Raw genomic sequence first — 144,179 nt, 5'->3', positions numbered from 1 at the left:
AACCAGCCATAATGTTGTGAGAGTGAAATTATGTCTAATTCCAGCTTCGGTACATTAGAAGCAACTCTGAAACTTAACCTAAGCGTTTTTCGAAGCTACTTTTTGGCTAACTTCTTATACTGTAGGAAGGTCTAGGAGCTCTGAAAATGAACGTGCGCGTCTTTCACTCTTCCCGAGGGACTTAGAAGAATTTTGTGATATTTTTTATTAAAATGGTGTATAAGGGTATATATATATATAAATTTATTTTATGCACTTTATATGAGCTGGCGATTTCTAAGTCTGTGGTTCCGAGAGGGGGTAACCAGGCTCACTAATAAAGGTCAAGCCACTTGGCTGCCAGAATGCCCTGCTTCAGCACAGACCAGTAAGGCATTGTGATAAGCGTATCCCCGGTATAGTCAGGGGTTAATGGGAGTCGTCCCCGTCCCCCCAGTATACGCCCAGAACCATGGACCCAGTACTTGTGGTTCGGACTGTCTCCAACCAGCCATAATGTTGTGAGAGTGAAATTATGTCTAATTCCAGCTTCGGTACATTAGAAGCAACTTTGAAACTTAACCTAAGCGTTTTTCGAAGCTACTTTTTGGCTAACTTCTTATAGGAAGGTCTAGGAGCTCTGAAAATGAACGTGCGCGTCTTTCACTCTTCCCGAGGGACTTAGAAGAATTTTGTGATATTTTTTATTAAAATGGTGAATAAGGGTATATATATATAAATTTATTTTATGCACTGTATATGAGCTGGCGATTTCTAAGTCTGTGGTTCCGAGAGGGGGTAACCAGGCTCACTAATAAAGGTCAAGCCACTTGGCTGCCAGAATGCCCTGCTTCAGCACAGACCAGTAAGGCATTGTGATAAGCGTATCCCCGGTATAGTCAGGGGTTAATGGGAGTCGTCCCCGTCCCCCCAGTATATGGCCAGAACCATGGACCCGGTATTTGTGGTTCGGACTGTCTCCAACCAGCCATAATGTTGTGAGAGTGAAATTATGTCTAAGTCCAGCTTCGGTACATTAGAAGCAACTCTGAAACTTAACCTAAGCGTTTTTCGAAGCTACTTTTTGGCTAACTTCTTATAGGAAGTTCTAGGAGCTCTGAAAATGAACGTGCGCGTCTTTCACTCTTCCCGAGGGACTTAGAAGAATTTTGTGATATTTTTTATTAAAATGGTGTATAAGGGTATATATATATAAATTTATTTTATGCACTTTATATGAGCTGGCGATTTCTAAGTCTGTGGTTCCGAGAGGGGGTAACCAGGCTCACTAATAAAGGTCAAGCCACTTGGCTGCCAGAATGCCCTGCTTCAGCACAGACCAGTAAGGCATTGTGATAAGCGTATCCCCGGTATAGTCAGGGGTTAATGGGAGTCGTCCCCGTCCCCCCAGTATACGCCCAGAACCATGGACCCGGTACTTGTGGTTCGGACTGTCTCCAACCAGCCATAATGTTGTGAGAGTGAAATTATGTCTAAGTCCAGCTTCGGTACATTAGAAGCAACTCTGAAACTTAACCTAAGCGTTTTTCGAAGCTACTTTTTGGCTAACTTCTTATAGGAAGGTCTAGGAGCTCTGAAAATGAACGTGCGCGTCTTTCACTCTTCCCGAGGGACTTAGAAGAATTTTGTGATATTTTTTATTAAAATGGTGTATAAGGGTATATATATATAAATTTATTTTATGCACTTTATATGAGCTGGCGATTTCTAAGTCTGTGGTTCCGAGAGGGGGTAACCAGGCTCACTAATAAAGGTCAAGCCACTTGGCTGCCAGAATGCCCTGCTTCAGCACAGACCAGTAAGGCATTGTGATAAGCGTATCCCCGGTATAGTCAGGGGTTAATGGGAGTCGTCCCCGTCCCCCCAGTATACGCCCAGAACCATGGACCCAGTACTTGTGGTTCGGACTGTCTCCAACCAGCCATAATGTTGTGAGAGTGAAATTATGTCTAATTCCAGCTTTGGTACATTAGATGCAACTCTGAGACTTAACCTAAGCGTTTTTCGAAGCTACTTTTTGGCTAACTTCTTATAGGAAGGTCTAGGAGCTCTAAAAATGAACGTGCGCGTCTTTCACTCTTCCCGAGGGACTTAGAAGAATTTTGTGATATTTTTTATTAAAATGGTGTATAAGGGTATATATATATAAATTTATTTTATGCACTTTATATGAGCTGGCGATTTCTAAGTCTGTGGTTCCGAGAGGGGGTAACCAGGCTCACTAATAAAGGTCAAGCCACTTGGCTGCCAGAATTCCCTGCTTCAGCACAGACCAGTAAGGCATTGTGATAAGCGTATCCCCGGTATAGTCAGGGGTTAATGGGAGTCGTCCCCGTCCCCCCAGTATACGCCCAGAACCATGGACCCAGTACTTGTGGTTCGGACTGTCTCCAACCAGCCATAATGTTGTGAGAGTGAAATTATGTCTAATTCCAGCTTCGGTACATTAGAAGCAACTCTGAAACTTAACCTAAGCGTTTTTCGAAGCTACTTTTTGGCTAACTTCTTATACTGTAGGAAGGTCTAGGAGCTCTGAAAATGAACGTGCGCGTCTTTCACTCTTCCCGAGGGACTTAGAAGAATTTTGTGATATTTTTTATTAAAATGGTGTATAAGGGTATATATATATATAAATTTATTTTATGCACTTTATATGAGCTGGCGATTTCTAAGTCTGTGGTTCCGAGAGGGGGTAACCAGGCTCACTAATAAAGGTCAAGCCACTTGGCTGCCAGAATGCCCTGCTTCAGCACAGACCAGTAAGGCATTGTGATAAGCGTATCCCCGGTATAGTCAGGGGTTAATGGGAGTCGTCCCCGTCCCCCCAGTATACGCCCAGAACCATGGACCCAGTACTTGTGGTTCGGACTGTCTCCAACCAGCCATAATGTTGTGAGAGTGAAATTATGTCTAATTCCAGCTTCGGTACATTAGAAGCAACTCTGAAACTTAACCTAAGCGTTTTTCGAAGCTACTTTTTGGCTAACTTCTTATAGGAAGGTCTAGGAGCTCTGAAAATGAACGTGCGCGTCTTTCACTCTTCCCGAGGGACTTAGAAGAATTTTGTGATATTTTTTATTAAAATGGTGAATAAGGGTATATATATATAAATTTATTTTATGCACTGTATATGAGCTGGCGATTTCTAAGTCTGTGGTTCCGAGAGGGGGTAACCAGGCTCACTAATAAAGGTCAAGCCACTTGGCTGCCAGAATGCCCTGCTTCAGCACAGACCAGTAAGGCATTGTGATAAGCGTATCCCCGGTATAGTCAGGGGTTAATGGGAGTCGTCCCCGTCCCCCCAGTATATGGCCAGAACCATGGACCCGGTATTTGTGGTTCGGACTGTCTCCAACCAGCCATAATGTTGTGAGAGTGAAATTATGTCTAAGTCCAGCTTCGGTACATTAGAAGCAACTCTGAAACTTAACCTAAGCGTTTTTCGAAGCTACTTTTTGGCTAACTTCTTATAGGAAGTTCTAGGAGCTCTGAAAATGAACGTGCGCGTCTTTCACTCTTCCCGAGGGACTTAGAAGAATTTTGTGATATTTTTTATTAAAATGGTGTATAAGGGTATATATATATAAATTTATTTTATGCACTTTATATGAGCTGGCGATTTCTAAGTCTGTGGTTCCGAGAGGGGGTAACCAGGCTCACTAATAAAGGTCAAGCCACTTGGCTGCCAGAATGCCCTGCTTCAGCACAGACCAGTAAGGCATTGTGATAAGCGTATCCCCGGTATAGTCAGGGGTTAATGGGAGTCGTCCCCGTCCACCCAGTATACGCCCAGAACCATGGACCCGGTACTTGTGGTTCGGACTGTCTCCAACCAGCCATAATGTTGTGAGAGTGAAATTATGTCTAAGTCCAGCTTCGGTACATTAGAAGCAACTCTGAAACTTAACCTAAGCGTTTTTCGAAGCTACTTTTTGGCTAACTTCTTATAGGAAGGTCTAGGAGCTCTGAAAATGAACGTGCGCGTCTTTCACTCTTCCCGAGGGACTTAGAAGAATTTTGTGATATTTTTTATTAAAATGGTGTATAAGGGTATATATATATAAATTTATTTTATGCACTTTATATGAGCTGGCGATTTCTAAGTCTGTGGTTCCGAGAGGGGGTAACCAGGCTCACTAATAAAGGTCAAGCCACTTGGCTGCCAGAATGCCCTGCTTCAGCACAGACCAGTAAGGCATTGTGATAAGCGTATCCCCGGTATAGTCAGGGGTTAATGGGAGTCGTCCCCGTCCCCCCAGTATATGGCCAGAACCATGGACCCGGTATTTGTGGTTCGGACTGTCTCCAACCAGCCATAATGTTGTGAGAGTGAAATTATGTCTAAGTCCAGCTTTGGTACATTAGATGCAACTCTGAGACTTAACCTAAGCGTTTTCCGAAGCTACTTTTTGGCTAACTTCTTATAGGAAGGTCTAGGAGCTCTGAAAATGAACGTGCGCGTCTTTCACTCTTCCCGAGGGACTTAGAAGAATTTTGTGATATTTTTTATTAAAATGGTGTATAAGGGTATATATATATAAATTTATTTTATGCACTTTATATGAGCTGGCGATTTCTAAGTCTGTGGTTCCGAGAGGGGGTAACCAGGCTCACTAATAAAGGTCAAGCCACTTGGCTGCCAGAATGCCCTGCTTCAGCACAGACCAGTAAGGCATTGTGATAAGCGTATCCCCGGTATAGTCAGGGGTTAATGGGAGTCGTCCCCGTCCCCCCAGTATACGCCCAGAACCATGGACCCAGTACTTGTGGTTCGGACTGTCTCCAACCAGCCATAATGTTGTGAGAGTGAAATTATGTCTAATTCCAGCTTCGGTACATTAGAAGCAACTCTGAAACTTAACCTAAGCGTTTTTCGAAGCTACTTTTTGGCTAACTTCTTATAGGAAGGTCTAGGAGCTCTGAAAATGAACGTGCGCGTCTTTCACTCTTCCCGAGGGACTTAGAAGAATTTTGTGATATTTTTTATTAAAATGGTGAATAAGGGTATATATATATAAATTTATTTTATGCACTGTATATGAGCTGGCGATTTCTAAGTCTGTGGTTCCGAGAGGGGGTAACCAGGCTCACTAATAAAGGTCAAGCCACTTGGTTGCCAGAATGCCCTGCTTCAGCACAGACCAGTAAAGCATTGTGATAAGCGTATCCCCGGTATAGTCAGGGGTTAATGGGAGTCGTCCCCGTCCCCCCAGTATACGCCCAGAACCATGGACCCGGTATTTGTGGTTCGGACTGTCTCCAACCAGCCATAATGTTGTGAGAGTGAAATTATGTCTAAGTCCAGCTTTGGTACATGAGAAGCAACTCTGAAACTTAACCTAAGCGTTTTTCGAAGCTACTTTTTGGCTAACTTCTTATAGGAAGGTCTAGGAGCTCTGAAAATGAACGTGCGCGTCTTTAACTCTTCCCGAGGGACTTAGAAGAATTTTGTGATATTTTTTATTAAAATGGTGTATAAGGGTATATATATATAAATTTATTTTATGCACTGTATATGAGCTGGCGATTTCTAAGTTTGTGGTTCCGAGAGGGGGTAACCAGGCTCACTAATAAAGGTCAAGCCACTTGGCTGCCAGAATGCCCTGCTTCAGCACAGACCAGTAAGGCATTGTGATAAGCGTATCCCCGGTATAGTCAGGGGTTAATGGGAGTCGTCCCCATCCCCCCAGTATACGCCCAGAACCATGGACCCAGTACTTGTGGTTCGGACTGTCTCCAACCAGCCATAATGTTGTGAGAGTGAAATTATGTCTAATTCCAGCTTTGGTACATTAGATGCAACTCTGAGACTTAACCTAAGCGTTTTTCGAAGCTACTTTTTGGCTAACTTCTTATAGGAAGGTCTAGGAGCTCTAAAAATGAACGTGCGCGTCTTTCACTCTTCCCGAGGGACTTAGAAGAATTTTGTGATATTTTTTATGAAAATGGTGTATAAGGGTATATATATATAAATTTATTTTATGCACTTTATATGAGCTGGCGATTTCTAAGTCTGTGGTTCCGAGAGGGGGTAACCAGGCTCACTAATAAAGGTCAAGCCACTTGGCTGCCAGAATTCCCTGCTTCAGCACAGACCAGTAAGGCATTGTGATAAGCGTATCCCCGGTATAGTCAGGGGTTAATGGGAGTCGTCCCCGTCCCCCCAGTATACGCCCAGAACCATGGACCCAGTACTTGTGGTTCGGACTGTCTCCAACCAGCCATAATGTTGTGAGAGTGAAATTATGTCTAATTCCAGCTTCGGTACATTAGAAGCAACTCTGAAACTTAACCTAAGCGTTTTTCGAAGCTACTTTTTGGCTAACTTCTTATAGGAAGGTCTAGGAGCTCTGAAAATGAACGTGCGCGTCTTTCACTCTTCCCGAGGGACTTAGAAGAATTTTGTGATATTTTTTATTAAAATGGTGTATAAGGGTATATATATATATAAATTTATTTTATGCACTTTATATGAGCTGGCGATTTCTAAGTCTGTGGTTCCGAGAGGGGGTAACCAGGCTCACTAATAAAGGTCAAGCCACTTGGCTGCCAGAATGCCCTGCTTCAGCACAGACCAGTAAGGCATTGTGATAAGCGTATCCCCGGTATAGTCAGGGGTTAATGGGAGTCGTCCCCGTCCCCCCAGTATATGGCCAGAACCATGGACCCGGTATTTGTGGTTCGGACTGTCTCCAACCAGCCATAATGTTGTGAGAGTGAAATTATGTCTAAGTCCAGCTTCGGTACATTAGAAGCAACTCTGAAACTTAACCTAAGCGTTTTTCGAAGCTACTTTTTGGCTAACTTCTTATAGGAAGGTCTAGGAGCTCTGAAAATGAACGTGCGCGTCTTTCACTCTTCTCGAGGGACTTAGAAGAATTTTGTGATATTTTTTATTAAAATGGTGTATAAGGGTATATATATATAAATTTATTTTATGCACTTTATATGAGCTGGCGATTTCTAAGTCTGTGGTTCCGAGAGGGGGTAACCAGGCTCACTAATAAAGGTCAAGCCACTTGGCTGCCAGAATGCCCTGCTTCAGCACAGACCAGTAAGGCATTGTGATAAGCGTATCCCCGGTATAGTCAGGGGTTAATGGGAGTCGTCCCCGTCCCCCCAGTATATGGCCAGAACCATGGACCCGGTATTTGTGGTTCGGACTGTCTCCAACCAGCCATAATGTTGTGAGAGTGAAATTATGTCTAAGTCCAGCTTTGGTACATTAGATGCAACTCTGAGACTTAACCTAAGCGTTTTTCGAAGCTACTTTTTGGCTAACTTCTTATAGGAAGGTCTAGGAGCTCTGAAAATGAACGTGCGCGTCTTTCACTCTTCCCGAGGGACTTAGAAGAATTTTGTGATATTTTTTATTAAAATGGTGTATAAGGGTATATATATAAATCTATTTTATGCATGTATATGAGCTGGCGATTTCTAAGTCTGTGGTTCCGAGAGGGGGTAACCAGACTCACTAATAAAGGTCAAGCCACTTGGATGCCAGAATGCCCTGCTTCAGCACAGACCAGTAAGGCATTGTGATAAGCGTATCCCCGGTATAGTCAGGGGTTAATGGGAGTCGTCCCCGTCCCCCCATTATACGCCCAGAACCATGGACCCGGTACTTGTGGTTCGGACTGTCTCCAACCAGCCATAATGTTGTGAGAGTGAAATTATGTCTAAGTCCAGCTTTGGTACATTAGAAGTACCTCTGAAACTTAACCTAAGCGTTTTTCGAAGCTACTTTTTGGCTAACTTCTTATAGGAAGGTCTAGGAGCTCTGAAAATGAACGTGCGCGTCTTTCACTCTTCCCGAGGGACTTAGAAGAATTTTGTGATATTTTTTATTTAAATGGTGTATAAGGGTATATATATAAATATATTTTATGCACTGTATATGAGCTGGCGATTTCTAAGTCTGTGGTTCCGAGAGGGGGTAACCAGGCTCACTAATAAAGGTCAAGCTACTTTGATGCCAGAATGCCCTGCTTCAGCACAGACCAGTAAGGCATTGTGATAAGCGTATCCCCGGTATAGTCAGGGGTTAATGGGAGTCGTCCCCGTCCCCCCAGTATACGCCCAGAACCATGGACCCGGTACTTGTGGTTCGGACTGTCTCCAACCAGCCATAATGTTGTGAGAGTGAAATTATGTCTAAGTCCAGCTTTGGTACATTAGAAGCAACTCTGAAACTTAACCTAAGCGTTTTTCGAAGCTACTTTTTGGCTAACTTCTTATAGGAATGTCTAGGAGCACTGAAAATGAACGTGCGCGTCTTTCACTCTTCCTGAGGGACTTAGAAGAATTTTGTGATATTTTTTATTAAAATGATGTATAAGGGTATATATATAAATATATTTTATGCACTGTATATGAGCTGGCGATTTCTAAGTCTGTGGTTACGAGAGGGGGTAACCAGGCTCACTAATAAAAGTCAAGCCAATTGGCTGCCAGAATGCCCTGCTTCAGCACAGACCAGAAAGGCATTGTGATAAGCGTATCCCCGGTATAGTCAGGGGTTAATGGGAGTCGTTCCCGTCCCCCCAGTATATGGCCAGAACCATGGACCCGGTATTTGTGGTTCGGACTGTCTCCAACCAGCCATAATGTTGTGAGAGTGAAATTATGTCTAAGTCCAGCTTCGGTACATTAGATGCAACTCTGAAACTTAACCTAAGCGTTTTTCGAAGCTACTTTTTGGCTAACTTATTATAGGAAGGTCTAGGAGCTCTGAAAATGAACGTGCGCGTCTTTCACTCTTCCCGAGGGACGTAGAAGAATTTTGTGATATTTTTTATTAAAATGGTGTATAAGGGTATATATATAAATCTATTTTATGCATGTATATGAGCTGGCGATTTCTAAGTCTGTGGTTCCGAGAGGGGGTAACCAGACTCACTAATAAAGGTCAAGCCACTTGGATGCCAGAATGCCCTGCTTCAGCACAGACCAGTAAGGCATTGTGATAAGCGTATCCCCGGTATAGTCAGGGGTTAATGGGAGTCGTCCCCGTCCCCCCATTATACGCCCAGAACCATGGACCCGGTACTTGTGGTTCGGACTGTCTCCAACCAGCCATAATGTTGTGAGAGTGAAATTATGTCTAAGTCCAGCTTTGGTACATTAGAAGTACCTCTGAAACTTAACCTAAGCGTTTTTCGAAGCTACTTTTTGGCTAACTTCTTATAGGAAGGTCTAGGAGCTCTGAAAATGAACGTGCGCGTCTTTCACTCTTCCCGAGGGACTTAGAAGAATTTTGTGATATTTTTTATTTAAATGGTGTATAAGGGTATATATATAAATATATTTTATGCACTGTATATGAGCTGGCGATTTCTAAGTCTATGGTTCCGAGAGGGGGTAACCAGGCTCACTAATAAAGGTCAAGCTACTTTGATGCCAGAATGCCCTGCTTCAGCACAGACCAGTAAGGCATTGTGATAAGCGTATCCCCGGTATAGTCAGGGGTTAATGGGAGTCGTCCCCGTCCCCCCAGTATACGCCCAGAACCATGGACCCGGTACTTGTGGTTCGGACTGTCTCCAACCAGCCATAATGTTGTGAGAGTGAAATTATGTCTAAGTCCAGCTTTGGTACATTAGAAGCAACTCTGAAACTTAACCTAAGCGTTTTTCGAAGCTACTTTTTGGCTAACTTCTTATAGGAAGGTCTAGGAGCTCTGAAAATGAACGTGCGCGTCTTTCACTCTTCCCGAGGGACTTAGAAGAATTTTGTGATATTTTTTATTAAAATGGTGTATAAGGGTATATATATAAATATATTTTATGCACTGTATATGAGCTGGCGATTTCTAAGTCTGTGGTTCCGAGAGGGGGTAACCAGGCTCACTAATAAAGGTCAAGCCACTTGGCTGCCAGAATGCCCTGCTTCAGCACAGACCAGTAAGGCATTGTGATAAGCGTATCCCCGGTATAGTCAGGGGTTAATGGGAGTCGTCCCCGTCCCCCCAGTATATGGCCAGAACCATGGACCCGGTATTTGTGGTTTGGACTGTCTCCAACCAGCCATAATGTTGTGAGAGTGAAATTATGTCTAAGTCCAGCTTCGGTACATTAGATGCAACTCTGAAAATTTACCTAAGCGTTTTTCGAAGCTACTTTTTGGCTAACTTCTTATAGGAAGGTCTAGGAGCTCTGAAAATGAACGTGCGCGTCTTTCACTCTTCCCGAGGGACTTAGAAGAATTTTGTGATATTTTTTATTAAAATGGTGTATAAGGGTATATATATAAATATATTTTATGCACTGTATATGAGCTGGCGATTTCTAAGTCTGTGGTTCCGAGAGGGGGTAACCAGGCTCACTAATAAAAGTCAAGCCAATTGGCTGCCAGAATGCCCTGCTTCAGCACAGACCAGAAAGGCATTGTGATAAGCGTATCCCCGGTATAGTCAGGGGTTAATGGGAGTCGTCCCCGTCCCCCCAGTATACGCCCAGAACCATGGACCCGGTATTTGTGGTTTGGACTGTCTCCAACCAGCCATAATGTTGTGAGAGTGAAATTATGTCTAAGTCCAGCTTCGGTACATTAGATGCAACTCTGAAACTTAACCTAAGCGTTTTTCGAAGCTACTTTTTGGCTAACTTCTTATAGGAAGGTCTAGGAGCTCTGAAAATGAACGTGCGCGTCTTTCACTCTTTCCGAGGGACTTAGAAGAATTTTGTGATATTTTTTATTAAAATGGTGTATAAGGGTATATATATAAATATATTTTATGCATGTATATGAGCTGGCGATTTCTAAGTCTGTGGTTCCGAGAGGGGGTAACCAGGCTCACTAATAAAAGTCAAGCCAATTGGCTGCCAGAATGCCCTGCTTCAGCACAGACCAGAAAGGCATTGTGATAAGCGTATCCCCGGTATAGTCAGGGGTTAATGGGAGTCGTCCCCGTCCCCCCAGTATATGGCCAGAACCATGGACCCGGTATTTGTGGTTCGGACTGTCTCCAACCAGCCATAATGTTGTGAGAGTGAAATTATGTCTAAGTCCAGCTTCGGTACATTAGATGCAACTCTGAAAATTTACCTAAGCGTTTTTCGAAGCTACTTTTTGGCTAACTTCTTATAGGAAGGTCTAGGAGCTCTGAAAATGAACGTGCGCGTCTTTCACTCTTCCCGAGGGACTTAGAAGAATTTTGTGATATTTTTTATTAAAATGGTGTATAAGGGTATATATATAAATATATTTTATGCACTGTATATGAGCTGGCGATTTCTAAGTCTGTGGTTCCGAGAGGGGGTAACCAGGCTCACTAATAAAAGTCAAGCCAATTGGCTGCCAGAATGCCCTGCTTCAGCACAGACCAGAAAGGCATTGTGATAAGCGTATCCCCGGTATAGTCAGGGGTTAATGGGAGTCGTCCCCGTCCCCCCAGTATACGCCCAGAACCATGGACCCGGTATTTGTGGTTTGGACTGTCTCCAACCAGCCATAATGTTGTGAGAGTGAAATTATGTCTAAGTCCAGCTTCGGTACATTAGATGCAACTCTGAAACTTAACCTAAGCGTTTTTCGAAGCTACTTTTTGGCTAACTTCTTATAGGAAGGTCTAGGAGCTCTGAAAATGAACGTGCGCGTCTTTCACTCTTTCCGAGGGACTTAGAAGAATTTTGTGATATTTTTTATTAAAATGGTGTATAAGGGTATATATATAAATATATTTTATGCATGTATATGAGCTGGCGATTTCTAAGTCTGTGGTTCCGAGAGGGGGTAACCAGGCTCACTAATAAAAGTCAAGCCAATTGGCTGCCAGAATGCCCTGCTTCAGCACAGACCAGAAAGGCATTGTGATAAGCGTATCCCCGGTATAGTCAGAGGTTAATGGGAGTCGTCCCCGTCCCCCCAGTATATGGCCAGAACCATGGACCCGGTATTTGTGGTTCGGACTGTCTCCAACCAGCCATAATGTTGTGAGAGTGAAATTATGTCTAAGTCCAGCTTCGGTACATTAGATGCAACTCTGAAACTTAACCTAAGCGTTTTTCGAAGCTACTTTTTGGCTTACTTCTTATAGGAAGGTCTAGGAGCTCTGAAAATGAACGTGCGCGTCTTTCACTCTTCCCGAGGGACTTAGAAGAATTTTGTGATATTTTTTATTAAAATGGTGTATAAGGGTATATATATAAATATATTTTATGCACTGTATATGAGCTGGCGATTTCTAAGTCTGTGGTTCCGAGAGGGGGTAACCAGGCTCACTAATAAAGGTCAAGCCACTTGGCTGCCAGAATGCCCTGCTTCAGCACAGACCAGTAAGGCATTGTGATAAGCATATCCCCGGTATAGTCAGGGGTTAATGGGAGTCGTCCCCGTCCCCCCAGTATATGGCCAGAACCATGGACCCGGTATTTGTGGTTCGGACTGTCTCCAACCAGCCATAATGTTGTGAGAGTGAAATTATGTCTAAGTCCAGCTTCGGTACATTAGATGCAACTCTGAAAATTTACCTAAGCGTTTTTCGAAGCTACTTTTTGGCTAACTTCTTATAGGAAGGTCTAGGAGCTCTGAAAATGAACGTGCGCGTCTTTCACTCTTCCCGAGGGACTTAGAAGAATTTTGTGATATTTTTTATTAAAATGGTGTATAAGGTGATATATATAAATATATTTTATGCACTGTATATGAGCTGGCGATTTCTAAGTCTGTGGTTCCGAGAGGGGGTAACCAGGCTCACTAATAAAAGTCAAGCCAATTGGCTGCCAGAATGCCCTGCTTCAGCACAGACCAGAAAGGCATTGTGATAAGCGTATCCCCGGTATAGTCAGGGGTTAATGGGAGTCGTCCACCGTCCCCCCAGTATACGCCCAGAACCATGGACCCGGTATTTGTGGTTTGGACTGTCTCCAACCAGCCATAATGTTGTGAGAGTGAAATTATGTCTAAGTCCAGCTTCGGTACATTAGATGCAACTCTGAAAATTTACCTAAGCGTTTTTCGAAGCTACTTTTTGGCTAACTTCTTATAGGAAGGTCTAGGAGCTCTGAAAATGAACGTGCGCGTCTTTCACTCTTCCCGAGGGACTTAGAAGAATTTTGTGATATTTTTTATTAAAATGGTGTATAAGGTGATATATATAAATATATTTTATGCACTGTATATGAGCTGGCGATTTCTAAGTCTGTGGTTCCGAGAGGGGGTAACCAGGCTCACTAATAAAAGTCAAGCCAATTGGCTGCCAGAATGCCCTGCTTCAGCACAGACCAGAAAGGCATTGTGATAAGCGTATCCCCGGTATAGTCAGGGGTTAATGGGAGTCGTCCACCGTCCCCCCAGTATACGCCCAGAACCATGGACCCGGTATTTGTGGTTTGGACTGTCTCCAACCAGCCATAATGTTGTGAGAGTGAAATTATGTCTAAGTCCAGCTTCGGTACATTAGATGCAACTCTGAAACTTAACCTAAGCGTTTTTCGAAGCTACTTTTTGGCTAACTTCTTATAGGAAGGTCTAGGAGCTCTGAAAATGAACGTGCGCGTCTTTCACTCTTCCCGAGGGACTTAGAAGAATTTTGTGATATTTTTTATTTAAATGGTGTATAAGGGTATATATATAAATATATTTTATGCACTGTATATGAGCTGGCGATTTCTAAGTCTGTGGTTCCGAGAGGGGGTAACCAGGCTCACTAATAAAGGTCAAGCTACTTTGATGCCAGAATGCCCTGCTTCAGCACAGACCAGTAAGGCATTGTGATAAGCGTATCCCCGGTATAGTCAGGGGTTAATGGGAGTCGTCCCCGTCCCCCCAGTATACGCCCAGAACCATGGACCCGGTACTTGTGGTTCGGACTGTCTCCAACCAGCCATAATGTTGTGAGAGTGAAATTATGTCTAAGTCCAGCTTTGGTACATTAGAAGCAACTCTGAAACTTAACCTAAGCGTTTTTCGAAGCTACTTTTTGGCTAACTTCTTATAGGAATGTCTAGGAGCACTGAAAATGAACGTGCGCGTCTTTCACTCTTCCTGAGGGACTTAGAAGAATTTTGTGATATTTTTTATTAAAATGATGTATAAGGGTATATATATAAATATATTTTATGCACTGTATATGAGCTGGCGATTTCTAAGTCTGTGGTTACGAGAGGGGGTAACCAGGCTCACTAATAAAAGTCAAGCCAATTGGCTGCCAGAATGCCCTGCTTCAGCACAGACCAGAAAGGCATTGTGATAAGCGTATCCCCGGTATAGTCAGGGGTTAATGGGAGTCGTCCCCGTCCCCCCAGTATACGCCCAGAACCATGGACCCGGTATTTGTGGTTTGGACTGTCTCCAACCAGCCATAATGTTGTGAGAGTGAAATTATGTCTAAGTCCAGCTTCGGTACATTAGATGCAACTCTGAAACTTAACCTAAGCGTTTTTCGAAGCTACTTTTTGGCTAACTTCTTATAGGAAGGTCTAGGAGCTCTGAAAATGAACGTGCGCGTCTTTTACTCTTTCCGAGGGACTTAGAAGAATTTTGTGATATTTTTTATTAAAATGGTGTATAAGGGTATATATATAAATATATTTTATGCATGTATATGAGCTGGCGATTTCTAAGTCTGTGGTTCCGAGAGGGGGTAACCAGGCTCACTAATAAAAGTCATGCCAATTGGCTGCCAGAATGCCCTGCTTCAACACAGACCAGAAAGGCATTGTGATAAGCGTATCCCCGGTATAGTCAGAGGTTAATGGGAGTCGTCCCCGTCCCCCCAGTATATGGCCAGAACCATGGACCCGGTATTTGTGGTTCGGACTGTCTCCAACCAGCCATAATGTTGTGAGAGTGAAATTATGTCTAAGTCCAGCTTCGGTACATTAGAAGCAACTCTGAAACTTAACCTAAGCGTTTTTCGAAGCTACTTTTTGGCTAACTTCTTATAGGAAGGTCTAGGAGCTCTGAAAATGAACGTGCGCGTCTTTCACTCTTCCCGAGGGACTTAGAAGAATTTTGTGATATTTTTTATTAAAATGGTGTATAAGGGTATATATATATAAATTTATTTTATGCACTTTATATGAGCTGGCGATTTCTAAGTCTGTGGTTCCGAGAGGGGGTAACCAGGCTCACTAATAAAGGTCAAGCCACTTGGCTGCCAGAATGCCCTGCTTCAGCACAGACCAGTAAGGCATTGTGATAAGCGTATCCCCGGTATAGTCAGGGGTTAATGGGAGTCGTCCCCTTCCCCCCAGTATACGCCCAGAACCATGGACCCGGTACTTGTGGTTCGGACTGTCTCCAACCAGCCATAATGTTGTGAGAGTGAAATTATGTCTAAGTCCAGCTTCGGTACATTAGAAGCAACTCTGAAACTTAACCTAAGCGTTTTTCGAAGCTACTTTTTGGCTAACTTCTTATAGGAAGGTCTAGGAGCTCTGAAAATGAACGTGCGCGTCTTTCACTCTTCCCGAGGGACTTAGAAGAATTTTGTGATATTTTTTATTAAAATGGTGTATAAGGGTATATATATATAAATTTATTTTATGCACTTTATATGAGCTGGCGATTTCTAAGTCTGTGGTTCCGAGAGGGGGTAACCAGGCTCACTAATAAAGGTCAAGCCACTTGGCTGCCAGAATGCCCTGCTTCAGCACAGACCAGTAAGGCATTGTGATAAGCGTATCCCCGGTATAGTCAGGGGTTAATGGGAGTCGTCCCCGTCCCCCCAGTATATGGCCAGAACCATGGACCCGGTATTTGTGGTTCGGACTGTCTCCAACCAGCCATAATGTTGTGAGAGTGAAATTATGTCTAAGTCCAGCTTTGGTACATTAGATGCAACTCTGAGACTTAACCTAAGCGTTTTTCGAAGCTACTTTTTGGCTAACTTCTTATAGGAAGGTCTAGGAGCTCTGAAAATGAACGTGCGCGTCTTTCACTCTTCCCGAGGGACTTAGAAGAATTTTGTGATATTTTTTATTAAAATGGTGTATAAGGGTATATATATATAAATTTATTTTATGCACTTTATATGAGCTGGCGATTTCTAAGTCTGTGGTTCCGAGAGGGGGTAACCAGGCTCACTAATAAAGGTCAAGCCACTTGGCTGCCAGAATGCCCTGCTTCAGCACAGACCAGTAAGGCATTGTGATAAGCGTATCCCCGGTATAGTCAGGGGTTAATGGGAGTCGTCCCCGTCCCCCCAGTATACGCCCAGAACCATGGACCCAGTACTTGTGGTTCGGACTGTCTCCAACCAGCCATAATGTTGTGAGAGTGAAATTATGTCTAATTCCAGCTTCGGTACATTAGAAGCAACTCTGAAACTGAACCTAAGCGTTTTTCGAAGCTACTTTTTGGCTAACTTCTTATAGGAAGGTCTAGGAGCTCTGAAAATGAACGTGCGCGTCTTTCACTCTTCCCGAGGGACTTAGAAGAATTTTGTGATATTTTTTATTAAAATGGTGAATAAGGGTATATATATATAAATTTATTTTATGCACTGTATATGAGCTGGCGATTTCTAAGTCTGTGGTTCCGAGAGGGGGTAACCAGGCTCACTAATAAAGGTCAAGCCACTTGGCTGCCAGAATGCCCTGCTTCAGCACAGACCAGTAAGGCATTGTGATAAGCGTATCCCCGGTATAGTCAGGGGTTAATGGGAGTCGTCCCCGTCCCCCCAGTATACGCCCAGAACCATGGACCCGGTATTTGTGGTTCGGACTGTCTCCAACCAGCCATAATGTTGTGAGAGTGAAATTATGTCTAAGTCCAGCTTTGGTACATGAGAAGCAACTCTGAAACTTAACCTAAGCGTTTTTCGAAGCTACTTTTTGGCTAACTTCTTATAGGAAGGTCTAGGAGCTCTGAAAATGAACGTGCGCGTCTTTCACTCTTCCCGAGGGACTTAGAAGAATTTTGTGATATTTTTTATTAAAATGGTGTATAAGGGTATATATATATAAATTTATTTTATGCACTGTATATGAGCTGGCGATTTCTAAGTTTGTGGTTCCGAGAGGGGGTAACCAGGCTCACTAATAAAGGTCAAGCCACTTGGCTGCCAGAATGCCCTGCTTCAGCACAGACCAGTAAGGCATTGTGATAAGCGTATCCCCGGTATAGTCAGGGGTTAATGGGAGTCGTCCCCGTCCCCCCAGTATACGCCCAGAACCATGGACCCGGTACTTGTGGTTCGGACTGTCTCCAACCAGCCATAATGTTGTGAGAGTGAAATTATGTCTAAGTCCAGCTTTGGTACATTAGATGCAACTCTGAGACTTAACCTAAGCGTTTTTCGAAGCTACTTTTTGGCTAACTTCTTATAGGAAGGTCTAGGAGCTCTGAAAATGAACGTGCGCGTCTTTCACTCTTTCCGAGGGACTTAGAAGAATTTTGTGATATTTTTTATTAAAATGGTGTATAAGGGTATATATATAAATATATTTTATGCATGTATATGAGCTGGCGATTTCTAAGTCTGTGGTTCCGAGAGGGGGTAACCAGACTCACTAATAAAAGTCATGCCAATTGGCTGCCAGAATGCCCTGCTTCAGCACAGACCAGAAAGGCATTGTGATAAGCGTATCCCCGGTATAGTCAGAGGTTAATGGGAGTCGTCCCCGTCCCCCCAGTATATGGCCAGAACCATGGACCCGGTATTTGTGGTTCGGACTGTCTCCAACCAGCCATAATGTTGTGAGAGTGAAATTATGTCTAAGTCCAGCTTCGGTACATTAGAAGCAACTCTGAAACTTAACCTAAGCGTTTTTCGAAGCTACTTTTTGGCTAACTTCTTATAGGAAGGTCTAGGAGCTCTGAAAATGAACGTGCGCGTCTTTCACTCTTCCCGAGGGACTTAGAAGAATTTTGTGATATTTTTTATTAAAATGGTGTATAAGGGTATATATATATAAATTTATTTTATGCACTTTATATGAGCTGGCGATTTCTAAGTCTGTGGTTCCGAGAGGGGGTAACCAGGCTCACTAATAAAGGTCAAGCCACTTGGCTGCCAGAATGCCCTGCTTCAGCACAGACCAGTAAGGCATTGTGATAAGCGTATCCCCGGTATAGTCAGGGGTTAATGGGAGTCGTCCCCTTCCCCCCAGTATACGCCCAGAACCATGGACCCGGTACTTGTGGTTCGGACTGTCTCCAACCAGCCATAATGTTGTGAGAGTGAAATTATGTCTAAGTCCAGCTTCGGTACATTAGAAGCAACTCTGAAACTTAACCTAAGCGTTTTTCGAAGCTACTTTTTGGCTAACTTCTTATAGGAAGGTCTAGGAGCTCTGAAAATGAACGTGCGCGTCTTTCACTCTTCCCGAGGGACTTAGAAGAATTTTGTGATATTTTTTATTAAAATGGTGTATAAGGGTATATATATATAAATTTATTTTATGCACTTTATATGAGCTGGCGATTTCTAAGTCTGTGGTTCCGAGAGGGGGTAACCAGGCTCACTAATAAAGGTCAAGCCACTTGGCTGCCAGAATGCCCTGCTTCAGCACAGACCAGTAAGGCATTGTGATAAGCGTATCCCCGGTATAGTCAGGGGTTAATGGGAGTCGTCCCCGTCCCCCCAGTATATGGCCAGAACCATGGACCCGGTATTTGTGGTTCGGACTGTCTCCAACCAGCCATAATGTTGTGAGAGTGAAATTATGTCTAAGTCCAGCTTTGGTACATTAGATGCAACTCTGAGACTTAACCTAAGCGTTTTTCGAAGCTACTTTTTGGCTAACTTCTTATAGGAAGGTCTAGGAGCTCTGAAAATGAACGTGCGCGTCTTTCACTCTTCCCGAGGGACTTAGAAGAATTTTGTGATATTTTTTATTAAAATGGTGTATAAGGGTATATATATATAAATTTATTTTATGCACTTTATATGAGCTGGCGATTTCTAAGTCTGTGGTTCCGAGAGGGGGTAACCAGGCTCACTAATAAAGGTCAAGCCACTTGGCTGCCAGAATGCCCTGCTTCAGCACAGACCAGTAAGGCATTGTGATAAGCGTATCCCCGGTATAGTCAGGGGTTAATGGGAGTCGTCCCCGTCCCCCCAGTATACGCCCAGAACCATGGACCCAGTACTTGTGGTTCGGACTGTCTCCAACCAGCCATAATGTTGTGAGAGTGAAATTATGTCTAATTCCAGCTTCGGTACATTAGAAGCAACTCTGAAACTTAACCTAAGCGTTTTTCGAAGCTACTTTTTGGCTAACTTCTTATAGGAAGGTCTAGGAGCTCTGAAAATGAACGTGCGCGTCTTTCACTCTTCCCGAGGGACTTAGAAGAATTTTGTGATATTTTTTATTAAAATGGTGAATAAGGGTATATATATATAAATTTATTTTATGCACTGTATATGAGCTGGCGATTTCTAAGTCTGTGGTTCCGAGAGGGGGTAACCAGGCTCACTAATAAAGGTCAAGCCACTTGGCTGCCAGAATGCCCTGCTTCAGCACAGACCAGTAAGGCATTGTGATAAGCGTATCCCCGGTATAGTCAGGGGTTAATGGGAGTCGTCCCCGTCCCCCCAGTATACGCCCAGAACCATGGACCCGGTATTTGTGGTTCGGACTGTCTCCAACCAGCCATAATGTTGTGAGAGTGAAATTATGTCTAAGTCCAGCTTTGGTACATGAGAAGCAACTCTGAAACTTAACCTAAGCGTTTTTCGAAGCTACTTTTTGGCTAACTTCTTATAGGAAGGTCTAGGAGCTCTGAAAATGAACGTGCGCGTCTTTCACTCTTCCCGAGGGACTTAGAAGAATTTTGTGATATTTTTTATTAAAATGGTGTATAAGGGTATATATATATAAATTTATTTTATGCACTGTATATGAGCTGGCGATTTCTAAGTTTGTGGTTCCGAGAGGGGGTAACCAGGCTCACTAATAAAGGTCAAGCCACTTGGCTGCCAGAATGCCCTGCTTCAGCACAGACCAGTAAGGCATTGTGATAAGCGTATCCCCGGTATAGTCAGGGGTTAATGGGAGTCGTCCCCGTCCCCCCAGTATACGCCCAGAACCATGGACCCGGTACTTGTGGTTCGGACTGTCTCCAACCAGCCATAATGTTGTGAGAGTGAAATTATGTCTAAGTCCAGCTTTGGTACATTAGATGCAACTCTGAGACTTAACCTAAGCGTTTTTCGAAGCTACTTTTTGGCTAACTTCTTATAGGAAGGTCTAGGAGCTCTGAAAATGAACGTGCGCGTCTTTCACTCTTCCCGAGGGACTTAGAAGAATTTTGTGATATTTTTTATGAAAATGGTGTATAAGGGTATATATATATAAATTTATTTTATGCACTTTATATGAGCTGGCGATTTCTAAGTCTGTGGTTCCGAGAGGGGGTAACCAGGCTCACTAATAAAGGTCAAGCCACTTGGCTGCCAGAATTCCCTGCTTCAGCACAGACCAGTAAGGCATTGTGATAAGCGTATCCCCGGTATAGTCAGGGGTTAATGGGAGTCGTCCCCGTCCCCCCAGTATACGCCCAGAACCATGGACCCAGTACTTGTGGTTCGGACTGTCTCCAACCAGCCATAATGTTGTGAGAGTGAAATTATGTCTAATTCCAGCTTCGGTACATTAGAAGCAACTCTGAAACTTAACCTAAGCGTTTTTCGAAGCTACTTTTTGGCTAACTTCTTATAGGAAGGTCTAGGAGCTCTGAAAATGAACGTGCGCGTCTTTCACTCTTCCCGAGGGACTTAGAAGAATTTTGTGATATTTTTTATTAAAATGGTGTATAAGGGTATATATATATAAATTTATTTTATGCACTTTATATGAGCTGGCGATTTCTAAGTCTGTGGTTCCGAGAGGGGGTAACCAGGCTCACTAATAAAGGTCAAGCCACTTGGCTGCCAGAATGCCCTGCTTCAGCACAGACCAGTAAGGCATTGTGATAAGCGTATCCCCGGTATAGTCAGGGGTTAATGGGAGTCGTCCCCGTCCCCCCAGTATATGGCCAGAACCATGGACCCGGTATTTGTGGTTCGGACTGTCTCCAACCAGCCATAATGTTGTGAGAGTGAAATTATGTCTAAGTCCAGCTTCGGTACATTATAAGCAACTCTGAAACTTAACCTAAGCGTTTTTCGAAGCTACTTTTTGGCTAACTTCTTATAGGAAGGTCTAGGAGCTCTGAAAATGAACGTGCGCGTCTTTCACTCTTCCCGAGGGACTTAGAAGAATTTTGTGATATTTTTTATTAAAATGGTGTATAAGGGTATATATATATAAATTTATTTTATGCACTTTATATGAGCTGGCGATTTCTAAGTCTGTGGTTCCGAGAGGGGGTAACCAGGCTCACTAATAAAAGTCAAGCCAATTGGCTGCCAGAATGCCCTGCTTCAGCACAGACCAGAAAGGCATTGTGATAAGCGTATCCCCGGTATAGTCAGGGGTTAATGGGAGTCGTCCCCGTCCCCCCAGTATACGCCCAGAACCATGGACCCGGTATTTGTGGTTTGGACTGTCTCCAACCAGCCATAATGTTGTGAGAGTGAAATTATGTCTAAGTCCAGCTTCGGTACATTAGATGCAACTCTGAAACTTAACCTAAGCGTTTTTCGAAGCTACTTTTTGGCTAACTTCTTATAGGAAGGTCTAGGAGCTCTGAAAATGAACGTGCGCGTCTTTCACTCTTCCCGAGGGACTTAGAAGAATTTTGTGATATTTTTTATTAAAATGGTGTATAAGGGTATATATATAAATATATTTTATGCATGTATATGAGCTGGCGATTTCTAAGTCTGTGGTTCCGAGAGGGGGTAACCAGGCTCACTAATAAAAGTCAAGCCAATTGGCTGCCAGAATGCCCTGCTTCAGCACAGACCAGAAAGGCATTGTGATAAGCGTATCCCCGGTATAGTCAGAGGTTAATGGGAGTCGTCCCCGTCCCCCCAGTATATGGCCAGAACCATGGACCCGGTATTTGTGGTTCGGACTGTCTCCAACCAGCCATAATGTTGTGAGAGTGAAATTATGTCTAAGTCCAGCTTCGGTACATTAGATGCAACTCTGAAACTTAACCTAAGCGTTTTTCGAAGCTACTTTTTGGCTTACTTCTTATAGGAAGGTCTAGGAGCTCTGAAAATGAACGTGCGCGTCTTTCACTCTTCCCGAGGGACTTAGAAGAATTTTGTGATATTTTTTATTAAAATGGTGTATAAGGGTATATATATAAATATATTTTATGCACTGTATATGAGCTGGCGATTTCTAAGTCTGTGGTTCCGAGAGGGGGTAACCAGGCTCACTAATAAAGGTCAAGCCACTTGGCTGCCAGAATGCCCTGCTTCAGCACAGACCAGTAAGGCATTGTGATAAGCATATCCCCGGTATAGTCAGGGGTTAATGGGAGTCGTCCCCGTCCCCCCAGTATATGGCCAGAACCATGGACCCGGTATTTGTGGTTCGGACTGTCTCCAACCAGCCATAATGTTGTGAGAGTGAAATTATGTCTAAGTCCAGCTTCGGTACATTAGATGCAACTCTGAAAATTTACCTAAGCGTTTTTCGAAGCTACTTTTTGGCTATCTTCTTATAGGAAGGTCTAGGAGCTCTGAAAATGAACGTGCGCGTCTTTCACTCTTCCCGAGGGACTTAGAAGAATTTTGTGATATTTTTTATTAAAATGGTGTATAAGGTGATATATATAAATATATTTTATGCACTGTATATGAGCTGGCGATTTCTAAGTCTGTGGCTCCGAGAGGGGGTAACCAGGCTCACTAATAAAAGTCAAGCCAATTGGCTGCCAGAATGCCCTGCTTCAGCACAGACCAGAAAGGCATTGTGATAAGCGTATCCCCGGTATAGTCAGGGGTTAATGGGAGTCGTCCCCGTCCCCCCAGTATACGCCCAGAACCATGGACCCGGTATTTGTGGTTTGGACTGTCTCCAACCAGCCATAATGTTGTGAGAGTGAAATTATGTCTAAGTCCAGCTTCGGTACATTAGATGCAACTCTGAAACTTAACCTAAGCGTTTTTCGAAGCTACTTTTTGGCTAACTTCTTATAGGAAGGTCTAGGAGCTCTGAAAATGAACGTGCGCGTCTTTCACTCTTCCCGAGGGACTTAGAAGAATTTTGTGATATTTTTTATTAAAATGGTGAATAAGGGTATATATATATAAATTTATTTTATGCACTGTATATGAGCTGGCGATTTCTAAGTCTGTGGTTCCGAGAGGGGGTAACCAGGCTCACTAATAAAGGTCAAGCCACTTGGCTGCCAGAATGCCCTGCTTCAGCACAGACCAGTAAGGCATTGTGATAAGCGTATCCCCGGTATAGTCAGGGGTTAATGGGAGTCGTCCCCGTCCCCCCAGTATACGCCCAGAACCATGGACCCGGTATTTGTGGTTCGGACTGTCTCCAACCAGCCATAATGTTGTGAGAGTGAAATTATGTCTAAGTCCAGCTTTGGTACATGAGAAGCAACTCTGAAACTTAACCTAAGCGTTTTTCGAAGCTACTTTTTGGCTAACTTCTTATAGGAAGGTCTAGGAGCTCTGAAAATGAACGTGCGCGTCTTTCACTCTTCCCGAGGGACTTAGAAGAATTTTGTGATATTTTTTATTAAAATGGTGTATAAGGGTATATATATATAAATTTATTTTATGCACTGTATATGAGCTGGCGATTTCTAAGTTTGTGGTTCCGAGAGGGGGTAACCAGGCTCACTAATAAAGGTCAAGCCACTTGGCTGCCAGAATGCCCTGCTTCAGCACAGACCAGTAAGGCATTGTGATAAGCGTATCCCCGGTATAGTCAGGGGTTAATGGGAGTCGTCCCCGTCCCCCCAGTATACGCCCAGAACCATGGACCCAGTACTTGTGGTTCGGACTGTCTCCAACCAGCCATAATGTTGTGAGAGTGAAATTATGTCTAATTCCAGCTTTGGTACATTAGATGCAACTCTGAGACTTAACCTAAGCGTTTTTCGAAGCTACTTTTTGGCTAACTTCTTATAGGAAGGTCTAGGAGCTCTAAAAATGAACGTGCGCGTCTTTCACTCTTCCCGAGGGACTTAGAAGAATTTTGTGATATTTTTTATGAAAATGGTGTATAAGGGTATATATATATAAATTTATTTTATGCACTTTATATGAGCTGGCGATTTCTAAGTCTGTGGTTCCGAGAGGGGGTAACCAGGCTCACTAATAAAGGTCAAGCCACTTGGCTGCCAGAATTCCCTGCTTCAGCACAGACCAGTAAGGCATTGTGATAAGCGTATCCCCGGTATAGTCAGGGGTTAATGGGAGTCGTCCCCGTCCCCCCAGTATACGCCCAGAACCATGGACCCAGTACTTGTGGTTCGGACTGTCTCCAACCAGCCATAATGTTGTGAGAGTGAAATTATGTCTAATTCCAGCTTCGGTACATTAGAAGCAACTCTGAAACTTAACCTAAGCGTTTTTCGAAGCTACTTTTTGGCTAACTTCTTATAGGAAGGTCTAGGAGCTCTGAAAATGAACGTGCGCGTCTTTCACTCTTCCCGAGGGACTTAGAAGAATTTTGTGATATTTTTTATTAAAATGGTGTATAAGGGTATATATATAAATATATTTTATGCATGTATATGAGCTGGCGATTTCTAAGTCTGTGGTTCCGAGAGGGGGTAACCAGGCTCACTAATAAAAGTCAAGCCAATTGGCTGCCAGAATGCCCTGCTTCAGCACAGACCAGAAAGGCATTGTGATAAGCGTATCCCCGGTATAGTCAGAGGTTAATGGGAGTCGTCCCCGTCCCCCCAGTATATGGCCAGAACCATGGACCCGGTATTTGTGGTTCGGACTGTCTCCAACCAGCCATAATGTTGTGAGAGTGAAATTATGTCTAAGTCCAGCTTCGGTACATTAGATGCAACTCTGAAACTTAACCTAAGCGTTTTTCGAAGCTACTTTTTGGCTTACTTCTTATAGGAAGGTCTAGGAGCTCTGAAAATGAACGTGCGCGTCTTTCACTCTTCCCGAGGGACTTAGAAGAATTTTGTGATATTTTTTATTAAAATGGTGTATAAGGGTATATATATAAATATATTTTATGCACTGTATATGAGCTGGCGATTTCTAAGTCTGTGGTTCCGAGAGGGGGTAACCAGGCTCACTAATAAAGGTCAAGCCACTTGGCTGCCAGAATGCCCTGCTTCAGCACAGACCAGTAAGGCATTGTGATAAGCATATCCCCGGTATAGTCAGGGGTTAATGGGAGTCGTCCCCGTCCCCCCAGTATATGGCCAGAACCATGGACCCGGTATTTGTGGTTCGGACTGTCTCCAACCAGCCATAATGTTGTGAGAGTGAAATTATGTCTAAGTCCAGCTTCGGTACATTAGATGCAACTCTGAAAATTTACCTAAGCGTTTTTCGAAGCTACTTTTTGGCTATCTTCTTATAGGAAGGTCTAGGAGCTCTGAAAATGAACGTGCGCGTCTTTCACTCTTCCCGAGGGACTTAGAAGAATTTTGTGATATTTTTTATTAAAATGGTGTATAAGGTGATATATATAAATATATTTTATGCACTGTATATGAGCTGGCGATTTCTAAGTCTGTGGCTCCGAGAGGGGGTAACCAGGCTCACTAATAAAAGTCAAGCCAATTGGCTGCCAGAATGCCCTGCTTCAGCACAGACCAGAAAGGCATTGTGATAAGCGTATCCCCGGTATAGTCAGGGGTTAATGGGAGTCGTCCCCGTCCCCCCAGTATACGCCCAGAACCATGGACCCGGTATTTGTGGTTTGGACTGTCTCCAACCAGCCATAATGTTGTGAGAGTGAAATTATGTCTAAGTCCAGCTTCGGTACATTAGATGCAACTCTGAAACTTAACCTAAGCGTTTTTCGAAGCTACTTTTTGGCTAACTTCTTATAGGAAGGTCTAGGAGCTCTGAAAATGAACGTGCGCGTCTTTCACTCTTCCCGAGGGACTTAGAAGAATTTTGTGATATTTTTTATTAAAATGGTGAATAAGGGTATATATATATAAATTTATTTTATGCACTGTATATGAGCTGGCGATTTCTAAGTCTGTGGTTCCGAGAGGGGGTAACCAGGCTCACTAATAAAGGTCAAGCCACTTGGCTGCCAGAATGCCCTGCTTCAGCACAGACCAGTAAGGCATTGTGATAAGCGTATCCCCGGTATAGTCAGGGGTTAATGGGAGTCGTCCCCGTCCCCCCAGTATACGCCCAGAACCATGGACCCGGTATTTGTGGTTCGGACTGTCTCCAACCAGCCATAATGTTGTGAGAGTGAAATTATGTCTAAGTCCAGCTTTGGTACATGAGAAGCAACTCTGAAACTTAACCTAAGCGTTTTTCGAAGCTACTTTTTGGCTAACTTCTTATAGGAAGGTCTAGGAGCTCTGAAAATGAACGTGCGCGTCTTTCACTCTTCCCGAGGGACTTAGAAGAATTTTGTGATATTTTTTATTAAAATGGTGTATAAGGGTATATATATATAAATTTATTTTATGCACTGTATATGAGCTGGCGATTTCTAAGTTTGTGGTTCCGAGAGGGGGTAACCAGGCTCACTAATAAAGGTCAAGCCACTTGGCTGCCAGAATGCCCTGCTTCAGCACAGACCAGTAAGGCATTGTGATAAGCGTATCCCCGGTATAGTCAGGGGTTAATGGGAGTCGTCCCCGTCCCCCCAGTATACGCCCAGAACCATGGACCCAGTACTTGTGGTTCGGACTGTCTCCAACCAGCCATAATGTTGTGAGAGTGAAATTATGTCTAATTCCAGCTTTGGTACATTAGATGCAACTCTGAGACTTAACCTAAGCGTTTTTCGAAGCTACTTTTTGGCTAACTTCTTATAGGAAGGTCTAGGAGCTCTAAAAATGAACGTGCGCGTCTTTCACTCTTCCCGAGGGACTTAGAAGAATTTTGTGATATTTTTTATGAAAATGGTGTATAAGGGTATATATATATAAATTTATTTTATGCACTTTATATGAGCTGGCGATTTCTAAGTCTGTGGTTCCGAGAGGGGGTAACCAGGCTCACTAATAAAGGTCAAGCCACTTGGCTGCCAGAATTCCCTGCTTCAGCACAGACCAGTAAGGCATTGTGATAAGCGTATCCCCGGTATAGTCAGGGGTTAATGGGAGTCGTCCCCGTCCCCCCAGTATACGCCCAGAACCATGGACCCAGTACTTGTGGTTCGGACTGTCTCCAACCAGCCATAATGTTGTGAGAGTGAAATTATGTCTAATTCCAGCTTCGGTACATTAGAAGCAACTCTGAAACTTAACCTAAGCGTTTTTCGAAGCTACTTTTTGGCTAACTTCTTATAGGAAGGTCTAGGAGCTCTGAAAATGAACGTGCGCGTCTTTCACTCTTCCCGAGGGACTTAGAAGAATTTTGTGATATTTTTTATTAAAATGGTGTATAAGGGTATATATATATAAATTTATTTTATGCACTTTATATGAGCTGGCGATTTCTAAGTCTGTGGTTCCGAGAGGGGGTAACCAGGCTCACTAATAAAGGTCAAGCCACTTGGCTGCCAGAATGCCCTGCTTCAGCACAGACCAGTAAGGCATTGTGATAAGCGTATCCCCGGTATAGTCAGGGGTTAATGGGAGTCGTCCCCGTCCCCCCAGTATACGCCCAGAACCATGGACCCGGTATTTGTGGTTCGGACTGTCTCCAACCAGCCATAATGTTGTGAGAGTGAAATTATGTCTAAGTCCAGCTTTGGTACATGAGAAGCAACTCTGAAACTTAACCTAAGCGTTTTTCGAAGCTACTTTTTGGCTAACTTCTTATAGGAAGGTCTAGGAGCTCTGAAAATGAACGTGCGCGTCTTTCACTCTTCCCGAGGGACTTAGAAGAATTTTGTGATATTTTTTATTAAAATGGTGTATAAGGGTATATATATATAAATTTATTTTATGCACTGTATATGAGCTGGCGATTTCTAAGTTTGTGGTTCCGAGAGGGGGTAACCAGGCTCACTAATAAAGGTCAAGCCACTTGGCTGCCAGAATGCCCTGCTTCAGCACAGACCAGTAAGGCATTGTGATAAGCGTATCCCCGGTATAGTCAGGGGTTAATGGGAGTCGTCCCCGTCCCCCCAGTATACGCCCAGAACCATGGACCCAGTACTTGTGGTTCGGACTGTCTCCAACCAGCCATAATGTTGTGAGAGTGAAATTATGTCTAATTCCAGCTTTGGTACATTAGATGCAACTCTGAGACTTAACCTAAGCGTTTTTCGAAGCTACTTTTTGGCTAACTTCTTATAGGAAGGTCTAGGAGCTCTAAAAATGAACGTGCGCGTCTTTCACTCTTCCCGAGGGACTTAGAAGAATTTTGTGATATTTTTTATGAAAATGGTGTATAAGGGTATATATATATAAATTTATTTTATGCACTTTATATGAGCTGGCGATTTCTAAGTCTGTGGTTCCGAGAGGGGGTAACCAGGCTCACTAATAAAGGTCAAGCCACTTGGCTGCCAGAATTCCCTGCTTCAGCACAGACCAGTAAGGCATTGTGATAAGCGTATCCCCGGTATAGTCAGGGGTTAATGGGAGTCGTCCCCGTCCCCCCAGTATACGCCCAGAACCATGGACCCAGTACTTGTGGTTCGGACTGTCTCCAACCAGCCATAATGTTGTGAGAGTGAAATTATGTCTAATTCCAGCTTCGGTACATTAGAAGCAACTCTGAAACTTAACCTAAGCGTTTTTCGAAGCTACTTTTTGGCTAACTTCTTATAGGAAGGTCTAAGAGCTCTGAAAATGAACGTGCGCGTCTTTCACTCTTCCCGAGGGACTTAGAAGAATTTTGTGATATTTTTTATTAAAATGGTGTATAAGGGTATATATATATAAATTTATTTTATGCACTTTATATGAGCTGGCGATTTCTAAGTCTGTGGTTCCGAGAGGGGGTAACCAGGCTCACTAATAAAGGTCAAGCCACTTGGCTGCCAGAATGCCCTGCTTCAGCACAGACCAGTAAGGCATTGTGATAAGCGTATCCCCGGTATAGTCAGGGGTTAATGGGAGTCGTCCCCGTCCCCCCATTATACGCCCAGAACCATGGACCCGGTACTTGTGGTTCGGACTGTCTCCAACCAGCCATAATGTTGTGAGAGTGAAATTATGTCTAAGTCCAGCTTTGGTACATTAGAAGTACCTCTGAAACTTAACCTAAGCGTTTTTCGAAGCAACTTTTTGGCTAACTTCTTATAGGAAGGTCTAGGAGCTCTGAAAATGAACGTGCGCGTCTTTCACTCTTCCCGAGGGACTTAGAAGAATTTTGTGATATTTTTTATTTAAATGGTGTATAAGGGTATATATATAAATATATTTTATGCACTGTATATGAGCTGGCGATTTCTAAGTCTGTGGTTCCGAGAGGGGGTAACCAGGCTCACTAATAAAGGTCAAGCTACTTTGATGCCAGAATGCCCTGCTTCAGCACAGACCAGTAAGGCATTGTGATAAGCGTATCCCCGGTATAGTCAGGGGTTAATGGGAGTCGTCCCCGTCCCCCCAGTATACGCCCAGAACCATGGACCCGGTACTTGTGGTTCGGACTGTCTCCAACCAGCCATAATGTTGTGAGAGTGAAATTATGTCTAAGTCCAGCTTTGGTACATTAGAAGCAACTCTGAAACTTAACCTAAGCGTTTTTCGAAGCTACTTTTTGGCTAACTTCTTATAGGAATGTCTAGGATCACTGAAAATGAACGTGCGCGTCTTTCACTCTTCCTGAGGAACTTAGAAGAATTTTGTGATATTTTTTATTAAAATGATGTATAAGGGTATATATATAAATATATTTTATGCACTGTATATGAGCTGGCGATTTCTAAGTCTGTGGTTACGAGAGGGGGTAACCAGGCTCACTAATAAAAGTCAAGCCAATTGGCTGCCAGAATGCCCTGCTTCAGCACAGACCAGAAAGGCATTGTGATAAGCGTATCCCCGGTATAGTCAGGGGTTAATGGGAGTCGTTCCCGTCCCCCCAGTATATGGCCAGAACCATGGACCCGGTATTTGTGGTTCGGACTGTCTCCAACCAGCCATAATGTTGTGAGAGTGAAATTATGTCTAAGTCCAGCTTCGGTACATTAGATGCAACTCTGAAACTTAACCTAAGCGTTTTTCGAAGCTACTTTTTGGCTAACTTCTTATAGGAAGGTCTAGGAGCTCTGAACGTGCGCGTCTTTCACTCTTCCCGAGGGACGTAGAAGAATTTTGTGATATTTTTTATTAAAATGGTGTATAAGGGTATATATATAAATCTATTTTATGCATGTATATGAGCTGGCGATTTCTAAGTCTGTGGTTCCGAGAGGGGGTAACCAGACTCACTAATAAAGGTCAAGCCACTTGGATGCCAGAATGCCCTGCTTCAGCACAGACCAGTAAGGCATTGTGATAAGCGTATCCCCGGTATAGTCAGGGGTTAATGGGAGTCGTCCCCGTCCCCCCATTATACGCCCAGAACCATGGACCCGGTACTTGTGGTTCGGACTGTCTCCAACCAGCCATAATGTTGTGAGAGTGAAATTATGTCTAAGTCCAGCTTTGGTACATTAGAAGTACCTCTGAAACTTAACCTAAGCGTTTTTCGAAGCTACTTTTTGGCTAACTTCTTATAGGAAGGTCTAGGAGCTCTGAAAATGAACGTGCGCGTCTTTCACTCTTCCCGAGGGACTTAGAAGAATTTTGTGATATTTTTTATTTAAATGGTGTATAAGGGTATATATATAAATATATTTTATGCACTGTATATGAGCTGGCGATTTCTAAGTCTGTGGTTCCGAGAGGGGGTAACCAGGCTCACTAATAAAGGTCAAGCTACTTTGATGCCAGAATGCCCTTCTTCAGCACAGACCAGTAAGGCATTGTGATAAGCGTATCCCCGGTATAGTCAGGGGTTAATGGGAGTCGTCCCCGTCCCCCCAGTATACGCCCAGAACCATGGACCCGGTACTTGTGGTTCGGACTGTCTCCAACCAGCCATAATGTTGTGAGAGTGAAATTATGTCTAAGTCCAGCTTTGGTACATTAGAAGCAACTCTGAAACTTAACCTAAGCGTTTTTCGAAGCTACTTTTTGGCTAACTTCTTATAGGAATGTCTAGGAGCACTGAAAATGAACGTGCGCGTCTTTCACTCTTCCTGAGGGACTTAGAAGAATTTTGTGATATTTTTTATTAAAATGATGTATAAGGGTATATATATAAATATATTTTATGCACTGTATATGAGCTGGCGATTTCTAAGTCTGTGGTTACGAGAGGGGGTAACCAGACTCACTAATAAAAGTCAAGCCAATTGGCTGCCAGAATGCCCTGCTTCAGCACAGACCAGAAAGGCATTGTGATAAGCGTATCCCCGGTATAGTCAGAGGTTAATGGGAGTCGTCCCCGTCCCCCCAGTATATGGCCAGAACCATGGACCCGGTATTTGTGGTTCGGACTGTCTCCAACCAGCCATAATGTTGTGAGAGTGAAATTATGTCTAAGTCCAGCTTCGGTACATTAGAAGCAACTCTGAAACTTAACCTAAGCGTTTTTCGAAGGTACTTTTTTGCTAACTTCTTATAGGAATGTCTAGGAGCACTGAAAATGAACGTGCGCGTCTTTCACTCTTCCCGAGGGACTTAGAAGAATTTTGTGATATTTTTTATTAAAATGGTGTATAAGGGTATATATATAAATCTATTTTATGCATGTATATGAGCTGGCGATTTCTAAGTCTGTGGTTCCGAGAGGGGGTAACCAGACTCACTAATAAAGGTCAAGCCACTTGGATGCCAGAATGCCCTGCTTCAGCACAGACCAGTAAGGCATTGTGATAAGCGTATCCCCGGTATAGTCAGGGGTTAATGGGAGTCGTCCCCGTCCCCCCATTATACGCCCAGAACCATGGACCCGGTACTTGTGGTTCGGACTGTCTCCAACCAGCCATAATGTTGTGAGAGTGAAATTATGTCTAAGTCCAGCTTTGGTACATTAGAAGCAACTCTGAAACTTAACCTAAGCGTTTTTCGAAGCTACTTTTTGGCTAACTTCTTATAGGAATGTCTAGGAGCACTGAAAATGAACGTGCGCGTCTTTCACTCTTCCTGAGGGACTTAGAAGAATTTTGTGATATTTTTTATTAAAATGATGTATAAGGGTATATATATAAATATATTTTATGCACTGTATATGAGCTGGCGATTTCTAAGTCTGTGGTTACGAGAGGGGGTAACCAGGCTCACTAATAAAAGTCAAGCCAATTGGCTGCCAGAATGCCCTGCTTCAGCACAGACCAGAAAGGCATTGTGATAAGCGTATCCCCGGTATAGTCAGAGGTTAATGGGAGTCGTCCCCGTCCAACCAGTATATGGCCAGAACCATGGACCCGGTATTTGTGGTTCGGACTGTCTCCAACCAGCCATAATGTTGTGAGAGTGAAATTATGTCTAAGTCCAGCTTCGGTACATTAGAAGCAACTCTGAAACTTAACCTAAGCGTTTTTCGAAGGTACTTTTTTGCTAACTTCTTATAGGAATGTCTAGGAGCTCTGAAAATGAACGTGCGCGTCTTTCACTCTTCCCGAGAGACTTAGAAGAATTTTGTGATATTTTTTATTAAAATGGTGTATAAGGGTATATATATAAATCTATTTTATGCATGTATATGAGCTGGCGATTTCTAAGTCTGTGGTTCCGAGAGGGGGTAACCAGACTCACTAATAAAGGTCAAGCCACTTGGATGCCAGAATGCCCTGCTTCAGCACAGACCAGTAAGGCATTGTGATAAGCGTATCCCCGGTATAGTCAGGGGTTAATGGGAGTCGTCCCCGTCCCCCCAGTATACGCCCACAACCATGGACCCGGTACTTGTGGTTCGGACTGTCTCCAACCAGCCATAATGTTGTGAGAGTGAAATTATGTCTAAGTCCAGCTTTGGTACATTAGAAGCAACTCTGAAACTTAACCTAAGCGTTTTTCGAAGCTACTTTTTGGCTAACTTCTTATAGGAATGTCTAGGAGCACTGAAAATGAACGTGCGCGTCTTTCACTCTTCCTGAGGGACTTAGAAGAATTTTGTGATATTTTTTATTAAAATGATGTATAAGGGTATATATATAAATATATTTTATGCACTGTATATGAGCTGGCGATTTCTAAGTCTGTGGTTACGAGAGGGGGTAACCAGGCTCACTAATAAAAGTCAAGCCAATTGGCTGCCAGAATGCCCTGCTTCAGCACAGACCAGAAAGGCATTGTGATAAGCGTATCCCCGGTATAGTCAGGGGTTAATGGGAGTCGTTCCCGTCCCCCCAGTATATGGCCAGAACCATGGACCCGGTATTTGTGGTTCGGACTGTCTCCAACCAGCCATAATGTTGTGAGAGTGAAATTATGTCTAAGTCCAGCTTCGGTACATTAGATGCAACTCTGAAACTTAACCTAAGCGTTTTTCGAAGCTACTTTTTGGCTAACTTCTTAGAGGAAGGTCTAGGAGCTCTGAAAATGAACGTGCGCGTCTTTCACTCTTCCCGAGGGACGTAGAAGAATTTTGTGATATTTTTTATTAAAATGGTGTATAAGGGTATATATATAAATCTATTTTATGCATGTATATGAGCTGGCGATTTCTAAGTCTGTGGTTCCGAGAGGGGGTAACCAGACTCACTAATAAAGGTCAAGCCACTTGGCTGCCAGAATGCCCTGCTTCAGCACAGACCAGTAAGGCATTGTGATAAGCATATCCCCGGTATAGTCAGGGGTTAATGGGAGTCGTCCCCGTCCCCCCAGTATATGGCCAGAACCATGGACCCGGTATTTGTGGTTCGGACTGTCTCCAACCAGCCATAATGTTGTGAGAGTGAAATTATGTCTAAGTCCAGCTTCGGTACATTAGATGCAACTCTGAAAATTTACCTAAGCGTTTTTCGAAGCTACTTTTTGGCTAACTTCTTATAGGAAGGTCTAGGAGCTCTGAAAATGAACGTGCGCGTCTTTCACTCTTCCCGAGGGACTTAGAAGAATTTTGTGATATTTTTTATTAAAATGGTGTATAAGGGTATATATATAAATATATTTTATGCATGTATATGAGCTGGCGATTTCTAAGTCTGTGGTTCCGAGAGGGGGTAACCAGGCTCACTAATAAAAGTCAAGCCAATTGGCTGCCAGAATGCCCTGCTTCAGCACAGACCAGAAAGGCATTGTGATAAGCGTATCCCCGGTATAGTCAGAGGTTAATGGGAGTCGTCCCCGTCCCCCCAGTATATGGCCAGAACCATGGACCCGGTATTTGTGGTTCGGACTGTCTCCAACCAGCCATAATGTTGTGAGAGTGAAATTATGTCTAAGTCCAGCTTCGGTACATTAGATGCAACTCTGAAACTTAACCTAAGCGTTTTTCGAAGCTACTTTTTGGCTAACTTCTTATAGGAAGGTCTAGGAGCTCTGAAAATGAACGTGCGCGTCTTTCACTCTTCCCGAGGGACTTAGAAGAATTTTGTGATATTTTTTATTAAAATGGTGTATAAGGGTATATATATAAATATATTTTATGCATGTATATGAGCTGGCGATTTCTAAGTCTGTGGTTCCGAGAGGGGGTAACCAGGCTCACTAATAAAAGTCAAGCCAATTGGCTGCCAGAATGCCCTGCTTCAGCACAGACCAGAAAGGCATTGTGATAAGCGTATCCCCGGTATAGTCAGAGGTTAATGGGAGTCGTTACCGTCCCCCCAGTATATGGCCAGAACCATGGACCCGGTATTTGTGGTTCGGACTGTCTCCAACCAGCCATAATGTTGTGAGAGTGAAATTATGTCTAAGTCCAGCTTCGGTACATTAGATGCAACTCTGAAACTTAACCTAAGCGTTTTTCGAAGCTACTTTTTGGCTTACTTCTTATAGGAAGGTCTAGGAGCTCTGAAAATGAACGTGCGCGTCTTTCACTCTTCCCGAGGGACTTAGAAGAATTTTGTGATATTTTTTATTAAAATGGTGTATAAGGGTATATATATAAATATATTTTATGCACTGTATATGAGCTGGCGATTTCTAAGTCTGTGGTTCCGAGAGGGGGTAACCAGGCTCACTAATAAAGGTCAAGCCACTTGGCTGCCAGAATGCCCTGCTTCAGCACAGACCAGTAAGGCATTGTGATAAGCATATCCCCGGTATAGTCAGGGGTTAATGGGAGTCGTCCCCGTCCCCCCAGTATATGGCCAGAACCATGGACCCGGTATTTGTGGTTCGGACTGTCTCCAACCAGCCATAATGTTGTGAGAGTGAAATTATGTCTAAGTCCAGCTTCGGTACATTAGATGCAACTCTGAAAATTTACCTAAGCGTTTTTCGAAGCTACTTTTTGGCTAACTTCTTATAGGAAGGTCTAGGAGCTCTGAAAATGAACGTGCGCGTCTTTCACTCTTCCCGAGGGACTTAGAAGAATTTTGTGATATTTTTTATTAAAATGGTGTATAAGGGTATATATATATATAAATTTATTTTATGCACTTTATATGAGCTGGCGATTTCTAAGTCTGTGGTTCCGAGAGGGGGTAACCAGGCTCACTAATAAAGGTCAAGCCACTTGGCTGCCAGAATGCCCTGCTTCAGCACAGACCAGTAAGGCATTGTGATAAGCGTATCCCCGGTATAGTCAGGGGTTAATGGGAGTCGTCCCCGTCCCCCCAGTATACGCCCAGAACCATGGACCCAGTACTTGTGGTTCGGACTGTCTCCAACCAGCCATAATGTTGTGAGAGTGAAATTATGTCTAATTCCAGCTTCGGTACATTAGAAGCAACTCTGAAACTTAACCTAAGCGTTTTTCGAAGCTACTTTTTGGCTAACTTCTTATACTGTAGGAAGGTCTAGGAGCTCTGAAAATGAACGTGCGCGTCTTTCACTCTTCCCGAGGGACTTAGAAGAATTTTGTGATATTTTTTATTAAAATGGTGTATAAGGGTATATATATATATAAATTTATTTTATGCACTTTATATGAGCTGGCGATTTCTAAGTCTGTGGTTCCGAGAGGGGGTAACCAGGCTCACTAATAAAGGTCAAGCCACTTGGCTGCCAGAATGCCCTGCTTCAGCACAGACCAGTAAGGCATTGTGATAAGCGTATCCCCGGTATAGTCAGGGGTTAATGGGAGTCGTCCCCGTCCCCCCAGTATACGCCCAGAACCATGGACCCAGTACTTGTGGTTCGGACTGTCTCCAACCAGCCATAATGTTGTGAGAGTGAAATTATGTCTAATTCCAGCTTCGGTACATTAGAAGCAACTCTGAAACTTAACCTAAGCGTTTTTCGAAGCTACTTTTTGGCTAACTTCTTATAGGAAGGTCTAGGAGCTCTGAAAATGAACGTGCGCGTCTTTCACTCTTCCCGAGGGACTTAGAAGAATTTTGTGATATTTTTTATTAAAATGGTGAATAAGGGTATATATATATAAATTTATTTTATGCACTGTATATGAGCTGGCGATTTCTAAGTTTGTGGTTCCGAGAGGGGGTAACCAGGCTCACTAATAAAGGTCAAGTCACTTGGCTGCCAGAATGCCCTGCTTCAGCACAGACCAGTAAGGCATTGTGATAAGCGTATCCCCGGTATAGTCAGGGGTTAATGGGAGTCGTCCCCGTCCCCCCAGTATATGGCCAGAACCATGGACCCGGTATTTGTGGTTCGGACTGTCTCCAACCAGCCATAATGTTGTGAGAGTGAAATTATGTCTAAGTCCAGCTTCGGTACATTAGAAGCAACTCTGAAACTTAACCTAAGCGTTTTTCGAAGCTACTTTTTGGCTAACTTCTTATAGGAAGGTCTAGGAGCTCTGAAAATGAACGTGCGCGTCTTTCACTCTTCCCGAGGGACTTAGAAGAATTTTGTGATATTTTTTATTAAAATGGTGAATAAGGGTATATATATAAATTTATTTTATGCACTGTATATGAGCTGGCGATTTCTAAGTCTGTGGTTCCGAGAGGGGGTAACCAGGCTCACTAATAAAGGTCAAGCCACTTGGCTGCCAGAATGCCCTGCTTCAGCACAGACCAGTAAGGCATTGTGATAAGCGTATCCCCGGTATAGTCAGGGGTTAATGGGAGTCGTCCCCGTCCCCCCAGTATATGGCCAGAACCATGGACCCGGTATTTGTGGTTCGGACTGTCTCCAACCAGCCATAATGTTGTGAGAGTGAAATTATGTCTAAGTCCAGCTTCGGTACATTAGAAGCAACTCTGAAACTTAACCTAAGCGTTTTTCGAAGCTACTTTTTGGCTAACTTCTTATAGGAAGGTCTAGGAGCTCTGAAAATGAACGTGCGCGTCTTTCACTCTTCCCGAGGGACTTAGAAGAATTTTGTGATATTTTTTATTAAAATGGTGTATAAGGGTATATATATATAAATTTATTTTATGCACTTTATATGAGCTGGCGATTTCTAAGTCTGTGGTTCCGAGAGGGGGTAACCAGGCTCACTAATAAAGGTCAAGCCACTTGGCTGCCAGAATGCCCTGCTTCAGCACAGACCAGTAAGGCATTGTGATAAGCGTATCCCCGGTATAGTCAGGGGTTAATGGGAGTCGTCCCCGTCCCCCCAGTATACGCCCAGAACCATGGACCCGGTACTTGTGGTTCGGACTGTCTCCAACCAGCCATAATGTTGTGAGAGTGAAATTATGTCTAAGTCCAGCTTCGGTACATTAGAAGCAACTCTGAAACTTAACCTAAGCGTTTTTCGAAGCTACTTTTTGGCTAACTTCTTATAGGAAGGTCTAGGAGCTCTGAAAATGAACGTGCGCGTCTTTCACTCTTCCCGAGGGACTTAGAAGAATTTTGTGATATTTTTTATTAAAATGGTGAATAAGGGTATATATATATAAATTTATTTTATGCACTGTATATGAGCTGGCGATTTCTAAGTCTGTGGTTCCGAGAGGGGGTAACCAGGCTCACTAATAAAGGTCAAGCCACTTGGCTGCCAGAATGCCCTGCTTCAGCACAGACCAGTAAGGCATTGTGATAAGCGTATCCCCGGTATAGTCAGGGGTTAATGGGAGTCGTCCCCGTCCCCCCAGTATACGCCCAGAACCATGGACCCGGTATTTGTGGTTCGGACTGTCTCCAACCAGCCATAATGTTGTGAGAGTGAAATTATGTCTAAGTCCAGCTTTGGTACATGAGAAGCAACTCTGAAACTTAACCTAAGCGTTTTTCGAAGCTACTTTTTGGCTAACTTCTTATAGGAAGGTCTAGGAGCTCTGAAAATGAACGTGCGCGTCTTTCACTCTTCCCGAGGGACTTAGAAGAATTTTGTGATATTTTTTATTAAAATGGTGTATAAGGGTATATATATATAAATTTATTTTATGCACTGTATATGAGCTGGCGATTTCTAAGTTTGTGGTTCCGAGAGGGGGTAACCAGGCTCACTAATAAAGGTCAAGCCACTTGGCTGCCAGAATGCCCTGCTTCAGCACAGACCAGTAAGGCATTGTGATAAGCGTATCCCCGGTATAGTCAGGGGTTAATGGGAGTCGTCCCCGTCCCCCCAGTATACGCCCAGAACCATGGACCCAGTACTTGTGGTTCGGACTGTCTCCAACCAGCCATAATGTTGTGAGAGTGAAATTATGTCTAATTCCAGCTTTGGTACATTAGATGCAACTCTGAGACTTAACCTAAGCGTTTTTCGAAGCTACTTTTTGGCTAACTTCTTATAGGAAGGTCTAGGAGCTCTAAAAATGAACGTGCGCGTCTTTCACTCTTCCCGAGGGACTTAGAAGAATTTTGTGATATTTTTTATGAAAATGGTGTATAAGGGTATATATATATAAATTTATTTTATGCACTTTATATGAGCTGGCGATTTCTAAGTCTGTGGTTCCGAGAGGGGGTAACCAGGCTCACTAATAAAGGTCAAGCCACTTGGCTGCCAGAATGCCCTGCTTCAGCACAGACCAGTAAGGCATTGTGATAAGCGTATCCCCGGTATAGTCAGGGGTTAATGGGAGTCGTCCCCGTCCCCCCAGTATACGCCCAGAACCATGGACCCAGTACTTGTGGTTCGGACTGTCTCCAACCAGCCATAATGTTGTGAGAGTGAAATTATGTCTAATTCCAGCTTCGGTACATTAGAAGCAACTCTGAAACTTAACCTAAGCGTTTTTCGAAGCTACTTTTTGGCTAACTTCTTATAGGAAGGTCTAGGAGCTCTGAAAATGAACGTGCGCGTCTTTCACTCTTCCCGAGGGACTTAGAAGAATTTTGTGATATTTTTTATTAAAATGGTGAATAAGGGTATATATATATAAATTTATTTTATGCACTGTATATGAGCCGGCGATTTCTAAGTCTGTGGTTCCGAGAGGGGGTAACCAGGCTCACTAATAAAGGTCAAGCCACTTGGCTGCCAGAATGCCCTGCTTCAGCACAGACCAGTAAGGCATTGTGATAAGCGTATCCCCGGTATAGTCAGGGGTTAATGGGAGTCGTCCCCGTCCCCCCAGTATATGGCCAGAACCATGGACCCGGTATTTGTGGTTCGGACTGTCTCCAACCAGCCATAATGTTGTGAGAGTGAAATTATGTCTAAGTCCAGCTTCGGTACATTAGAAGCAACTCTGAAACTTAACCTAAGCGTTTTTCGAAGCTACTTTTTGGCTAACTTCTTATAGGAAGGTCTAGGAGCTCTGAAAATGAACGTGCGCGTCTTTCACTCTTCCCGAGGGACTTAGAAGAATTTTGTGATATTTTTTATTAAAATGGTGTATAAGGGTATATATATATAAATTTATTTTATGCACTTTATATGAGCTGGCGATTTCTAAGTCTGTGGTTCCGAGAGGGGGTAACCAGGCTCACTAATAAAGGTCAAGCCACTTGGCTGCCAGAATGCCCTGCTTCAGCACAGACCAGTAAGGCATTGTGATAAGCGTATCCCCGGTATAGCCAGGGGTTAATGGGAGTCGTCCCCGTCCCCCCAGTATACGCCCAGAACCATGGACCCGGTACTTGTGGTTCGGACTGTCTCCAACCAGCCATAATGTTGTGAGAGTGAAATTATGTCTAAGTCCAGCTTCGGTACATTAGAAGCAACTCTGAAACTTAACCTAAGCGTTTTTCGAAGCTACTTTTTGGCTAACTTCTTATAGGAAGGTCTAGGAGCTCTGAAAATGAACGTGCGCGTCTTTCACTCTTCCCGAGGGACTTAGAAGAATTTTGTGATATTTTTTATTAAAATGGTGTATAAGGGTATATATATATAAATTTATTTTATGCACTTTATATGAGCTGGCGATTTCTAAGTCTGTGGTTCCGAGAGGGGGTAACCAGGCTCACTAATAAAGGTCAAGCCACTTGGCTGCCAGAATGCCCTGCTTCAGCACAGACCAGTAAGGCATTGTGATAAGCGTATCCCCGGTATAGTCAGGGGTTAATGGGAGTCGTCCCCGTCCCCCCAGTATATGGCCAGAACCATGGACCCGGTATTTGTGGTTCGGACTGTCTCCAACCAGCCATAATGTTGTGAGAGTGAAATTATGTCTAAGTCCAGCTTTGGTACATTAGATGCAACTCTGAGACTTAACCTAAGCGTTTTTCGATGCTACTTTTTGGCTAACTTCTTATAGGAAGGTCTAGGAGCTCTGAAAATGAACGTGCGCGTCTTTCACTCTTCCCGAGGGACTTAGAAGAATTTTGTGATATTTTTTATTAAAATGGTGTATAAGGGTATATATATATAAATTTATTTTATGCACTTTATATGAGCTGGCGATTTCTAAGTCTGTGGTTCCGAGAGGGGGTAACCAGGCTCACTAATAAAGGTCAAGCCACTTGGCTGCCAGAATGCCCTGCTTCAGCACAGACCAGTAAGGCATTGTGATAAGCGTATCCCCGGTATAGTCAGGGGTTAATGGGAGTCGTCCCCGTCCCCCCAGTATACGCCCAGAACCATGGACCCAGTACTTGTGGTTCGGACTGTCTCCAACCAGCCATAATGTTGTGAGAGTGAAATTATGTCTAATTCCAGCTTCGGTACATTAGAAGCAACTCTGAAACTTAACCTAAGCGTTTTTCGAAGCTACTTTTTGGCTAACTTCTTATAGGAAGGTCTAGGAGCTCTGAAAATGAACGTGCGCGTCTTTCACTCTTCCCGAGGGACTTAGAAGAATTTTGTGATATTTTTTATTAAAATGGTGAATAAGGGTATATATATATAAATTTATTTTATGCACTGTATATGAGCTGGCGATTTCTAAGTCTGTGGTTCCGAGAGGGGGTAACCAGGCTCACTAATAAAGGTCAAGCCACTTGGCTGCCAGAATGCCCTGCTTCAGCACAGACCAGTAAGGCATTGTGATAAGCGTATCCCCGGTATAGTCAGGGGTTAATGGGAGTCGTCCCCGTCCCCCCAGTATACGCCCAGAACCATGGACCCGGTATTTGTGGTTCGGACTGTCTCCAACCAGCCATAATGTTGTGAGAGTGAAATTATGTCTAAGTCCAGCTTTGGTACATGAGAAGCAACTCTGAAACTTAACCTAAGCGTTTTTCGAAGCTACTTTTTGGCTAACTTCTTATAGGAAGGTCTAGGAGCTCTGAAAATGAACGTGCGCGTCTTTCACTCTTCCCGAGGGACTTAGAAGAATTTTGTGATATTTTTTATTAAAATGGTGTATAAGGGTATATATATATAAATTTATTTTATGCACTGTATATGAGCTGGCGATTTCTAAGTTTGTGGTTCCGAGAGGGGGTAACCAGGCTCACTAATAAAGGTCAAGCCACTTGGCTGCCAGAATGCCCTGCTTCAGCACAGACCAGTAAGGCATTGTGATAAGCGTATCCCCGGTATAGTCAGGGGTTAATGGGAGTCGTCCCCGTCCCCCCAGTATACGCCCAGAACCATGGACCCAGTACTTGTGGTTCGGACTGTCTCCAACCAGCCATAATGTTGTGAGAGTGAAATTATGTCTAATTCCAGCTTTGGTACATTAGATGCAACTCTGAGACTTAACCTAAGCGTTTTTCGAAGCTACTTTTTGGCTAACTTCTTATAGGAAGGTCTAGGAGCTCTAAAAATGAACGTGCGCGTCTTTCACTCTTCCCGAGGGACTTAGAAGAATTTTGTGATATTTTTTATGAAAATGGTGTATAAGGGTATATATATATAAATTTATTTTATGCACTTTATATGAGCTGGCGATTTCTAAGTCTGTGGTTCCGAGAGGGGGTAACCAGGCTCACTAATAAAGGTCAAGCCACTTGGCTGCCAGAATTCCCTGCTTCAGCACAGACCAGTTAGGCATTGTGATAAGCGTATCCCCGGTATAGTCAGGGGTTAATGGGAGTCGTCCCCGTCCCCCCAGTATACGCCCAGAACCATGGACCCAGTACTTGTGGTTCGGACTGTCTCCAACCAGCCATAATGTTGTGAGAGTGAAATTATGTCTAATTCCAGCTTCGGTACATTAGAAGCAACTCTGAAACTTAACCTAAGCGTTTTTCGAAGCTACTTTTTGGCTAACTTCTTATAGGAAGGTCTAGGAGCTCTGAAAATGAACGTGCGCGTCTTTCACTCTTCCCGAGGGACTTAGAAGAATTTTGTGATATTTTTTATTAAAATGGTGTATAAGGGTATATATATATAAATTTATTTTATGCACTTTATATGAGCTGGCGATTTCTAAGTCTGTGGTTCCGAGAGGGGGTAACCAGGCTCACTAATAAAGGTCAAGCCACTTGGCTGCCAGAATGCCCTGCTTCAGCACAGACCAGTAAGGCATTGTGATAAGCGTATCCCCGGTATAGTCAGGGGTTAATGGGAGTCGTCCCCGTCCCCCCAGTATATGGCCAGAACCATGGACCCGGTATTTGTGGTTCGGACTGTCTCCAACCAGCCATAATGTTGTGAGAGTGAAATTATGTCTAAGTCCAGCTTCGGTACATTAGAAGCAACTCTGAAACTTAACCTAAGCGTTTTTCGAAGCTACTTTTTGGCTAACTTCTTATAGGAAGGTCTAGGAGCTCTGAAAATGAACGTGCGCGTCTTTCACTCTTCCCGAGGGACTTAGAAGAATTTTGTGATATTTTTTATTAAAATGGTGTATAAGGGTATATATATATAAATTTATTTTATGCACTTTATATGAGCTGGCGATTTCTAAGTCTGTGGTTCCGAGAGGGGGTAACCAGGCTCACTAATAAAGGTCAAGCCACTTGGCTGCCAGAATGCCCTGCTTCAGCACAGACCAGTAAGGCATTGTGATAAGCGTATCCCCGGTATAGTCAGGGGTTAATGGGAGTCGTCCCCGTCCCCCCAGTATATGGCCAGAACCATGGACCCGGTATTTGTGGTTCGGACTGTCTCCAACCAGCCATAATGTTGTGAGAGTGAAATTATGTCTAAGTCCAGCTTTGGTACATTAGATGCAACTCTGAGACTTAACCTAAGCGTTTTTCGAAGCTACTTTTTGGCTAACTTCTTATAGGAAGGTCTAGGAGCTCTGAAAATGAACGTGCGCGTCTTTCACTCTTCCCGAGGGACTTAGAAGAATTTTGTGATATTTTTTATTAAAATGGTGAATAAGGGTATATATATATAAATTTATTTTATGCACTGTATATGAGCTGGCGATTTCTAAGTCTGTGGTTCCGAGAGGGGGTAACCAGGCTCACTAATAAAGGTCAAGCCACTTGGCTGCCAGAATGCCCTGCTTCAGCACAGACCAGTAAGGCATTGTGATAAGCGTATCCCCGGTATAATCAGGGGTTAATGGGAGTCGTCCCCGTCCCCCCAGTATATGGCCAGAACCATGGACCCGGTATTTGTGGTTCGGACTGTCTCCAACCAGCCATAATGTTGTGAGAGTGAAATTATGTCTAAGTCCAGCTTTGGTACATTAGAAGCAACTCTGAAACTTAACCTAAGCGTTTTTCGAAGCTACTTTTTGGCTAACTTCTTATAGGAAGGTCTAGGAGCTCTGAAAATGAACGTGCGCGTCTTTCACTCTTCCCGAGGGACTTAGAAGAATTTTGTGATATTTTTTATTAAAATGGTGTATAAGGGTATATATATATAAATTTATTTTATGCACTTTATATGAGCTGGCGATTTCTAAGTCTGTGGTTCCGAGAGGGGGTAACCAGGCTCACTAATAAAGGTCAAGCCACTTGGCTGCCAGAATGCCCTGCTTCAGCACAGACCAGTAAGGCATTGTGATAAGCGTATCCCCGGTATAGTCAGGGGTTAATGGGAGTCGTCCCCGTCCCCCCAGTATACGCCCAGAACCATGGACCCAGTACTTGTGGTTCGGACTGTCTCCAACCAGCCATAATGTTGTGAGAGTGAAATTATGTCTAAGTCCAGCTTCGGTACATTAGAAGCAACTCTGAAACTTAACCTAAGCGTTTTTCGAAGCTACTTTTTGGCTAACTTCTTATAGGAAGGTCTAGGAGCTCTGAAAATGAACGTGCGCGTCTTTCACTCTTCCCGAGGGACTTAGAAGAATTTTGTGATATTTTTTATTAAAATGGTGTATAAGGGTATATATATATAAATTTATTTTATGCACTTTATATGAGCTGGCGATTTCTAAGTCTGTGGTTCCGAGAGGGGGTAACCAGGCTCACTAATAAAGGTCAAGCCACTTGGCTGCCAGAATGCCCTGCTTCAGCACAGACCAGTAAGGCATTGTGATAAGCGTATCCCCGGTATAGTCAGGGGTTAATGGGAGTCGTCCCCGTCCCCCCAGTATACGCCCAGAACCATGGACCCAGTACTTGTGGTTCGGACTGTCTCCAACCAGCCATAATGTTGTGAGAGTGAAATTATGTCTAATTCCAGCTTCGGTACATTAGAAGCAACTCTGAAACTTAACCTAAGCGTTTTTCGAAGCTACTTTTTGGCTAACTTCTTATAGGAAGGTCTAGGAGCTCTGAAAATGAACGTGCGCGTCTTTCACTCTTCCCGAGGGACTTAGAAGAATTTTGTGATATTTTTTATTAAAATGGTGAATAAGGGTATATATATATAAATTTATTTTATGCACTGTATATGAGCTGGCGATTTCTAAGTCTGTGGTTCCGAGAGGGGGTAACCAGGCTCACTAATAAAGGTCAAGCCACTTGGCTGCCAGAATGCCCTGCTTCAGCACAGACCAGTAAGGCATTGTGATAAGCGTATCCCCGGTATAGTCAGGGGTTAATGGGAGTCGTCCCCGTCCCCCCAGTATACGCCCAGAACCATGGACCCGGTATTTGTGGTTCGGACTGTCTCCAACCAGCCATAATGTTGTGAGAGTGAAATTATGTCTAAGTCCAGCTTTGGTACATGAGAAGCAACTCTGAAACTTAACCTAAGCGTTTTTCGAAGCTACTTTTTGGCTAACTTCTTATAGGAAGGTCTAGGAGCTCTGAAAATGAACGTGCGCGTCTTTCACTCTTCCCGAGGGACTTAGAAGAATTTTGTGATATTTTTTATTAAAATGGTGTATAAGGGTATATATATATAAATTTATTTTATGCACTGTATATGAGCTGGCGATTTCTAAGTTTGTGGTTCCGAGAGGGGGTAACCAGGCTCACTAATAAAGGTCAAGCCACTTGGCTGCCAGAATGCCCTGCTTCAGCACAGACCAGTAAGGCATTGTGATAAGCGTATCCCCGGTATAGTCAGGGGTTAATGGGAGTCGTCCCCGTCCCCCCAGTATACGCCCAGAACCATGGACCCAGTACTTGTGGTTCGGACTGTCTCCAACCAGCCATAATGTTGTGAGAGTGAAATTATGTCTAATTCCAGCTTTGGTACATTAGATGCAACTCTGAGACTTAACCTAAGCGTTTTTCGAAGCTACTTTTTGGCTAACTTCTTATAGGAAGGTCTAGGAGCTCTAAAAATGAACGTGCGCGTCTTTCACTCTTCCCGAGGGACTTAGAAGAATTTTGTGATATTTTTTATGAAAATGGTGTATAAGGGTATATATATATAAATTTATTTTATGCACTTTATATGAGCTGGCGATTTCTAAGTCTGTGGTTCCGAGAGGGGGTAACCAGGCTCACTAATAAAGGTCAAGCCACTTGGCTGCCAGAATTCCCTGCTTCAGCACAGACCAGTTAGGCATTGTGATAAGCGTATCCCCGGTATAGTCAGGGGTTAATGGGAGTCGTCCCCGTCCCCCCAGTATACGCCCAGAACCATGGACCCAGTACTTGTGGTTCGGACTGTCTCCAACCAGCCATAATGTTGTGAGAGTGAAATTATGTCTAATTCCAGCTTCGGTACATTAGAAGCAACTCTGAAACTTAACCTAAGCGTTTTTCGAAGCTACTTTTTGGCTAACTTCTTATAGGAAGGTCTAGGAGCTCTGAAAATGAACGTGCGCGTCTTTCACTCTTCCCGAGGGACTTAGAAGAATTTTGTGATATTTTTTATTAAAATGGTGTATAAGGGTATATATATATAAATTTATTTTATGCACTTTATATGAGCTGGCGATTTCTAAGTCTGTGGTTCCGAGAGGGGGTAACCAGGCTCACTAATAAAGGTCAAGCCACTTGGCTGCCAGAATGCCCTGCTTCAGCACAGACCAGTAAGGCATTGTGATAAGCGTATCCCCGGTATAGTCAGGGGTTAATGGGAGTCGTCCCCGTCCCCCCAGTATATGGCCAGAACCATGGACCCGGTATTTGTGGTTCGGACTGTCTCCAACCAGCCATAATGTTGTGAGAGTGAAATTATGTCTAAGTCCAGCTTCGGTACATTAGAAGCAACTCTGAAACTTAACCTAAGCGTTTTTCGAAGCTACTTTTTGGCTAACTTCTTATAGGAAGGTCTAGGAGCTCTGAAAATGAACGTGCGCGTCTTTCACTCTTCCCGAGGGACTTAGAAGAATTTTGTGATATTTTTTATTAAAATGGTGTATAAGGGTATATATATATAAATTTATTTTATGCACTTTATATGAGCTGGCGATTTCTAAGTCTGTGGTTCCGAGAGGGGGTAACCAGGCTCACTAATAAAGGTCAAGCCACTTGGCTGCCAGAATGCCCTGCTTCAGCACAGACCAGTAAGGCATTGTGATAAGCGTATCCCCGGTATAGTCAGGGGTTAATGGGAGTCGTCCCCGTCCCCCCAGTATATGGCCAGAACCATGGACCCGGTATTTGTGGTTCGGACTGTCTCCAACCAGCCATAATGTTGTGAGAGTGAAATTATGTCTAAGTCCAGCTTTGGTACATTAGATGCAACTCTGAGACTTAACCTAAGCGTTTTTCGAAGCTACTTTTTGGCTAACTTCTTATAGGAAGGTCTAGGAGCTCTGAAAATGAACGTGCGCGTCTTTCACTCTTCCCGAGGGACTTAGAAGAATTTTGTGATATTTTTTATTAAAATGGTGAATAAGGGTATATATATATAAATTTATTTTATGCACTGTATATGAGCTGGCGATTTCTAAGTCTGTGGTTCCGAGAGGGGGTAACCAGGCTCACTAATAAAGGTCAAGCCACTTGGCTGCCAGAATGCCCTGCTTCAGCACAGACCAGTAAGGCATTGTGATAAGCGTATCCCCGGTATAATCAGGGGTTAATGGGAGTCGTCCCCGTCCCCCCAGTATATGGCCAGAACCATGGACCCGGTATTTGTGGTTCGGACTGTCTCCAACCAGCCATAATGTTGTGAGAGTGAAATTATGTCTAAGTCCAGCTTTGGTACATTAGAAGCAACTCTGAAACTTAACCTAAGCGTTTTTCGAAGCTACTTTTTGGCTAACTTCTTATAGGAAGGTCTAGGAGCTCTGAAAATGAACGTGCGCGTCTTTCACTCTTCCCGAGGGACTTAGAAGAATTTTGTGATATTTTTTATTAAAATGGTGTATAAGGGTATATATATATAAATTTATTTTATGCACTTTATATGAGCTGGCGATTTCTAAGTCTGTGGTTCCGAGAGGGGGTAACCAGGCTCACTAATAAAGGTCAAGCCACTTGGCTGCCAGAATGCCCTGCTTCAGCACAGACCAGTAAGGCATTGTGATAAGCGTATCCCCGGTATAGTCAGGGGTTAATGGGAGTCGTCCCCGTCCCCCCAGTATACGCCCAGAACCATGGACCCAGTACTTGTGGTTCGGACTGTCTCCAACCAGCCATAATGTTGTGAGAGTGAAATTATGTCTAAGTCCAGCTTCGGTACATTAGAAGCAACTCTGAAACTTAACCTAAGCGTTTTTCGAAGCTACTTTTTGGCTAACTTCTTATAGGAAGGTCTAGGAGCTCTGAAAATGAACGTGCGCGTCTTTCACTCTTCCCGAGGGACTTAGAAGAATTTTGTGATATTTTTTATTAAAATGGTGTATAAGGGTATATATATATAAATTTATTTTATGCACTTTATATGAGCTGGCGATTTCTAAGTCTGTGGTTCCGAGAGGGGGTAACCAGGCTCACTAATAAAGGTCAAGCCACTTGGCTGCCAGAATGCCCTGCTTCAGCACAGACCAGTAAGGCATTGTGATAAGCGTATCCCCGGTATAGTCAGGGGTTAATGGGAGTCGTCCCCGTCCCCCCAGTATATGGCCAGAACCATGGACCCGGTATTTGTGGTTCGGACTGTCTCCAACCAGCCATAATGTTGTGAGAGTGAAATTATGTCTAAGTCCAGCTTTGGTACATTAGATGCAACTCTGAGACTTAACCTAAGCGTTTTTCGAAGCTACTTTTTGGCTAACTTCTTATAGGAAGGTCTAGGAGCTCTGAAAATGAACGTGCGCGTCTTTCACTCTTCCCGAGGGACTTAGAAGAATTTTGTGATATTTTTTATTAAAATGGTGAATAAGGGTATATATATATAAATTTATTTTATGCACTGTATATGAGCTGGCGATTTCTAAGTCTGTGGTTCCGAGAGGGGGTAACCAGGCTCACTAATAAAGGTCAAGCCACTTGGCTGCCAGAATGCCCTGCTTCAGCACAGACCAGTAAGGCATTGTGATAAGCGTATCCCCGGTATAGTCAGGGGTTAATGGGAGTCGTCCCCGTCCCCCCAGTATATGGCCAGAACCATGGACCCGGTATTTGTGGTTCGGACTGTCTCCAACCAGCCATAATGTTGTGAGAGTGAAATTATGTCTAAGTCCAGCTTTGGTACATTAGAAGCAACTCTGAAACTTAACCTAAGCGTTTTTCGAAGCTACTTTTTGGCTAACTTCTTATAGGAAGGTCTAGGAGCTCTGAAAATGAACGTGCGCGTCTTTCACTCTTCCCGAGGGACTTAGAAGAATTTTGTGATATTTTTTATTAAAATGGTGTATAAGGGTATATATATATAAATTTATTTTATGCACTTTATATGAGCTGGCGATTTCTAAGTCTGTGGTTCCGAGAGGGGGTAACCAGGCTCACTAATAAAGGTCAAGCCACTTGGCTGCCAGAATGCCCTGCTTCAGCACAGACCAGTAAGGCATTGTGATAAGCGTATCCCCGGTATAGTCAGGGGTTAATGGGAGTCGTCCCCGTCCCCCCAGTATACGCCCAGAACCATGGACCCAGTACTTGTGGTTCGGACTGTCTCCAACCAGCCATAATGTTGTGAGAGTGAAATTATGTCTAATTCCAGCTTTGGTACATTAGATGCAACTCTGAGACTTAACCTAAGCGTTTTTCGAAGCTACTTTTTGGCTAACTTCTTATAGGAAGGTCTAGGAGCTCTAAAAATGAACGTGCGCGTCTTTCACTCTTCCCGAGGGACTTAGAAGAATTTTGTGATATTTTTTATGAAAATGGTGTATAAGGGTATATATATATAAATTTATTTTATGCACTTTATATGAGCTGGCGATTTCTAAGTCTGTGGTTCCGAGAGGGGGTAACCAGGCTCACTAATAAAGGTCAAGCCACTTGGCTGCCAGAATTCCCTGCTTCAGCACAGACCAGTTAGGCATTGTGATAAGCGTATCCCCGGTATAGTCAGGGGTTAATGGGAGTCGTCCCCGTCCCCCCAGTATACGCCCAGAACCATGGACCCAGTACTTGTGGTTCGGACTGTCTCCAACCAGCCATAATGTTGTGAGAGTGAAATTATGTCTAATTCCAGCTTCGGTACATTAGAAGCAACTCTGAAACTTAACCTAAGCGTTTTTCGAAGCTACTTTTTGGCTAACTTCTTATAGGAAGGTCTAGGAGCTCTGAAAATGAACGTGCGCGTCTTTCACTCTTCCCGAGGGACTTAGAAGAATTTTGTGATATTTTTTATTAAAATGGTGTATAAGGGTATATATATATAAATTTATTTTATGCACTTTATATGAGCTGGCGATTTCTAAGTCTGTGGTTCCGAGAGGGGGTAACCAGGCTCACTAATAAAGGTCAAGCCACTTGGCTGCCAGAATGCCCTGCTTCAGCACAGACCAGTAAGGCATTGTGATAAGCGTATCCCCGGTATAGTCAGGGGTTAATGGGAGTCGTCCCCGTCCCCCCAGTATATGGCCAGAACCATGGACCCGGTATTTGTGGTTCGGACTGTCTCCAACCAGCCATAATGTTGTGAGAGTGAAATTATGTCTAAGTCCAGCTTCGGTACATTAGAAGCAACTCTGAAACTTAACCTAAGCGTTTTTCGAAGCTACTTTTTGGCTAACTTCTTATAGGAAGGTCTAGGAGCTCTGAAAATGAACGTGCGCGTCTTTCACTCATCCCGAGGGACTTAGAAGAATTTTGTGATATTTTTTATTAAAATGGTGTATAAGGGTATATATATATAAATTTATTTTATGCACTTTATATGAGCTGGCGATTTCTAAGTCTGTGGTTCCGAGAGGGGGTAACCAGGCTCACTAATAAAGGTCAAGCCACTTGGCTGCCAGAATGCCCTGCTTCAGCACAGACCAGTAAGGCATTGTGATAAGCGTATCCCCGGTATAGTCAGGGGTTAATGGGAGTCGTCCCCGTCCCCCCAGTATATGGCCAGAACCATGGACCCGGTATTTGTGGTTCGGACTGTCTCCAACCAGCCATAATGTTGTGAGAGTGAAATTATGTCTAAGTCCAGCTTTGGTACATTAGATGCAACTCTGAGACTTAACCTAAGCGTTTTTCGAAGCTACTTTTTGGCTAACTTCTTATAGGAAGGTCTAGGAGCTCTGAAAATGAACGTGCGCGTCTTTCACTCTTCCCGAGGGACTTTGAAGAATTTTGTGATATTTTTTATTAAAATGGTGAATAAGGGTATATATATATAAATTTATTTTATGCACTGTATATGAGCTGGCGATTTCTAAGTCTGTGGTTCCGAGAGGGGGTAACCAGGCTCACTAATAAAGGTCAAGCCACTTGGCTGCCAGAATGCCCTGCTTCAGCACAGACCAGTAAGGCATTGTGATAAGCGTATCCCCGGTATAGTCAGGGGTTAATGGGAGTCGTCCCCGTCCCCCCAGTATATGGCCAGAACCATGGACCCGGTATTTGTGGTTCGGACTGTCTCCAACCAGCCATAATGTTGTGAGAGTGAAATTATGTCTAAGTCCAGCTTTGGTACATTAGAAGCAACTCTGAAACTTAACCTAAGCGTTTTTCGAAGCTACTTTTTGGCTAACTTCTTATAGGAAGGTCTAGGAGCTCTGAAAATGAACGTGCGCGTCTTTCACTCTTCCCGAGGGACTTAGAAGAATTTTGTGATATTTTTTATTAAAATGGTGTATAAGGGTATATATATATAAATTTATTTTATGCACTTTATATGAGCTGGCGATTTCTAAGTCTGTGGTTCCGAGAGGGGGTAACCAGGCTCACTAATAAAGGTCAAGCCACTTGGCTGCCAGAATGCCCTGCTTCAGCACAGACCAGTAAGGCATTGTGATAAGCGTATCCCCGGTATAGTCAGGGGTTAATGGGAGTCGTCCCCGTCCCCCCAGTATACGCCCATAACCATGGACCCAGTACTTGTGGTTCGGACTGTCTCCAACCAGCCATAATGTTGTGAGAGTGAAATTATGTCTAATTCCAGCTTCGGTACATTAGAAGCAACTCTGAAACTTAACCTAAGCGTTTTTCGAAGCTACTTTTTGGCTAACTTCTTATAGGAAGGTCTAGGAGCTCTGAAAATGAACGTGCGCGTCTTTCACTCTTCCCGAGGGACTTAGAAGAATTTTGTGATATTTTTTATTAAAATGGTGTATAAGGGTATATATATATATAAATTTATTTTATGCACTTTATATGAGCTGGCGATTTCTAAGTCTGTGGTTCCGAGAGGGGGTAACCAGGCTCACTAATAAAGGTCAAGCCACTTGGCTGCCAGAATGCCCTGCTTCAGCACAGACCAGTAAGGCATTGTGATAAGCGTATCCCCGGTATAGTCAGGGGTTAATGGGAGTCGTCCCCGTCCCCCCAGTATACGCCCAGAACCATGGACCCAGTACTTGTGGTTCGGACTGTCTCCAACCAGCCATAATGTTGTGAGAGTGAAATTATGTCTAATTCCAACTTCGGTACATTAGAAGCAACTCTGAAACTTAACCTAAGCGTTTTTCGAAGCTACTTTTTGGCTAACTTCTTATAGGAAGGTCTAGGAGCTCTGAAAATGAACGTGCGCGTCTTTCACTCTTCCCGAGGGACTTAGAAGAATTTTGTGATATTTTTTATTAAAATGGTGAATAAGGGTATATATATATAAATTTATTTTATGCACTGTATATGAGCTGGCGATTTCTAAGTCTGTGGTTCCGAGAGGGGGTAACCAGGCTCACTAATAAAGGTCAAGCCACTTGGCTGCCAGAATGCCCTGCTTCAGCACAGACCAGTAAGGCATTGTGATAAGCGTATCCCCGGTATAGTCAGGGGTTAATGGGAGTCGTCCCCGTCCCCCCAGTATATGGCCAGAACCATGGACCCGGTATTTGTGGTTCGGACTGTCTCCAACCAGCCATAATGTTGTGAGAGTGAAATTATGTCTAAGTCCAGCTTCGGTACATTAGAAGCAACTCTGAAACTTAACCTAAGCGTTTTTCGAAGCTAATTTTTGGCTAACTTCTTATAGGAAGGTCTAGGAGCTCTGAAAATGAACGTGCTCGTCTTTCACTCTTCCCGAGGGACTTAGAAGAATTTTGTGATATTTTTTATTAAAATGGTGTATAAGGGTATATATATATAAATTTATTTTATGCACTTTATATGAGCTGGCGATTTCTAAGTCTGTGGTTCCGAGAGGGGGTAACCAGGCTCACTAATAAAGGTCAAGCCACTTGGCTGCCAGAATGCCCTGCTTCAGCACAGAACAGTAAGGCATTGTGATAAGCGTATCCCCGGTATAGTCAGGGGTTAATGGGAGTCGTCCCCGTCCCCCCAGTATACGCCCAGAACCATGGACCCGGTACTTGTGGTTCGGACTGTCTCCAACCAGCCATAATGTTGTGAGAGTGAAATTATGTCTAAGTCCAGCTTTTGTACATTAGATGCAACTCTGAGACTTAACCTAAGCGTTTTTCGAAGCTACTTTTTGGCTAACTTCTTATAGGAAGGTCTAGGAGCTCTGAAAATGAACGTGCGCGTCTTTCACTCTTCCCGAGGGACATAGAAGAATTTTGTGATATTTTTTATTAAAATGGTGTATAAGGGTATATATATATAAATTTATTTTATGCACTTTATATGAGCTGGCGATTTCTAAGTCTGTGGTTCCGAGAGGGGGTAACCAGGCTCACTAATAAAGGTCAAGCCACTTGGCTGCCAGAATGCCCTGCTTCAGCACAGACCAGTAAGGCATTGTGATAAGCGTATCCCCGGTATAGTCAGGGGTTAATGGGAGTCGTCCCCGTCCCCCCAGTATATGGCCAGAACCATGGACCCGGTATTTGTGGTTCGGACTGTCTCCAACCAGCCATAATGTTGTGAGAGTGAAATTATGTCTAAGTCCAGCTTCGGTACATTAGAAGCAACTCTGAAACTTAACCTATGCGTTTTTCGAAGCTAATTTTTGGCTAACTTCTTATAGGAAGGTCTAGGAGCTCTGAAAATGAACGTGCGCGTCTTTCACTCTTCCCGAGGGACTTAGAAGAATTTTGTGATATTTTTTATTAAAATGGTGTATAAGGGTATATATATATAAATTTATTTTATGCACTTTATATGAGCTGGCGATTTCTAAGTCTGTGGTTCCGAGAGGGGGTAACCAGGCTCACTAATAAAGGTCAAGCCACTTGGCTGCCAGAATGCCCTGCTTCAGCACAGAACAGTAAGGCATTGTGATAAGCGTATCCCCGGTATAGTCAGGGGTTAATGGGAGTCGTCCCCGTCCCCCCAGTATACGCCCAGAACCATGGACCCGGTACTTGTGGTTCGGACTGTCTCCAACCAGCCATAATGTTGTGAGAGTGAAATTATGTCTAAGTCCAGCTTTGGTACATTAGATGCAACTCTGAGACTTAACCTAAGCGTTTTTCGAAGCTACTTTTTGGCTAACTTCTTATAGGAAGGTCTAGGAGCTCTGAAAATGAACGTGCGCGTCTTTCACTCTTCCCGAGGGACTTAGAAGAATTTTGTGATATTTTTTATTAAAATGGTGTATAAGGGTATATATATATAAATTTATTTTATGCACTTTATATGAGCTGGCGATTTCTAAGTCTGTGGTTCCGAGAGGGGGTAACCAGGCTCACTAATAAAGGTCAAGCCACTTGGCTGCCAGAATGCCCTGCTTCAGCACAGACCAGTAAGGCATTGTGATAAGCGTATCCCCGGTATAGTCAGGGGTTAATGGGAGTCGTCCCCGTCCCCCCAGTATACGCCCAGAACCATGGACCCAGTACTTGTGGTTCGGACTGTCTCAAACCAGCCATAATGTTGTGAGAGTGAAATTATGTCTAATTCCAGCTTCGGTACATTAGAAGCAACTCTGAAACTTAACCTAAGCGTTTTTCGAAGCTACTTTTTGGCTAACTTCTTATAGGAAGGTCTAGGAGCTCTGAAAATGAACGTGCGCGTCTTTCACTCTTCCCGAGGGACTTAGAAGAATTTTGTGATATTTTTTATTAAAATGGTGTATAAGGGTATATATATATAAATTTATTTTATGCACTTTATATGAGCTGGCGATTTCTAAGTCTGTGGTTCCGAGAGGGGGTAACCAGGCTCACTAATAAAGGTCAAGCCACTTGGCTGCCAGAATGCCCTGCTTCAGCACAGACCAGTAAGGCATTGTGATAAGCGTATCCCCGGTATAGTCAGGGGTTAATGGGAGTCGTCCCCGTCCCCCCAGTATACGCCCAGAACCATGGACCCAGTACTTGTGGTTCGGACTGTCTCAAACCAGCCATAATGTTGTGAGAGTGAAATTATGTCTAATTCCAGCTTCGGTACATTAGAAGCAACTCTGAAACTTAACCTAAGCGTTTTTCGAAGCTACTTTTTGGCTAACTTCTTATAGGAAGGTCTAGGAGCTCTGAAAATGAACGTGCGCGTCTTTCACTCTTCCCGAGGGACTTAGAAGAATTTTGTGATATTTTTTATTAAAATGGTGAATAAGGGTATATATATATAAATTTATTTTATGCACTGTATATGAGCTGGCGATTTCTAAGTCTGTGGTTCCGAGAGGGGGTAACCAGGCTCACTAATAAAGGTCAAGCCACTTGGCTGCCAGAATGCCCTGCTTCAGCACAGACCAGTAAGGCATTGTGATAAGCGTATCCCCGGTATAGTCAGGGGTTAATGGGAGTCGTCCCCGTCCCCCCATTATACGCCCAGAACCATGGACCCAGTACTTGTGGTTCGGACTGTCTCCAACCAGCCATAATGTTGTGAGAGTGAAATTATGTCTAATTCCAACTTCGGTACATTAGAAGCAACTCTGAAACTTAACCTAAGCGTTTTTCGAAGCTACTTTTTGGCTAACTTCTTATAGGAAGGTCTAGGAGCTCTGAAAATGAACGTGCGCGTCTTTCACTCTTCCCGAGGGACTTAGAAGAATTTTGTGATATTTTTTATTAAAATGGTGAATAAGGGTATATATATATAAATTTATTTTATGCACTGTATATGAGCTGGCGATTTCTAAGTCTGTGGTTCCGAGAGGGGGTAACCATGCTCACTAATAAAGGTCAAGCCACTTGGCTGCCAGAATGCCCTGCTTCAGCACAGACCAGTAAGGCATTGTGATAAGCGTATCCCCGGTATAGTCAGGGGTTAATGGGAGTCGTCCCCGTCCCCCCAGTATATGGCCAGAACCATGGACCCGGTATTTGTGGTTCGGACTGTCTCCAACCAGCCATAATGTTGTGAGAGTGAAATTATGTCTAAGTCCAGCTTCGGTACATTAGAAGCAACTCTGAAACTTAACCTTAGCGTTTTTCGAAGCTAATTTTTGGCTAACTTCTTATAGGAAGGTCTAGGAGCTCTGAAAATGAACGTGCGCGTCTTTCACTCTTCCCGAGGGACTTAGAAGAATTTTGTGATATTTTTTATTAAAATGGTGTATAAGGGTATATATATATAAATTTATTTTATGCACTTTATATGAGCTGGCGATTTCTAAGTCTGTGGTTCCGAGAGGGGGTAACCAGGCTCACTAATAAAGGTCAAGCCACTTGGCTGCCAGAATGCCCTGCTTCAGCACAGAATAGTAAGGCATTGTGATAAGCGTATCCCCGGTATAGTCAGGGGTTAATGGGAGTCGTCCCCGTCCCCCCAGTATACGCCCAGAACCATGGACCCGGTACTTGTGGTTCGGACTGTCTCCAACCAGCCATAATGTTGTGAGAGTGAAATTATGTCTAAGTCCAGCTTTGGTACATTAGATGCAACTCTGAGACTTTACCTAAGCGTTTTTCGAAGCTACTTTTTGGCTAACTTCTTATAGGAAGGTCTAGGAGCTCTGAAAATGAACGTGCGCGTCTTTCACTCTTCCCGAGGGACTTAGAAGAATTTTGTGATATTTTTTATTAAAATGGTGTATAAGGGTATATATATATAAATTTATTTTATGCACTTTATATGAGCTGGCGATTTCTAAGTCTGTGGTTCCGAGAGGGGGTAACCAGGCTCACTAATAAAGGTCAAGCAACTTGGCTGCCAGAATGCCCTGCTTCAGCACAGACCAGTAAGGCATTGTGATAAGCGTATCCCCGGTATAGTCAGGGGTTAATGGGAGTCGTCCCCGTCCCCCCAGTATATGGCCAGAACCATGGACCCGGTATTTGTGGTTCGGACTGTCTCCAACCAGCCATAATGTTGTGAGAGTGAAATTATGTCTAATTCCAGCTTTGGTACATTAGATGCAACTCTGAGACTTAACCTAAGCGTTTTTCGAAGCTACTTTTTGGCTAACTTCTTATAGGAAGGTCTAGGAGCTCTGAAAATGAACGTGCGCGTCTTTCACTCTTCCCGAGGGACTTAGAAGAATTTTGTGATATTTTTTATTAAAATGGTGTATAAGGGTATATATATATAAATTTATTTTATGCACTTTATATGAGCTGGCGATTTCTAAGTCTGTGGTTCCGAGAGGGGGTAACCAGGCTCACTAATAAAGGTCAAGCCACTTGGCTGCCAGAATGCCCTGCTTCAGCACAGACCAGTAAGGCATTGTGATAAGCGTATCCCCGGTATAGTCAGGGGTTAATGGGAGTCGTCCCCGTCCCCCCAGTATACGCCCAGAACCATGGACCCAGTACTTGTGGTTCGGACTGTCTCAAACCAGCCATAATGTTGTGAGAGTGAAATTATGTCTAATTCCAGCTTCGGTACATTAGAAGCAACTCTGAAACTTAACCTAAGCGTTTTTCGAAGCTACTTTTTGGCTAACTTCTTATAGGAAGGTCTAGGAGCTCTGAAAATGAACGTGCGCGTCTTTCACTCTTCCCGAGGGACTTAGAAGAATTTTGTGATATTTTTTATTAAAATGGTGAATAAGGGTATATATATATAAATTTATTTTATGCACTGTATATGAGCTGGCGATTTCTAAGTCTGTGGTTCCGAGAGGGGGTAACCAGGCTCACTAATAAAGGTCAAGCCACTTGGCTGCCAGAATGCCCTGCTTCAGCACAGACCAGTAAGGCATTGTGATAAGCGTATCCCCGGTATAGTCAGGGGTTAATGGGAGTCGTCCCCGTCCCCCCAGTATACGCCCAGAACCATGGACCCGGTATTTGTGGTTCGGACTGTCTCCAACCAGCCATAATGTTGTGAGAGTGAAATTATGTCTAAGTCCAGCTTTGGTACATGAGAAGCAACTCTGAAACTTAACCTAAGCGTTTTTCGAAGCTACTTTTTGGCTAACTTCTTATAGGAAGGTCTAGGAGCTCTGAAAATGAACGTGCGCGTCTTTCACTCTTCCCGAGGGACTTAGAAGAATTTTGTGATATTTTTTATTAAAATGGTGTATAAGGGTATATATATATAAATTTATTTTATGCACTGTATATGAGCTGGCGATTTCTAAGTTTGTGGTTCCGAGAGGGGGTAACCAGGCTCACTAATAAAGGTCAAGCCACTTGGCTGCCAGAATGCCCTGCTTCAGCACAGACCAGTAAGGCATTGTGATAAGCGTATCCCCGGTATAGTCAGGGGTTAATGGGAGTCGTCCCCGTCCCCCCAGTATACGCCCAGAACCATGGACCCAGTACTTGTGGTTCGGACTGTCTCCAACCAGCCATAATGTTGTGAGAGTGAAATTGTCTAATTCCAGCTTTTGTACATTAGATGCAACTCTGAGACTTATCCTAAGCGTTTTTCGAAGCTACTTTTTGGCTAACTTCTTATAGGAAGGTCTAGGAGCTCTAAAAATGAACGTGCGCGTCTTTCACTCTTCCCGAGGGACTTAGAAGAATTTTGTGATATTTTTTATTAAAATGGTGTATAAGGGTATATATATACACTGGCGACACACTTTATTCGAGCTTGGCTAGTCCCACGAATTCGGGTATACCCGGGTGTATTGAGGTTTGTGACTGTTTTCTGCCCGAGTACATTGAGTTATTTTCCAAGCAGGGATTGAAGCATTTTATTCCTGCTGGCTGCAATACTGCACAGTATATATATATATACTGCATTACAATTCATGAATTTATGCCATCTGGTAGACACGCGAAGCATTGCAGCCTATTAAATCCTAATCATTATCATTTAACAGATCAGCCGCCCATCAGCCAGGCATGAACCCAGGCTGGAAAGGCAAATGCAACGGGGCTTGTCAGAGGTTAGGAGTGGCGCATTCCAGGTATCTGCCAGGTACATACCGGGTATTTGCTCGAATAAAGTGTGTCGGTGCAGTATAAATTTATTTTATGCACTTTATATGAGCTGGCGATTTCTAAGTCTGTGGTTCCGAGAGGGGGTAACCAGGCTCACTAATAAAGGTCAAGCCACTTGGCTGCCAGAATTCCCTGCTTCAGCACAGACCAGTAAGGCATTGTGATAAGCGTATCCCCGGTATAGTCAGGGGTTAATGGGAGTCGTCCCCGTCCCCCCATTATACGCCCAGAACCATGGACCCAGTACTTGTGGTTCGGACTGTCTCCAACCAGCCATAATGTTGTGAGAGTGAAATTATGTCTAATTCCAACTTCGGTACATTAGAAGCAACTCTGAAACTTAACCTAAGCGTTTTTCGAAGCTACTTTTTGGCTAACTTCTTATAGGAAGGTCTAGGAGCTCTGAAAATGAACGTGCGCGTCTTTCACTCTTCCCGAGGGACTTAGAAGAATTTTGTGATATTTTTTATTAAAATGGTGAATAAGGGTATATATATATAAATTTATTTTATGCACTGTATATGAGCTGGCGATTTCTAAGTCTGTGGTTCCGAGAGGGGGTAACCATGCTCACTAATAAAGGTCAAGCCACTTGGCTGCCAGAATGCCCTGCTTCAGCACAGACCAGTAAGGCATTGTGATAAGCGTATCCCCGGTATAGTCAGGGGTTAATGGGAGTCGTCCCCGTCCCCCCAGTATATGGCCAGAACCATGGACCCGGTATTTGTGGTTCGGACTGTCTCCAACCAGCCATAATGTTGTGAGAGTGAAATTATGTCTAAGTCCAGCTTCGGTACATTAGAAGCAACTCTGAAACTTAACCTTAGCGTTTTTCGAAGCTAATTTTTGGCTAACTTCTTATAGGAAGGTCTAGGAGCTCTGAAAATGAACGTGCGCGTCTTTCACTCTTCCCGAGGGACTTAGAAGAATTTTGTGATATTTTTTATTAAAATGGTGTATAAGGGTATATATATATAAATTTATTTTATGCACTTTATATGAGCTGGCGATTTCTAAGTCTGTGGTTCCGAGAGGGGGTAACCAGGCTCACTAATAAAGGTCAAGCCACTTGGCTGCCAGAATGCCCTGCTTCAGCACAGAATAGTAAGGCATTGTGATAAGCGTATCCCCGGTATAGTCAGGGGTTAATGGGAGTCGTCCCCGTCCCCCCAGTATACGCCCAGAACCATGGACCCGGTACTTGTGGTTCGGACTGTCTCCAACCAGCCATAATGTTGTGAGAGTGAAATTATGTCTAAGTCCAGCTTTGGTACATTAGATGCAACTCTGAGACTTAACCTAAGCGTTTTTCGAAGCTACTTTTTGGCTAACTTCTTATAGGAAGGTCTAGGAGCTCTGAAAATGAACGTGCGCGTCTTTCACTCTTCCCGAGGGACTTAGAAGAATTTTGTGATATTTTTTATTAAAATGGTGTATAAGGGTATATATATATAAATTTATTTTATGCACTTTATATGAGCTGGCGATTTCTAAGTCTGTGGTTCCGAGAGGGGGTAACCAGGCTCACTAATAAAGGTCAAGCAACTTGGCTGCCAGAATGCCCTGCTTCAGCACAGACCAGTAAGGCATTGTGATAAGCGTATCCCCGGTATAGTCAGGGGTTAATGGGAGTCGTCCCCGTCCCCCCAGTATATGGCCAGAACCATGGACCCGGTATTTGTGGTTCGGACTGTCTCCAACCAGCCATAATGTTGTGAGAGTGAAATTATGTCTAATTCCAGCTTTGGTACATTAGATGCAACTCTGAGACTTAACCTAAGCGTTTTTCGAAGCTACTTTTTGGCTAACTTCTTATAGGAAGGTCTAGGAGCTCTGAAAATGAACGTGCGCGTCTTTCACTCTTCCCGAGGGACTTAGAAGAATTTTGTGATATTTTTTATTAAAATGGTGTATAAGGGTATATATATATAAATTTATTTTATGCACTTTATATGAGCTGGCGATTTCTAAGTCTGTGGTTCCGAGAGGGGGTAACCAGGCTCACTAATAAAGGTCAAGCCACTTGGCTGCCAGAATGCCCTGCTTCAGCACAGACCAGTAAGGCATTGTGATAAGCGTATCCCCGGTATAGTCAGGGGTTAATGGGAGTCGTCCCCGTCCCCCCAGTATACGCCCAGAACCATGGACCCAGTACTTGTGGTTCGGACTGTCTCAAACCAGCCATAATGTTGTGAGAGTGAAATTATGTCTAATTCCAGCTTCGGTACATTAGAAGCAACTCTGAAACTTAACCTAAGCGTTTTTCGAAGCTACTTTTTGGCTAACTTCTTATAGGAAGGTCTAGGAGCTCTGAAAATGAACGTGCGCGTCTTTCACTCTTCCCGAGGGACTTAGAAGAATTTTGTGATATTTTTTATTAAAATGGTGAATAAGGGTATATATATATAAATTTATTTTATGCACTGTATATGAGCTGGCGATTTCTAAGTCTGTGGTTCCGAGAGGGGGTAACCAGGCTCACTAATAAAGGTCAAGCCACTTGGCTGCCAGAATGCCCTGCTTCAGCACAGACCAGTAAGGCATTGTGATAAGCGTATCCCCGGTATAGTCAGGGGTTAATGGGAGTCGTCCCCGTCCCCCCAGTATACGCCCAGAACCATGGACCCGGTATTTGTGGTTCGGACTGTCTCCAACCAGCCATAATGTTGTGAGAGTGAAATTATGTCTAAGTCCAGCTTTGGTACATGAGAAGCAACTCTGAAACTTAACCTAAGCGTTTTTCGAAGCTACTTTTTGGCTAACTTCTTATAGGAAGGTCTAGGAGCTCTGAAAATGAACGTGCGCGTCTTTCACTCTTCCCGAGGGACTTAGAAGAATTTTGTGATATTTTTTATTAAAATGGTGTATAAGGGTATATATATATAAATTTATTTTATGCACTGTATATGAGCTGGCGATTTCTAAGTTTGTGGTTCCGAGAGGGGGTAACCAGGCTCACTAATAAAGGTCAAGCCACTTGGCTGCCAGAATGCCCTGCTTCAGCACAGACCAGTAAGGCATTGTGATAAGCGTATCCCCGGTATAGTCAGGGGTTAATAGGAGTCGTCCCCGTCCCCCCAGTATACGCCCAGAACCATGGACCCAGTACTTGTGGTTCGGACTGTCTCCAACCAGCCATAATGTTGTGAGAGTGAAATTGTCTAATTCCAGCTTTTGTACATTAGATGCAACTCTGAGACTTATCCTAAGCGTTTTTCGAAGCTACTTTTTGGCTAACTTCTTATAGGAAGGTCTAGGAGCTCTAAAAATGAACGTGCGCGTCTTTCACTCTTCCCGAGGGACTTAGAAGAATTTTGTGATATTTTTTATTAAAATGGTGTATAAGGGTATATATATATAAATTTATTTTATGCACTTTATATGAGCTGGCGATTTCTAAGTCTGTGGTTCCGAGAGGGGGTAACCAGGCTCACTAATAAAGGTCAAGCCACTTGGCTGCCAGAATTCCCTGCTTCAGCACAGACCAGTAAGGCATTGTGATAAGCGTATCCCCGGTATAGTCAGGGGTTAATGGGAGTCGTCCCCGTCCCCCCAGTATACGCCCAGAACCATGGACCCAGTACTTGTGGTTCGGACTGTCTCCAACCAGCCATAATGTTGTGAGAGTGAAATTATGTCTAATTCCAGCTTCGGTACATTAGAAGCAACTCTGAAACTTAACCTAAGCGTTTTTCGAAGCTACTTTTTGGCTAACTTCTTATAGGAAGGTCTAGGAGCTCTGAAAATGAACGTGCGCGTCTTTCACTCTTCCCGAGGGACTTAGAAGAATTTTGTGATATTTTTTATTAAAATGGTGTATAAGGGTATATATATATAAATTTATTTTATGCACTTTATATGAGCTGGCGATTTCTAAGTCTGTGGTTCCGAGAGGGGGTAACCAGGCTCACTAATAAAGGTCAAGCCACTTGGCTGCCAGAATGCCCTGCTTCAGCACAGACCAGTAAGGCATTGTGATAAGCGTATCCCCGGTATAGTCAGGGGTTAATGGGAGTCGTCCCCGTCCCCCCAGTATACGCCCAGAACCATGGACCCAGTACTTGTGGTTCGGACTGTCTCCAACCAGCCATAATGTTGTGAGAGTGAAATTATGTCTAATTCCAGCTTCGGTACATTAGAAGCAACTCTGAAACTTAACCTAAGCGTTTTTCGAAGCTACTTTTTGGCTAACTTCTTATAGGAAGGTCTAGGAGCTCTGAAAATGAACGTGCGCGTCTTTCACTCTTCCCGAGGGACTTAGAAGAATTTTGTGATATTTTTTATTAAAATGGTGAATAAGGGTATATATATATAAATTTATTTTATGCACTGTATATGAGCTGGCGATTTCTAAGTCTGTGGTTCCGAGAGGGGGTAACCAGGCTCACTAATAAAGGTCAAGCCACTTGGCTGCCAGAATGCCCTGCTTCAGCACAGACCAGTAAGGCATTGTGATAAGCGTATCCCCGGTATAGTCAGGGGTTAATGGGAGTCGTCCCCGTCCCCCCAGTATATGGCCAGAACCATGGACCCAGTACTTGTGGTTCGGACTGTCTCCAACCAGCCATAATGTTGTGAGAGTGAAATTATGTCTAATTCCAGCTTCGGTACATTAGAAGCAACTCTGAAACTTAACCTAAGCGTTTTTCGAAGCTACTTTTTGGCTAACTTCTTATAGGAAGGTCTAGGAGCTCTGAAAATGAACGTGCGCGTCTTTCACTCTTCCCGAGGGACTTAGAAGAATTTTGTGATATTTTTTATTAAAATGGTGAATAAGGGTATATATATATAAATTTATTTTATGCACTGTATATGAGCTGGCGATTTCTAAGTCTGTGGTTCCGAGAGGGGGTAACCAGGCTCACTAATAAAGGTCAAGCCACTTGGCTGCCAGAATGCCCTGCTTCAGCACAGACCAGTAAGGCATTGTGATAAGCGTATCCCCGGTATAGTCAGGGGTTAATGGGAGTCGTCCCCGTCCCCCCAGTATATGGCCAGAACCATGGACCCGGTATTTGTGGTTCGGACTGTCTCCAACCAGCCATAATGTTGTGAGAGTGAAATTATGTCTAAGTCCAGCTTTGGTACATGAGAAGCAACTCTGAAACTTAACCTAAGCGTTTTTCGAAGCTACTTTTTGGCTAACTTCTTATAGGAAGGTCTAGGAGCTCTGAAAATGAACGTGCGCGTCTTTCACTCTTCCCGAGGGACTTAGAAGAATTTTGTGATATTTTTTATTAAAATGGTGTATAAGGGTATATATATATAAATTTATTTTATGCACTGTATATGAGCTGGCGATTTCTAAGTTTGTGGTTCCGAGAGGGGGTAACCAGGCTCACTAATAAAGGTCAAGCCACTTGGCTGCCAGAATGCCCTGCTTCAGCACAGACCAGTAAGGCATTGTGATAAGCGTATCCCCGGTATAGTCAGGGGTTAATGGGAGTCGTCCCCGTCCCCCCAGTATACGCCCAGAACCATGGACCCAGTACTTGTGGTTCGGACTGTCTCCAACCAGCCATAATGTTGTGAGAGTGAAATTATGTCTAATTCCAGCTTTTGTACATTAGATGCAACTCTGAGACTTATCCTAAGCGTTTTTCGAAGCTACTTTTTGGCTAACTTCTTATAGGAAGGTCTAGGAGCTCTAAAAATGAACGTGCGCGTCTTTCACTCTTCCCGAGGGACTCAGAAGAATTTTGTGATATTTTTTATTAAAATGGTGTATAAGGGTATATATATATAAATTTATTTTATGCACTTTATATGAGCTGGCGATTTCTAAGTCTGTGGTTCCGAGAGGGGGTAACCAGGCTCACTAATAAAGGTCAAGCCACTTGGCTGCCAGAATTCCCTGCTTCAGCACAGACCAGTAAGGCATTGTGATAAGCGTATCCCCGGTATAGTCAGGGGTTAATGGGAGTCGTCCCCGTCCCCCCAGTATACGCCCAGAACCATGGACCCAGTACTTGTGGTTCGGACTGTCTCCAACCAGCCATAATGTTGTGAGAGTGAAATTATGTCTAATTCCAGCTTCGGTACATTAGAAGCAACTCTGAAACTTAACCTAAGCGTTTTTCGAAGCTACTTTTTGGCTAACTTCTTATAGGAAGGTCTAGGAGCTCTGAAAATGAACGTGCGCGTCTTTCACTCTTCCCGAGGGACTTAGAAGAATTTTGTGATATTTTTTATTAAAATGGTGTATAAGGGTATATATATATAAATTTATTTTATGCACTTTATATGAGCTGGCGATTTCTAAGTCTGTGGTTCCGAGAGGGGGTAACCAGGCTCACTAATAAAGGTCAAGCCACTTGGCTGCCAGAATGCCCTGCTTCAGCACAGACCAGTAAGGCATTGTGATAAGCGTATCCCCGGTATAGTCAGGGGTTAATGGGAGTCGTCCCCGTCCCCCCAGTATACGCCCAGAACCATGGACCCAGTACTTGTGGTTCGGACTGTCTCCAACCAGCCATAATGTTGTGAGAGTGAAATTATGTCTAATTCCAGCTTCGGTACATTAGAAGCAACTCTGAAACTTAACCTAAGCGTTTTTCGAAGCTACTTTTTGGCTAACTTCTTATAGGAAGGTCTAGGAGCTCTAAAAATGAACGTGCGCGTCTTTCACTCTTCCCGAGGGACTTAGAAGAATTTTGTGATATTTTTTATTAAAATGGTGAATAAGGGTATATATATATAAATTTATTTTATGCACTGTATATGAGCTGGCGATTTCTAAGTCTGTGGTTCCGAGAGGGGGTAACCAGGCTCACTAATAAAGGTCAAGCCACTTGGCTGCCAGAATGCCCTGCTTCAGCACAGACCAGTAAGGCATTGTGATAAGCGTATCCCCGGTATAGTCAGGGGTTAATGGGAGTCGTCCCCGTCCCCCCAGTATACGCCCAGAACCATGGACCCAGTACTTGTGGTTCGGACTGTCTCCAACCAGCCATAATGTTGTGAGAGTGAAATTATGTCTAATTCCAGCTTCGGTACATTAGAAGCAACTCTGAAACTTAACCTAAGCGTTTTTCGAAGCTACTTTTTGGCTAACTTCTTATAGGAAGGTCTAGGAGCTCTGAAAATGAACGTGCGCGTCTTTCACTCTTCCCGAGGGACTTAGAAGAATTTTGTGATATTTTTTATTAAAATGGTGAATAAGGGTATATATATATAAATTTATTTTATGCACTGTATATGAGCTGGCGATTTCTAAGTCTGTGGTTCCGAGAGGGGGTAACCAGGCTCACTAATAAAGGTCAAGCCACTTGGCTGCCAGAATGCCCTGCTTCAGCACAGACCAGTAAGGCATTGTGATAAGCGTATCCCCGGTATAGTCAGGGGTTAATGGGAGTCGTCCCCGTCCCCCCAGTATATGGCCAGAACCATGGACCCAGTACTTGTGGTTCGGACTGTCTCCAACCAGCCATAATGTTGTGAGAGTGAAATTATGTCTAATTCCAGCTTCGGTACATTAGAAGCAACTCTGAAACTTAACCTAAGCGTTTTTCGAAGCTACTTTTTGGCTAACTTCTTATAGGAAGGTCTAGGAGCTCTGAAAATGAACGTGCGCGTCTTTCACTCTTCCCGAGGGACTTAGAAGAATTTTGTGATATTTTTTATTAAAATGGTGAATAAGGGTATATATATATAAATTGATTTTATGCACTGTATATGAGCTGGCGATTTCTAAGTCTGTGGTTCCGAGAGGGGGTAACCAGGCTCACTAATAAAGGTCAAGCCACTTGGCTGCCAGAATGCCCTGCTTCAGCACAGACCAGTAAGGCATTGTGATAAGCGTATCCCCGGTATAGTCAGGGGTTAATGGGAGTCGTCCCCGTCCCCCCAGTATATGGCCAGAACCATGGACCCGGTATTTGTGGTTCGGACTGTCTCCAACCAGCCATAATGTTGTGAGAGTGAAATTATGTCTAAGTCCAGCTTTGGTACATGAGAAGCAACTCTGAAACTTAACCTAAGCGTTTTTCGAAGCTACTTTTTGGCTAACTTCTTATAGGAAGGTCTAGGAGCTCTGAAAATGAACGTGCGCGTCTTTCACTCTTCCCGAGGGACTTAGAAGAATTTTGTGATATTTTTTATTAAAATGGTGTATAAGGGTATATATATATAAATTTATTTTATGCACTGTATATGAGCTGGCGATTTCTAAGTTTGTGGTTCCGAGAGGGGGTAACCAGGCTCACTAATAAAGGTCAAGCCACTTGGCTGCCAGAATGCCCTGCTTCAGCACAGACCAGTAAGGCATTGTGATAAGCGTATCCTCGGTATAGTCAGGGGTTAATGGGAGTCGTCCCCGTCCCCCCAGTATACGCCCAGAACCATGGACCCGGTACTTGTGGTTCGGACTGTCTCCAACCAGCCATAATGTTGTGAGAGTGAAATTATGTCTAAGTCCAGCTTTGGTACATTAGATGCAACTCTGAGACTTAACCTAAGCGTTTTTCGAAGCTACTTTTTGGCTAACTTCTTATAGGAAGGTCTAGAAGCTCTGAAAATGAACGTGCGCGTCTTTCACTCTTCCCGAGGGACTTAGAAGAATTTTGTGATATTTTTTATTAAAATGGTGTATAAGGGTATATATATATAAATTTATTTTATGCACTTTATATGAGCTGGCGATTTCTAAGTCTGTGGTTCCGAGAGGGGGTAACCAGGCTCACTAATAAAGGTCAAGCCACTTGACTGCCAGAATGCCCTGCTTCAGCACAGACCAGTAAGGCATTGTGATAAGCGTATTCCCGGTATAGTCAGGGGTTAATGGGAGTCGTCCCCGTCCCCCCAGTATATGGCCAGAACCATGGACCCGGTATTTGTGGTTCGGACTGTCTCCAACCAGCCATAATGTTGTGAGAGTGAAATTATGTCTAAGTCCAGCTTTGGTACATGAGAAGCAACTCTGAAACTTAACCTAAGCGTTTTTCGAAGCTACTTTTTGGCTAACTTCTTATAGGAAGGTCTAGGAGCTCTGAAAATGAACGTGCGCGTCTTTCACTCTTCCCGAGGGACTTAGAAGAATTTTGTGATATTTTTTATTAAAATGGTGTATAAGGGTATATATATATAAATTTATTTTATGCACTGTATATGAGCTGGCGATTTCTAAGTTTGTGGTTCCGAGAGGGGGTAACCAGGCTCACTAATAAAGGTCAAGCCACTTGGCTGCCAGAATGCCCTGCTTCAGCACAGACCAGTAAGGCATTGTGATAAGCGTATCCCCGGTATAGTCAGGGGTTAATGGGAGTCGTCCCCGTCCCCCCAGTATACGCCCAGAACCATGGACCCGGTACTTGTGGTTCGGACTGTCTCCAACCAGCCATAATGTTGTGAGAGTGAAATTATGTCTAAGTCCAGCTTTGGTACATTAGATGCAACTCTGAGACTTAACCTAAGCGTTTTTCGAAGCTACTTTTTGGCTAACTTCTTATAGGAAGGTCTAGAAGCTCTGAAAATGAACGTGCGCGTCTTTCACTCTTCCCGAGGGACTTAGAAGAATTTTGTGATATTTTTTATTAAAATGGTGTATAAGGGTATATATATATAAATTTATTTTATGCACTTTATATGAGCTGGCGATTTCTAAGTCTGTGGTTCCGAGAGGGGGTAACCAGGCTCACTAATAAAGGTCAAGCCACTTGACTGCCAGAATGCCCTGCTTCAGCACAGACCAGTAAGGCATTGTGATAAGCGTATTCCCGGTATAGTCAGGGGTTAATGGGAGTCGTCCCCGTCCCCCCAGTATATGGCCAGAACCATGGACCCGGTATTTGTGGTTCGGACTGTCTCCAACCAGCCATAATGTTGTGAGAGTGAAATTATGTCTAAGTCCAGCTTTGGTACATGAGAAGCAACTCTGAAACTTAACCTAAGCGTTTTTCGAAGCTACTTTTTGGCTAACTTCTTATAGGAAGGTCTAGGAGCTCTGAAAATGAACGTGCGCGTCTTTCACTCTTCCCGAGGGACTTAGAAGAATTTTGTGATATTTTTTATTAAAATGGTGTATAAGGGTATATATATATAAATTTATTTTATGCACTGTATATGAGCTGGCGATTTCTAAGTTTGTGGTTCCGAGAGGGGGTAACCAGGCTCACTAATAAAGGTCAAGCCACTTGGCTGCCAGAATGCCCTGCTTCAGCACAGACCAGTAAGGCATTGTGATAAGCGTATCCCCGGTATAGTCAGGGGTTAATGGGAGTCGTCCCCGTCCCCCCAGTATACGCCCAGAACCATGGACCCGGTACTTGTGGTTCGGACTGTCTCCAACCAGCCATAATGTTGTGAGAGTGAAATTATGTCTAAGTCCAGCTTTGGTACATTAGATGCAACTCTGAGACTTAACCTAAGCGTTTTTCGAAGCTACTTTTTGGCTAACTTCTTATAGGAAGGTCTAGAAGCTCTGAAAATGAACGTGCGCGTCTTTCACTCTTCCCGAGGGACTTAGAAGAATTTTGTGATATTTTTTATTAAAATGGTGTATAAGGGTATATATATATAAATTTATTTTATGCACTTTATATGAGCTGGCGATTTCTAAGTCTGTGGTTCCGAGAGGGGGTAACCAGGCTCACTAATAAAGGTCAAGCCACTTGACTGCCAGAATGCCCTGCTTCAGCACAGACCAGTAAGGCATTGTGATAAGCGTATTCCCGGTATAGTCAGGGGTTAATGGGAGTCGTCCCCGTCCCCCCAGTATATGGCCAGAACCATGGACCCGGTATTTGTGGTTCGGACTGTCTCCAACCAGCCATAATGTTGTGAGAGTGAAATTATGTCTAAGTCCAGCTTTGGTACATGAGAAGCAACTCTGAAACTTAACCTAAGCGTTTTTCGAAGCTACTTTTTGGCTAACTTCTTATAGGAAGGTCTAGGAGCTCTGAAAATGAACGTGCGCGTCTTTCACTCTTCCCGAGGGACTTAGAAGAATTTTGTGATATTTTTTATTAAAATGGTGTATAAGGGTATATATATATAAATTTATTTTATGCACTGTATATGAGCTGGCGATTTCTAAGTTTGTGGTTCCGAGAGGGCGTAACCAGGCTCACTAATAAAGGTCAAGCCACTTGGCTGCCAGAATGCCCTGCTTCAGCACAGACCAGTAAGGCATTGTGATAAGCGTATCCCCGGTATAGTCAGGGGTTAATGGGAGTCGTCCCCGTCCCCCCAGTATACGCCCAGAACCATGGACCCAGTACTTGTGGTTCGGACTGTCTCCAACCAGCCATAATGTTGTGAGAGTGAAATTATGTCTAATTCCAGCTTCGGTACATTAGAAGCAACTCTGAAACTTAACCTAAGCGTTTTTCGAAGCTACTTTTTGGCTAACTTCTTATAGGAAGGTCTAGGAGCTCTGAAAATGAACGTGCGCGTCTTTCACTCTTCCCGAGGGACTTAGAAGAATTTTGTGATATTTTTTATTAAAATGGTGTATAAGGGTATATATATATAAATTTATTTTATGCACTTTATATGAGCTGGCGATTTCTAAGTCTGTGGTTCCGAGAGGGGGTAACCAGGCTCACTAATAAAGGTCAAGCCACTTGGCTGCCAGAATGCCCTGCTTCAGCACAGACCAGTAAGGCATTGTGATAAGCGTATCCCCGGTATAGTCAGGGGTTAATGGGAGTCGTCCCCGTCCCCCCAGTATACGCCCAGAACCATGGACCCAGTACTTGTGGTTCGGACTGTCTCCAACCAGCCATAATGTTGTGAGAGTGAAATTATGTCTAATTCCAGCTTCGGTACATTAGAAGCAACTCTGAAACTTAACCTAAGCGTTTTTCGAAGCTACTTTTTGGCTAACTTCTTATAGGAAGGTCTAGGAGCTCTAAAAATGAACGTGCGCGTCTTTCACTCTTCCCGAGGGACTTAGAAGAATTTTGTGATATTTTTTATTAAAATGGTGAATAAGGGTATATATATATAAATTTATTTTATGCACTGTATATGAGCTGGCGATTTCTAAGTCTGTGGTTCCGAGAGGGGGTAACCAGGCTCACTAATAAAGGTCAAGCCACTTGGCTGCCAGAATGCCCTGCTTCAGCACAGACCAGTAAGGCATTGTGATAAGCGTATCCCCGGTATAGTCAGGGGTTAATGGGAGTCGTCCCCGTCCCCCCAGTATACGCCCAGAACCATGGACCCAGTACTTGTGGTTCGGACTGTCTCCAACCAGCCATAATGTTGTGAGAGTGAAATTATGTCTAATTCCAGCTTCGGTACATTAGAAGCAACTCTGAAACTTAACCTAAGCGTTTTTCGAAGCTACTTTTTGGCTAACTTCTTATAGGAAGGTCTAGGAGCTCTGAAAATGAACGTGCGCGTCTTTCACTCTTCCCGAGGGACTTAGAAGAATTTTGTGATATTTTTTATTAAAATGGTGAATAAGGGTATATATATATAAATTTATTTTATGCACTGTATATGAGCTGGCGATTTCTAAGTCTGTGGTTCCGAGAGGGGGTAACCAGGCTCACTAATAAAGGTCAAGCCACTTGGCTGCCAGAATGCCCTGCTTCAGCACAGACCAGTAAGGCATTGTGATAAGCGTATCCCCGGTATAGTCAGGGGTTAATGGGAGTCGTCCCCGTCCCCCCAGTATATGGCCAGAACCATGGACCCAGTACTTGTGGTTCGGACTGTCTCCAACCAGCCATAATGTTGTGAGAGTGAAATTATGTCTAATTCCAGCTTCGGTACATTAGAAGCAACTCTGAAACTTAACCTAAGCGTTTTTCGAAGCTACTTTTTGGCTAACTTCTTATAGGAAGGTCTAGGAGCTCTGAAAATGAACGTGCGCGTCTTTCACTCTTCCCGAGGGACTTAGAAGAATTTTGTGATATTTTTTATTAAAATGGTGTATAAGGGTATATATATATAAATTTATTTTATGCACTGTATATGAGCTGGCGATTTCTAAGTTTGTGGTTCCGAGAGGGCGTAACCAGGCTCACTAATAAAGGTCAAGCCACTTGGCTGCCAGAATGCCCTGCTTCAGCACAGACCAGTAAGGCATTGTGATAAGCGTATCCCCGGTATAGTCAGGGGTTAATGGGAGTCGTCCCCGTCCCCCCAGTATACGCCCAGAACCATGGACCCAGTACTTGTGGTTCGGACTGTCTCCAACCAGCCATAATGTTGTGAGAGTGAAATTATGTCTAATTCCAGCTTTTGTACATTAGATGCAACTCTGAGACTTATCCTAAGCGTTTTTCGAAGCTACTTTTTGGCTAACTTCTTATAGGAAGGTCTAGGAGCTCTGAAAATGAACGTGCGCGTCTTTCACTCTTCCCGAGGGACTTAGAAGAATTTTGTGATATTTTTTATTAAAATGGTGTATAAGGGTATATATATATAAATTTATTTTATGCACTGTATATGAGCTGGCGATTTCTAAGTTTGTGGTTCCGAGAGGGGGTAACCAGGCTCACTAATAAAGGTCAAGCCACTTGGCTGCCAGAATGCCCTGCTTCAGCACAGACCAGTAAGGCATTGTGATAAGCGTATCCCCGGTATAGTCAGGGGTTAATGGGAGTCGTCCCCGTCCCCCCAGTATACGCCCAGAACCATGGACCCGGTACTTGTGGTTCGGACTGTCTCCAACCAGCCATAATGTTGTGAGAGTGAAATTATGTCTAAGTCCAGCTTTGGTACATTAGATGCAACTCTGAGACTTAACCTAAGCGTTTTTCGAAGCTACTTTTTGGCTAACTTCTTATAGGAAGGTCTAGAAGCTCTGAAAATGAACGTGCGCGTCTTTCACTCTTCCCGAGGGACTTAGAAGAATTTTGTGATATTTTTTATTAAAATGGTGTATAAGGGTATATATATATAAATTTATTTTATGCACTTTATATGAGCTGGCGATTTCTAAGTCTGTGGTTCCGAGAGGGGGTAACCAGGCTCACTAATAAAGGTCAAGCCACTTGACTGCCAGAATGCCCTGCTTCAGCACAGACCAGTAAGGCATTGTGATAAGCGTATTCCCGGTATAGTCAGGGGTTAATGGGAGTCGTCCCCGTCCCCCCAGTATATGGCCAGAACCATGGACCCGGTATTTGTGGTTCGGACTGTCTCCAACCAGCCATAATGTTGTGAGAGTGAAATTATGTCTAAGTCCAGCTTTGGTACATGAGAAGCAACTCTGAAACTTAACCTAAGCGTTTTTCGAAGCTACTTTTTGGCTAACTTCTTATAGGAAGGTCTAGGAGCTCTGAAAATGAACGTGCGCGTCTTTCACTCTTCCCGAGGGACTTAGAAGAATTTTGTGATATTTTTTATTAAAATGGTGTATAAGGGTATATATATATAAATTTATTTTATGCACTGTATATGAGCTGGCGATTTCTAAGTTTGTGGTTCCGAGAGGGGGTAACCAGGCTCACTAATAAAGGTCAAGCCACTTGGCTGCCAGAATGCCCTGCTTCAGCACAGACCAGTAAGGCATTGTGATAAGCGTATCCCCGGTATAGTCAGGGGTTAATGGGAGTCGTCCCCGTCCCCCCAGTATACGCCCAGAACCATGGACCCGGTACTTGTGGTTCGGACTGTCTCCAACCAGCCATAATGTTGTGAGAGTGAAATTATGTCTAAGTCCAGCTTTGGTACATTAGATGCAACTCTGAGACTTAACCTAAGCGTTTTTCGAAGCTACTTTTTGGCTAACTTCTTATAGGAAGGTCTAGAAGCTCTGAAAATGAACGTGCGCGTCTTTCACTCTTCCCGAGGGACTTAGAAGAATTTTGTGATATTTTTTATTAAAATGGTGTATAAGGGTATATATATATAAATTTATTTTATGCACTTTATATGAGCTGGCGATTTCTAAGTCTGTGGTTCCGAGAGGGGGTAACCAGGCTCACTAATAAAGGTCAAGCCACTTGACTGCCAGAATGCCCTGCTTCAGCACAGACCAGTAAGGCATTGTGATAAGCGTATTCCCGGTATAGTCAGGGGTTAATGGGAGTCGTCCCCGTCCCCCCAGTATATGGCCAGAACCATGGACCCGGTATTTGTGGTTCGGACTGTCTCCAACCAGCCATAATGTTGTGAGAGTGAAATTATGTCTAAGTCCAGCTTTGGTACATGAGAAGCAACTCTGAAACTTAACCTAAGCGTTTTTCGAAGCTACTTTTTGGCTAACTTCTTATAGGAAGGTCTAGGAGCTCTGAAAATGAACGTGCGCGTCTTTCACTCTTCCCGAGGGACTTAGAAGAATTTTGTGATATTTTTTATTAAAATGGTGTATAAGGGTATATATATATAAATTTATTTTATGCACTGTATATGAGCTGGCGATTTCTAAGTTTGTGGTTCCGAGAGGGCGTAACCAGGCTCACTAATAAAGGTCAAGCCACTTGGCTGCCAGAATGCCCTGCTTCAGCACAGACCAGTAAGGCATTGTGATAAGCGTATCCCCGGTATAGTCAGGGGTTAATGGGAGTCGTCCCCGTCCCCCCAGTATACGCCCAGAACCATGGACCCAGTACTTGTGGTTCGGACTGTCTCCAACCAGCCATAATGTTGTGAGAGTGAAATTATGTCTAATTCCAGCTTTTGTACATTAGATGCAACTCTGAGACTTATCCTAAGCGTTTTTCGAAGCTACTTTTTGGCTAACTTCTTATAGGAAGGTCTAGGAGCTCTAAAAATGAACGTGCGCGTCTTTCACTCTTCCCGAGGGACTTAGAAGAATTTTGTGATATTTTTTATTAAAATGGTGTATAAGGGTATATATATATATATTTATTTTATGCACTTTATATGAGCTGGCGATTTCTAAGTCTGTGGTTCCGAGAGGGGGTAACCAGGCTCACTAATAAAGGTCAAGCCACTTGGCTGCCAGAATTCCCTGCTTCAGCACAGACCAGTAAGGCATTGTGATAGACCAGTAAGGCATTGTGATAAGCGTATCCCCGGTATAGTCAGGGGTTAATGGGAGTCGTCCCCGTCCCCCCAGTATACGCCCAGAACCATGGACCCAGTACTTGTGGTTCGGACTGTCTCCAACCAGCCATAATGTTGTGAGAGTGAAATTATGTCTAATTCCAGCTTCGGTACATTAGAAGCAACTCTGAAACTTAACCTAAGCGTTTTTCGAAGCTACTTTTTGGCTAACTTCTTATAGGAAGGTCTAGGAGCTCTGAAAATGAACGTGCGCGTCTTTCACTCTTCCCGAGGGACTTAGAAGAATTTTGTGATATTTTTTATTAAAATGGTGAATAAGGGTATATATATATAAATTTATTTTATGCACTGTATATGAGCTGGCGATTTCTAAGTCTGTGGTTCCGAGAGGGGGTAACCAGGCTCACTAATAAAGGTCAAGCCACTTGGCTGCCAGAATGCCCTGCTTCAGCACAGACCAGTAAGGCATTGTGATAAGCGTATCCCCGGTATAGTCAGGGGTTAATGGGAGTCGTCCCCGTCCCCCCAGTATATGGCCAGAACCATGGACCCAGTACTTGTGGTTCGGACTGTCTCCAACCAGCCATAATGTTGTGAGAGTGAAATTATGTCTAATTCCAGCTTCGGTACATTAGAAGCAACTCTGAAACTTAACCTAAGCGTTTTTCGAAGCTACTTTTTGGCTAACTTCTTATAGGAAGGTCTAGGAGCTCTGAAAATGAACGTGCGCGTCTTTCACTCTTCCCGAGGGACTTAGAAGAATTTTGTGATATTTTTTATTAAAATGGTGTATAAGGGTATATATATATAAATTTATTTTATGCACTGTATATGAGCTGGCGATTTCTAAGTTTGTGGTTCCGAGAGGGCGTAACCAGGCTCACTAATAAAGGTCAAGCCACTTGGCTGCCAGAATGCCCTGCTTCAGCACAGACCAGTAAGGCATTGTGATAAGCGTATCCCCGGTATAGTCAGGGGTTAATGGGAGTCGTCCCCGTCCCCCCAGTATACGCCCAGAACCATGGACCCAGTACTTGTGGTTCGGACTGTCTCCAACCAGCCATAATGTTGTGAGAGTGAAATTATGTCTAATTCCAGCTTTTGTACATTAGATGCAACTCTGAGACTTATCCTAAGCGTTTTTCGAAGCTACTTTTTGGCTAACTTCTTATAGGAAGGTCTAGGAGCTCTAAAAATGAACGTGCGCGTCTTTCACTCTTCCCGAGGGACTTAGAAGAATTTTGTGATATTTTTTATTAAAATGGTGTATAAGGGTATATATATATATATTTATTTTATGCACTTTATATGAGCTGGCGATTTCTAAGTCTGTGGTTCCGAGAGGGGGTAACCAGGCTCACTAATAAAGGTCAAGCCACTTGGCTGCCAGAATTCCCTGCTTCAGCACAGACCAGTAAGGCATTGTGATAGACCAGTAAGGCATTGTGATAAGCGTATCCCCGGTATAGTCAGGGGTTAATGGGAGTCGTCCCCGTCCCCCCAGTATACGCCCAGAACCATGGACCCAGTACTTGTGGTTCGGACTGTCTCCAACCAGCCATAATGTTGTGAGAGTGAAATTATGTCTAATTCCAGCTTCGGTACATTAGAAGCAACTCTGAAACTTAACCTAAGCGTTTTTCGAAGCTACTTTTTGGCTAACTTCTTATAGGAAGGTCTAGGAGCTCTGAAAATGAACGTGCGCGTCTTTCACTCTTCCCGAGGGACTTAGAAGAATTTTGTGATATTTTTTATTAAAATGGTGAATAAGGGTATATATATATAAATTTATTTTATGCACTGTATATGAGCTGGCGATTTCTAAGTCTGTGGTTCCGAGAGGGGGTAACCAGGCTCACTAATAAAGGTCAAGCCACTTGGCTGCCAGAATGCCCTGCTTCAGCACAGACCAGTAAGGCATTGTGATAAGCGTATCCCCGGTATAGTCAGGGGTTAATGGGAGTCGTCCCCGTCCCCCCAGTATATGGCCAGAACCATGGACCCAGTACTTGTGGTTCGGACTGTCTCCAACCAGCCATAATGTTGTGAGAGTGAAATTATGTCTAATTCCAGCTTCGGTACATTAGAAGCAACTCTGAAACTTAACCTAAGCGTTTTTCGAAGCTACTTTTTGGCTAACTTCTTATAGGAAGGTCTAGGAGCTCTGAAAATGAACGTGCGCGTCTTTCACTCTTCCCGAGGGACTTAGAAGAATTTTGTGATATTTTTTATTAAAATGGTGAATAAGGGTATATATATATAAATTTATTTTATGCACTGTATATGAGCTTGCGATTTCTAAGTCTGTGGTTCCGAGAGGGGGTAACCAGGCTCACTAATAAAGGTCAAGCCACTTGGCTGCCAGAATGCCCTGCTTCAGCACAGACCAGTAAGGCATTGTGATAAGCGTATCCCCGGTATAGTCAGGGGTTAATGGGAGTCGTCCCCGTCCCCTCAGTATACGCCCAGAACCATGGACCCAGTACTTGTGGTTCGGACTGTCTCCAACCAGCCATAATGTTGTGAGAGTGAAATTATGCCTAATTCCAGCTTCGGTACATTAGAAGCAACTCTGAAACTTAACCTAAGCGTTTTTCGAAGCTACTTTTTGGCTAACTTCTTATAGGAAGGTCTAGGAGCTCTGAAAATGAACGTGCGCGTCTTTCACTCTTCCCGAGGGACTTAGAAGAATTTTGTGATATTTTTTATTAAAATGGTGAATAAGGGTATATATATATAAATTTATTTTATGCACTGTATATGAGCTGGCGATTTCTAAGTCTGTGGTTCCGAGAGGGGGTAACCAGGCTCACTAATAAAGGTCAAGCCACTTGGCTGCCAGAATGCCCTGCTTCAGCACAGACCAGTAAGGCATTGTGATAAGCGTATCCCCGGTATAGTCAGGGGTTAATGGGAGTCGTCCCCGTCCCCCCAGTATATGGCCAGAACCATGGACCCAGTACTTGTGGTTCGGACTGTCTCCAACCAGCCATAATGTTGTGAGAGTGAAATTATGTCTAATTCCAGCTTCGGTACATTAGAAGCAACTCTGAAACTTAACCTAAGCGTTTTTCGAAGCTACTTTTTGGCTAACTTCTTATAGGAAGGTCTAGGAGCTCTGAAAATGAACGTGCGCGTCTTTCACTCTTCCCGAGGGACTTAGAAGAATTTTGTGATATTTTTTATTAAAATGGTGAATAAGGGTATATATATATAAATTTATTTTATGCACTGTATATGAGCTGGCGATTTCTAAGTCTGTGGTTCCGAGAGGGGGTAACCAGGCTCACTAATAAAGGTCAAGCCACTTGGCTGCCAGAATGCCCTGCTTCAGCACAGACCAGTAAGGCATTGTGATAAGCGTATCCCCGGTATAGTCAGGGGTTAATGGGAGTCGTCCCCGTCCCCCCAGTATATGGCCAGAACCATGGACCCGGTATTTGTGGTTCGGACTGTCTCCAACCAGCCATAATGTTGTGAGAGTGAAATTATGTCTAAGTCCAGCTTCGGTACATTAGAAGCAACTCTGAAACTTAACCTAAGCGTTTTTCGAAGCTACTTTTTGGCTAACTTCTTATAGGAAGGTCTAGGAGCTCTGAAAATGAACGTGCGCGTCTTTCACTCTTCCCGAGGGACTTAGAAGAATTTTGTGATATTTTTTATTAAAATGGTGTTTAAGGGTATATATATATAAATTTATTTTATGCACTTTATATGAGCTGGCGATTTCTAAGTCTGTGGTTCCGAGAGGGGGTAACCAGGCTCACTAATAAAGGTCAAGCCACTTGGCTGCCAGAATGCCCTGCTTCAGCACAGACCAGTAAGGCATTGTGATAAGCGTATCCCCGGTATAGTCAGGGGTTAATGGGAGTCGTCCCCGTCCCCCCAGTATATGGCCAGAACCATGGACCCGGTATTTGTGGTTCGGACTGTCTCCAACCAGCCATAATGTTGTGAGAGTGAAATTATGTCAAAGTCCAGCTTTGGTACATTAGATGCAACTCTGAGACTTAACCTAAGCGTTTTTCGAAGCTACTTTTTGGCTAACTTCTTATAGGAAGGTCTAGGAGCTCTGAAAATGAACGTGCGCGTCTTTCACTCTTCCCGAGGGACTTAGAAGAATTTTGTGATATTTTTTATTAAAATGGTGTATAAGGGTATATATATATAAATTTATTTTATGCACTTTATATGAGCTGGCGATTTCTAAGTCTGTGGTTCCGAGAGGGGGTAACCAGGCTCACTAATAAAGGTCAAGCCACTTGGCTGCCAGAATGCCCTGCTTCAGCACAGACCAGTAAGGCATTGTGATAAGCGTATCCCCGGTATAGTCAGGGGTTAATGGGAGTCGTCCCCGTCCCCCCAGTATACGCCCAGAACCATGGACCCAGTACTTGTGGTTCGGACTGTCTCCAACCAGCCATAATGTTGTGAGAGTGAAATTATGTTTAATTCCAGCTTCGGTACATTAGAAGCAACTCTGAAACTTAACCTAAGCGTTTTTCGAAGCTACTTTTTGGCTAACTTCTTATAGGAAGGTCTAGGAGCTCTGAAAATGAACGTGCGCGTCTTTCACTCTTCCCGAGGGACTTAGAAGAATTTTGTGATATTTTTTATTAAAATGGTGAATAAGGGTATATATATATAAATTTATTTTATGCACTGTATATGAGCTGGCGATTTCTAAGTCTGTGGTTCCGAGAGGGGGTAACCAGGCTCACTAATAAAGGTCAAGCCACTTGGCTGCCAGAATGCCCTGCTTCAGCACAGACCAGTAAGGCATTGTGATAAGCGTATCCCCGGTATAGTCAGGGGTTAATGGGAGTCGTCCCCGTCCCCCCAGTATATGGCCAGAACCATGGACCCAGTACTTGTGGTTCGGACTGTCTCCAACCAGCCATAATGTTGTGAGAGTGAAATTATGTCTAATTCCAGCTTCGGTACATTAGAAGCAACTCTGAAACTTAACCTAAGCGTTTTTCGAAGCTACTTTTTGGCTAACTTCTTATAGGAAGGTCTAGGAGCTCTGAAAATGAACGTGCGCGTCTTTCACTCTTCCCGAGGGACTTAGAAGAATTTTGTGATATTTTTTATTAAAATGGTGTATAAGGGTATATATATATAAATTTATTTTATGCACTTTATATGAGCTGGCGATTTCTAAGTCTGTGGTTCCGAGAGGGGGTAACCAGGCTCACTAATAAAGGTCAAGCCACTTGGCTGCCAGAATGCCCTGCTTCAGCACAGACCAGTAAGGCATTGTGATAAGCGTATCCCCGGTATAGTCAGGGGTTAATGGGAGTCGTCCCCGTCCCCCCAGTATATGGCCAGAACCATGGACCCGGTATTTGTGGTTCGGACTGTCTCCAACCAGCCATAATGTTGTGAGAGTGAAATTATGTCTAAGTCCAGCTTTGGTACATTAGATGCAACTCTGAGACTTAACCTAAGCGTTTTTCGAAGCTACTTTTTGGCTAACTTCTTATAGGAAGGTCTAGGAGCTCTGAAAATGAACGTGCGCGTCTTTCACTCTTCCCGAGGGACTTAGAAGAATTTTGTGATATTTTTTATTAAAATGGTGTATAAGGGTATATATATATAAATTTATTTTATGCACTTTATATGAGCTGGCGATTTCTAAGTCTGTGGTTCCGAGAGGGGGTAACCAGGCTCACTAATAAAGGTCAAGCCACTTGGCTGCCAGAATGCCCTGCTTCAGCACAGACCAGTAAGGCATTGTGATAAGCGTATCCCCGGTATAGTCAGGGGTTAATGGGAGTCGTCCCCGTCCCCCCAGTATACGCCCAGAACCATGGACCCAGTACTTGTGGTTCGGACTGTCTCCAACCAGCCATAATGTTGTGAGAGTGAAATTATGTCTAATTCCAGCTTCGGTACATTAGAAGCAACTCTGAAACTTAACCTAAGCGTTTTTCGAAGCTACTTTTTGGCTAACTTCTTATAGGAAGGTCTAGGAGCACTGAAAATGAACGTGCGCGTCTTTCACTCTTCCCGAGGGACTTAGAAGAATTTTGTGATATTTTTTATTAAAATGGTGAATAAGGGTATATATATATAAATTTATTTTATGCACTGTATATGAGCTGGCGATTTCTAAGTCTGTGGTTCCGAGAGGGGGTAACCAGGCTCACTAATAAAGGTCAAGCCACTTGGCTGCCAGAATGCCCTGCTTCAGCACAGACCAGTAAGGCATTGTGATAAGCGTATCCCCGGTATAGTCAGGGGTTAATGGGAGTCGTCCCCGTCCCCCCAGTATATGGCCAGAACCATGGACCCGGTATTTGTGGTTCGGACTGTCTCCAACCAGCCATAATGTTGTGAGAGTGAAATTATGTCTAAGTCCAGCTTCGGTACATTAGAAGCAACTCTGAAACTTAACCTAAGCGTTTTTCGAAGCTACTTTTTGGCTAACTTCTTATAGGAAGGTCTAGGAGCTCTGAAAATGAACGTGCGCGTCTTTCACTCTTCCCGAGGGACTTAGAAGAATTTTGTGATATTTTTTATTAAAATGGTGTATAAGGGTATATATATATAAATTTATTTTATGCACTTTATATGAGCTGGCGATTTCTAAGTCTGTGGTTCCGAGAGGGGGTAACCAGGCTCACTAATAAAGGTCAAGCCACTTGGCTGCCAGAATGCCCTGCTTCAGCACAGACCAGTAAGGCATTGTGATAAGCGTATCCCCGGTATAGTCAGGGGTTAATGGGAGTCGTCCCCGTCCCCCCAGTATATGGCCAGAACGATGGACCCGGTATTTGTGGTTCGGACTGTCTCCAACCAGCCATAATGTTGTGAGAGTGAAATTATGTCTGTCCAGCTTTGGTACATTAGATGCAACTCTGAGACTTAACCTAAGCGTTTTTCGAAGCTACTTTTTGGCTAACTTCTTATAGGAAGGTCTAGGAGCTCTGAAAATGAACGTGCGCGTCTTTCACTCTTCCCGAGGGACTTAGAAGAATTTTGTGATATTTTTTATTAAAATGGTGTATAAGGGTATATATATATAAATTTATTTTATGCACTGTATATGAGCTGGCGATTTCTAAGTTTGTGGTTCCGAGAGGGGGTAACCAGGCTCACTAATAAAGGTCAAGCCACTTGGCTGCCAGAATGCCCTGCTTCAGCACAGAACAGTAAGGCATTGTGATAAGCGTATCCCCGGTATAGTCAGGGGTTAATGGGAGTCGTCCCCGTCCCCCCAGTATACGCCCAGAACCATGGACCCGGTACTTGTGGTTCGGACTGTCTCCAACCAGCCATAATGTTGTGAGAGTGAAATTATGTCTAAGTCCAGCTTTGGTACATTAGATGCAACTCTGAGACTTAACCTAAGCGTTTTTCGAAGCTACTTTTTGGTTAACTTCTTATAGGAAGGTCTAGGAGCTCTGAAAATGAACGTGCGCGTCTTTCACTCTTCCCGAGGGACTTAGAAGAATTTTGTGATATTTTTTATTAAAATGGTGTATAAGGGTATATACTGTATATATAAATTTATTTTATGCACTTTATATGAGCTGGCGATTTCTAAGTCTGTGGTTCCGAGAGGGGGTAACCAGGCTCACTAATAAAGGTCAAGCCACTTGGCTGCCAGAATGCCCTGCTTCAGCACAGACCAGTAAGGCATTGTGATAAGCGTATCCCCGGTATAGTCAGGGGTTAATGGGAGTCGTCCCCGTCCCCCCAGTATATGGCCAGAACCATGGACCCGGTATTTGTGGTTCGGACTGTCTCCAACCAGCCATAATGTTGTGAGAGTGAAATTATGTCTAATTCCAGCTTTGGTACATTAGAAGCAACTCTGAGACTTAACCTAAGCGTTTTTCGAAGCTACTTTTTGGCTAACTTCTTATAGGAAGGTCTAGGAGCTCTGAAAATGAACGTGCGCGTCTTTCACTCTTCCCGAGGGACTTAGAAGAATTTTGTGATATTTTTTATTAAAATGGTGTATAAGGGTATATATATATAAATTTATTTTATGCACTGTATATGAGCTGGCGATTTCTAAGTTTGTGGTTCCGAGAGGGGGTAACCAGGCTCACTAATAAAGGTCAAGCCACTTGGCTGCCAGAATGCCCTGCTTCAGCACAGAACAGTAAGGCATTGTGATAAGCGTATCCCCGGTATAGTCAGGGGTTAATGGGAGTCGTCCCCGTCCCCCCAGTATACGCCCAGAACCATGGACCCGGTACTTGTGGTTCGGACTGTCTCCAACCAGCCATAATGTTGTGAGAGTGAAATTATGTCTAAGTCCAGCTTTGGTACATTAGATGCAACTCTGAGACTTAACCTAAGCGTTTTTCGAAGCTACTTTTTGGTTAACTTCTTATAGGAAGGTCTAGGAGCTCTGAAAATGAACGGTCGCGTCTTTCACTCTTCCCGAGGGACTTAGAAGAATTTTGTGATATTTTTTATTAAAATGGTGTATAAGGGTATATATATATAAATTTATTTTATGCACTTTATATGAGCTGGCGATTTCTAAGTCTGTGGTTCCGAGAGGGGGTAACCAGGCTCACTAATAAAGGTCAAGCCACTTGGCTGCCAGAATGCCCTGCTTCAGCACAGACCAGTAAGGCATTGTGATAAGCGTATCCCCGGTATAGTCAGGGGTTAATGGGAGTCGTCCCCGTCCCCCCAGTATATGGCCAGAACCATGGACCCGGTATTTGTGGTTCGGACTGTCTCCAACCAGCCATAATGTTGTGAGAGTGAAATTATGTCTAATTCCAGCTTTGGTACATTAGAAGCAACTCTGAGACTTAACCTAAGCGTTTTTCGAAGCTACTTTTTGGCTAACTTCTTATAGGAAGGTCTAGGAGCTCTGAAAATGAACGTGCGCGTCTTTCACTCTTCCCGAGGGACTTAGAAGAATTTTGTGATATTTTTTATTAAAATGGTGTATAAGGGTATATATATATAAATTTATTTTATGTACTTTATATGAGCTGGCGATTTCTAAGTCTGTGGTTCCGAGAGGGGGTAACCAGGCTCACTAATAAAGGTCAAGCCACTTGGCTGCCAGAATGCCCTGCTTCAGCACAGACCAGTAAGGCATTGTGATAAGCGTATCCCCGGTATAGTCAGGGGTTAATGGGAGTCGTCCCCGTCCCCCCAGTATACGCCCAGAACCATGGACCCAGTACTTGTGGTTCGGACTGTCTCAAACCAGCCATAATGTTGTGAGAGTGAAATTATGTCTAATTCCAGCTTCGGTACATTAGAAGCAACTCTGAAACTTAACCTAAGCGTTTTTCGAAGCTACTTTTTGGCTAACTTCTTATAGGAAGGTCTAGGAGCCCTAAAAATGAACGTGCGCGTCTTTCACTCTTCCCGAGGGACTTAGAAGAATTTTGTGATATTTTTTATTAAAATGGTGAATAAGGGTATATATATATAAATTTATTTTATGCACTGTATATGAGCTGGCGATTTCTAAGTCTGTGGTTCCGAGAGGGGGTAACCAGGCTCACTAATAAAGGTCAAGCCACTTGGCTGCCAGAATGCCCTGCTTCAGCACAGACCAGTAAGGCATTGTGATAAGCGTATCCCCGGTATAGTCAGGGGTTAATGGGAGTCGTCCCCGTCCCCCCAGTATACGCCCAGAACCATGGACCCGGTATTTGTGGTTCGGACTGTCTCCAACCAGCCATAATGTTGTGAGAGTGAAATTATGTCTAAGTCCAGCTTTGGTACATGAGAAGCAACTCTGAAACTTAACCTAAGCGTTTTTCGAAGCTACTTTTTGGCTAACTTCTTATAGGAAGGTCTAGGAGCTCTGAAAATGAACGTGCGCGTCTTTCACTCTTCCCGAGGGACTTAGAAGAATTTTGTGATATTTTTTATTAAAATGGTGTATAAGGGTATATATATATAAATTTATTTTATGCACTGTATATGAGCTTGCGATTTCTAAGTTTGTGGTTCCGAGAGGGGGTAACCAGGCTCACTAATAAAGGTCAAGCCACTTGGCTGCCAGAATGCCCTGCTTCAGCACAGACCAGTAAGGCATTGTGATAAGCGTATCCCCGGTATAGTCAGGGGTTAATGGGAGTCGTCCCCGTCCCCCCAGTATACGCCCAGAACCATGGACCCAGTACTTGTGGTTCGGACTGTCTCCAACCAGCCATAATGTTGTGAGAGTGAAATTATGTCTAATTCCAGCTTTGGTACATTAGATGCAACTCTGAGACTTAACCTAAGCGTTTTTCGAAGCTACCTTTTGGCTAACTTCTTATAGGAAGGTCTAGGAGCTCTAAAAATGAACGTGCGCGTCTTTCACTCTTCCCGAGGGACTTAGAAGAATTTTGTGATATTTTTTATTAAAATGGTGTATAAGGGTATATATATATAAATTTATTTTATGCACTTTATATGAGCTGGCGATTTCTAAGTCTATAGTTCCGAGAGGGGGTAACCAGGCTCACTAATAAAGGTCAAGCCACTTGGCTGCCAGAATTCCCTGCTTCAGCACAGACCAGTAAGGCATTGTGATAAGCGTATCCCCGGTATAGTCAGGGGTTAATGGGAGTCGTCCCCGTCCCCCCAGTATACGCCCAGAACCATGGACCCGGTACTTGTGGTTCGGACTGTCTCCAACCAGCCATAATGTTGTGAGAGTGAAATTATGTCTAAGTCCAGCTTTGGTACATTAGATGCAACTCTGAGACTTAACCTAAGCGTTTTTCGAAGCTACTTTTTGGCTAACTTCTTATAGGAAGGTCTAGGAGCTCTGAAAATGAACGTGCGCGTCTTTCACTCTTCCCGAGGGACTTAGAAGAATTTTGTGATATTTTTTATTAAAATGGTGTATAAGGGTATATATATATAAATTTATTTTATGCACTTTATATGAGCTGGCGATTTCTAAGTCTGTGGTTCCGAGAGGGGGTAACCAGGCTCACTAATAAAGGTCAAGCCACTTGGCTGCCAGAATGCCCTGCTTCAGCACAGACCAGTAAGGCATTGTGATAAGCGTATCCCCGGTATAGTCAGGGGTTAATGGGAGTCGTCCCCGTCCCCCCAGTATATGGCCAGAACCATGGACCCGGTATTTGTGGTTCGGACTGTCTCCAACCAGCCATAATGTTGTGAGAGTGAAATTATGTCTAATTCCAGCTTTGGTACATTAGAAGCAACTCTGAGACTTAACCTAAGCGTTTTTCGAAGCTACTTTTTGGCTAACTTCTTATAGGAAGGTCTAGGAGCTCTGAAAATGAACGTGCGCGTCTTTCACTCTTCCCGAGGGACTTAGAAGAATTTTGTGATATTTTTTATTAAAATGGTGTATAAGGGTATATATATATAAATTTATTTTATGTACTTTATATGAGCTGGCGATTTCTAAGTCTGTGGTTCCGAGAGGGGGTAACCAGGCTCACTAATAAAGGTCAAGCAACTTGGCTGCCAGAATGCCCTGCTTCAGCACAGACCAGTAAGGCATTGTGATAAGCGTATCCCCGGTATAGTCAGGGGTTAATGGGAGTCGTCCCCGTCCCCCCAGTATACGCCCAGAACCATGGACCCAGTACTTGTGGTTCGGACTGTCTCAAACCAGCCATAATGTTGTGAGAGTGAAATTATGTCTAATTCCAGCTTCGGTACATTAGAAGCAACTCTGAAACTTAACCTAAGCGTTTTTCGAAGCTACTTTTTGGCTAACTTCTTATAGGAAGGTCTAGGAGCTCTGAAAATGAACGTGCGCGTCTTTCACTCTTCCCGAGGGACTTAGAAGAATTTTGTGATATTTTTTATTAAAATGGTGAATAAGGGTATATATATATAAATTTATTTTATGCACTGTATATGAGCTGGCGATTTCTAAGTCTGTGGTTCCGAGAGGGGGTAACCAGGCTCACTAATAAAGGTCAAGCCACTTGGCTGCCAGAATGCCCTGCTTCAGCACAGACCAGTAAGGCATTGTGATAAGCGTATCCCCGGTATAGTCAGGGGTTAATGGGAGTCGTCCCCGTCCCCCCAGTATACGCCCAGAACCATGGACCCAGTACTTGTGGTTCGGACTGTCTCCAACCAGCCATAATGTTGTGAGAGTGAAATTATGTCTAATTCCAGCTTTGGTACATTAGATGCAACTCTGAGACTTAACCTAAGCGTTTTTCGAAGCTACTTTTTGGCTAACTTCTTATAGGAAGGTCTAGGAGCTCTAAAAATGAACGTGCGCGTCTTTCACTCTTCCCGAGGGACTTAGAAGAATTTTGTGATATTTTTTATTAAAATGGTGTATAAGGGTATATATATATAAATTTATTTTATGCACTTTATATGAGCTGGCGATTTCTAAGTCTATAGTTCCGAGAGGGGGTAACCAGGCTCACTAATAAAGGTCAAGCCACTTGGCTGCCAGAATTCCATGCTTCAGCACAGACCAGTAAGGCATTGTGATAAGCGTATCCCCGGTATAGTCAGGGGTTAATGGGAGTCGTCCCCGTCCCCCCAGTATACGCCCAGAACCATGGACCCGGTACTTGTGGTTCGGACTGTCTCCAACCAGCCATAATGTTGTGAGAGTGAAATTATGTCTAAGTCCAGCTTTGGTACATTAGATGCAACTCTGAGACTTAACCTAAGCGTTTTTCGAAGCTACTTTTTGGCTAACTTCTTATAGGAAGGTCTAGGAGCTCTGAAAATGAACGTGCGCGTCTTTCACTCTTCCCGAGGGACTTAGAAGAATTTTGTGATATTTTTTATTAAAATGGTGTATAAGGGTATATATATATAAATTTATTTTATGCACTTTATATGAGCTGGCGATTTCTAAGTCTGTGGTTCCGAGAGGGGGTAACCAGGCTCACTAATAAAGGTCAAGCCACTTGGCTGCCAGAATGCCCTGCTTCAGCACAGACCAGTAAGGCATTGTGATAAGCGTATCCCCGGTATAGTCAGGGGTTAATGGGAGTCGTCCCCGTCCCCCCAGTATATGGCCAGAACCATGGACCCGGTATTTGTGGTTCGGACTGTCTCCAACCAGCCATAATGTTGTGAGAGTGAAATTATGTCTAATTCCAGCTTTGGTACATTAGAAGCAACTCTGAGACTTAACCTAAGCGTTTTTCGAAGCTACTTTTTGGCTAACTTCTTATAGGAAGGTCTAGGAGCTCTGAAAATGAACGTGCGCGTCTTTCACTCTTCCCGAGGGACTTAGAAGAATTTTGTGATATTTTTTATTAAAATGGTGTATAAGGGTATATATATATAAATTTATTTTATGTACTTTATATGAGCTGGCGATTTCTAAGTCTGTGGTTCCGAGAGGGGGTAACCAGGCTCACTAATAAAGGTCAAGCAACTTGGCTGCCAGAATGCCCTGCTTCAGCACAGACCAGTAAGGCATTGTGATAAGCGTATCCCCGGTATAGTCAGGGGTTAATGGGAGTCGTCCCCGTCCCCCCAGTATACGCCCAGAACCATGGACCCAGTACTTGTGGTTCGGACTGTCTCAAACCAGCCATAATGTTGTGAGAGTGAAATTATGTCTAATTCCAGCTTCGGTACATTAGAAGCAACTCTGAAACTTAACCTAAGCGTTTTTCGAAGCTACTTTTTGGCTAACTTCTTATAGGAAGGTCTAGGAGCTCTGAAAATGAACGTGCGCGTCTTTCACTCTTCCCGAGGGACTTAGAAGAATTTTGTGATATTTTTTATTAAAATGGTGAATAAGGGTATATATATATAAATTTATTTTATGCACTGTATATGAGCTGGCGATTTCTAAGTCTGTGGTTCCGAGAGGGGGTAACCAGGCTCACTAATAAAGGTCAAGCCACTTGGCTGCCAGAATGCCCTGCTTCAGCACAGACCAGTAAGGCATTGTGATAAGCGTATCCCCGGTATAGTCAGGGGTTAATGGGAGTCGTCCCCGTCCCCCCAGTATACGCCCAGAACCATGGACCCAGTACTTGTGGTTCGGACTGTCTCCAACCAGCCATAATGTTGTGAGAGTGAAATTATGTCTAATTCCAGCTTTGGTACATTAGATGCAACTCTGAGACTTAACCTAAGCGTTTTTCGAAGCTACTTTTTGGCTAACTTCTTATAGGAAGGTCTAGGAGCTCTAAAAATGAACGTGCGCGTCTTTCACTCTTCCCGAGGGACTTAGAAGAATTTTGTGATATTTTTTATTAAAATGGTGTATAAGGGTATATATATATAAATTTATTTTATGCACTTTATATGAGCTGGCGATTTCTAAGTCTATAGTTCCGAGAGGGGGTAACCAGGCTCACTAATAAAGGTCAAGCCACTTGGCTGCCAGAATGCCCTGCTTCAGCACAGACCAGTAAGGCATTGTGATAAGCGTATCCCCGGTATAGTCAGGGGTTAATGGGAGTCGTCCCCGTCCCCCCAGTATACGCCCAGAACCATGGACCCAGTACTTGTGGTTCGGACTGTCTCCAACCAGCCATAATGTTGTGAGAGTGAAATTATGTCTAATTCCAGCTTCGGTACATTAGAAGCAACTCTGAAACTTAACCTAAGCGTTTTTCGAAGCTACTTTTTGGCTAACTTCTTATAGGAAGGTCTAGGAGCTCTGAAAATGAACGTGCGCGTCTTTCACTCTTCCCGAGGGACTTAGAAGAATTTTGTGATATTTTTTATTAAAATGGTGTATAAGGGTATATATATATAAATTTATTTTATGCACTTTATATGAGCTGGCGATTTCTAAGTCTGTGGTTCCGAGAGGGGGTAACCAGGCTCACTAATAAAGGTCAAGCCACTTGGCTGCCAGAATGCCCTGCTTCAGCACAGACCAGTAAGGCATTGTGATAAGCGTATCCCCGGTATAGTCAGGGGTTAATGGGAGTCGTCCCCGTCCCCCCAGTATACGCCCAGAACCATGGACCCAGTACTTGTGGTTCGGACTGTCTCCAACCAGCCATAATGTTGTGAGAGTGAAATTATGTCTAATTCCAGCTTTGGTACATTAGAAGCAACTCTGAAACTTAACCTAAGCGTTTTTCGAAGCTACTTTTTGGCTAACTTCTTATAGGAAGGTCTAGGAGCTCTGAAAATGAACGTGCGCGTCTTTCACTCTTCCCGAGGGACTTAGAAGAATTTTGTGATATTTTTTATTAAAATGGTGAATAAGGGTATATATATATAAATTTATTTTATGCACTGTATATGAGCTGGCGATTTCTAAGTCTGTGGTTCCGAGAGGGGGTAACCAGGCTCACTAATAAAGGTCAAGCCACTTGGCTGCCAGAATGCCCTGCTTCAGCACAGACCAGTAAGGCATTGTGATAAGCGTATCCCCGGTATAGTCAGGGGTTAATGGGAGTCGTCCCCGTCCCCCCAGTATATGGCCAGAACCATGGACCCAGTACTTGTGGTTCGGACTGTCTCCAACCAGCCATAATGTTGTGAGAGTGAAATTATGTCTAATTCCAGCTTCGGTACATTAGAAGCAACTCTGAAACTTAACCTAAGCGTTTTTCGAAGCTACTTTTTGGCTAACTTCTTATAGGAAGGTCTAGGAGCTCTGAAAATGAACGTGCGCGTCTTTCACTCTTCCCGAGGGACTTAGAAGAATTTTGTGATATTTTTTATTAAAATGGTGAATAAGGGTATATATATATAAATTTATTTTATGCACTGTATATGAGCTGGCGATTTCTAAGTCTGTGGTTCCGAGAGGGGGTAACCAGGCTCACTAATAAAGGTCAAGCCACTTGGCTGCCAGAATGCCCTGCTTCAGCACAGACCAGTAAGGCATTGTGATAAGCGTATCCCCGGTATAGTCAGGGGTTAATGGGAGTCGTCCCCGTCCCCCCAGTATACGCCCAGAACCATGGACCCGGTACTTGTGGTTCGGACTGTCTCCAACCAGCCATAATGTTGTGAGAGTGAAATTATGTCTAAGTCCAGCTTTGGTACATTAGATGCAACTCTGAGACTTAACCTAAGCGTTTTTCGAAGCTACTTTTTGGCTAACTTCTTATAGGAAGGTCTAAGAGCTCTGAAAATGAACGTGCGCGTCTTTCACTCTTCCCGAGGGACTTAGAAGAATTTTGTGATATTTTTTATTAAAATGGTGTATAAGGGTATATATATATAAATTTATTTTATGCACTTTATATGAGCTGGCGATTTCTAAGTCTGTGGTTCCGAGAGGGGGTAACCAGGCTCACTAATAAAGGTCAAGCCACTTGACTGCCAGAATGCCCTGCTTCAGCACAGACCAGTAAGGCATTGTGATAAGCGTATTCCCGGTATAGTCAGGGGTTAATGGGAGTCGTCCCCGTCCCCCCAGTATATGGCCAGAACCATGGACCCGGTATTTGTGGTTCGGACTGTCTCCAACCAGCCATAATGTTGTGAGAGTGAAATTATGTCTAAGTCCAGCTTTGGTACATGAGAAGCAACTCTGAAACTTAACCTAAGCGTTTTTCGAAGCTACTTTTTGGCTAACTTCTTATAGGAAGGTCTAGGAGCTCTGAAAATGAACGTGCGCGTCTTTCACTCTTCCCGAGGGACTTAGAAGAATTTTGTGATATTTTTTATTAAAATGGTGTATAAGGGTATATATACTGTATATAAATTTATTTTATGCACTGTATATGAGCTGGCGATTTCTAAGTTTGTGGTTCCGAGAGGGGGTAACCAGGCTCACTAATAATGGTCAAGCCACTTGGCTGCCAGAATGCCCTGCTTCAGCCCAGACCAGTAAGGCATTGTGATAAGCGTATCCCCGGTATAGTCAGGGGTTAATGGGAGTCGTCCCCGTCCCCCCAGTATACGCCCAGAACCATGGACCCGGTACTTGTGCTTCGGATTGTCTCCAACCAGCCATAATGTTGTGAGAGTGAAATTATGTCTAAGTCCAGCTTTGGTACATTAGATGCAACTCTGAGACTTAACCTAAGCGTTTTTCGAAGCTACTTTTTGGCTAACTTCTTATAGGAAGGTCTAGGAGCTCTAAAAATGAACGTGCGCGTCTTTCACTCTTCCCGAGGGACTTAGAAGAATTTTGTGATATTTTTTATTAAAATGGTGTATAAGGGTATATATATATAAATTTATTTTATGCACTTTATATGAGCTGGCGATTTCTAAGTCTGTGGTTCCGAGAGGGGGTAACCAGGCTCACTAATAAAGGTCAAGCCACTTGGCTGCCAGAATGCCCTGCTTCAGCACAGACCAGTAAGGCATTGTGATAAGCGTATCCCCGGTATAGTCAGGTGTTAATGGGAGTCGTCCCCGTCCCCCCAGTATACGCCCAGAACCATGGACCCGGTATTTGTGGTTCGGACTGTCTCCAACCAGCCATAATGTTGTGAGAGTGAAATTATGTCTAAGTCCAGCTTTGGTACATGAGAAGCAACTCTGAAACTTAACCTAAGCGTTTTTCGAAGCTACTTTTTGGCTAACTTCTTATAGGAAGGTCTAGGAGCTCTGAAAATGAATGTGCGCGTCTTTCACTCTTCCCGAGGGACTTAGAAGAATTTTGTGATATTTTTTATTAAAATGGTGTATAAGGGTATATATATATAAATTTATTTTATGCACTGTATATGAGCTGGCGATTTCTAAGTTTGTGGTTCCGAGAGGGGGTAACCAGGCTCACTAATAAAGGTCAAGCCACTTGGCTGCCAGAATGCCCTGCTTCAGCACAGACCAGTAAGGCATTGTGATAAGCGTATCCCCGGTATAGTCAGGGGTTAATGGGAGTCGTCCCCGTCCCCCCAGTATACGCCCAGAACCATGGACCCAGTACTTGTGGTTCGGACTGTCTCCAACCAGCCATAATGTTGTGAGAGTGAAATTATGTCTAATTCCAGCTTCGGTACATTAGAAGCAACTCTGAAACTTAACCTAAGCGTTTTTCGAAGCTACTTTTTGGCTAACTTCTTATAGGAAGGTCTAGGAGCTCTGAAAATGAACGTGCGCGTCTTTCACTCTTCCCGAGGGACTTAGAAGAATTTTGTGATATTTTTTATTAAAATGGTGAATAAGGGTATATATATATAAATTTATTTTATGCACTGTATATGAGCTGGCGATTTCTAAGTCTGTGGTTCCGAGAGGGGGTAACCAGGCTCACTAATAAAGGTCAAGCCACTTGGCTGCCAGAATTCCCTGCTTCAGCACAGACCAGTAAGGCATTGTGATAAGCGTATCCCCGGTATAGTCAGGGGTTAATGGGAGTCGTCCCCGTCCCCCCAGTATATGGCCAGAACCATGGACCCGGTATTTGTGGTTCGGACTGTCTCCAACCAGCCATAATGTTGTGAGAGTGAAATTATGTCTAAGTCCAGCTTTGGTACATGAGAAGCAACTCTGAAACTTAACCTACTGTAAGCGTTTTTCGAAGCTACTTTTTGGCTAACTTCTTATAGGAAGGTCTAGGAGCTCTGAAAATGAACGTGCGCGTCTTTCACTCTTCCCGAGAGACTTAGAAGAATTTTGTGATATTTTTTATTAAAATGGTGTATAAGGGTATATATATATAAATTTATTTTATGCACTGTATATGAGCTGGCGATTTCTAAGTTTGTGGTTCCGAGAGGGGGTAACCAGGCTCACTAATAAAGGTCAAGCCACTTGGCTGCCAGAATGCCCTGCTTCAGGACAGACCAGTAAGGCATTGTGATAAGCGTATCCCCGGTATAGTCAGGGGTTAATGGGAGTCGTCCCCGTCCCCCCAGTATACGCCCAGAACCATGGACCCAGTACTTGTGGTTCGGACTGTCTCCAACCAGCCATAATGTTGTGAAAGTGAAATTATGTCTAAGTCCAGCTTTGGTACATGAGAAGCAACTCTGAAACTTAACCTAAGCGTTTTTCGAAGCTACTTTTTGACTAACTTCTTATAGGAAGGTCTAGGAGCTCTGAAAATGAACGTGCGCGTCTTTCACTCTTCCCGAGGGACTTAGAAGAATTTTGTGATATTTTTTATTAAAATGGTGTATAAGGGTATATATATATAAATTTATTTTATGCACTGTATATGAGCTGGCGATTTCTAAGTTTGTGGTTCCGAGAGGGGGTAACCAGGCTCACTAATAAAGGTCAAGCCACTTGGCTGCCAGAATGCCCTGCTTCAGCACAGACCAGTAAGGCATTGTGATAAGCGTATCCCCGGTATAGTCAGGGGTTAATGGGAGTCGTCCCCGTCCCCCCAGTATACGCCCAGAACCATGGACCCGGTACTTGTGGTTCGGATTGTCTCCAACCAGCCATAATGTTGTGAGAGTGAAATTATGTCTAAGTCCAGCTGGTACATTAGATGCAACTCTGAGACTTAACCTAAGCGTTTTTCGAAGCTACTTTTTGGCTAACTTCTTATAGGAAGGTCTAGGAGCTCTGAAAATGAAGGTGCGCGTCTTTCACTCTTCCCGAGGGACTTAGAAGAATTTTGTGATATTTTTTATTAAAATGGTGTATAAGGGTATATATATATAAATTTATTTTATGCACTTTATATGAGCTGGCGATTTCTAAGTCTGTGGTTCCGAGAGGGGGTAACCAGGCTCACTAATAAAGGTCAAGCCACTTGGCTGCCAGAATGCCCTGCTTCAGCACAGACCAGTAAGGCATTGTGATAAGCGTATCCCCGGTATAGTCAGGGGTTAATGGGAGTCGTCCCCGTCCCCCCAGTATATGGCCAGAACCATGGACCCGGCATTTGTGGTTCGGACTGTCTCCAACCAGCCATAATGTTGTGAGAGTGAAATTATGTCTAAGTCCAGCTTTGGTACATGAGAAGCAACTCTGAAACTTAACCTAAGCGTTTTTCGAAGCTACTTTTTGGCTAACTTCTTATAGGAAGGTCTAGGAGCTCTGAAAATGAACGTGCGCGTCTTTGACTCTTCCCGAGGGACTTAGAAGAATTTTGTGATATTTTTTATTAAAATGGTGTATAAGGGTATATATATATATAAATTTATTTTATGCACTGTATATGAGCTGGCGATTTCTAAGTTTGTGGTTCCGAGAGGGGGTAACCAGGCTCACTAATAAAGGTCAAGCCACTTGGCTGCCAGAATGCCCTGCTTCAGCACAGACCAGTAAGGCATTGTGATAAGCGTATCCCCGGTATAGTCAGGGGTTAATGGGAGTCGTCCCCGTCCCCCCAGTATACGCCCAGAACCATGGACCCAGTACTTGTGGTTCGGACTGTCTCCAACCAGCCATAATGTTGTGAGAGTGAAATTATGTCTAATTCCAGCTTCGGTACATTAGAAGCAACTCTGAAACTTAACCTAAGCGTTTTTCGAAGCTACATTTTGGCTAACTTCTTATAGGAAGGTCTAGGAGCTCTGAAAATGAACGTGCGCGTCTTTCACTCTTCCCGAGGGACTTAGAAGAATTTTGTGATATTTTTTATTAAAATGGTGAATAAGGGTATATATATATAAATTTATTTTATGCACTGTATATGAGCTGGCGATTTCTAAGTCTGTGGTTCCGAGAGGGGGTAACCAGGCTCACTAATAAAGGTCAAGCCACTTGGCTGCCAGAATGCCCTGCTTCAGCACAGACCAGTAAGGCATTGTGATAAGCGTATCCCCGGTATAGTCAGGGGTTAATGGGAGTCGTCCCCGTCCCCCCAGTATATGGCCAGAACCATGGACCCGGCATTTGTGGTTCGGACTGTCTCCAACCAGCCATAATGTTGTGAGAGTGAAATTATGTCTAAGTCCAGCTTTGGTACATGAGAAGCAACTCTGAAACTTAACCTAAGCGTTTTTCGAAGCTACTTTTTGGCTAACTTCTTATAGGAAGGTCTAGGAGCTCTGAAAATGAACGTGCGCGTTTTTCACTCTTCCCGAGGGACTTAGAAGAATTTTGTGATATTTTTTATTAAAATGGTGTATAAGGGTATATATATATATAAATTTATTTTATGCACTGTATATGAGCTGGCGATTTCTAAGTTTGTGGTTCCGAGAGGGGGTAACCAGGCTCACTAATAAAGGTCAAGCCACTTGGCTGCCAGACTGCCCTGCTTCAGCACAGACCAGTAAGGCATTGTGATAAGCGTATCCCCGGTATAGTCAGGGGTTAATGGGAGTCGTCCCCGTCCCCCCAGTATACGCCCAGAACCATGGACCCGGTACTTGTGGTTCGGACTGTCTCCAACCAGCCATAATGTTGTGAGAGTGAAATTATGTCTAAGTCCAGCTTTGGTACATTAGATGCAACTCTGAGACTTAACCTAAGCGTTTTTCGAAGCTACTTTTTGGCTAACTTCTTATAGGAAGGTCTAGGAGCTCTGAAAATGAACGTGCGCGTCTTTCACTCTTCCCGAGGGACTTAGAAGAATTTTGTGATATTTTTTATTAAAATGGTGTATAAGGGTATATATATATAAATTTATTTTATGCACTTTATATGAGCTGGCGATTTCTAAGTCTGTGGTTCCGAGAGGGGGTAACCAGGCTCACTAATAAAGGTCAAGCCACTTGGCTGCCAGAATGCCCTGCTTCAGCACAGACCAGTAAGGCATTGTGATAAGCGTATCCCCGGTATAGTCAGGGGTTAATGGGAGTCGTCCCCGTCCCCCCAGTATACGCCCAGAACCATGGACCCAGTACTTGTGGTTCGGACTGTCTCCAACCAGCCATAATGTTGTGAGAGTGAAAATATGTCTAAGTCCAGCTTCGGTACATTAGAAGCAACTCTGAAACTTAACCTAAGCGTTTTTCGAAGCTACTTTTTGGCTAACTTCTTATAGGAAGGTCTAGGAGCTCTGAAAAGGAACGTGCGCGTCTTTCACTCTTCCCGAGGGACTTAGAAGAATTTTGTGATATTTTTTATTAAAATGGTGTATAAGGGTATATATATATAAATTTATTTTATGCACTTTATATGAGCTGGCGATTTCTAAGTCTGTGGTTCCGAGAGGGGGTAACCAGGCTCACTAATAAATGTCAAGCCACTTGGCTGCCAGAATGCCCTGCTTCAGCACAGACCAGTAAGGCATTGTGATAAGCGTATCCCCGGTATAGTCAGGGGTTAATGGGAGTCGTCCCCGTCCCCCCAGTATATGGCCAGAACCATGGACCCGGCATTTGTGGTTCGGACTGTCTCCAACCAGCCATAATGTTGTGAGAGTGAAATTATGTCTAAGTCCAGCTTTGGTACATGAGAAGCAACTCTGAAACTTAACCTAAGCGTTTTTCGAAGCTACTTTTTGGCTAACTTCTTATAGGAAGGTCTAGGAGCTCTGAAAATGAACGTGCGCGTCTTTCACTCTTCCCGAGGGACTTAGAAGAATTTTGTGATATTTTTTATTAAAATGGTGTATAAGGGTATATATATAAATATATTTTATGCATGTATATGAGCTGGCGATTTCTAAGTTTGTGGTTCCGAGAGGGGGTAACCAGGCTCACTAATAAAGGTCAAGCCACTTGGCTGCCAGAATGCCCTGCTTCAGCACAGACCAGTAAGGCATTGTGATAAGCGTATCCCCGGTATAGTCAGGGGTTAATGGGAGTCGTCCCCGTCCCCCCAGTATACGCCCAGAACCATGGACCCGGTACTTGTGGTTCGGACTGTCTCCAACCAGCCATAATGTTGTGAGAGTGAAATTATGTCTAAGTCCAGCTTTGGTACATTAGATGCAACTCTGAGACTTAACCTAAGCGTTTTTCGAAGCTACTTTTTGGCTAACTTCTTATAGGAAGGTCTCGGAGCTCTGAAAATGAACGTGCGCGTCTTTCACTCTTCCCGAGGGACTTAGAAGAATTTTGTGATATTTTTTATTAAAATGGTGTATAAGGGTATATATATATAAATTTATTTTATGCACTTTATATGAGCTGGCGATTTCTAAGTCTGTGGTTCCGAGAGGGGGTAACCAGGCTCACTAATAAAGGTCAAGCCACTTGGCTGCCAGAATGCCCTGCTTCAGCACAGACCAGTAAGGCATTGTGATAAGCGTATCCACGGTATAGTCAGGGGTTAATGGGAGTCGTCCCCGTCCCCCCAGTATATGGCCAGAACCATGGACCCGGTATTTGTGGTTCGGACTGTCTCCAACCAGCCATAATGTTGTGAGAGTGAAATTATGTCTAAGTCCAGCTTTGGTACATGAGAAGCAACTCTGAAACTTAACCTAAGCGTTTTTCGAAGCTACTGTACTTTTTGGCTAACTTCTTATAGGAAGGTCTAGGAGCTCTTAAAATGAACGTGCGCGTCTTTCACTCTTCCCGAGGGACTTAGAAGAATTTTGTGATATTTTTTATTAAAATGGTGAAAAAGGGTATATATATAAATATATTTTATGCATGAATATGAGCTGGCGATTTCTAAGTCTGTGGTTCCGAGAGGGGGTAACCAGGCTCACTAATAAAGGTCAAGCCACTTGGCTGCCAGAATGCCCTGCTTCAGCACAGACCAGTAAGGCATTGTGATAAGCGTATCCCCGGTATAGTCAGGGGTTAATGGGAGTCGTCCCCGTCCCCCCAGTATACGCCCAGAACCATGGACCCAGTACTTGTGGTTCGGACTGTCTCCAACCAGCCATAATGTTGTGAGAGTGAAATTATGTCTAAGTCCAGCTTCGGTACATTAGAAGCAACTCTGAAACTTAACCTAAGCGTTTTTCGAAGCTACTTTTTGGCTAACTTCTTATAGGAAGGTCTAGGAGCTCTGAAAATGAACGTGCGCGTCTTTCACTCTTCCCGAGGGACTTAGAAGAATTTTGTGATATTTTTTATTAAAATGGTGAATAAGGGTATATATATATAAATTTATTTTATGCACTGTATATGAGCTGGCGATTTCTAAGTCTGTGGTTCCGAGAGGGGGTAACCAGGCTCACTAATAAAGGTCAAGCCACTTGGCTGCCAGAATGCCCTGCTTCAGCACAGACCAGTAAGGCATTGTGATAAGCGTATCCCCGGTATAGTCAGGGGTTAATGGGAGTCGTCCCCGTCCCCCCAGTATATGGCCAGAACCATGGACCCGGTATTTGTGGTTCGGACTGTCTCCAACCAGCCATAATGTTGTGAGAGTGAAATTATGTCTAAGTCCAGCTTTGGTACATGAGAAGCAACTCTGAAACTTAACCTAAGCGTTTTTCGAAGCTACTTTTTGGCTAACTTCTTATAGGAAGGTCTAGGAGCTCTGAAAAGGAACGTGCGCGTCTTTCACTCTTCCCGAGGGACTTAGAAGAATTTTGTGATATTTTTTATTAAAATGGTGTATAAGGGTATATATATATAAATTTATTTTATGCACTTTATATGAGCTGGCGATTTCTAAGTCTGTGGTTCCGAGAGGGGGTAACCAGGCTCACTAATAAATGTCAAGCCACTTGGCTGCCAGAATGCCCTGCTTCAGCACAGACCAGTAAGGCATTGTGATAAGCGTATCCCCGGTATAGTCAGGGGTTAATGGGAGTCGTCCCCGTCAACCCAGTATACGCCCAGAACCATGGACCCAGTACTTGTGGTTCGGACTGTCTCCAACCAGCCATAATGTTGTGAGAGTGAAATTATGTCTAATTCCAGCTTCGGTACATTAGAAGCAACTCTGAAACTTAACCTAAGCGTTTTTCGAAGCTACTTTTTGGCTAACTTCTTATAGGAAGGTCTAGGAGCTCTGAAAATGAACGTGCGCGTCTTTCACTCTTCCCGAGGGACTTAGAAGAATTTTGTGATATTTTTTATTAAAATGGTGTATAAGGGTATATATATATAAATTTATTTTATGCACTGTATATGAGCTGGCGATTTCTAAGTCTGTGGTTCCGAGAGGGGGTAACCAGGCTCACTAATAAAGGTCAAGCCACTTGGCTGCCAGAATGCCCTGCTTCAGCACAGACCAGTAAGGCATTGTGATAAGCGTATCCCCGGTATAGTCAGGGGTTAATGGGAGTCGTCCCCGTCCCCCCAGTATATGGCCAGAACCATGGACCCGGTATTTGTGGTTCGGACTGTCTCCAACCAGCCATAATGTTGTGAGAGTGAAATTATGTCTAAGTCCAGCTTCGGTACATTAGATGCAACTCTGAGACTTAACCTAAGCGTTTTTCGAAGCTACTTTTTGGCTAACTTCTAATAGGAAGGTCTAGGAGCTCTGAAAATGAACGTGCGCGTCTTTCACTCTTCCCGAGGGACTTAGAAGAATTTTGTGATATTTTTTATTAAAATGGTGTATAAGGGTATATATATAAATATATTTTATGCACTGTATATGAGCTGGCGATTTCTAAGTCTGTGGTTCCGAGAGGGGGTAACCAGGCTCACTAATAAAGGTCAAGCAACTTGGCTGCCAGAATGCCCTGCTTCAGCACAGACCAGTAAGGCATTGTGATAAGCGTATCCCCGGTATAGTCAGGGGTTAATGGGAGTCGTCCCCGTCCCCCCAGTATATGGCCAGAACCATGGACCCGGTATTTGTGGTTCGGACTGTCTCCAACCAGCCATAATGTTGTGAGAGTGAAATTATGTCTAAGGACAGCTTCGGTACATTAGATGCAACTCTGAAACTTAACCTAAGCGTTTTTCGAAGCTACTTTTTGGCTAACTTCTTATAGGAAGGTCTAGGAGCTCTGAAAATGAACGTGCGCGTCTTTAACTCTTCCCGAGGGACTTAGAAGAATTTTGTGATATTTTTTATTAAAATGGTGTATAAGGGTATATATATAAATATATTTTATGCACTGTATATGAGCTGGCGATTTCTAAGTCTGTGGTTCCGAGAGGGGGTAACCAGGCTCACTAATAAAAGTCAAGCCAATTGGCTGCCAGAATGCCCTGCTTCAGCACAGACCAGAAAGGCATTGTGATAAGCGTATCCCCGGTATAGTCAGGGGTTAATGGGAGTCGTCCCCGTCCCCCCAGTATACGCCCAGAACCATGGACCCAGTACTTGTGGTTCGGACTGTCTCCAACCAGCCATAATGTTGTGAGAGTGAAATTATGCCTAATTCCAGCTTCGGTACATTAGAAGCAACTCTGAAACTTAACCTAAGCGTTTTTCGAAGCTACTTTTTGGCTAACTTCTTATAGGAAGGTCTAGGAGCTCTGAAAATGAACGTGCGCGTCTTTCACTCTTCCCGAGGGACTTAGAAGAATTTTGTGATATTTTTTATTAAAATGATGTATAAGGGTATATATATATAAATTTATTTTATGCACTGTATATGAGCTGGCGATTTCTAAGTCTGTGGTTCCGAGAGGGGGTAACCAGGCTCACTAATAAAGGTCAAGCAACTTGGCTGCCAGAATGCCCTGCTTCAGCACAGACCAGTAAGTCATTGTGATAAGCGTATCCCCGGTATAGTCAGGGGTTAATGGGAGTCGTCCCTGTCCCCCCAGTATATGGCCAGAACCATGGACCCGGTATTTGTGGTTCGGACTGTCTCCAACCAGCATAATGTTGTGAGAGTGAAATTATGTCTAAGTCCAGCTTCGGTACATTAGAAGCAACTCTGAAACTTAACCTAAGCGTTTTTCGAAGCTACTTTTTGGCTAACTTCTTATAGGAAGGTCTAGGAGCTCTGAAAATGAACGTGCGCGTCTTTCACTCTTCCCGAGGGACTTAGAAGAATTTTGTGATATTTTTTATTAAAATGGTGTATAAGGGTATATATATATAAATTTATTTTATGCACTGTATATGAGCTGGCGATTTCTAAGTTTGTGGTTCCGAGAGGGGGTAACCAGGCTCACTAATAAAGGTCAAGCCACTTGGCTGCCAGAATGCCCTGCTTCAGCACAGACCAGAAAGGCATTGTGATAAGCGTATCCCCGGTATAGTCAGGGGTTAATGGGAGTCGTCCCCGTCCCCCCAGTATACGCCCAGAACCATGGACCCGGTACTTGTGGTTCGGACTGTCTCCAACCAGCCATAATGTTGTGAGAGTGAAATTATGTCTAAGTCCAGCTTCGGTACATTAGAAGCAACTCTGAAACTTAACCTAAGCGTTTTTCGAAGCTACTTTTTGGCTAACTTCTTATAGGAAGGTCTAGGAGCTCTGAAAATGAACGTGCGCGTCTTTCACTCTTCCCGAGGGACTTAGAAGAATTTTGTGATATTTTTTATTAAAATGGTGAATAAGGGTATATATATATAAATTTATTTTATGCACTGTATATGAGCTGGCGATTTCTAAGTCTGTGGTTCCGAGAGGGGGTAACCAGGCTCACTAATAAAGGTCAAGCCACTTGGCTGCCAGAATGCCCTGCTTCAGCACAGACCAGTAAGGCATTGTGATAAGCGTATCCCCGGTATAGTCAGGGGTTAATGGGAGTCGTCCCCGTCCCCCCAGTATATGGCCAGAACCATGGACCCGGTATTTGTGGTTCGGACTGTCTCCAACCAGCCATAATGTTGTGAAAGTGAAATTATGTCTAAGTCCAGCTTTGGTACATGAGAAGCAACTCTGAAACTTAACCTAAGCGTTTTTCGAAGCTACTTTTTGGCTAACTTCTTATAGGAAGGTCTAGGAGCTCTGAAAAGGAACGTGCGCGTCTTTCACTCTTCCCGAGGGACTTAGAAGAATTTTGTGATATTTTTTATTAAAATGGTGTATAAGGGTATATATATATAAATTTATTTTATGCACTTTATATGAGCTGGCGATTTCTAAGTCTGTGGTTCCGAGAGGGGGTAACCAGGCTCACTAATAAAGGTCAAGCCACTTGGCTGCCAGAATGCCCTGCTTCAGCACAGACCAGTAAGGCATTGTGATAAGCGTATCCCCGGTATAGTCAGGGGTTAATGGGAGTCGTCCCCGTCCCCCCAGTATACGCCCAGAACCATGGACCCAGTACTTGTGGTTCGGACTGTCTCCAACCAGCCATAATGTTGTGAGAGTGAAATTATGTCTAATTCCAGCTTCGGTACATTAGAAGCAACTCTGAAACTTAACCTAAGCGTTTTTCGAAGCTACTTTTTGGCTAACTTCTTATAGGAAGGTCTAGGAGCTCTGAAAATGAACGTGCGCGTCTTTCACTCTTCCCGAGGGACTTAGAAGAATTTTGTGATATTTTTTATTAAAATGGTGTATAAGGGTATATATATATAAATTTATTTTATGCACTGTATATGAGCTGGCGATTTCTAAGTCTGTGGTTCCGAGAGGGGGTAACCAGGCTCACTAATAAAGGTCAAGCCACTTGGCTGCCAGAATGCCCTGCTTCAGCACAGACCAGTAAGGCATTGTGATAAGCGTATCCCCGGTATAGTCAGGGGTTAATGGGAGTCGTCCCCGTCCCCCCAGTATATGGCCAAAACCATGGACCCGGTATTTGTGGTTCGGACTGTCTCCAACCAGCCATAATGTTGTGAGAGTGAAATTATGTCTAAGGACAGCTTCGGTACATTAGATGCAACTCTGAAACTTAACCTAAGCGTTTTTCGAAGCTACTTTTTGGCTAACTTCTTATAGGAAGGTCTAGGAGCTTTGAAAATGAACGTGCGGGTCTTTAACTCTTCCCGAGGGACTTAGAAGAATTTTGAGATATTTTTTATTAAAATGGTGTATAAGGGTATATATATAAATATATTTTATGCACTGTATATGAGCTGGCGATTTCTAAGTCTGTGGTTCCGAGAGGGGGTAACCAGGCTCACTAATAAAAGTCAAGCCAATTGGCTGCCAGAATGCCCTGCTTCAGCACAGACCAGAAAGGCATTGTGATAAGCGTATCCCCGGTATAGTCAGGGGTTAATGGGAGTCGTCCCCGTCCCCCCAGTATACGCCCAGAACCATGGACCCAGTACTTGTGGTTCGGACTGTCTCCAACCAGCCATAATGTTGTGAGAGTGAAATTATGTCTAATTCCAGCTTCGGTACATTAGAAGCAACTCTGAAACTTAACCTAAGCGTTTTTCGAAGCTACTTTTTGGCTAACTTCTTATAGGAAGGTCTAGGAGCTCTGAAAATGAACGTGCGCGTCTTTCACTCTTCCCGAGGGACTTAGAAGAATTTTGTGATATTTTTTATTAAAATGGTGTATAAGGGTATATATATAAATATATTTTATGCACTGTATATGAGCTGGCGATTTCTAAGTCTGTGGTTCCGAGAGGGGGTAACCAGGCTCACTAATAAAAGTCAAGCCAATTGGCTGCCAGAATGCCCTGCTTCAGCACAGACCAGAAAGGCATTGTGATAAGCGTATCCCCGGTATAGTCAGGGGTTAATGGGAGTCGTCCCCGTCCCCCCAGTATACGCCCAGAACCATGGACCCAGTACTTGTGGTTCGGACTGTCTCCAACCAGCCATAATGTTGTGAGAGTGAAATTATGTCTAAGTCCAGCTTCGGTACATTAGAAGCAACTCTGAAACTTAACCTAAGCGTTTTTCGAAGCTACTTTTTGGCTAACTTCTTATAGGAAGGTCTAGGAGCTCTGAAAATGAACGTGCGCGTCTTTCACTCTTCCCGAGGGACTTAGAAGAATTTTGTGATATTTTTTATTAAAATGGTGAATAAGGGTATATATATATAAATTTATTTTATGCACTGTATATGAGCTGGCGATTTCTAAGTCTGTGGTTCCGAGAGGGGGTAACCAGGCTCACTAATAAAGGTCAAGCCACTTGGCTGCCAGAATGCCCTGCTTCAGCACAGACCAGTAAGGCATTGTGATAAGCGTATCCCCGGTATAGTCAGGGGTTAATGGGAGTCGTCCCTGTCCCCCCAGTATATGGCCAGAACCATGGACCCGGTATTTGTGGTTCGGACTGTCTCCAACCAGCATAATGTTGTGAGAGTGAAATTATGTCTAAGTCCAGCTTCGGTACATTAGAAGCAACTCTGAAACTTAACCTAAGCGTTTTTCGAAGCTACTTTTTGGCTAACTTCTTATAGGAAGGTCTAGGAGCTCTGAAAATGAACGTGCGCGTCTTTCACTCTTCCCGAGGGACTTAGAAGAATTTTGTGATATTTTTTATTAAAATGGTGTATAAGGGTATATATATATAAATTTATTTTATGCACTGTATATGAGCTGGCGATTTCTAAGTTTGTGGTTCCGAGAGGGGGTAACCAGGCTCACTAATAAAGGTCAAGCCACTTGGCTGCCAGAATGCCCTGCTTCAGCACAGACCAGAAAGGCATTGTGATAAGCGTATCCCCGGTATAGTCAGGGGTTAATGGGAGTCGTCCCCGTCCCCCCAGTATACGCCCAGAACCATGGACCCGGTACTTGTGGTTCGGACTGTCTCCAACCAGCCATAATGTTGTGAGAGTGAAATTATGTCTAAGTCCAGCTTCGGTACATTAGAAGCAACTCTGAAACTTAACCTAAGCGTTTTTCGAAGATACTTTTTGGCTAACTTCTTATAGGAAGGTCTAGGAGCTCTGAAAATGAACGTGCGCGTCTTTCACTCTTCCCGAGGGACTTAGAAGAATTTTGTGATATTTTTTATTAAAATGGTGAATAAGGGTATATATATATAAATTTATTTTATGCACTGTATATGAGCTGGCGATTTCTAAGTCTGTGGTTCCGAGAGGGGGTAACCAGGCTCACTAATAAAGGTCAAGCCACTTGGCTGCCAGAATGCCCTGCTTCAGCACAGACCAGTAAGGCATTGTGATAAGCGTATCCCCGGTATAGTCAGGGGTTAATGGGAGTCGTCCCCGTCCCCCCAGTATATGGCCAGAACCATGGACCCGGTATTTGTGGTTCGGACTGTCTCCAACCAGCCATAATGTTGTGAGAGTGAAATTATGTCTAATTCCAGCTTCGGTACATTAGAAGCAACTCTGAAACTTAACCTAAGCGTTTTTCGAAGCTACTTTTTGGCTAACTTCTTATAGGAAGGTCTAGGAGCTCTGAAAATGAACGTGCGCGTCTTTCACTCTTCCCGAGGGACTTAGAAGAATTTTGTGATATTTTTTATTAAAATGGTGTATAAGGGTATATATATATAAATTTATTTTATGCACTGTATATGAGCTGGCGATTTCTAAGTCTGTGGTTCCGAGAGGGGGTAACCAGGCTCACTAATAAAGGTCAAGCCACTTGGCTGCCAGAATGCCCTGCTTCAGCACAGACCAGTAAGGCATTGTGATAAGCGTATCCCCGGTATAGTCAGGGGTTAATGGGAGTCGTCCCCGTCCACCCAGTATATGGCCAAAACCATGGACCCGGTATTTGTGGTTCGGACTGTCTCCAACCAGCCATAATGTTGTGAGAGTGAAATTATGTCTAAGGACAGCTTCGGTACATTAGATGCAACTCTGAAACTTAACCTAAGCGTTTTTCGAAGCTACTTTTTGGCTAACTTCTTATAGGAAGGTCTAGGAGCTTTGAAAATGAACGTGCGGGTCTTTAACTCTTCCCGAGGGACTTAGAAGAATTTTGAGATATTTTTTATTAAAATGGTGTATAAGGGTATATATATAAATATATTTTATGCACTGTATATGAGCTGGCGATTTCTAAGTCTGTGGTTCCGAGAGGGGGTAACCAGGCTCACTAATAAAAGTCAAGCCAATTGGCTGCCAGAATGCCCTGCTTCAGCACAGACCAGAAAGGCATTGTGATAAGCGTATCCCCGGTATAGTCAGGGGTTAATGGGAGTCGTCCCCGTCCCCCCAGTATACGCCCAGAACCATGGACCCAGTACTTGTGGTTCGGACTGTCTCCAACCAGCCATAATGTTGTGAGAGTGAAATTATGTCTAATTCCAGCTTCGGTACATTAGAAGCAACTCTGAAACTTAACCTAAGCGTTTTTCGAAGCTACTTTTTGGCTAACTTCTTATAGGAAGGTCTAGGAGCTCTGAAAATGAACGTGCGCGTCTTTCACTCTTCCCGAGGGACTTAGAAGAATTTTGTGATATTTTTTATTAAAATGGTGTATAAGGGTATATATATATAAATTTATTTTATGCACTGTATATGAGCTGGCGATTTCTAAGTCTGTGGTTCCGAGAGGGGGTAACCAGGCTCACTAATAAAGGTCAAGCCACTTGGCTGCCAGAATGACCTGCTTCAGCACAGACCAGTAAGGCATTGTGATAAGCGTATCCCCGGTATAGTCAGGGGTTAATGGGAGTCGTCCCCGTCCCCCCAGTATATGGCCAGAACCATGGACCCGGTATTTGTGGTTCGGACTGTCTCCAACCAGCCATAATGTTGTGAGAGTGAAATTATGTCTAAGTCCAGCTTCGGTACATTAGATGCAACTCTGAAACTTAACCTAAGCGTTTTTCGAAGCTACTTTTTGGCTAACTTCTTATAGGAAGGTCTAGGAGCTCTGAAAATGAACGTGCGCGTCTTTCACTCTTCCCGAGGGACTTAGAAGAATTTTGTGATATTTTTTATTAAAATGGTGTATAAGGGTATATATATAAATATATTTTATGCACTGTATATGAGCTGGCGATTTCTAAGTCTGTGGTTCCGAGAGGGGGTAACCAGGCTCACTAATAAAGGTCAAGCAACTTGGCTGCCAGAATGCCCTGCTTCAGCACAGACCAGTAAGTCATTGTGATAAGCGTATCCCCGGTATAGTCAGGGGTTAATGGGAGTCGTCCCTGTCCCCCCAGTATATGGCCAGAACCATGGACCCGGTATTTGTGGTTCGGACTGTCTCCAACCAGCATAATGTTGTGAGAGTGAAATTATGTCTAAGTCCAGCTTCGGTACATTAGAAGCAACTCTGAAACTTAACCTAAGCGTTTTTCGAAGCTACTTTTTGGCTAACTTCTTATAGGAAGGTCTAGGAGCTCTGAAAATGAACGTGCGCGTCTTTCACTCTTCCCGAGGGACTTAGAAGAATTTTGTGATATTTTTTATTAAAATGGTGTATAAGGGTATATATATATAAATTTATTTTATGCACTGTATATGAGCTGGCGATTTCTAAGTTTGTGGTTCCGAGAGGGGGTAACCAGGCTCACTAATAAAGGTCAAGCCACTTGGCTGCCAGAATGCCCTGCTTCAGCACAGACCAGAAAGGCATTGTGATAAGCGTATCCCCGGTATAGTCAGGGGTTAATGGGAGTCGTCCCCGTCACCCCAGTATACGCCCAGAACCATGGACCCGGTACTTGTGGTTCGGACTGTCTCCAACCAGCCATAATGTTGTGAGAGTGAAATTATGTCTAAGTCCAGCTTCGGTACATTAGAAGCAACTCTGAAACTTAACCTAAGCGTTTTTCGAAGCTACTTTTTGGCTAACTTCTTATAGGAAGGTCTAGGAGCTCTGAAAATGAACGTGCGCGTCTTTCACTCTTCCCGAGGGACTTAGAAGAATTTTGTGATATTTTTTATTAAAATGGTGAATAAGGGTATATATATATAAATTTATTTTATGCACTGTATATGAGCTGGCGATTTCTAAGTCTGTGGTTCCGAGAGGGGGTAACCAGGCTCACTAATAAAGGTCAAGCCACTTGGCTGCCAGAATGCCCTGCTTCAGCACAGACCAGTAAGGCATTGTGATAAGCGTATCCCCGGTATAGTCAGGGGTTAATGGGAGTCGTCCCCGTCCCCCCAGTATATGGCCAGAACCATGGACCCGGTATTTGTGGTTCGGACTGTCTCCAACCAGCCATAATGTTGTGAGAGTGAAATTATGTCTAAGTCCAGCTTCGGTACATTAGAAGCAACTCTGAAACTTAACCTAAGCGTTTTTCGAAGCTACTTTTTGGCTAACTTCTTATAGGAAGGTCTAGGAGCTCTGAAAATGAACGTGCGCGTCTTTCACTCTTCCCGAGGGACTTAGAAGAATTTTGTGATATTTTTTATTAAAATGGTGAATAAGGGTATATATATATAAATTTATTTTATGCACTGTATATGAGCTGGCGATTTCTAAGTCTGTGGTTCCGAGAGGGGGTAACCAGGCTCACTAATAAAGGTCAAGCCACTTGGCTGCCAGAATGCCCTGCTTCAGCACAGACCAGTAAGGCATTGTGATAAGCGTATCCCCGGTATAGTCAGGGGTTAATGGGAGTCGTCCCCGTCCCCCCAGTATATGGCCAGAACCATGGACCCGGTATTTGTGGTTCGGACTGTCTCCAACCAGCCATAATGTTGTGAGAGTGAAATTATGTCTAAGTCCAGCTTTGGTACATGAGAAGCAACTCTGAAACTTAACCTAAGCGTTTTTCGAAGCTACTTTTTGGCTAACTTCTTATAGGAAGGTCTAGGAGCTCTGAAAAGGAACGTGCGCGTCTTTCACTCTTCCCGAGGGACTTAGAAGAATTTTGTGATATTTTTTATTAAAATGGTGTATAAGGGTATATATATATAAATTTATTTTATGCACTTTATATGAGCTGGCGATTTCTAAGTCTGTGGTTCCGAGAGGGGGTAACCAGGCTCACTAATAAAGGTCAAGCCACTTGGCTGCCAGAATGCCCTGCTTCAGCACAGACCAGTAAGGCATTGTGATAAGCGTATCCCCGGTATAGTCAGGGGTTAATGGGAGTCGTCCCCGTCCCCCCAGTATACGCCCAGAACCATGGACCCAGTACTTGTGGTTCGGACTGTCTCCAACCAGCCATAATGTTGTGAGAGTGAAATTATGTCTAATTCCAGCTTCGGTACATTAGAAGCAACTCTGAAACTTAACCTAAGCGTTTTTCGAAGCTACTTTTTGGCTAACTTCTTATAGGAAGGTCTAGGAGCTCTGAAAATGAACGTGCGCGTCTTTCACTCTTCCCGAGGGACTTAGAAGAATTTTGTGATATTTTTTATTAAAATGGTGTATAAGGGTATATATATATAAATTTATTTTATGCACTGTATATGAGCTGGCGATTTCTAAGTCTGTGGTTCCGAGAGGGGGTAACCAGGCTCACTAATAAAGGTCAAGCCACTTGGCTGCCAGAATGCCCTGCTTCAGCACAGACCAGTAAGGCATTGTGATAAGCGTATCCCCGGTATAGTCAGGGGTTAATGGGAGTCGTCCCCGTCCCCCCAGTATATGGCCAAAACCATGGACCCGGTATTTGTGGTTCGGACTGTCTCCAACCAGCCATAATGTTGTGAGAGTGAAATTATGTCTAAGGACAGCTTCGGTACATTAGATGCAACTCTGAAACTTAACCTAAGCGTTTTTCGAAGCTACTTTTTGGCTAACTTCTTATAGGAAGGTCTAGGAGCTTTGAAAATGAACGTGCGGGTCTTTAACTCTTCCCGAGGGACTTAGAAGAATTTTGTGATATTTTTTATTAAAATGGTGTATAAGGGTATATATATAAATATATTTTATGCACTGTATATGAGCTGGCGATTTCTAAGTCTGTGGTTCCGAGAGGGGGTAACCAGGCTCACTAATAAAAGTCAAGCCAATTGGCTGCCAGAATGCCCTGCTTCAGCACAGACCAGAAAGGCATTGTGATAAGCGTATCCCCGGTATAGTCAGGGGTTAATGGGAGTCGTCCCCGTCCCCCCAGTATACGCCCAGAACCATGGACCCAGTACTTGTGGTTCGGACTGTCTCCAACCAGCCATAATGTTGTGAGAGTGAAATTATGTCTAATTCCAGCTTCGGTACATTAGAAGCAACTCTGAAACTTAACCTAAGCGTTTTTCGAAGCTACTTTTTGGCTAACTTCTTATAGGAAGGTCTAGGAGCTCTGAAAATGAACGTGCGCGTCTTTCACTCTTCCCGAGGGACTTAGAAGAATTTTGTGATATTTTTTATTAAAATGGTGTATAAGGGTATATATATATAAATTTATTTTATGCACTGTATATGAGCTGGCGATTTCTAAGTCTGTGGTTCCGAGAGGGGGTAACCAGGCTCACTAATAAAGGTCAAGCCACTTGGCTGCCAGAATGACCTGCTTCAGCACAGACCAGTAAGGCATTGTGATAAGCGTATCCCCGGTATAGTCAGGGGTTAATGGGAGTCGTCCCCGTCCCCCCAGTATATGGCCAGAACCATGGACCCGGTATTTGTGGTTCGGACTGTCTCCAACCAGCCATAATGTTGTGAGAGTGAAATTATGTCTAAGTCCAGCTTCGGTACATTAGATGCAACTCTGAAACTTAACCTAAGCGTTTTTCGAAGCTACTTTTTGGCTAACTTCTTATAGGAAGGTCTAGGAGCTCTGAAAATGAACGTGCGCGTCTTTCACTCTTCCCGAGGGACTTAGAAGAATTTTGTGATATTTTTTATTAAAATGGTGTATAAGGGTATATATATAAATATATTTTATGCACTGTATATGAGCTGGCGATTTCTAAGTCTGTGGTTCCGAGAGGGGGTAACCAGGCTCACTAATAAAGGTCAAGCAACTTGGCTGCCAGAATGCCCTGCTTCAGCACAGACCAGTAAGTCATTGTGATAAGCGTATCCCCGGTATAGTCAGGGGTTAATGGGAGTCGTCCCTGTCCCCCCAGTATATGGCCAGAACCATGGACCCGGTATTTGTGGTTCGGACTGTCTCCAACCAGCCATAATGTTGTGAGAGTGAAATTATGTCTAAGTCCAGCTTTGGTACATTAGAAGCAACTCTGAAACTTAACCTAAGCGTTTTTCGAAGCTACTTTTTGGCTAACTTCTTATAGGAAGGTCTAGGAGCTCTGAAAATGAACGTGCGCGTCTTTCACTCTTCCCGAGGGACTTAGAAGAATTTTGTGATATTTTTTATTAAAATGGTGTATAAGGGTATATATATATAAATTTATTTTATGCACTTTATATGAGCTGGCGATTTCTAAGTCTGTGGTTCCGAGAGGGGGTAACCAGGCTCACTAATAAAGGTCAAGCCACTTGGCTGCCAGAATGCCCTGCTTCAGCACAGACCAGTAAGGCATTGTGATAAGCGTATCCCCGGTATAGTCAGGGGTTAATGGGAGTCGTCCCCGTCCCCCCAGTATACGCCCAGAACCATGGACCCAGTACTTGTGGTTCGGACTGTCTCCAACCAGCCATAATGTTGTGAGAGTGAAATTATGTCTAAGTCCAGCTTCGGTACATTAGAAGCAACTCTGAAACTTAACCTAAGCGTTTTTCGAAGCTACTTTTTGGCTAACTTCTTATAGGAAGGTCTAGGAGCTCTGAAAATGAACGTGCGCGTCTTTCACTCTTCCCGAGGGACTTAGAAGAATTTTGTGATATTTTTTATTAAAATGGTGAATAAGGGTATATATATATAAATTTATTTTATGCACTGTATATGAGCTGGCGATTTCTAAGTCTGTGGTTCCGAGAGGGGGTAACCAGGCTCACTAATAAAGGTCAAGCCACTTGGCTGCCAGAATGCCCTGCTTCAGCACAGACCAGTAAGGCATTGTGATAAGCGTATCCCCGGTATAGTCAGGGGTTAATGGGAGTCGTCCCCGTCCCCCCAGTATATGGCCAGAACCATGGACCCGGTATTTGTGGTTCGGACTGTCTCCAACCAGCCATAATGTTGTGAGAGTGAAATTATGTCAAAGTCCAGCTTCGGTACATTAGAAGCAACTCTGAAACTTAACCTAAGCGTTTTTCGAAGCTACTTTTTGGCTAACTTCTTATAGGAAGGTCTAGGAGCTCTGAAAATGAACGTGCGCGTCTTTCACTCTTCCCGAGGGACTTAGAAGAATTTTGTGATATTTTTTATTAAAATGGTGTATAAGGGTATATATATATAAATTTATTTTATGCACTTTATATGAGCTGGCGATTTCTAAGTCTGTGGTTCCGAGAGGGGGTAACCAGGCTCACTAATAAAGGTCAAGCCACTTGGCTGCCAGAATGCCCTGCTTCAGCACAGACCAGTAAGGCATTGTGATAAGCGTATCCCCGGTATAGTCAGGGGTTAATGGGAGTCGTCCCCGTCCCCCCAGTATACGCCCAGAACCATGGACCCAGTACTTGTGGTTCGGACTGTCTCCAACCAGCCATAATGTTGTGAGAGTGAAATTATGTCTAATTCCAGCTTCGGTACATTAGAAGCAACTCTGAAACTTAACCTAAGCGTTTTTCGAAGCTACTTTTTGGCTAACTTCTTATAGGAAGGTCTAGGAGCTCTGAAAATGAACGTGCGCGTCTTTCACTCTTCCCGAGGGACTTAGAAGAATTTTGTGATATTTTTTATTAAAATGGTGTATAATTGTATATATATATAAATTTATTTTATGCACTGTATATGAGCTGGCGATTTCTAAGTCTGTGGTTCCGAGAGGGGGTAACCAGGCTCACTAATAAAGGTCAAGCCACTTGGCTGCCAGAATGCCCTGCTTCAGCACAGACCAGTAAGGCATTGTGATTAGCGTATCCCCGGTATAGTCAGGGGTTAATGGGAGTCGTCCCCGTCCCCCCAGTATATGGCCAGAACCATGGACCCGGTATTTGTGGTTCGGACTGTCTCCAACCAGCCATAATGTTGTGAGAGTGAAATTATGTCTAAGGACAGCTTCGGTACATTAGATGCAACTCTGAGACTTAACCTAAGCGTTTTTCGAAGCTACTTTTTGGCTAACTTCTAATAGGAAGGTCTAGGAGCTCTGAAAATGAACGTGCGCGTCTTTCACTCTTCCCGAGGGACTTAGAAGAATTTTGTGATATTTTTTATTAAAATGGTGTATAAGGGTATATATATACTGTAAATATATTTTATGCACTGTATATGAGCTGGCGATTTCTAAGTCTGTGGTTCCGAGAGGGGGTAACCAGGCTCACTAATAAAGGTCAAGCAACTTGGCTGCCAGAATGCCCTGCTTCAGCACAGACCAGTAAGTCATTGTGATAAGCGTATCCCCGGTATAGTCAGGGGTTAATGGGAGTCGTCCCTGTCCCCCCAGTATATGGCCAGAACCATGGACCCGGTATTTGTGGTTCGGACTGTCTCCAACCAGCCATAATGTTGTGAGAGTGAAATTATGTCTAAGTCCAGCTTCGGTACATTAGAAGCAACTCTGAAACTTAACCTAAGCGTTTTTCGAAGCTACTTTTTGGCTAACTTCTTATAGGAAGGTCTAGGAGCTCTGAAAATGAACGTGCGCGTCTTTCACTCTTCCCGAGGGACTTAGAAGAATTTTGTGATATTTTTTATTAAAATGGTGTATAAGGGTATATATATATAAATTTATTTTATGCACTGTATATGAGCTGGCGATTTCTAAGTCTGTGGTTCCGAGAGGGGGTAACCAGGCTCACTAATAAAGGTCAAGCCACTTGGCTGCCAGAATGCCCTGCTTCAGCACAGACCAGTAAGGCATTGTGATAAGCGTATCCCCGGTATAGTCAGGGGTTAATGGGAGTCGTCCCCGTCCCCCCAGTATATGGCCAGAACCATGGACCCGGTATTTGTGGTTCGGACTGTTTCCAACCAGCCATAATGTTGTGAGAGTGAAATTATGTCTAAGTCCAGCTTCGGTACATTAGATGCAACTCTGAGACTTAACCTAAGCGTTTTTCGAAGCTACTTTTTGGCTAACTTCTTATAGGAAAATCTAGGAGCTCTGAAAATGAACGTGCGCGTCTTTCACTCTTCCCGAGGGACTTAGAAGAATTTTGTGATATTTTTTATTAAAATGGTGTATAAGGGTATATATATAAATATATTTTTTTTGTACTGTATATGAGCTGGCGATTTCTAAGTCTGTGGTTCCGAGAGGGGGTAACCAGGCTCACTAATAAAGGTCAAGCAACTTGGCTGCCAGAATGCCCTGCTTCAGCACAGACCAGTAAGTCATTGTGATAAGCGTATCCCCGGTATAGTCAGGGGTTAATGGGAGTCGTCCCCGTCCCCCCAGTATATGGCCAGAACCATGGACCCGGTATTTGTGGTTCGGACTGTCTCCAACCAGCCATAATGTTGTGAGAGTGAAATTATGTCTAAGTCCAGCTTCGGTACATTAGATGCAACTCTGAGACTTAACCTAAGCGTTTTTCGAAGCTACTTTTTGGCTAACTTCTTATAGGAAGGTCTAGGAGCTCTGAAAATGAACGTGCGCGTCTGTCACTCTTCCCGAGGGACTTAGAAGAATTTTGTGATATTTTTTATTAAAATGGTGTATAAGGGTATATATATAAATATATTTTTTTTGCACTGTATATGAGCTGGCGATTTCTAAGTCTGTGGTTCCGAGAGGGGGTAACCAGGCTCACTAATAAAGGTCAAGCAACTTGGCTGCCAGAATGCCCTGCTTCAGCACAGACCAGTAAGTCATTGTGATAAGCGTATCCCCGGTATAGTCAGGGGTTAATGGGAGTCGTCCCCGTCCCCCCAGTATATGGCCAGAACCATGGACCCGGTATTTGTGGTTCGGACTGTCTCCAACCAGCCATAATGTTGTGAGAGTGAAATTATGTCTAAGTCCAGCTTCGGTACATTAGATGCAACTCTGAAACTTAACCTAAGCGTTTTTCGAAGCTACTTTTTGGCTAACTTCTTATAGGAAGGTCTAGGAGCTCTGAAAATGAACGTGCGCGTCTTTCACTCTTCCCGAGGGACTTAGAAGAATTTTGTGATATTTTTTATTAAAATGGTGTATAAGGGTATATATATAAATATATTTTATGCACTGTATATGAGCTGGCGATTTCTAAGTCTGTGGTTCCGAGAGGGGGTAACCAGGCTCACTAATAAAGGTCAAGCAACTTGGCTGCCAGAATGCCCTGCTTCAGCACAGACCAGTAAGTCATTGTGATAAGCGTATCCCCGGTATAGTCAGGGGTTAATGGGAGTCGTCCCTGTCCCCCCAGTATATGGCCAGAACCATGGACCCGGTATTTGTGGTTCGGACTGTCTCCAACCAGCCATAATGTTGTGAGAGTGAAATTATGTCTAAGTCCAGCTTCGGTACATTAGAAGCAACTCTGAAACTTAACCTAAGCGTTTTTCGAAGCTACTTTTTGGCTAACTTCTTATAGGAAGGTCTAGGAGCTCTGAAAATGAACGTGCGCGTCTTTCACTCTTCCCGAGGGACTTAGAAGAATTTTGTGATATTTTTTATTAAAATGGTGTATAAGGGTATATATATATAAATTTATTTTATGCACTTTATATGAGCTGGCGATTTCTAAGTCTGTGGTTCCGAGAGGGGGTAACCAGGCTCACTAATAAAGGTCAAGCCACTTGGCTGCCAGAATGCCCTGCTTCAGCACAGACCAGTAAGGCATTGTGATAAGCGTATCCCCGGTATAGTCAGGGGTTAATGGGAGTCGTCCCCGTCCCCCCAGTATACGCCCAGAACCATGGACCCAGTACTTGTGGTTCGGACTGTCTCCAACCAGCCATAATGTTGTGAGAGTGAAATTATGTCTAAGTCCAGCTTCGGTACATTAGAAGCAACTCTGAAACTTAACCTAAGCGTTTTTCGAAGCTACTTTTTGGCTAACTTCTTATAGGAAGGTCTAGGAGCTCTGAAAATGAACGTGCGCGTCTTTCACTCTTCCCGAGGGACTTAGAAGAATTTTGTGATATTTTTTATTAAAATGGTGAATAAGGGTATATATATATAAATTTATTTTATGCACTGTATATGAGCTGGCGATTTCTAAGTCTGTGGTTCCGAGAGGGGGTAACCAGGCTCACTAATAAAGGTCAAGCCACTTGGCTGCCAGAATGCCCTGCTTCAGCACAGACCAGTAAGGCATTGTGATAAGCGTATCCCCGGTATAGTCAGGGGTTAATAGGAGTCGTCCCCGTCCCCCCAGTATATGGCCAGAACCATGGACCCGGTATTTGTGGTTCGGACTGTCTCCAACCAGCCATAATGTTGTGAGAGTGAAATTATGTCTAAGTCCAGCTTTGGTACATGAGAAGCAACTCTGAAACTTAACCTAAGCGTTTTTCGAAGCTACTTTTTGGCTAACTTCTTATAGGAAGGTCTAGGAGCTCTGAAAATGAACGTGCGCGTCTTTCACTCTTCCTGAGGGACTTAGAAGAATTTTGTGATATTTTTTATTAAAATGGTGTATAAGGGTATATATATATAAATTTATTTTATGCACTTTATATGAGCTGGCGATTTCTAAGTCTGTGGTTCCGAGAGGGGGTAACCAGGCTCACTAATAAAGGTCAAGCCACTTGGCTGCCAGAATGCCCTGCTTCAGCACAGACCAGTAAGGCATTGTGATAAGCGTATCCCCGGTATAGTCAGGGGTTAATGGGAGTCGTCCCCGTCCCCCCAGTATACGCCCAGAACCATGGACCCAGTACTTGTGGTTCGGACTGTCTCCAACCAGCCATAATGTTGTGAGAGTGAAATTATGTCTAATTCCAGCTTCGGTACATTAGAAGCAACTCTGAAACTTAACCTAAGCGTTTTTCGAAGCTAATTTTTGGCTAACTTCTTATAGGAAGGTCTAGGAGCTCTGAAAATGAACGTGCGCGTCTTTCACTCTTCCCGAGGGACTTAGAAGAATTTTGTGATATTTTTTATTAAAATGGTGTATAATTGTATATATATATAAATTTATTTTATGCACTGTATATGAGCTGGCGATTTCTAAGTCTGTGGTTCCGAGAGGGGGTAACCAGGCTCACTAATAAAGGTCAAGCCACTTGGCTGCCAGAATGCCCTGCTTCAGCACAGACCAGTAAGGCATTGTGATTAGCGTATCCCCGGTATAGTCAGGGGTTAATGGGAGTCGTCCCCGTCCCCCCAGTATATGGCCAGAACCATGGACCCGGTATTTGTGGTTCGGACTGTCTCCAACCAGCCATAATGTTGTGAGAGTGAAATTATGTCTAAGGACAGCTTCGGTACATTAGATGCAACTCTGAGACTTAACCTAAGCGTTTTTCGAAGCTACTTTTTGGCTAACTTCTAATAGGAAGGTCTAGGAGCTCTGAAAATGAACGTGCGCGTCTTTCACTCTTCCCGAGGGACTTAGAAGAATTTTGTGATATTTTTTATTAAAATGGTGTATAAGGGTATATATATACTGTAAATATATTTTATGCACTGTATATGAGCTGGCGATTTCTAAGTCTGTGGTTCCGAGAGGGGGTAACCAGGCTCACTAATAAAGGTCAAGCAACTTGGCTGCCAGAATGCCCTGCTTCAGCACAGACCAGTAAGTCATTGTGATAAGCGTATCCCCGGTATAGTCAGGGGTTAATGGGAGTCGTCCCTGTCCCCCCAGTATATGGCCAGAACCATGGACCCGGTATTTGTGGTTCGGACTGTCTCCAACCAGCCATAATGTTGTGAGAGTGAAATTATGTCTAAGTCCAGCTTCGGTACATTAGAAGCAACTCTGAAACTTAACCTAAGCGTTTTTCGAAGCTACTTTTTGGCTAACTTCTTATAGGAAGGTCTAGGAGCTCTGAAAATGAACGTGCGCGTCTTTCACTCTTCCCGAGGGACTTAGAAGAATTTTGTGATATTTTTTATTAAAATGGTGTATAAGGGTATATATATATAAATTTATTTTATGCACTGTATATGAGCTGGCGATTTCTAAGTCTGTGGTTCCGAGAGGGGGTAACCAGGCTCACTAATAAAGGTCAAGCCACTTGGCTGCCAGAATGCCCTGCTTCAGCACAGACCAGTAAGGCATTGTGATAAGCGTATCCCCGGTATAGTCAGGGGTTAATGGGAGTCGTCCCCGTCCCCCCAGTATATGGCCAGAACCATGGACCCGGTATTTGTGGTTCGGACTGTTTCCAACCAGCCATAATGTTGTGAGAGTGAAATTATGTCTAAGTCCAGCTTCGGTACATTAGATGCAACTCTGAGACTTAACCTAAGCGTTTTTCGAAGCTACTTTTTGGCTAACTTCTTATAGGAAGGTCTAGGAGCTCTGAAAATGAACGTGCGCGTCTTTCACTCTTCCCGAGGGACTTAGAAGAATTTTGTGATATTTTTTATTAAAATGGTGTATAAGGGTATATATATAAATATATTTTTTTTGTACTGTATATGAGCTGGCGATTTCTAAGTCTGTGGTTCCGAGAGGGGGTAACCAGGCTCACTAATAAAGGTCAAGCAACTTGGCTGCCAGAATGCCCTGCTTCAGCACAGACCAGTAAGTCATTGTGATAAGCGTATCCCCGGTATAGTCAGGGGTTAATGGGAGTCGTCCCCGTCCCCCCAGTATATGGCCAGAACCATGGACCCGGTATTTGTGGTTCGGACTGTCTCCAACCAGCCATAATGTTGTGAGAGTGAAATTATGTCTAAGTCCAGCTTCGGTACATTAGATGCAACTCTGAGACTTAACCTAAGCGTTTTTCGAAGCTACTTTTTGGCTAACTTCTTATAGGAAGGTCTAGGAGCTCTGAAAATGAACGTGCGCGTCTTTCACTCTTCCCGAGGGACTTAGAAGAATTTTGTGATATTTTTTATTAAAATGGTGTATAAGGGTATATATATAAATATATTTTATGCACTGTATATGAGCTGGCGATTTCTAAGTCTGTGGTTCCGAGAGGGGGTAACCAGGCTCACTAATAAAGGTCAAGCAACTTGGCTGCCAGAATGCCCTGCTTCAGCACAGACCAGTAAGTCATTGTGATAAGCGTATCCCCGGTATAGTCAGGGGTTAATGGGAGTCGTCCCTGTCCCCCCAGTATATGGCCAGAACCATGGACCCGGTATTTGTGGTTCGGACTGTCTCCAACCAGCCATAATGTTGTGAGAGTGAAATTATGTCTAAGTCCAGCTTCGGTACATTAGAAGCAACTCTGAAACTTAACCTAAGCGTTTTTCGAAGCTACTTTTTGGCTAACTTCTTATAGGAAGGTCTAGGAGCTCTGAAAATGAACGTGCGCGTCTTTCACTCTTCCCGAGGGACTTAGAAGAATTTTGTGATATTTTTTATTAAAATGGTGTATAAGGGTATATATATATAAATTTATTTTATGCACTTTATATGAGCTGGCGATTTCTAAGTCTGTGGTTCCGAGAGGGGGTAACCAGGCTCACTAATAAAGGTCAAGCCACTTGGCTGCCAGAATGCCCTGCTTCAGCACAGACCAGTAAGGCATTGTGATAAGCGTATCCCCGGTATAGTCAGGGGTTAATGGGAGTCGTCCCCGTCCCCCCAGTATACGCCCAGAACCATGGACCCAGTACTTGTGGTTCGGACTGTCTCCAACCAGCCATAATGTTGTGAGAGTGAAATTATGTCTAAGTCCAGCTTCGGTACATTAGAAGCAACTCTGAAACTTAACCTAAGCGTTTTTCGAAGCTACTTTTTGGCTAACTTCTTATAGGAAGGTCTAGGAGCTCTGAAAATGAACGTGCGCGTCTTTCACTCTTCCCGAGGGACTTAGAAGAATTTTGTGATATTTTTTATTAAAATGGTGAATAAGGGTATATATATATAAATTTATTTTATGCACTGTATATGAGCTGGCGATTTCTAAGTCTGTGGTTCCGAGAGGGGGTAACCAGGCTCACTAATAAAGGTCAAGCCACTTGGCTGCCAGAATGCCCTGCTTCAGCACAGACCAGTAAGGCATTGTGATAAGCGTATCCCCGGTATAGTCAGGGGTTAATGGGAGTCGTCCCCGTCCCCCCAGTATATGGCCAGAACCATGGACCCGGTATTTGTGGTTCGGACTGTCTCCAACCAGCCATAATGTTGTGAGAGTGAAATTATGTCTAAGTCCAGCTTTGGTACATGAGAAGCAACTCTGAAACTTAACCTAAGCGTTTTTCGAAGCTACGTTTTGGCTAACTTCTTATAGGAAGGTCTAGGAGCTCTGAAAATGAACGTGCGCGTCTTTCACTCTTCCCGAGGGACTTAGAAGAATTTTGTGATATTTTTTATTAAAATGGTGTATAAGGGTATATATATATAAATTTATTTTATGCACTTTATATGAGCTGGCGATTTCTAAGTCTGTGGTTCCGAGAGGGGGTAACCAGGCTCACTAATAAAGGTCAAGCCACTTGGCTGCCAGAATGCCCTGCTTCAGCACAGACCAGTAAGGCATTGTGATAAGCGTATCCCCGGTATAGTCAGGGGTTAATGGGAGTCGTCCCCGTCCCCCCAGTATACGCCCAGAACCATGGACCCAGTACTTGTGGTTCGGACTGTCTCCAACCAGCCATAATGTTGTGAGAGTGAAATTATGTCTAATTCCAGCTTCGGTACATTAGAAGCAACTCTGAAACTTAACCTAAGCGTTTTTCGAAGCTACTTTTTGGCTAACTTCTTATAGGAAGGTCTAGGAGCTCTGAAAATGAACGTGCGCGTCTTTCACTCTTCCCGAGGGACTTAGAAGAATTTTGTGATATTTTTTATTAAAATGGTGTATAATTGTATATATATATAAATTTATTTTATGCACTGTATATGAGCTGGCGATTTCTAAGTCTGTGGTTCCGAGAGGGGGTAACCAGGCTCACTAATAAAGGTCAAGCCACTTGGCTGCCAGAATGCCCTGCTTCAGCACAGACCAGTAAGGCATTGTGATTAGCGTATCCCCGGTATAGTCAGGGGTTAATGGGAGTCGTCCCCGTCCCCCCAGTATATGGCCAGAACCATGGACCCGGTATTTGTGGTTCGGACTGTCTCCAACCAGCCATAATGTTGTGAGAGTGAAATTATGTCTAAGGACAGCTTCGGTACATTAGATGCAACTCTGAGACTTAACCTAAGCGTTTTTCGAAGCTACTTTTTGGCTAACTTCTAATAGGAAGGTCTAGGAGCTCTGAAAATGAACGTGCGCGTCTTTCACTCTTCCCGAGGGACTTAGAAGAATTTTGTGATATTTTTTATTAAAATGGTGTATAAGGGTATATATATACTGTAAATATATTTTATGCACTGTATATGAGCTGGCGATTTCTAAGTCTGTGGTTCCGAGAGGGGGTAACCAGGCTCACTAATAAAGGTCAAGCAACTTGGCTGCCAGAATGCCCTGCTTCAGCACAGACCAGTAAGTCATTGTGATAAGCGTATCCCCGGTATAGTCAGGGGTTAATGGGAGTCGTCCCTGTCCCCCCAGTATATGGCCAGAACCATGGACCCGGTATTTGTGGTTCGGACTGTCTCCAACCAGCCATAATGTTGTGAGAGTGAAATTATGTCTAAGTCCAGCTTCGGTACATTAGAAGCAACTCTGAAACTTAACCTAAGCGTTTTTCGAAGCTACTTTTTGGCTAACTTCTTATAGGAAGGTCTAGGAGCTCTGAAAATGAACGTGCGCGTCTTTCACTCTTCCCGAGGGACTTAGAAGAATTTTGTGATATTTTTTATTAAAATGGTGTATAAGGGTATATATATATAAATTTATTTTATGCACTGTATATGAGCTGGCGATTTCTAAGTCTGTGGTTCCGAGAGGGGGTAACCAGGCTCACTAATAAAGGTCAAGCCACTTGGCTGCCAGAATGCCCTGCTTCAGCACAGACCAGTAAGGCATTGTGATAAGCGTATCCCCGGTATAGTCAGGGGTTAATGGGAGTCGTCCCCGTCCCCCCAGTATATGGCCAGAACCATGGACCCGGTATTTGTGGTTCGGACTGTTTCCAACCAGCCATAATGTTGTGAGAGTGAAATTATGTCTAAGTCCAGCTTCGGTACATTAGATGCAACTCTGAGACTTAACCTAAGCGTTTTTCGAAGCTACTTTTTGGCTAACTTCTTATAGGAAGGTCTAGGAGCTCTGAAAATGAACGTGCGCGTCTTTCACTCTTCCCGAGGGACTTAGAAGAATTTTGTGATATTTTTTATTAAAATGGTGTATAAGGGTATATATATAAATATATTTTTTTTGTACTGTATATGAGCTGGCGATTTCTAAGTCTGTGGTTCCGAGAGGGGGTAACCAGGCTCACTAATAAAGGTCAAGCAACTTGGCTGCCAGAATGCCCTGCTTCAGCACAGACCAGTAAGTCATTGTGATAAGCGTATCCCCGGTATAGTCAGGGGTTAATGGGAGTCGTCCCCGTCCCCCCAGTATATGGCCAGAACCATGGACCCGGTATTTGTGGTTCGGACTGTCTCCAACCAGCCATAATGTTGTGAGAGTGAAATTATGTCTAAGTCCAGCTTCGGTACATTAGATGCAACTCTGAGACTTAACCTAAGCGTTTTTCGAAGCTACTTTTTGGCTAACTTCTTATAGGAAGGTCTAGGAGCTCTGAAAATGAACGTGCGCGTCTTTCACTCTTCCCGAGGGACTTAGAAGAATTTTGTGATATTTTTTATTAAAATGGTGTATAAGGGTATATATATAAATATATTTTTTTTGCACTGTATATGAGCTGGCGATTTCTAAGTCTGTGGTTCCGAGAGGGGGTAACCAGGCTCACTAATAAAGGTCAAGCAACTTGGCTGCCAGAATGCCCTGCTTCAGCACAGACCAGTAAGTCATTGTGATAAGCGTATCCCCGGTATAGTCAGGGGTTAATGGGAGTCGTCCCCGTCCCCCCAGTATATGGCCAGAACCATGGACCCGGTATTTGTGGTTCGGACTGTCTCCAACCAGCCATAATGTTGTGAGAGTGAAATTATGTCTAAGTCCAGCTTCGGTACATTAGATGCAACTCTGAAACTTAACCTAAGCGTTTTTCGAAGCTACTTTTTGGCTAACTTCTTATAGGAAGGTCTAGGAGCTCTGAAAATGAACGTGCGCGTCTTTCACTCTTCCCGAGGGACTTAGAAGAATTTTGTGATATTTTTTATTAAAATGGTGTATAAGGGTATATATATAAATATATTTTATGCACTGTATATGAGCTGGCGATTTCTAAGTCTGTGGTTCCGAGAGGGGGTAACCAGGCTCACTAATAAAGGTCAAGCAACTTGGCTGCCAGAATGCCCTGCTTCAGCACAGACCAGTAAGTCATTGTGATAAGCGTATCCCCGGTATAGTCAGGGGTTAATGGGAGTCGTCCCTGTCCCCCCAGTATATGGCCAGAACCATGGACCCGGTATTTGTGGTTCGGACTGTCTCCAACCAGCCATAATGTTGTGAGAGTGAAATTATGTCTAAGTCCAGCTTCGGTACATTAGAAGCAACTCTGAAACTTAACCTAAGCGTTTTTCGAAGCTACTTTTTGGCTAACTTCTTATAGGAAGGTCTAGGAGCTCTGAAAATGAACGTGCGCGTCTTTCACTCTTCCCGAGGGACTTAGAAGAATTTTGTGATATTTTTTATTAAAATTGTGTATAAGGGTATATATATATAAATTTATTTTATGCACTTTATATGAGCTGGCGATTTCTAAGTCTGTGGTTCCGAGAGGGGGTAACCAGGCTCACTAATAAAGGTCAAGCCACTTGGCTGCCAGAATGCCCTGCTTCAGCACAGACCAGTAAGGCATTGTGATAAGCGTATCCCCGGTATAGTCAGGGGTTAATGGGAGTCGTCCCCGTCCCCCCAGTATACGCCCAGAACCATGGACCCAGTACTTGTGGTTCGGACTGTCTCCAACCAGCCATAATGTTGTGAGAGTGAAATTATGTCTAAGTCCAGCTTCGGTACATTAGAAGCAACTCTGAAACTTAACCTAAGCGTTTTTCGAAGCTACTTTTTGGCTAACTTCTTATAGGAAGGTCTAGGAGCTCTGAAAATGAACGTGCGCGTCTTTCACTCTTCCCGAGGGACTTAGAAGAATTTTGTGATATTTTTTATTAAAATGGTGAATAAGGGTATATATATATAAATTTATTTTATGCACTGTATATGAGCTGGCGATTTCTAAGTCTGTGGTTCCGAGAGGGGGTAACCAGGCTCACTAATAAAGGTCAAGCCACTTGGCTGCCAGAATGCCCTGCTTCAGCACAGACCAGTAAGGCATTGTGATAAGCGTATCCCCGGTATAGTCAGGGGTTAATGGGAGTCGTCCCCGTCCCCCCAGTATATGGCCAGAACCATGGACCCGGTATTTGTGGTTCGGACTGTCTCCAACCAGCCATAATGTTGTGAGAGTGAAATTATGTCTAAGTCCAGCTTTGGTACATGAGAAGCAACTCTGAAACTTAACCTAAGCGTTTTTCGAAGCTACTTTTTGGCTAACTTCTTATAGGAAGGTCTAGGAGCTCTGAAAATGAACGTGCGCGTCTTTCACTCTTCCCGAGGGACTTAGAAGAATTTTGTGATATTTTTTATTAAAATGGTGTATAAGGGTATATATATATAAATTTATTTTATGCACTTTATATGAGCTGGCGATTTCTAAGTCTGTGGTTCCGAGAGGGGGTAACCAGGCTCACTAATAAAGGTCAAGCCACTTGGCTGCCAGAATGCCCTGCTTCAGCACAGACCAGTAAGGCATTGTGATAAGCGTATCCCCGGTATAGTCAGGGGTTAATGGGAGTCGTCCCCGTCCCCCCAGTATACGCCCAGAACCATGGACCCAGTACTTGTGGTTCGGACTGTCTCCAACCAGCCATAATGTTGTGAGAGTGAAATTATGTCTAATTCCAGCTTCGGTACATTAGAAGCAACTCTGAAACTTAACCTAAGCGTTTTTCGAAGCTACTTTTTGGCTAACTTCTTATAGGAAGGTCTAGGAGCTCTGAAAATGAACGTGCGCGTCTTTCACTCTTCCCGAGGGACTTAGAAGAATTTTGTGATATTTTTTATTAAAATGGTGTATAATTGTATATATATATAAATTTATTTTATGCACTGTATATGAGCTGGCGATTTCTAAGTCTGTGGTTCCGAGAGGGGGTAACCAGGCTCACTAATAAAGGTCAAGCCACTTGGCTGCCAGAATGCCCTGCTTCAGCACAGACCAGTAAGGCATTGTGATTAGCGTATCCCCGGTATAGTCAGGGGTTAATGGGAGTCGTCCCCGTCCCCCCAGTATATGGCCAGAACCATGGACCCGGTATTTGTGGTTCGGACTGTCTCCAACCAGCCATAATGTTGTGAGAGTGAAATTATGTCTAAGGACAGCTTCGGTACATTAGATGCAACTCTGAGACTTAACCTAAGCGTTTTTCGAAGCTACTTTTTGGCTAACTTCTAATAGGAAGGTCTAGGAGCTCTGAAAATGAACGTGCGCGTCTTTCACTCTTCCCGAGGGACTTAGAAGAATTTTGTGATATTTTTTATTAAAATGGTGTATAAGGGTATATATATACTGTAAATATATTTTATGCACTGTATATGAGCTGGCGATTTCTAAGTCTGTGGTTCCGAGAGGGGGTAACCAGGCTCACTAATAAAGGTCAAGCAACTTGGCTGCCAGAATGCCCTGCTTCAGCACAGACCAGTAAGTCATTGTGATAAGCGTATCCCCGGTATAGTCAGGGGTTAATGGGAGTCGTCCCTGTCCCCCCAGTATATGGCCAGAACCATGGACCCGGTATTTGTGGTTCGGACTGTCTCCAACCAGCCATAATGTTGTGAGAGTGAAATTATGTCTAAGTCCAGCTTCGGTACATTAGAAGCAACTCTGAAACTTAACCTAAGCGTTTTTCGAAGCTACTTTTTGGCTAACTTCTTATAGGAAGGTCTAGGAGCTCTGAAAATGAACGTGCGCGTCTTTCACTCTTCCCGAGGGACTTAGAAGAATTTTGTGATATTTTTTATTAAAATGGTGTATAAGGGTATATATATATATAAATTTATTTTATGCACTGTATATGAGCTGGCGATTTCTAAGTCTGTGGTTCCGAGAGGGGGTAACCAGGCTCACTAATAAAGGTCAAGCCACTTGGCTGCCAGAATGACCTGCTTCAGCACAGACCAGTAAGGCATTGTGATAAGCGTATCCCCGGTATAGTCAGGGGTTAATGGGAGTCGTCCCCGTCCCCCCAGTATATGGCCAGAACCATGGACCCGGTATTTGTGGTTCGGACTGTCTCCAACCAGCCATAATGTTGTGAGAGTGAAATTATGTCTAAGTCCAGCTTCGGTACATTAGATGCAACTCTGAAACTTAACCTAAGCGTTTTTCGAAGCTACTTTTTGGCTAACTTCTTATAGGAAGGTCTAGGAGCTCTGAAAATGAACGTGCGCGTCTTTCACTCTTCCCGAGGGACTTAGAAGAATTTTGTGATATTTTTTATTAAAATGGTGTATAAGGGTATATATATAAATATATTTTATGCACTGTATATGAGCTGGCGATTTCTAAGTCTGTGGTTCCGAGAGGGGGTAACCAGGCTCACTAATAAAGGTCAAGCAACTTGGCTGCCAGAATGCCCTGCTTCAGCACAGACCAGTAAGTCATTGTGATAAGCGTATCCCCGGTATAGTCAGGGGTTAATGGGAGTCGTCCCTGTCCCCCCAGTATATGGCCAGAACCATGGACCCGGTATTTGTGGTTCGGACTGTCTCCAACCAGCCATAATGTTGTGAGAGTGAAATTATGTCTAAGTCCAGCTTCGGTACATTAGAAGCAACTCTGAAACTTAACCTAAGCGTTTTTCGAAGCTACTTTTTGGCTAACTTCTTATAGGAAGGTCTAGGAGCTCTGAAAATGAACGTGCGCGTCTTTCACTCTTCCCGAGGGACTTAGAAGAATTTTGTGATATTTTTTATTAAAATGGTGTATAAGGGTATATATATATAAATTTATTTTATGCACTTTATATGAGCTGGCGATTTCTAAGTCTGTGGTTCCGAGAGGGGGTAACCAGGCTCACTAATAAAGGTCAAGCCACTTGGCTGCCAGAATGCCCTGCTTCAGCACAGACCAGTAAGGCATTGTGATAAGCGTATCCCCGGTATAGTCAGGGGTTAATGGGAGTCGTCCCCGTCCCCCCAGTATACGCCCAGAACCATGGACCCAGTACTTGTGGTTCGGACTGTCTCCAACCAGCCATAATGTTGTGAGAGTGAAATTATGTCTAAGTCCAGCTTCGGTACATTAGAAGCAACTCTGAAACTTAACCTAAGCGTTTTTCGAAGCTACTTTTTGGCTAACTTCTTATAGGAAGGTCTAGGAGCTCTGAAAATGAACGTGCGCGTCTTTCACTCTTCCCGAGGGACTTAGAAGAATTTTGTGATATTTTTTATTAAAATGGTGAATAAGGGTATATATATATAAATTTATTTTATGCACTGTATATGAGCTGGCGATTTCTAAGTCTGTGGTTCCGAGAGGGGGTAACCAGGCTCACTAATAAAGGTCAAGCCACTTGGCTGCCAGAATGCCCTGCTTCAGCACAGACCAGTAAGGCATTGTGATAAGCGTATCCCCGGTATAGTCAGGGGTTAATGGGAGTCGTCCCCGTCCCCCCAGTATACGCCCAGAACCATGGACCCAGTACTTGTGGTTCGGACTGTCTCCAACCAGCCATAATGTTGTGAGAGTGAAATTATGTCTAAGTCCAGCTTCGGTACATTAGAAGCAACTCTGAAACTTAACCTAAGCGTTTTTCGAAGCTACTTTTTGGCTAACTTCTTATAGGAAGGTCTAGGAGCTCTGAAAATGAACGTGCGCGTCTTTCACTCTTCCCGAGGGACTTAGAAGAATTTTGTGATATTTTTTATTAAAATGGTGTATAAGGGTATATATATATAAATTTATTTTATGCACTTTATATGAGCTGGCGATTTCTAAGTCTGTGGTTCCGAGAGGGGGTAACCAGGCTCACTAATAAAGGTCAAGCCACTTGGCTGCCAGAATGCCCTGCTTCAGCACAGACCAGTAAGGCATTGTGATAAGCGTATCCCCGGTATAGTCAGGGGTTAATGGGAGTCGTCCCCGTCCCCCCAGTATACGCCCAGAACCATGGACCCAGTACTTGTGGTTCGGACTGTCTCCAACCAGCCATAATGTTGTGAGAGTGAAATTATGTCTAATTCCAGCTTCGGTACATTAGAAGCAACTCTGAAACTTAACCTAAGCGTTTTTCGAAGCTACTTTTTGGCTAACTTCTTATAGGAAGGTCTAGGAGCTCTGAAAATGAACGTGCGCGTCTTTCACTCTTCCCGAGGGACTTAGAAGAATTTTGTGATATTTTTTATTAAAATGGTGTATAATTGTATATATATATAAATTTATTTTATGCACTGTATATGAGCTGGCGATTTCTAAGTCTGTGGTTCCGAGAGGGGGTAACCAGGCTCACTAATAAAGGTCAAGCCACTTGGCTGCCAGAATGCCCTGCTTCAGCACAGACCAGTAAGGCATTGTGATTAGCGTATCCCCGGTATAGTCAGGGGTTAATGGGAGTCGTCCCCGTCCCCCCAGTATATGGCCAGAACCATGGACCCGGTATTTGTGGTTCGGACTGTCTCCAACCAGCCATAATGTTGTGAGAGTGAAATTATGTCTAAGGACAGCTTCGGTACATTAGATGCAACTCTGAGACTTAACCTAAGCGTTTTTCGAAGCTACTTTTTGGCTAACTTCTAATAGGAAGGTCTAGGAGCTCTGAAAATGAACGTGCGCGTCTTTCACTCTTCCCGAGGGACTTAGAAGAATTTTGTGATATTTTTTATTAAAATGGTGTATAAGGGTATATATATACTGTAAATATATTTTATGCACTGTATATGAGCTGGCGATTTCTAAGTCTGTGGTTCCGAGAGGGGGTAACCAGGCTCACTAATAAAGGTCAAGCAACTTGGCTGCCAGAATGCCCTGCTTCAGCACAGACCAGTAAGTCATTGTGATAAGCGTATCCCCGGTATAGTCAGGGGTTAATGGGAGTCGTCCCTGTCCCCCCAGTATATGGCCAGAACCATGGACCCGGTATTTGTGGTTCGGACTGTCTCCAACCAGCCATAATGTTGTGAGAGTGAAATTATGTCTAAGTCCAGCTTCGGTACATTAGAAGCAACTCTGAAACTTAACCTAAGCGTTTTTCGAAGCTACTTTTTGGCTAACTTCTTATAGGAAGGTCTAGGAGCTCTGAAAATGAACGTGCGCGTCTTTCACTCTTCCCGAGGGACTTAGAAGAATTTTGTGATATTTTTTATTAAAATGGTGTATAAGGGTATATATATATAAATTTATTTTATGCACTGTATATGAGCTGGCGATTTCTAAGTCTGTGGTTCCGAGAGGGGGTAACCAGGCTCACTAATAAAGGTCAAGCCACTTGGCTGCCAGAATGCCCTGCTTCAGCACAGACCAGTAAGGCATTGTGATAAGCGTATCCCCGGTATAGTCAGGGGTTAATGGGAGTCGTCCCCGTCCCCCCAGTATATGGCCAGAACCATGGACCCGGTATTTGTGGTTCGGACTGTTTCCAACCAGCCATAATGTTGTGAGAGTGAAATTATGTCTAAGTCCAGCTTCGGTACATTAGATGCAACTCTGAGACTTAACCTAAGCGTTTTTCGAAGCTACTTTTTGGCTAACTTCTTATAGGAAGGTCTAGGAGCTCTGAAAATGAACGTGCGCGTCTTTCACTCTTCCCGAGGGACTTAGAAGAATTTTGTGATATTTTTTATTAAAATGGTGTATAAGGGTATATATATAAATATATTTTTTTTGTACTGTATATGAGCTGGCGATTTCTAAGTCTGTGGTTCCGAGAGGGGGTAACCAGGCTCACTAATAAAGGTCAAGCAACTTGGCTGCCAGAATGCCCTGCTTCAGCACAGACCAGTAAGTCATTGTGATAAGCGTATCCCCGGTATAGTCAGGGGTTAATGGGAGTCGTCCCCGTCCCCCCAGTATATGGCCAGAACCATGGACCCGGTATTTGTGGTTCGGACTGTCTCCAACCAGCCATAATGTTGTGAGAGTGAAATTATGTCTAAGTCCAGCTTCGGTACATTAGATGCAACTCTGAGACTTAACCTAAGCGTTTTTCGAAGCTACTTTTTGGCTAACTTCTTATAGGAAGGTCTAGGAGCTCTGAAAATGAACGTGCGCGTCTTTCACTCTTCCCGAGGGACTTAGAAGAATTTTGTGATATTTTTTATTAAAATGGTGTATAAGGGTATATATATAAATATATTTTTTTTGCACTGTATATGAGCTGGCGATTTCTAAGTCTGTGGTTCCGAGAGGGGGTAACCAGGCTCACTAATAAAGGTCAAGCAACTTGGCTGCCAGAATGCCCTGCTTCAGCACAGACCAGTAAGTCATTGTGATAAGCGTATCCCCGGTATAGTCAGGGGTTAATGGGAGTCGTCCCCGTCCCCCCAGTATATGGCCAGAACCATGGACCCGGTATTTGTGGTTCGGACTGTCTCCAACCAGCCATAATGTTGTGAGAGTGAAATTATGTCTAAGTCCAGCTTCGGTACATTAGATGCAACTCTGAGACTTAACCTAAGCGTTTTTCGAAGCTACTTTTTGGCTAACTTCTTATAGGAAGGTCTAGGAGCTCTGAAAATGAACGTGCGCGTCTTTCACTCTTCCCGAGGGACTTAGAAGAATTTTGTGATATTTTTTATTAAAATGGTGTATAAGGGTATATATATAAATATATTTTATGCACTGTATATGAGCTGGCGATTTCTAAGTCTGTGGTTCCGAGAGGGGGTAACCAGGCTCACTAATAAAGGTCAAGCAACTTGGCTGCCAGAATGCCCTGCTTCAGCACAGACCAGTAAGGCATTGTGATAAGCGTATCCCCGGTATAGTCAGGGGTTAATGGGAGTCGTCCCCGTCCCCCCAGTATACGCCCAGAACCATGGACCCAGTACTTGTGGTTCGGACTGTCTCCAACCAGCCATAATGTTGTGAGAGTGAAATTATGTCTAATTCCAGCTTCGGTACATTAGAAGCAACTCTGAAACTTAACCTAAGCGTTTTTCGAAGCTACTTTTTGGCTAACTTCTTATAGGAAGGTCTAGGAGCTCTGAAAATGAACGTGCGCGTCTTTCACTCTTCCCGAGGGACTTAGAAGAATTTTGTGATATTTTTTATTAAAATGGTGTATAAGGGTATATATATAAATATATTTTATGCACTGTATATGAGCTGGCGATTTCTAAGTCTGTGGTTCCGAGAGGGGGTAACCAGGCTCACTAATAAAGGTCAAGCCACTTGGCTGCCAGAATGCCCTGCTTCAGCACAGACCAGTAAGGCATTGTGATAAGTGTATCCCCGGTATAGTCAGGGGTTATTGGGAGTCGTCCCCGTCCCCCCAGTTTATGGCCAGAACCATGGACCCGGTATTTGTGGTTCGGACTGTCTCCAACCAGCCATAATGTTGTGAGAGTGAAATTATGTCAAAGTCCAGCTTCGGTACATTAGAAGCAACTCTGAAACTTAACCTAAGCGTTTTTCGAAGCTACTTTTTGGCTAACTTCTTATAGGAAGGTCTAGGAGCTCTGAAAATGAACGTGCGCGTCTTTCACTCTTCCCGAGGGACTTAGAAGAATTTTGTGATATTTTTTATTAAAATGGTGTATAATTGTATATATATATAAATTTATTTTATGCACTGTATATGAGCTGGCGATTTCTAAGTCTGTGGTTCCGAGAGGGGGTAACCAGGCTCACTAATAAAGGTCAAGCCACTTGGCTGCCAGAATGCCCTGCTTCAGCACAGACCAGTAAGGCATTGTGATTAGCGTATCCCCGGTATAGTCAGGGGTTAATGGGAGTCGTCCCCGTCCCCCCAGTATATGGCCAGAACCATGGACCCGGTATTTGTGGTTCGGACTGTCTCCAACCAGCCATAATGTTGTGAGAGTGAAATTATGTCTAAGGACAGCTTCGGTACATTAGATGCAACTCTGAGACTTAACCTAAGCGTTTTTCGAAGCTACTTTTTGGCTAACTTCTAATAGGAAGGTCTAGGAGCTCTGAAAATGAACGTGCGCGTCTTTCACTCTTCCCGAGGGACTTAGAAGAATTTTGTGATATTTTTTATTAAAATGGTGTATAAGGGTATATATATACTGTAAATATATTTTATGCACTGTATATGAGCTGGCGATTTCTAAGTCTGTGGTTCCGAGAGGGGGTAACCAGGCTCACTAATAAAGGTCAAGCAACTTGGCTGCCAGAATGCCCTGCTTCAGCACAGACCAGTAAGTCATTGTGATAAGCGTATCCCCGGTATAGTCAGGGGTTAATGGGAGTCGTCCCTGTCCCCCCAGTATATGGCCAGAACCATGGACCCGGTATTTGTGGTTCGGACTGTCTCCAACCAGCCATAATGTTGTGAGAGTGAAATTATGTCTAAGTCCAGCTTCGGTACATTAGAAGCAACTCTGAAACTTAACCTAAGCGTTTTTCGAAGCTACTTTTTGGCTAACTTCTTATAGGAAGGTCTAGGAGCTCTGAAAATGAACGTGCGCGTCTTTCACTCTTCCCGAGGGACTTAGAAGAATTTTGTGATATTTTTTATTAAAATGGTGTATAAGGGTATATATATATAAATTTATTTTATGCACTGTATATGAGCTGGCGATTTCTAAGTCTGTGGTTCCGAGAGGGGGTAACCAGGCTCACTAATAAAGGTCAAGCCACTTGGCTGCCAGAATGCCCTGCTTCAGCACAGACCAGTAAGGCATTGTGATAAGCGTATCCCCGGTATAGTCAGGGGTTAATGGGAGTCGTCCCCGTCCCCCCAGTATATGGCCAGAACCATGGACCCGGTATTTGTGGTTCGGACTGTTTCCAACCAGCCATAATGTTGTGAGAGTGAAATTATGTCTAAGTCCAGCTTCGGTACATTAGATGCAACTCTGAGACTTAACCTAAGCGTTTTTCGAAGCTACTTTTTGGCTAACTTCTTATAGGAAGGTCTAGGAGCTCTGAAAATGAACGTGCGCGTCTTTCACTCTTCCCGAGGGACTTAGAAGAATTTTGTGATATTTTTTATTAAAATGGTGTATAAGGGTATATATATAAATATATTTTTTTTGTACTGTATATGAGCTGGCGATTTCTAAGTCTGTGGTTCCGAGAGGGGGTAACCAGGCTCACTAATAAAGGTCAAGCAACTTGGCTGCCAGAATGCCCTGCTTCAGCACAGACCAGTAAGTCATTGTGATAAGCGTATCCCCGGTATAGTCAGGGGTTAATGGGAGTCGTCCCCGTCCCCCCAGTATATGGCCAGAACCATGGACCCGGTATTTGTGGTTCGGACTGTCTCCAACCAGCCATAATGTTGTGAGAGTGAAATTATGTCTAAGTCCAGCTTCGGTACATTAGATGCAACTCTGAGACTTAACCTAAGCGTTTTTCGAAGCTACTTTTTGGCTAACTTCTTATAGGAAGGTCTAGGAGCTCTGAAAATGAACGTGCGCGTCTTTCACTCTTCCCGAGGGACTTAGAAGAATTTTGTGATATTTTTTATTAAAATGGTGTATAAGGGTATATATATAAATATATTTTTTTTGCACTGTATATGAGCTGGCGATTTCTAAGTCTGTGGTTCCGAGAGGGGGTAACCAGGCTCACTAATAAAGGTCAAGCAACTTGGCTGCCAGAATGCCCTGCTTCAGCACAGACCAGTAAGTCATTGTGATAAGCGTATCCCCGGTATAGTCAGGGGTTAATGGGAGTCGTCCCCGTCCCCCCAGTATATGGCCAGAACCATGGACCCGGTATTTGTGGTTCGGACTGTCTCCAACCAGCCATAATGTTGTGAGAGTGAAATTATGTCTAAGTCCAGCTTCGGTACATTAGATGCAACTCTGAGACTTAACCTAAGCGTTTTTCGAAGCTACTTTTTGGCTAACTTCTTATAGGAAGGTCTAGGAGCTCTGAAAATGAACGTGCGCGTCTTTCACTCTTCCCGAGGGACTTAGAAGAATTTTGTGATATTTTTTATTAAAATGGTGTATAAGGGTATATATATAAATATATTTTATGCACTGTATATGAGCTGGCGATTTCTAAGTCTGTGGTTCCGAGAGGGGGTAACCAGGCTCACTAATAAAGGTCAAGCAACTTGGCTGCCAGAATGCCCTGCTTCAGCACAGACCAGTAAGGCATTGTGATAAGCGTATCCCCGGTATAGTCAGGGGTTAATGGGAGTCGTCCCCGTCCCCCCAGTATACGCCCAGAACCATGGACCCAGTACTTGTGGTTCGGACTGTCTCCAACCAGCCATAATGTTGTGAGAGTGAAATTATGTCTAATTCCAGCTTCGGTACATTAGAAGCAACTCTGAAACTTAACCTAAGCGTTTTTCGAAGCTACTTTTTGGCTAACTTCTTATAGGAAGGTCTAGGAGCTCTGAAAATGAACGTGCGCGTCTTTCACTCTTCCCGAGGGACTTAGAAGAATTTTGTGATATTTTTTATTAAAATGGTGTATAAGGGTATATATATAAATATATTTTATGCACTGTATATGAGCTGGCGATTTCTAAGTCTGTGGTTCCGAGAGGGGGTAACCAGGCTCACTAATAAAGGTCAAGCCACTTGGCTGCCAGAATGCCCTGCTTCAGCACAGACCAGTAAGGCATTGTGATAAGTGTATCCCCGGTATAGTCAGGGGTTATTGGGAGTCGTCCCCGTCCCCCCAGTTTATGGCCAGAACCATGGACCCGGTATTTGTGGTTCGGACTGTCTCCAACCAGCCATAATGTTGTGAGAGTGAAATTATGTCAAAGTCCAGCTTCGGTACATTAGAAGCAACTCTGAAACTTAACCTAAGCGTTTTTCGAAGCTACTTTTTGGCTAACTTCTTATAGGAAGGTCTAGGAGCTCTGAAAATGAACGTGCGCGTCTTTCACTCTTCCCGAGGGACTTAGAAGAATTTTGTGATATTTTTTATTAAAATGGTGTATAAGGGTATATATATAAATATATTTTATGCACTGTATATGAGCTGGCGATTTCTAAGTCTGTGGTTCCGAGAGGGGGTAACCAGGCTCACTAATAAAAGTCAAGCCAATTGGCTGCCAGAATGCCCTGCTTCAGCACAGACCAGAAAGGCATTGTGATAAGCGTATCCCCGGTACAGTCAGGGGTTAATGGGAGTCGTCCCCGTCCCCCCAGTATACGCCCAGAACCATGGACCCGGTAATTGTGGTTCGGACTGTCTCCAACCAGCCATAATGTTGTGAGAGTGAAATTATGTCTAAGTCCAGCTTTGGTACATTAGAAGCAACTCTGAAACTTAACCTAAGCGTTTTTCGAAGATACATTTTGGCTAACTTCTTATAGGAAGGTCTAGGAGCTCTGAAAATGTACGTGCGCGTCTTTCACTCTTCCCGAGGGACTTAGAAGAATTTTGTGATATTTTTTATTAAAATGGTGTATAAGGGTATATTTATAAATATATTTTATGCACTGTATATGAGCTGGCGATTTCTAAGTCTGTGGTTCCGAGAGGGGGTAACCAGGCTCACTAATAAAGGTCAAGCCACTTGGCTGCCAGAATGCCCTGCTTCAGCACAGACCAGTAAGGCATTGTGATAAGCATATCCCCGGTATAGTCAGGGGTTAATGGGAGTCGTCCCCGTCCCCCCAGTATATGGCCAGAACCATGTACCCGGTATTTGTGGTTCGGACTGTCTCCAACCAGCCATAATGTTGTGAGAGTGAAATTATGTCTAATTCCAGCTTCGGTACATTAGATGCAACTCTGAAACTTAACCTAAGCGTTTTTCGAAGCTACTTTTTGGCTAACTTCTTATAGGAAGGTCTAGGAGCTCTTAAAATGAACGTGCGCGTCTTTCACTCTTCCCGAGGGACTTAGAAGAATTTTGTGATATTTTTTATGAAAATGGTGTATAAGGGTATATATATAAATATATTTTATGCACTGTATATGAGCTGGCGATTTCTAAGCCTGTGGTTCCGAGAGGGGGTAACCAGGCTCACTAATAAAGGTCAAGCCACTTGGCTGCCAGAATGCCCTGCTTCAGCACAGACCAGAAAGGCATTGTGATAAGCGTATCCCCGGAATAGTCAGGGGTTATTGGGAGTCGTCCCCGTCCCCCCAGTTTATGGCCAGAACCATGGACCCGGTATTTGTGGTTCGGACTGTCTCCAACCAGCCATAATGTTGTGAGAGTGAAATTATCTCTACTGTAAGTCCATCTTCGGTACATTAGAAGCAACTCTGAAACTTAACCTAAGCGTTTTTCGAAGCTACTTTTTGGCTAACTTCTTATAGGAAGGTCTAGAAGCTCTGAAAATGAACGTGCGCGTCTTTCACTCTTCCCGAGGGACTTAGAAGAATTTTGTGATATTTTTTATTAAAATGGTGTATAAGGGTATATATATAAATATATTTTATGCACTGTATATGAGCTGGCGATTTCTAAGTCTGTGGTTCCGAGAGGGGGTAACCAGGCTCACTAATAAAAGTCAAGCCAATTGGCTGCCAGAATGCCCTGCTTCAGCACAGACCAGAAAGGCATTGTGATAAGCGTATCCCCGGTACAGTCAGGGGTTAATGGGAGTCGTCCCCGTCCCCCCAGTATACGCCCAGAACCATGGACCCGGTAATTGTGGTTCGGACTGTCTCCAACCAGCCATAATGTTGTGAGAGTGAAATTATGTCTAAGTCCAGCTTTGGTACATTAGAAGCAACTCTGAAACTTAACCTAAGCGTTTTTCGAAGATACATTTTGGCTAACTTCTTATTGGAAGGTCTAGGAGCTCTCAAAATGTACGTGCGCGTCTTTCACTCTTCCCGAGGGACTTAGAAGAATTTTGTGATATTTTTTATTAAAATGGTGTATAAGGGTATATTTATAAATATATTTTATGCACTGTATATGAGCTGGCGATTTCTAAGTCTGTGGTTCCGAGAGGGGGTAACCAGGCTCACTAATAAAGGTCAAGCCACTTGGCTGCCAGAATGCCCTGCTTCAGCACAGACCAGTAAGGCATTGTGATAAGCATATCCCCGGTATAGTCAGGGGTTAATGGGAGTCGTCCCCGTCCCCCCAGTATATGGCCAGAACCATGTACCCGGTATTTGTGGTTCGGACTGTCTCCAACCAGCCATAATGTTGTGAGAGTGAAATTATGTCTAATTCCAGCTTCAGTACATTAGATGCAACTCTGAAACTTAACCTAAGCGTTTTTCGAAGCTACTTTTTGGCTAACTTCTTATAGGAAGGTCTAGGAGCTCTTAAAATGAACGTGCGCGTCTTTCACTCTTCCCGAGGGACTTAGAAGAATTTTGTGATATTTTTTATTAAAATGGTGTATAAGGGTATATATATAAATATATTTTATGCACTGTATATGAGCTGGCGATTTCTAAGCCTGTGGTTCCGAGAGGGGGTAACCAGGCTCACTAATAAAGGTCAAGCCACTTGGCTGCCAGAATGCCCTGCTTCAGCACAGACCAGAAAGGCATTGTGATAAGCGTATCCCCGGAATAGTCAGGGGTTATTGGGAGTCGTCCCCGTCCCCCCAGTTTATGGCCAGAACCATGGACCCGGTATTTGTGGTTCGGACTGTCTCCAACCAGCCATAATGTTGTGAGAGTGAAATTATCTCTACTGTAAGTCCATCTTCGGTACATTAGAAGCAACTCTGAAACTTAACCTAAGCGTTTTTCGAAGCTACTTTTTGGCTAACTTCTTATAGGAAGGTCTAGAAGCTCTGAAAATGAACGTGCGCGTCTTTCACTCTTCCCGAGGGACTTAGAAGAATTTTGTGATATTTTTTATTAAAATGGTGTATAAGGGTATATATATAAATATATTTTATGCACTGTATATGAGCTGGCGATTTCTAAGTCTGTGGTTCCGAGAGGGGGTAACCAGGCTCACTAATAAAAGTCAAGCCAATTGGCTGCCAGAATGCCCTGCTTCAGCACAGACCAGAAAGGCATTGTGATAAGCGTATCCCCGGTATAGTCAGGGGTTAATGGGAGTCGTCCCCGTCCCCCCAGTATACGCCCAGAACCATGGACCCGGTACTTGTGGTTCGGACTGTCTCCAACCAGCCATAATGTTGTGAGAGTGAAATTATGTCTAAGTCCAGCTTTGGTACATTAGAAGCAACTCTGAAACTTAACCTAAGCGTTTTTCGAAGCTACTTTTTGGCTAACTTCTTATAGGAAGGTCTAGGAGCTCTGAAAATGAACGTGCGCGTCTCTCACTCTTCCCGAGGGACTTAGAATAATTTTGTGATATTTTTTATTAAAATGGTGTATAAGGGTATATATATATAAATATATTTTATGCACTGTATATGAGCTGGCGATTTCTAAGTCTGTGGTTCCGAGAGGGGGTAACCAGGCTCACTAATAAAGGTCAAGCCACTTGGCTGCCAGAATGCCCTGCTTCAGCACAGACCAGTAAGGCATTGTGATAAGCGTATCCCCGGTATAGTCAGGGGTTAATGGGAGTCGTCCCCGTCCCCCCAGTATATGGCCAGAACCATGGACCCGGTATTTGTGGTTCGGACTGTCTCCAACCAGCCTAAATGTTGTGAGAGTGAAATTATGTCTAAGTCCAGCTTCGGTACATTAGAAGCAACTCTCAAACTTAACCTAAGCGTTTTTCGAAGCAACTTTTTGGCTAACTTCTTATAGGAAGGTCTAGGAGCTCTGAAAATGAACGTGCGCGTCTTTCACTCTTCCCGAGGGACTTAGAAGAATTTTGTGATATTTTTTATTAAAATGGTGTATAAGGGTATATATATAAATATATTTTATGCACTGTATATGAGCTGGCGATTTCTAAGCCTGTGGTTCCGAGAGGGGGTAACCAGGCTCACTAATAAAGGTCAAGCCACTTGGCTGCCAGAATGCCCTGCTTCAGCACAGACCAGAAAGGCATTGTGATAAGCGTATCCCCGGAATAGTCAGGGGTTATTGGGAGTCGTCCCCGTCCCCCCAGTTTATGGCCAGAACCATGGACCCGGTATTTGTGGTTCGGACTGTCTCCAACCAGCCATAATGTTGTGAGAGTGAAATTATCTCTACTGTAAGTCCATCTTCGGTACATTAGAAGCAACTCTGAAACTTAACCTAAGCGTTTTTCGAAGCTACTTTTTGGCTAACTTCTTATAGGAAGGTCTAGAAGCTCTGAAAATGAACGTGCGCGTCTTTCACTCTTCCCGAGGGACTTAGAAGAATTTTGTGATATTTTTTATTAAAATGGTGTATAAGGGTATATATATAAATATATTTTATGCACTGTATATGAGCTGGCGATTTCTAAGTCTGTGGTTCCGAGAGGGGGTAACCAGGCTCACTAATAAAAGTCAAGCCAATTGGCTGCCAGAATGCCCTGCTTCAGCACAGACCAGAAAGGCATTGTGATAAGCGTATCCCCGGTACAGTCAGGGGTTAATGGGAGTCGTCCCCGTCCCCCCAGTATACGCCCAGAACCATGGACCCGGTAATTGTGGTTCGGACTGTCTCCAACCAGCCATAATGTTGTGAGAGTGAAATTATGTCTAAGTCCAGCTTTGGTACATTAGAAGCAACTCTGAAACTTAACCTAAGCGTTTTTCGAAGATACATTTTGGCTAACTTCTTATTGGAAGGTCTAGGAGCTCTGAAAATGTACGTGCGCGTCTTTCACTCTTCCCGAGGGACTTAGAAGAATTTTGTGATATTTTTTATTAAAATGGTGTATAAGGGTATATTTATAAATATATTTTATGCACTGTATATGAGCTGGCGATTTCTAAGTCTGTGGTTCCGAGAGGGGGTAACCAGGCTCACTAATAAAGGTCAAGCCACTTGGCTGCCAGAATGCCCTGCTTCAGCACAGACCAGTAAGGCATTGTGATAAGCATATCCCCGGTATAGTCAGGGGTTAATGGGAGTCGTCCCCGTCCCCCCAGTATATGGCCAGAACCATGTACCCGGTATTTGTGGTTCGGACTGTCTCCAACCAGCCATAATGTTGTGAGAGTGAAATTATGTCTAATTCCAGCTTCGGTACATTAGATGCAACTCTGAAACTTAACCTAAGCGTTTTTCGAAGCTACTTTTTGGCTAACTTCTTATAGGAAGGTCTAGGAGCTCTTAAAATGAACGTGCGCGTCTTTCACTCTTCCCGAGGGACTTAGAAGAATTTTGTGATATTTTTTATTAAAATGGTGTATAAGGGTATATATATAAATATATTTTATGCACTGTATATGAGCTGGCGATTTCTAAGCCTGTGGTTCCGAGAGGGGGTAACCAGGCTCACTAATAAAGGTCAAGCCACTTGGCTGCCAGAATGCCCTGCTTCAGCACAGACCAGAAAGGCATTGTGATAAGCGTATCCCCGGAATAGTCAGGGGTTATTGGGAGTCGTCCCCGTCCCCCCAGTTTATGGCCAGAACCATGGACCCGGTATTTGTGGTTCGGACTGTCTCCAACCAGCCATAATGTTGTGAGAGTGAAATTATCTCTACTGTAAGTCCATCTTCGGTACATTAGAAGCAACTCTGAAACTTAACCTAAGCGTTTTTCGAAGCTACTTTTTGGCTAACTTCTTATAGGAAGGTCTAGAAGCTCTGAAAATGAACGTGCGCGTCTTTCACTCTTCCCGAGGGACTTAGAAGAATTTTGTGATATTTTTTATTAAAATGGTGTATAAGGGTATATATAAATATATTTTATGCACTGTATATGAGCTGGCGATTTCTAAGTCTGTGGTTCCGAGAGGGGGTAACCAGGCTCACTAATTAAAGTCAAGCCAATTGGCTGCCAGAATGCCCTGCTTCAGCACAGACCAGAAAGGCATTGTGATAAGCGTATCCCCGGTATAGTCAGGGGTTAATGGGAGTCGTCCCCGTCCCCCCAGTATACGCCCAGAACCATGGACCCGGTACTTGTGGTTCGGACTGTCTCCAACCAGCCATAATGTTGTGAGAGTGAAATTATGTCTAAGTCCAGCTTTGGTACATTAGAAGCAACTCTGAAACTTAACCTAAGCGTTTTTCGAAGCTACTTTTTGGCTAACTTCTTATAGGAAGGTCTAGGAGCTCTGAAAATGAACGTGCGCGTCTCTCACTCTTCCCGAGGGACTTAGAATAATTTTGTGATATTTTTTATTAAAATGGTGTATAAGGGTATATATATATAAATATATTTTATGCACTGTATATGAGCTGGCGATTTCTAAGTCTGTGGTTCCGAGAGGGGGTAACCAGGCTCACTAATAAAGGTCAAGCCACTTGGCTGCCAGAATGCCCTGCTTCAGCACAGACCAGTAAGGCATTGTGATAAGCGTATCCCCGGTATAGTCAGGGGTTAATGGGAGTCGTCCCCGTCCCCCCAGTATATGGCCAGAACCATGGACCCGGTATTTGTGGTTCGGACTGTCTCCAACCAGCCTAAATGTTGTGAGAGTGAAATTATGTCTAAGTCCAGCTTCGGTACATTAGAAGCAACTCTCAAACTTAACCTAAGCGTTTTTCGAAGCAACTTTTTGGCTAACTTCTTATAGGAAGGTCTAGGAGCTCTGAAAATGAACGTGCGCGTCTTTCACTCTTCCCGAGGGACTTAGAAGAATTTTGTGATATTTTTTATTAAAATGGTGTATAACGGTATATATATAAATATATTTTATGCACTGTATATGAGCTGGCGATTTCTAAGTCTGTGGTTCCGAGAGGGGGTAACCAGGCTCACTAATAAAGGTCAAGTCACTTGGCTGCCAGAATGCCCTTCTTCAGCACAGACCAGTAAGGCATTGTGATACACGTATCCCCGGTATAGTCAGGGGTTAATGGGAGTCGTCCCCGTCCCCCCAGTATACGCCCAGAACCATGGACCCGGTAATTGTGGTTCGGACTGTCTCCAACCAGCCATACAGTAAAGTTGTGAGAGTGAAATTATGTCTAAGTCCAGCTTTGGTACATTAGAAGCAACTCTCAAACTTAACCTAAGCGTTTTTCGAAGCTACTTTTTGGCTAACTTCTTATAGGAAGGTCTAGGAGCTCTGAAAATGAACGTGCGCGTCTTTCACTCTTCCCGATGGACTTAGAAGAATTTTGTGATATTTTTTATTAAAATGGTGTATAAGGGTATATATATAAATATATTTTATGCACTGTATATGAGCTGGCGATTTCTAAGTCTGTGGTTCCGAGAGGGGGTAACCAGGCTCACTAATAAAAGTCAAGCCAATTGGCTGCCAGAATGCCCTGCTTCAGCACAGACCAGAAAGGCATTGTGATAAGCGTATCCCCGGTATAGTCAGGGGTTAATGGGAGTCGTCCCCGTCCCCCCAGTATACGCCCAGAACCATGGACCCGGTAATTGTGGTTCGGACTGTCTCCAACCAGCCATAATGTTGTGAGAGTGAAATTATGTCTAAGTCCAGCTTTGGTACATTAGAAGCAACTCTGAAACTTAACCTAAGCGTTTTTCGAAGCTACTTTTTGGCTAACTTCTTATAGGAAGGTCTAGGAGCTCTGAAAATGTACGTGTGCGTCTTTCACTCTTCCCGAGGGACTTAGAAGAATTTTGTGATATTTTTTTATTAAAATGGTGTATAAGGGTATATATATTAATATATTTTATGCACTGTATATAAGCTGGCGATTTCTAAGTCTGTGGTTCCGAGAGGGGGTAACCAGGCTCACTAATAAAGGTCAAACCACTTGGCTGCCAGAATGCCCTGCTTCAGCACAGACCAGTAAGGCATTGTGATAAGCATATCGCCGGTATAGTCAGGGGTTAATGGGAGTCGTCCCCGTCCCCCCAGTATACTGTATGGCCAGAACCATGGACCCGGTATTTGTGGTTCGGACTGTCTCCAACCAGCCATAATGTTGTGAGAGTGAAATTATGTCTAAGTCCAGCTTCGGTACATTAGATGCAACTCTGAAACTTAACCTAAGCGTTTTTCGAAGCTACTTTTTGGCTAACTTCTTATAGGAAGGTCTAGGAGCTCTGAAAATGAACGTGCGCGTCTTTCACTCTTCCCGAGGGACTTAGAAGAATTTTGTGATTTTTTTTTATTAAAATGGTGTATAAGGGTATATATATAAATATATTTTATGCATGTATATGAGCTGGCGATTTCTAAGTCTGTGGTTCCGAGAGGGGGTAACCAGGCTCACTAATAAAGGTCAAGCCACTTGGCTGCCAGAATGCCCTGCTTCAGCACAGACCAGTAAGGCATTGTGATAAGCGTATCCCCGGTATAGTCAGGGGTTAATGGGAGTCGTCCCCGTCCCCCCAGTATATGGCCAGAACCATGGACCCGGTATTTGTGGTTCGGACTGTCTCCAACCAGCCATAATGTTGTGAGAGTGAAATTATGTCTAAGTCCAGCTTTGGTACATTAGAAGCAACTCTGAAACTTAACCTAAGCGTTTTTCGAAGCTACTTTTTGGCTAACTTCTTATAGGAAGATCTAGAAGCTCTGAAAATGAACGTGCGCGTCTTTCACTCTTCCCGAGGGACTTAGAAGAATTTTGTGATTTTTTTTTATTAAAATGGTGTATAAGGGTATATATATAAA

The sequence above is a fragment of the Ascaphus truei genome, chromosome 2, assembly GCF_040206685.1.
Source record: "Ascaphus truei isolate aAscTru1 chromosome 2, aAscTru1.hap1, whole genome shotgun sequence".
Classification (NCBI taxonomy): domain Eukaryota; kingdom Metazoa; phylum Chordata; class Amphibia; order Anura; family Ascaphidae; genus Ascaphus; species Ascaphus truei.
The sequence above is the reverse complement of the archived record's forward strand: the minus strand, read 5'-3'. Positions refer to the sequence as shown.